The sequence below is a fragment of the Gymnodraco acuticeps genome, unplaced genomic scaffold (assembly GCF_902827175.1).
Source record: "Gymnodraco acuticeps unplaced genomic scaffold, fGymAcu1.1, whole genome shotgun sequence".
Taxonomy (NCBI): domain Eukaryota; kingdom Metazoa; phylum Chordata; class Actinopteri; order Perciformes; family Bathydraconidae; genus Gymnodraco; species Gymnodraco acuticeps.
In genome coordinates, this window is record NW_022989981.1 from 503,511 (window position 1) to 632,206 (window position 128,696).

Genomic DNA, 128,696 nt, shown 5'->3' on the forward strand with positions numbered 1-128,696 from the left:
TAAAATAGAATTTGCTAATATTAAGTGATAATATTAGGATTAGTGTGAACAAGGAGTTTACATGTTAGGCTAACAGTGCCTTGGTTAAAGAGCCTGTTGCTGTTTATTTATAGCTTTGAATTCTTTAAAACCAATATTATCTTCTTAAACTTGTATGGTAGTCAGGAGCATCACTTTCTAATGTTTATTGATATATTTAGAGGGAGGGGATCTAAAGTAATGCTTTAAAATTCAGATTAGATTAATTTCTACCATTTTCTTAAATTCATGGTAGTTTCAGTAATCCCATGGTAATTGAGGACACAAGTTATCTAAATGACTAATGTCATCTTTATGGCTTTCAGAAAGGACAGGAGACCGACAGGTGACTATCAAAGGACTAGCAGCAGCAGCAGCAGCAGCATGATGATGATGATGATGTTAAATGTGTTGTTTTAGGAACATCCATTGCAAATACATGGAATTCAATAAACATTGAATAGCATATCATGCAGTTTGTCTGTGCCTTTTCCTCCGTGTTGTCCTGGTTTGCTGTGCTGCCTCCTAGTCGCCACCATGGTTTGCTGTGCTGCCTGGGATGCTCAAATCGCTCTGAGAAAGGAGTACAAATGTACGGCTTCCCCACTGACACAGAGCGGAGGAAAAAATGGCTGGCTCAAGTCAGCAGGAGCAATTTCACGACCAACAGCAAAAACATATGTGATGTAATTATATACAAACACTGCATTTGCACTTTTTCACAAAACGAAAACCACACCATTGGGAAAGCTTAATGTTTTGTTTAATACAAAAAAACAGGGAAAGGCTTGAAAAACACTGAGAGTTGAGAGGGTGCAGGGTGCAGGGTGCAGGGTGAGGGTCTCAGTGCAGGTATTCAGGCTCCATTGAATCCCCCTCTGGTTCTTGTGCTGAAAGAGGGAGTAACAGACAGGAGAAAGGGTTATACACACCTATATAGCACACCTATTGGATGGGAAATTGCCTTGGGGATATAAGGTGTGGTCTTTGTTCCCAACTGAAGTTATGGAACTTTATTATTTGTGAGTTTAACAAAGTATGACAAATGGCATCAGTAACAGATGTGATATGAATTTCTATAAAGTTGTCTCACATTCTTAGTCATATTTTATATACAGTATGTAATGAGTGTAACATGTCCAGTAAGTATAAAGTGTTTCCTAATACTGTGTATTCAACCACTATGGAATACGTATGTGGGCAGACAAAACTGAGTTGTTCTGTGTGTGAAGTAACCTCAAGTCACTCCGCAGGCACATTTTGATGCAGACCAGTTTGTCAAGACAAAAAAGAGCAAGACTAGGCTGAGAGCAGAGGCTATACCCACCATCTTCGTGCATCGCCCTGTGGTCAAAAAGAGAAGGGCCCCTGCACCACGATTCACCCCGGGACCTGTATCTACAAAGCCCATAGCTCATGATCACAGCTATAGTGTGAAAGGTGACACAGGTATAATAAGTATGAACTCTTCTTATTTTTAAGTGGTATAATATTTAAAATGTTCGAAAATTTACAGTGCCATGTCTTCTACTTACATTAGTCTCAAAGATTGAGGGAAGAAGGGATGAGGAGACTGAGAGAAAGGAAAGTGAGGGTGAAGAAAGAGAGGACATGGCTAGTGAGGAGAGACAGGGAGGGCGGACACCACTCACTCAGCCAGCAGCCAGTCAGCATACGAGGGAACCAGCAGCCAGTCAGCATACGAGGGAACCAGCAGCCAGTCAGCATACCAGGGAACCAGCAGCCAGTCAGCATACGAGGGAACCAGCAGCCAGTCAAACAGATCTATTAAAACAATTAAAGAGATCAAACTGAGACCTGATGGTTGCGAGGCCTTGGTGCAGAAAATTGATTGTCTCTTTTAGGGGGATGTATACCTTCACTCCGTTGGCGCTGTTGTGGGGTATCTATATTACTTTGTAAGAGTAAACCCCATCTCGGTTCAAATATACCAAAACCCAGTGAACAAAGATAACAGGACTCATGTTTCCAGTTTACTTGCTGCAAGGAGAATCAGCGAGTGACATGTCATGTCAACTCCTTAACCAACTCCCAGCTAGGAGAATCGGCGAGTGACATATGCCATGTCCACTCCTTAACCAACTCCCAGCTAGGAGAATCGGCCCTCAGCTAGGAGAACCAACTCTCTAACCGACTCCCACTCGCCTCCTCTCAGTGCAGTCCTTTTATTTCAACAATACAGTAACATGAGACAATCATGTGGTCTTGACCAACGCCTTATTTGTTCGTGTGGATCTTGTGTCTCTCAGTCATGTGAATCTGTGTGTGTGTGTATGTGTGTCATTTTAAACAGACTATGCTTTGTTCCTCCATCAACACATTTTGTAACACAGCAAATGAGAATACATTATGAAAACACAGTTTATGAAAACACATTTTTATCCTTCAATAAACTCTAACATTCCCTCCTGTTTTTCATAATTACTAGCTGGTTACAGTGTCTTTATAGTCATTAGCGTCAGACCCAGCAGGGTCACTACACACAACACCTTTCCCAACAAAGTCTAGTTGTGATAGTGGTTCTGTTGTTTTCTTCACCGGGGTTGAGACCAGTATTTCCTAATGAAACACCGCCCTTTGTAGCCGGACTTCCACCACTTATCCGTCGTTAAGTTGGAGAGGTATTATCTTTTTGCAGTGGCTCTGATGTATCCACGTAGTTCTTTCGGCGATTTTTAGTGCAGTCGGTGTTGTCAGCAGTACCGTGTAGGGACCGTCCCACCGTGGACAGTGCCAATGCTTCCTCTTAATCACCTTCACGAGGACCTGGTCACCAGTCTGCACTCGAGTGTCCCGCAAGGGAGTAGAAATGTCTGGCAGGTTATTTGTTCGAGCTATCTCATTACTTCTGAAGAGTCTGCTCATCCATTCAGCTAATGTAGTCTCTGCCTCAGCATCATCCTCCTCCCTCACCTCGTCTGTGATTGGTAATCTGAATTGCCTTCCTGTTATGATCTCAAAGGGAGACAACCCTTTTGCCGTGGGTGTGATTCTCATGCATGTTTCTACTTTCCTCTCTGTGGTCGCTCATTGCCTTGAGCATTGTGTCTGCAACATACTACACAGGCTCTACAAAAGTTTTTAGAAAATGTAATGTAGTTGTATGTATGAAAGTGTTCATTTATTATTGTCACCATCCCCTCCTGTTGAGACATGGCACGGCCCATGACTCAAATGAGCTGCTGTTTTGTAGAGACTAACAGGGAGTACTATCTTGTTGTTTATTCTGAATGTTCCCTCAGGGTCTGTGGTTAGTTTTTGGTCTAACATGTATAGGTTTTGCGTTCACCATGCGACCTACATCACATTTTCCTTGTGATCATACGCATGGCGGCACCGTTTTCAGGACCTCTAAGGCCACTTCACTTAGCATACATCATTGTTGTTCAGGGTCGTCTAGGTGGGCGCGTGGTGTCATCACTAGGGTAAACCCTAGAGTTTTGCGCTTTAACCCGCCTCCAGTTTGCCAACCGTTTTTGTCATCTGTCCATTTTGTTATCCTGTTACCTCTAGCCACTAATAAACCTAAGTCTCTCCATGAAGTCCCTGGGCCCCTAGCTACTGATATGTGTGGCGTGGAACCTGGTTCCATTATCAAGGCAGTGGTTGATGGGACCCTAGCGTCAATTGCAACATCCCCGTGTTGGTTTGCATACATCGAGTGGAACACTACCCTCTGTGGTGTCAGTCGATGCACGAGCACATCATAGTTTTTGTCTGGGCCAGGGGTGTTCTTGTACTTTAGTGTAACGTGCAATGCGTCAGGTTTCATTACTTCTTGGCCATGTTGTGGGGTGAATAGTGTTAACAGGTGTTCACCTGTGTTTGTCACGTCAGGTTGTGGCATGTCTAGTGACCAGTAGTAGTTGGGGGTGTTTATGGATTTTTGAAGGAAGACCTGGTCTTCCACCTTTTCTCCGGGCCTTACTGCTCGCATTCCCCCTTTGACTGGTACTACACTGATTTTTAACATTTCCGTGCCGTCTCTCCCTAGCAAATTGACAGGGCAGTTTGAGATGAACACAAATTTAAGGGATGCCTGGAGGCCTGACCTTCTATCTTCCATAAAAAGTGGCTTTGAAATCGACCTCTGATTTATGTGTCCATTTACTGATTTTACAAACATAGTGCCAGTTGGTGGCCACATTCTTTGGACTTCTTTGTTCACTACTGATGAGTCTGCACCGCTGTCACATAAGAATTCTAATTTTTCCCCATTGATTTCGATTGTCCTGGTAGGTTTAATACTGTTGTCTGACAGATTCAGTAATACTTCAGGAAGGTCAATGTGATGTGTGTGGACGTCCTCTTCTTCCTTTTCTACGTCTAGTCAGTTGTCATAACTATGTAGGTTATGTGAAGGGGGGGGGGGCCATGTCTTTCGTCTTTGTACTGTCCCTTTTGTCCCCCTTCTTTGTTCTGTGGTATCTGTTCCTCACAGTCCCTCGCCATGTGCCCCTCCTTTCCGCACCTGTAGCAGAGGAATTTTCCTTCTGCGTTTCTGCCTCCTCCTCTGCCTCTGCCTGTTCCTCTACCATTCCCTCGTCCTCTGTTAAACCCGCCTCTCCCCTGTCCTGGTCCCACAAAGAAAATCTGATTTTCTTCCCCATCTTCTCCTATGAAGAAAGCTGATGCTGACGCTTTCTTATGTATTTTTTTTCTTTGATCTGGGTTGCTGCATGTTGTCCTTATATCTAGTAGATATATTTTTACTTCATGTTTTACTCACAAAACAATATAACATTCTTCAGACTAGTAGTTAACTTTATATAAGTTGTACTCTCTCTGAACTCTTCAAAACATCTACTTCTCCTGTCTCTCTCTCTCTGTGCCCTGCAGCTGCTCCTGCACAAGCTTCTCTCATCAATCACCTCTCTGTGTTTAGCCAACAGTGTGCTTTTAGCCTCGTGCAGCACCTCTGTCATGTTTAAACATGAACAGATCCCTCCTGTTTACTTACTCTTTCTTCATAAACACAATTAATGTCTACTAATGATATTACAAAAACTACCTAATGACAAATACCACAAAATTCACAATGCAATGCAATAGTAACAATCAGTTCTCAAAACTTCTCATGAAAACCACAATGTGACGTAACTGCATCCCACAAAAACTATGCTAAAAACGACAAATTATAGTTTCTTATTTATTTAAATATCTACGACACATTGATCTATTAATTTTCAATGTTATTCACTCCAACTTCAGACCAGTCGTTGATTATTCACTCCTTGTTTTAAATTCAACGCTCAGCAGCCATTTTTGAGGCATTTTGAGAAGAAGCACAAGCAGTCATACTGCTGCTTCAGCAATTAGAGGAAAGCTGTGAAGAAAAAAGGGGGGCTTTCTTTTTATTCTTTGTTCCTGCGCTTTGTGTTCTTCCACTATCGCTCTCAATTTGTCGCTTAATTCTCTTACTGCTTGGTGTTCCTACTGGACAACGTGCCGGTCAGAACCTAATTCCTAATTCACCACTAGTGTACTTCAACAGACCACAGAGTTTTTGTTATCACCGTTAGGTTTCCACTCTGTGCGCTGATTCCACTTGGTGACACTTTTACACACTGCTTTCACTCAATCACTCATAAGTGTACCCAAAGGCACGTCGATCCTCCTCCTAGGCGGAGTAGCCTTTCTCTATCAACGTTTTATCAACCTCCTTAACGGCGGAGTAGCCTTTCTCTATCAACGTTTTATCAACCTCCTTAACGGCGGAGAAACCTTTCTCAATCAACGTTTTATCAACCTCCTTAACGGCGGAGTAGCCTTTCTCTATCAACGTTTTATCAACCTCCTTAACGGCGGAGAAACCTTTCTCAATCAACGTTTTATCAACCTCCTTAACGGCGGAGAAACCTTTCTCAATCAACGTTTTATCAACCTCCTTAACGGCGGAGAAACCTTTCTCATAAGTGTACCCAAAGACACGTCAATCCTCCTTAAATGGCGGAGAAGCCTTTCTCTACCTCCTTAAATGGTGGAGAAACCATGTATATCAACTTTTATCTTACCCGTTATCTGTGGTCACTGGTCCGGTTGGATTCCGTCAATCGTGCCGAGGATGAGGGAGGTTGGACATATAAGCACCGGCCCGGCCACGAATTCTGCGTCCCGGGTCTTTCTCGGGGTCGGCTGATGATCCCGGCTGTCGACAGACTTGCGGCGTGTCTTTTCCCTCCTCCTTCCCGTCACGATGTATTGGATTCCGGCTCCGAAGGACCAATTAATTGGTGTATCTCTATATTACTTTGTAAGAGTAAACCCCAGCTCGGTTCAAATATACCAAAACCCAGTGAACAAAGATAACAGGACTCATGTTTCCAGTTTACTTGCTGCACGGAGAATCGGCGAGTGACATGTCATGTCACTCCATAACCAACTCCCAGCTAGGAGAATCGGCGAGTGACATATGCCATGTCCACTCCTTAACCAACTCCCAGCTAGGAGAATCGGCCCTCAGCTAGGAGAACCAACTCTCTAACCGACTCCCACTCGCCTCCTCTCAGTGCAGTCCTTTTATTTCAACAATACAGTAACATGAGACAATCATGTGGTCTTGACCAACGCCTTATTTGTTCGTGTGGATCTTGTGTCTCTCAGTCATGTGAATCTGTGTGTGTGTGTATGTGTGTCATTTTAAACAGACTATGCTTTGTTCCTCCATCAACACATTTTGTAACACAGCAAATGAGAATACATTATGAAAACACAGTTTATGAAAACACATTTTTATCCTTCAATAAACTCTAACAGCAGTGCCATCCTTTCAGATAGTCGTTGAGCTTCGGCCTTCCCCCTTAGCCAGTTGGAGAGGTCGCGGAAGTTGTACGGGTTTAGGCTGTTTGTGTTAAGGCGACCTTGAACCTGTAGATGCTCCACGAAGCCGTCCCTTGAATGGTTAGGGAGCTTGCTAAGGAGCCGATCGACATGGCCAGTCGACATCACTTCCATCCCGTTGGGTCCCTCCAGCGACGTCAGCATACCTACTAATAGGTCAACGCTTAGCGCGAAGCTCTGGAATGCTTTGGTATATCCAGCTTTGAGGTCAGGAGAGTTCAGTATAGTTGCGATCTCGCTTTGTACGAGCTGGTGTGGCTGTCCATATTGCCGCTGTAAGGCCTGCATGGCGGCCGTGTAAGGCTGGGCGTAATGCCTGCAGGACTGGGCTATTAACTGGGCCTCATCCAGAACTAGTTGTTCCATGAGAACACGGTACTTGTAATGCTCAGACAGTTCTGTGTGGTCACTGAGTAAGTGTTCCAGCGCCATCTTTAGGTCAGTAAATTCTCTCTCGCTGTCACGCACCAATTTAGGCAGTTTAGGTACTGGGACTGGCTGTCTAGGAGGCAGGGGAGCACTTGACCCGTACAGTGACTGCTGTGGTTGAACGGAATACTGGACTGGCAGGGCTGGTACAGGCTGCTGCATTAATGGACCAGGGGTGGAAGGCACTAGTTGATAAGCTGGCTGAGCCGATGGGCCAAGCTGCAGTTGGTACGCCGATTTTAGATGACCCTGCTGGTACTGCGGCGGCTGGTACTGCGGCGGCTGGTACTGCGGCGGCTGGTACTGCGGCTGATGGTACTGCGGCTGTTGGTACGCATACTGTGCCGGAAGGACAGGCAGAGACTGATACGCTGTCTGCTGGGGGACATCAGACTGTGTATAAGGTGAAGGCGCTACAGACCAGGTGTGTGGCACGTAGGAAGATTGCTGGGGCATAACCACTGGATGTTGGGCCACTGGCTGTTGTGTAGCTGGTAGCTGGTGAGCCGGGTACAGCGCTGGTGCGTACTGTGGTTGATATGGTGGTTGGACAGGTGCAGCCGGAACATATTGGTTTGCTGCGGATGTCGTCGTCATAAACTGATATGGGATTTTTGTTGCCGCCTGCATGCTGCCATACATGGTTGCCACAGGAGGAGGTACTGGCTGGTATGGCTGGTGAGCAGGCTGGTACCCTGTAGTTGTCAGCAGTTGTTGGCCAACGTGACCGGGTGCCTGCATCCCTTGGACGATAGGTGACGACATTACCGTGCTTCTAGCCAGAAGTGCTGTTGTCTTAGAAACAGCTCCCAACAACAGTGCAGATGTGACTGTTGGTGGTAGAGATTGAGTCAATATACGTCTCTCCTGATTCTGACTCGGCATGAAGGCTGGGAGGGCTTGAGACTGGAATGTCGCTGTAGTCGTGCACAGCAATGTTGTCGTTGGCAGCTTATCCTGATGATTGGTGAATAACGGCTGCTGCTGTAAGGTGCGGTTATCTGCTTGTGAGTCCAACCAGTGTGAGTGGGTTGGAGATGGATGTGACGAGAGGGGGCCAGATCCGTTCTCACTGAGGCTGTATTCTGATGATTGGTGACTGACCGCAGCTGACGCGCACTGTCATATTGGAGGGGGGTAGGATTAGGCAAGAGAGACTGTGGTAAGCTGACCTTATAGCCTTGCAGGTGTGTTGGAAGCTGTCGTTGCCTTCCTCCATGAGCTCCTATCGTAGTTGTTGCTGTTTCCTGTACATCCATGGCGCTGTCGTGGGTGAAGTTATCTAGCTCGAAGGACCAATATTGGGGAATCTTATGTTGTGCGATGTTTGCGCCGGAGTCGCTTCATCCAGAAACAGCACTCCGTTTAGAGAGTTCACACGGAGACAAGGAATACAGTCTTTGGACTTTAATTAGCTTGAATGCTTCTTACAACAGCTATAGCAGTATTGAATCATGAATGCATGTAGAATGATTGCATCATTTATTCTTCACGGACGCACATGGTAAACAAACCGCTCGAGGACCCGCAGCTGCCCACTCCAGCTGTCCCCAAATGTGCCCGACCAAAAAACACAAACGATACAACGCAGACTAAAGAAAACAAGGGGAATTTACAACACCTATAGTCCACCCACGAACTATAAGATCCTTTAGTTTTTTAAGAAACTAAAAAAACTGGCCTCATAGTTTGAACCACAAACTACTTATACCCAAGGCCTCTAGTTTGAAACCACAAACCATTTACTTAGATAAGTTTACCTGTGTCTTTCTAGGACTTTTTTGGTATCCTTCCGTGAACCAAGGGGTTGAAACCAAAACGGTGCCTGTATTGACTTTCTCTCCTGTGTTGGTAGTTCAAGGATCCGTCACTCCTCTCCTCTCCAGCGTAACCTGGCCCCCCTATTTACCAAATTGTTTCTTTAAGGGAAACAAGGTAGGGGTCTTTTTCTAAGAGTCTCTCGACTCCCTGTGCACAGTGTCAGGCTCGTTTGTCCGGAGAAAAAAGGAGATCTTGGATCCGTTGTCAGTACCAGATATGTTCGGGCTACCAGATATGTTCGGGTGTATTTCCGTCGCATCCGTCATCCGTCATATCCGTCTACTCACCTCCCTCTGCTCCCAGCGCTCTGCTGCCACACACCCGCCGTCTGCGGAACTGCAGCCGGAGGAACTCGGTACAGCTTGTTATGTGTGTGTACTTGTGCACATAAATAATGTTTCTAATTATTTACAATTAAAAAATATATATATTCTGCGTTACTTTAGCCAACACTTTTATAATATATAAGCCTGATCATGTCGTTGAAAGCAAGTACAGATATTCTCCCTTTTCCACAGTTATGTGTGAACTTCATCTAAGGCAGATGCTTTGCTTCTGCACCAGTTTAGCAGAAGTCTGTTTTGTAAGACTGGTTTTGTTGCAGTCTGTTCATGCTATGTGTTTCTTGCGTAAGACTATATACACACAGAACACATGTATTACAGGGCTGTACCCGGTGTGCTTCATAAAACATTTTTGAAGCTTATTTTTTTTAAATTAAGCCGTTTCCATGTTATAACAGCATCTCGTTAAATCAATATCGGAAACAATAATTGTTTTTTTGTGGTTGTTGAAATGTAATTTATGGTGCTGTTAGAGTGCTTATAGACTGACCCGTTAATACAGATGCCCCCCCCCCCCCCCCCCCTTTGTGTGCGGTGAGCTGGAGAGAAGGCAGTCTATTTATTGTGGTGAAAATGTTGTTTTAAAAAAACCCTAACATATATGGATTGAATCAGAATATTGTGTTGGATCAAAATATATTGTACATTTTGAGAATTCTTACATCTATTACAATACATTTTGAGCTTTGGACAATGTTTGGATCAAACGAGCCAGAAACAACCTTAAGCAGCCACCACTGGAATATTATTGCAGTAATATTATAATACTAGTAGCCTTATATTAGTGTAGCCTAATATTGATTGACAAATATTTAGAAATAAATCTGGTTCTGCCTGCCTGCCTCATCGCACTCTGCCCTGCTGCATTACCATGTCTAGTATTTACATTCATAATGATCCTTTTTTTTGCAGAGCTTTAGAGGCTTTAAGAGACGAACTGTCAATGATGCCAACTTGGCGACCTACAAACTAGATATAGCAATCTTGGAGCTATTGCGGCTAGCTACTTTCATTGGAAAGAATTTCGCGGTCATTATGGGGAAGCGGAGGGATCTAGATCGTTCACACATAACAAGCTGTACCGAGTTCCTCCGGCTGCAGTTCCGCAGACGGCCGGTGTGTGGCAGCAGAGCGCTGGGAGCAGAGGGAGGTGAGTAGACGGATATGACGGATGCGACGGAAATACACCCGAACATATCTGGTAGCCCGAACATATCTGGTACTGACACCGGCTCGAAGGACCAATATGTTAGAAAAATATCACTCGACACCAGGTTGAGAATCAATGATCAGGTAACTAATTTATTCTTGCAAGAAGGAACAGAGTTAAATCACATACAAAGAATATGGTTTAACTCACACACATGGGGTATGTTGCTCAAAGGAACAGCAAAAAACATCAGGCTTATATAGTCCAAAACACAGGAGATAATAACAAAGTCGTAAATCGAGGTGGCGCTAATATCAGCCGCGGGTGTCGGAAAGTCGGGTCATCTGCGATGGGTCATCTCCTGTGACGTCTTCTAGAAAGAGTCAAGTACTTCCTTCACGCTTCATAGAAATTAGATATTTAGGAGACAGCAAGTCTGTCTTCTCATAAATATCAACAACCTGAAATGCCCTGCCTCCTCCTATCACAAGAAGAGGCAGCTGCAAGGTCATACACAGTTCAGAGCCACACATGATATCAGTGCATTAAAACAACCCAAAGAGTGGAGAAAACAGTATTTCTCCAACAATCGTTCAATACGCTGGTTTCCAGCGCTTGGACCAAAGGTTACATTGTCTGTTTCAGCTTGGTTCTCAGAAAAATGCAAAAACTGCTGCATTTCAGCCATATGGCCATTTTCTGTTCCTAAATCAAGTTTGAGTCTGCGGCAGGACACCCACCAGCATTGATAACAGCATCAATAAAGTAGCCAGCGATGATATTCGGGTCTTTGTTTGTTTTGGCTTCAAGCCATATCATCTTTCTGGAAAACCCGTCAATGCATCCACTGATTGCAATTCCAAATGACTTAAGCTTGTCGTAACCATCAATGTGCCATACCACATTCATTTGGTATATACCACAGCTGTGGTAGATGCGCCTTCACAGTCTGTTTCTTGACCTCAGATCAACACCTTCACCATCCAATAACTGTAGCAGTATTCTCACTGTTTCTCTGTCAGTCACAATTCCATGTTGCCAACATTTGTGGTGCATCCATCTGTAACCATGACACTGACCAGATGTTTCCAGTTGCTGTTCAATGAAGATTGCCACCTCAGCCACATCGGTTTTATTCTTTCGACGCCAGAGCTGCTTCTTGCTTAAAATCCTTTCAAGGGTGCGTTTGCTTAGTACAACTCCATGTGAATCAGCAAGCAAATTAAGTATTTCATCTGTTGTAAATCCACGTTTAAAGTTGTCCTCAATGTACTCACAATCCATTTCCGTGTCAAGATAAATAGGAGAACTCGAGCCAAAGAGCTGCTAGTTTGTCTGTTGTGACAAAGTATCTCATAATGACTTTTTATCTCATTATTATGACTTTTTATCTCATAATTTCGACTTTCTTATCTCATAATTATGACTTTTCATGGGGATTTAATTTTTTTCAAGTGGCGGAAATGGGCTTCCATACTGTAAAAAGCACGACCAATCATTTTAGCCGGCCCGGCTAAAATAACTGGATGGCCTACCTGCCTGTCAGCCTTCCATCTGTGCACAAACTTATCTCGTGCCCTCATTGGTCATGTGCGCGTTCGTGTGTGTTGGAAGAGGGGCTCTGTAAGGAAGGGGCAGGTAAATGTGCTGGTATTTAAATGTTGATCAATACTTTGAGAATGTGTGATGTCTTTATTATCTGATGATTGGCATGTGTGAACCTGCCCAGGGACAGCAGATGGTCATAAGCTAATAGCTAAATGTTGCATTATGTGTCTCTTTTTCGAGATAAACATTTTTGTATGCATGTTCCTCGTTTAAAAGGGACTAATAAAAGGAATCTGGTAGTTACCCACTACTTCCCTGAACTCAATGTTTGCAGCCAGGCAAACATTAACTAGCAAGCTTAATTAAATAGAGGTTAACTTCAGGAGGAAGTTATAATTGACATATAAGTCATTATTAAGCTGTCTCATCACTGTAGTGTTAACAGTTTAACTCACCAGTACCTCCCTGTGTACCTCTCACCTGCTGACCGTTTCAACGTATATTCTTCCAAGACTGACTTCCTCTCCTCTGTGTGTGTGTGTGTGTGTGTGTGTGTGTGTGTGTGTGTGTGTGTGTGTGTGTGTGTGTGTGTTGGACCACGTCTTATCGTGGTCCAACAGACGTGGTCCTAAAAGCAGTTTTTGTTGTTGTTGTTATTCTTATAATTTGAAACATAAATGTTTGTTATAAATGTAAAGTACTTTGAGCTGCATGTATTTTATGAAAGGTGCTCTACAAATTCAGTTGATTATTATTACTATATATTACTATTTTTTTTTTTTCTTCTGATTCTGACTTATTATAACCACATAGTCTATCTATGGTATTATACACACCATAACTAGAGAAAATGTCACAAATGCTAACTTAAACTACAAAAAACTGGCTAAACACAAAAACATTTAAGTCCCTTAAAAGTGTACAAATGTTACTGTGGTGGAAATAACTCACACAAATAAAGATTCAAATCAACAGATTGTCTTTCAGTAATACGCTTTTTCTGCGCAGAATAGAACCAAATATTATAGTCACATGTTCACGGCAAGAGTCTGTAAAGTCTTAATCAAGATTGCTTGTGTTTTATCTGGTAGCTAAATTGAAGCTGTTGAAACACCTGCATATTTTAAACTGCCCACCAAGTGCAAAAACAACTCACTCAGGTAATACGAAGCTACACAGTTAGTTGTAAATTTGAAAACATGCGTTGTTTTATTTATGTGGGAAAGAAGGACTTAGTACTTTCCCACTCTCATGTAAAAGACACTTGAATACGCCAACACATTAACATTTCTATTACAATTAAACCTATCAAATATTAAAATGTCTAACACAATGATGTCTGTATAATATGTACACTTCACGTTTTTACCCAAGGAGGCAGTAACGGTCACTAATGTGTGTACGCATGCGCAGTGGCACTTTACACAACCGCAATAAGCAAACATGGCGGCGGCCGTCGACAGTGTTGTGAAAGTGTAAGTTTACCTTTATTTATTGTGAGACTTAAACGAACAGCCACACATTGGTGAATGTAAAAATGATTAATCTTAATGTTACTGCCGAGTCCTGAAATGTGTAAACTTCGCATCGTCAATCTTCAATACAATATGTGTCCCAGGAGAGTAACGTTACCCACTGAGCTAATGTTAGCTTGTTAGCATTGAGCACATATAAATGAGGCGAACCCATTGTGGAGCTCTGTTTTAGCCACTTAGTATGCCTAACTTAGATACTCAAAGTGCTGTTAAACACAACATATCCAAACTATTGCTGCCATGTCGCTTGGGGATGATAGTTAATGTAGCAGAAAGCTGTCAGCTTGGCGGGTGCTTTGTTGTGTGTGACGAGAGGCTTGCTAACAATCAACCTTTTGTTCCTACATCCTCCATCGTTGTTGCTGGTGTTAGGCTTTGTAGTGAACCAAGGCTTGGCTATAATGTGTACGCTGGTAAATGCAGAGATAGCACAGTAAGAGCAACAGTCTGTGAGCAGGCTAGTACTACAATGCGACAAATTGGTTTGAAGCCGAGAATAAGTACTGCGTTTGTGATGAAGGCCACTCACTCGTGTATCATAGTAATGATACTTTTTAGATGCACCGAAAATGGCTGTTGTGTTCTCATTGTGATAATGATTTCATTGTATACAGGAAAAGATTAAAATACACAATAAATGAGTTACATTTCTAATTGCCTGACTCCAAACTATATAAGGGTCACAGTTAATAGAACCCAACTGATCAATTTAATTTTTATAGCGCCTTTCAAGAGACCCAAGGACGCTTTACAATGGGAAACAAAACAACAAAATAATAATAGTCACAAGGATACACAGGTTAGAAAATAAATAAATAATAACAACCGGTTGCTGGTCAGTTTATACAGATATATTTGTATCTTTCTATGCTTTCAGATCGGTAACATGTATTTGGTTGTGATATAACAATATTCTTTATGTATATGTCACTTATAGGCTTCATAGTTGGTTGCATGTAAGGGTTATACAAATATACTCTAGTCAGATTACAAACATATTTTTGAAGACGTTTGGTTTGATTCTCATGAAAGCTCCAGCAAGTGGCTAGTCATTTGTCAACCTTGGCTATTCAATTGAAGGGATGGTTTTCTTTTGTCAGATTTAATGTTTTTACAAGGGGATAAAGCAACACTGTATAATATATCGAAGAGGTTCCAGTATTAGTTGCCGACAAATTCAACAAAACAAGAACATTTTAAGTTGCAAAGTACTGCAATAGAGTGGATTACATAGGTAAGATTGCATATACAGTTACAGATACTACTTGCATACACTATATTGGAGCTAAATAGTGGGAGGTTTTCACACGCTGTCCATTTATGGTTATTAACAGTCTCTCTTGTTCTGTGTTATTCGACCTTGGTGTCCGACATTTACCTTTCAGGCTGGGAGAGCAGTATTACAGAGATGCCATGGAGCAGTGTCATAGTTACAACGCTCGGTTGTGTGCTGAGCGCAGCATCCTCATGCCTTTCCTGGACTCTCAGACCGGGGTGGCCCAGTCCAACTGTTACATCTGGATGGAGAAGAGACACCGGAGTGCAGGTATTTAACTAGAGCTGAGTGACAATTCAGTATTATGATTAGTTCATTCATCAGTTCATTCATGATAGGATTTTATAATCAAACCATATCACCCTTTCAATAAACGCTACATTTGTTATTAAAGTTACATATAAAAGTTCTCGTTTGATGTGAGATATTTTTTAAAAATTATTTGTATTTGGAGAGGCCATCTGTTCAGAAGACACCTTTCAATAAGGGCTGAACAATATGGAAAAAATATGTAATTGCTCATTGGGAATTATAATATCTGCATAATTATTCTCATTTTCATAAAGAAATATCTGTACATTTGTACTCAAGTCTGTACAGGGAAATTTCTAGGCCAATCCTTGCTCTTTTATTTTTACAAATATTGCGCCTCATGCTGTGTAGATATTGCACTAGTCAATAATGCTATTTCAATTAAATTCCGACTAATTGCTCAGCACTACTTTCAAGACAAATATAGACTTAACTATTTTGAGAGTGTTAAGTTCCAGAGAGCACATTTGAGTACTCCAGCTGCTGGTTCTCCTATGGCGCGTTTCCACTGCAGGCCTCGCTCGGTTTGGTTAGGCCTTATTAGGCCCGGCTCACTTTAATGCTGCGCTTCCATTACAGTTTAGGAACTGGGGTAGTTACTATAGTAACGCAGTGTAGGCGGAGCCGTGACGTCATCTTCAATGAGAGCCCCAGAAAAACAACACAGCCGTTAGCTCTTAGCACTCAGAGCTCACAGCTCCTCATATCTGTTCAGAAACTAGACAAAAGTTAAACAAGTACAAACCACAGACTGCCTGTGTCATGGCGAATACAGTCGCTGGTTTATTTATGTCTCTATAGGCCGTTGTTGTGAGTGTGGACGGTCGGAGCATATATAACGTTAGCTTAGCCAAGCTCCATTTAGAAAACACGCATTTTAAAAGGGTTTTTCGCCTGCCGTCTGTCTGCAGACTTGTCAAAGCATTAATTCATGGTTTTTACTAACCGGTATCAGTATGTTGTTACTTCGGCATCATTTTGAAACGTGTATTACAATTAAATCACGGTCAAATATGTTCATCTTGTTGTAGTTGTAGCCCCCTTGCCAGCGATTCTCTCTCTAGTTTAGCATACTCAGCCCGACTCAGCCTGGTTGTTCCTGGCCCTAGAACCACGATTTTATTGGGCCAGAAAAACTGTGAATTAGGACCAGCTAGCCGGCCCGGTACTAGGCCAAGTGGAAACGCAACCAAAAACGGGCCCCGCACGGCTCGGCACGCTTAAAGCGAGCTACCCGCTGCAGTGGAAACGCGCCACTACATGCACTGCTGTGTGTCTCCTCAGGTGTAGCTCCGGGGCAGCTGTACACCTACCCAGCCCGCCGCTGGAGAAAGAAGCGCCGCTCTCACCCCCCTGAGGACCCCCGCTTGGCCTTCCCCCCTCTCAAAGCAGGTATCCCTTTTTTTCACAAAAACAGTCCAGTTTGGTTATTTCCTCCATTAACCAGTGAAATTCTATCATATTTATTGGTTGCAAGTAGGAGCCCCTGTTCTGTGAATAATGAGTCCGTTTGTGTGTCCCTCTCTGCTCATGTCATTGCATGTGTTACCATTTTGCTTGGTGTGTATAGCAGATGTGGAGCTGGGTCTGAAGCGTGAGGCGCTGGGGCCGGTGGACGGCAGCAGTCTGGAGGCCCTTCTGAAGGGGGAGCCCGTGGATAGGAGGAGCGCTGTGTTAGACGTCCGCGCCCCTGAGGATGACTCGGCACCTGTGGAGCCCCCTGCCACCTCGGCCACCTCGGCCACCAGTCACACGTCCTCTGGGCGCATCCGCAAGGTGGGGCTCAAAGCTGGCTGAACATTCTCATTTTCTGATTATGCAACTTACATTAGAGCTTCACAGAACAGCAAATGACACGTGGAAAAGTGAACTTAGCATTTGGTCTGGACAGACTGGAAATAACTTTCAGTCACTCTAAAAGGATTTTATGGCACATTTTCTTGCCTTTGTTACAACCCGGCTCGTGGGCTGTAACATAAAGCAGGGAGGTGAAACGAGAGGTAAGAATATAAAGTTTATTTGTTTAAACACAACAACTAAATGAACACCAGCAACAAGTCCCTGAGGCTGGCACAGAGAGAGTGCCCAGAGGAGTGAGAGCGACGTAACCGGCTGGGCTCCTCCTATATCCTGTTTCAACAGGTGTAGCTCATCAGGCAGGTGTCTGTCTACTACAAATAAACACGACGTTTATCTTCTGTTAACTTGGTTTATTCAATCAACGTGCATAACACCAATACAGAGCCATTCACGAACAGTGGACCTCATGCTCCAGGTCGACACAGACTAACTGCGCATGCGTTTCACAGTTTCAAGAGGGCAACCTAGACTACCGTAAGGCCAGTAGTATAGGCGCAAAGAGATTACATGTTAACAATCTCATTCTATCTTTTTAAAGAAATAAACAAAACAAAAACAACTTTACATTGCATGAATCATAAAACAATCATACAGTGACTTAAAACAAAAATGTTTAAATTCCCTGAGTAGTCAACATAAATTAGGGAAACATTTAAGAAACAAATACATAAACAAAGGTGTTTTCAATGTTCCATTTCAACAGACACTTTAACCCAGATCCCATTGTCCTTCACTGAGTGCTTTTAAGAGCACAAGAGCCGAAGCTCCTTTTTTTGTGAGACAGTCAGCGAGCTGAGATTTTGTGTCTGACCAACGCACCTGCTTGATCCTCTTGCTCTGTATGAGCTCCTTAATGCTACTGATTTCCAACCTGAGTCTCTTCTCTGTGACTTGTTTTGTGGACTTGAGCGCATCGAACAGAGAGTGGTTATCAGTCACACAGAGTACAGGGGGTGCATTCAGTCCAGCATTTCCAGTAGTGAGCTCAGAAAATAGTGTGGCTAGAAAAATTGCATTGTCTACCCCATCTGACATGGCAAGAGTTTCCCCTGCAAGGGTACTGCGAACCACTCGTCTGATTTTCTTTGAATGCCAACAGATGGGGGAAAACTTCCCTCTTTCTCCCATAAGTGTTATAAAAGTACCTCCCTGTGTACCTCCGTCTGGGAGGTTTCCAAATGAAGCATCACTGAAAAATATCAAGTTCAAAGCATCACTGTTTCCCAGATGTTGAAATCTGAGTGTCACCTTTTCAGACTTTAGCTTACCGATTATCTTATTAGCATCATGAACAGACTGTACTGTTGCCCCTTTTATATTAGAAGCCAAACAACATGAATCAAACACTACATCAGGTCTTGTCTGTTTAGCAACCCATAGGATCTGTCCTATTTTTGATCGTAACTGCTCTCTCTCAGTTTCGTTGAGGGGTTCATTTCTCTGTGTGGCCCGACTTGCTTGTATGGGAATAGGCTCCAGGTTCTCGATATAACTTTGTTGATGTACCTGAACTTCACCGTTAACAGTTACCAAATCCATTCCTACATAGGAGAACTTTTCATGCTCCTCACGCCCAACCTTGAATGCAGACTGCAGTTGGGGGATCACATTGGATGAAAAGTTTGATGAGCCTGCCCAAAGAAAATCATCTACATGACACGCAAGCACCCCAGTGACCTTACATTGCTCATCCAACCAGTAAAAGACTGCCGGATCCACCTGTGACACTCTACCACCAGTACTCAGCATGATTTCCTTCACTTTGTTGTACCAATATAGTCATGCATCTGCAAGACCATATACACATTTCTTTAGTTTCCATACAACATGTTGACATCCTGCCTCTAGAGGGGGGCGGATATAAATATCCCTGGATAGCTCCATACCCTGCAAGAATGCAGATTTGATGTCCATAGAATGGACTTCCCACTGGTTTTGACATATCACTGATAACATAAGTCTAAGTGAATCTGTGGCACATGTGGGGGAATCTTTCGGTAACTCTTGAATATTCAGCTCTTCAAAACCTCTGGCAACCAGTCGGGCTTTAGGCACTATACCCTTGGGAGTGTCCTTAAGACTACAAACCCATCTGGTGGAAATGCATTTCTGCCCTGCATCTTCAACTTCCTCAAATACATTATTATTGTGCCAGTTCTTTATTTCTTCCTGTTTAGCTGCATCAAATGAGATGTCTTTGGTTACAAGTACATCAGCTTCTCTGTCTTCTGTTTCAATGTTGAGATTATCAACCTGTGAGATATCAATTGATTCCTTTTGCCCATCACTACCATCATTCTCTAGATGTTGCATGTTATACCAGGTTTTATATTTCCCCGTAGCCTTGCCTGATCTCCCTAAGACTCTTGCTTTAAGTAGAGTATTGTCACCTCTGTTCATATATGTTACAGTCTGTCCTGTTTTTAAACTCACACCTGCAGAAGGAGCAGGATTATTATGGGCATTAGGCCTATGCGCCATTTCAGTTTGTGTTACGCTACTCAAAGTGTTTGGAGGATCGATCGCTTCACTTGTATTGGCTTCCCTGTCACCGAATTGTTGTTCATTCTCTGTATTTTGCTCACTGTCTAAACTACCAGTTGCATTGTTTATACCTTGCTCACTTCCTGCTTCTGTGTCAGCATCATTTTGTACCATTTGCTCTTCATTAACCTTTGTGTTCACCTTGGAAAGCCTAGAGTGATGCACTCTCACTAGGCAACCACCATGCCTCACAAAAACAACAGCTCCATCCTGACTAATAACTATCCCTGGTCCTTTCCACTCAGTGCATTCAGCTCGTTTGTAATACACCTTGTCACCCATCTCATATTTCTCATCTGTGGGTCTGAGCTGCTTACGTAGTGCTCGTCTTATCCTTTCTGAGCACTCTGCTTCAGTAAATGCTTTTCTAGAGGCATGCAAGGCTGAAATGTGCTCTCCTACTCTAGCACTCATAGTGGTACCTTCTAGCGCAGGTGGTTTATCAACCAGTACAGAAGGAAGGTTGGGGTTCTGGCCAAACACCAGTTGATGAGGACTGTAGCCGTGCACATTGAGCATACTGTTCTTAGCCATGAGAGCCCAGTTTAGGGCTGTTTGCCAGTCACATCCATTTTCCCTTCTGACCTTCTGGATGATGTCGGTGAGGGTCTGATTGTGTCTCTCCAGTAGCCCATTGCTCCAGGGGCTGTATCCTGACGTGGTTTTTGTCTCAACGTTAAAGTTCTCTGCCATGTCACGGAACTCTGCATTGTTGAATTCTCCTCCATTGTCACTGTAAAGTCTCTGATCCAAGTATGAAGGAAAGAGTTCACCATCACAGAGGAGTTCTTTGTTTTCACAATGCTTCCAGCGCTGAAACGTGTAAATTGGTCAATGATGTGGAGGTACCATAAACTTGGTTCCACCTCGTGCAGGTCCACTGCCACCGTTTCATTGTACTCTGAAGCCAGAGGCAAGCCCACAGCAGGCTTCGGCTTGGTCTTGCTGTATCTGTGGCATATGTCACATTCCTGTACTATTTGTTGTAAAATAGTGTCACAATCTTTGTCTTTATTTCCCGAACTGCGGAGGAGTCGCTGTAGTCTTTCTGCAGAGGCGTGACCAAACTGTTTGTGTAGTTTCAGGAGAGCTTTGTGTTTCTCATTTGAGGTCATATTTTCTGTGACTGTAAGGACCTCATCTTCATTCTGGCTGTTTTCTGTGACTGTAAGGACCACATCTTTAATTTCAATTTGATTCATTCCTGTGTCCTTGTCTCTGATATCTATACAGTAGTGTCCTGAACTGGTGAGTTCAAGAGGGATATTCTGTTTAAACATCACAGCTCTATCATTTTCCATGTCCAAGATGGTTCCTGCCCTTTTCAGTGAAGTCTTACTCAGAAGTATCAGGTAAGTATCAGGATATCAGCTTTGACTACTTCAGTTTCCACTCGACATTTTGTCTGTCCTATTTTGGCAGGCAGTTTCAGTATTCTGGAGGAATGCACTATATTTCCATCTCCAAAACGGAATGGTCTGGAGCTTGGAGTTTCACTTTTCACAATCTGGTTCATTTGACTTTCAGCGACAAAGCTGTCCAACCATTTTTCTCCACACACTGTGCGGGTACATGCAGTGTCAATGATAGCCATCCCTAAAGACTTAGGAATACCTCTGATTCAGACAGTGAGGCTTTAGTAAACAGTGTAATGTGACATTCCTCTACCTTTGTTCGATCTTCAGTTAGCTTTACTTGTTCGCTACTCTTGTGAGGACAGTCTTTAGCCCAATGGAACGTGCTCTGACATATAGCACATTTTGATCTCTTACCGAACCTATCCAGTGGGTTGGTACCCTGTGACGGTTGCCTTTGTTGTCCAACTTGTCCAAACTGCTGCGTTGTTGGACGTCTGAATCTTCCTTGTGAGCGTTGCTCTGTGAATAACGCTTCATCGTTAACGTGTATTCCGTTTGATGTGCCGCCTTGCACTCTCCCCCCAAATATCCTCTTCAGCGCGGACTTCATTGCAGCAAATGTTAAATCTGTACACGCAGTCAGCGCCATTTGTCTATTTTTCTCGTCTAGACAAGCCGTGTCCAAAAGTTTAAAAGCTAGCACGGCGTCAAGAAGAGTCATGTCGTACTTTTTCATTCGGTTGTATCGCTGTTCAAAGTCAATCACATAGTCCGCCATGGACACGGAGCTCTCCTTTTTGATACAGTAAAAAAAATAGTAAGCATCGTATGCTCTTCTTTGAGAAACATGCCATCTAGTTTTGCTAGCAGTGTGTCCATACCATTGTTGTTGTTCAAATCCAAAGCGGGTATTTCCATGGCGATGTCCCTTGCCCTTCCTTCCAGCCCCAGGACAACGGCGAGGGCTTGTTTCTTCTTATCAAGTTCAGTAACCAGCTTCCAAATGGCGATTTCATTTTTCCAACACTCGTATGGTTGGGATTCGTCGAACTTGTGAACACCCACAAACCACACACACACAAACAGACGTTACCCCACGTGGTGTGGAGGGGTCGTCACACTCACCACATGTTTTACGGACACCTAGATGTCCCGACTGCCCATGCGCTTTTCTGAGGACCTCCTCACGAAACCTGACAGGAACCACAATCTGATACACTGGCCCACCAATGAAGCCTTTCCCACGTGACCACCACTTTCTAACCAGCAATCCCCCATGCAGCTGACAACCCCTGGTGACACCATTTCCATCCTCGGTGGAGAGAACCGCCTCAAAAAACGGACTGAGGGAGACATCCGCTTTCTGCTCCATCACCAACTCACTGCGGGATACCGACAACAGCAAGTCAGGAATAACCACCGAATCTCTCGCACTGACCTCTTCACTCTGCTCAGATTCCTCCTGTGCACGGCTCACAGCCCGTATCACAGAACAAGCCACAAACACTGCAGGAGAGCACTTGGCATTCTCCTCTGCCTTAACAGTCACAGTGGGTGAAGATGACTGCATGGTAGGCGGTGGACCCTCAGCCCACACACGGCTGCCAGCCAGGCCGTTACCCAGGATAACATCCACACCACTGATTGGCATTAAAGGACGGACCCCCATGGCGACCTCACCCTGCACCAGACCTGAGTTAAGCACAACAGAATGCAGAGGAACAGGCACAACATTCATTCCCATACCTCGCATCCGGACAAAATCCCCAGTTCCAGATTTGTCCGAAAACGGTAACACAGAGCTCAGAATATATGAGTCATACGATGCAGTGTCTCTCAAAATATTTACCGGCACGCTGATATCACTTCCCACCAATGACACGTATCCGGTTGACACAAATGCAGAAAACACTGGGTCCTTCCACCCACATGGCTCATTAATCTGCTGGCAGGGAGAGATAACAGGTAACGGCACCACAGACACAGCACAAGCAGCAGAGTTAAACTGGCCTGCACAGTTCCCCCTTTTAGCCTTAGCTTTTGGACAGTCAGCCTTCCAGTGCCCTCTCTCCCTGCAGAAATGACAGATTTCCGAATCACCCTCTGGCTGACCTCGCATCTCACGCTCACCCCAGTGCGGATTAGCTTTCTCTTCCCATCTCCCTGCACGATACATACCCCCTTCATCCTGGACCCTGAAGTCGCGACCGCCTCTGTGCGTTAGCACATAATCATCTGCAGAGCAGCAGCCTCTGCAGCAGTTTTCACCTTACGCTCGCTGATGTAAACCGCAATGTGGCTGGGCACAGAATTTTTAAATTGCTCCAACACCATCAACTCGCATAATGCGACATACGTATCCACTTTCAAAGAGTTACACCACCTACCGAAAAAAGTAACCAGATCCCTGGCAAACTCAACATGGGCCTGTCCGCTAGACTTCTCCCAGGACCTGAACCTCTGTCGATATGCCTCAGGGACCAACTCGTAAGCCTTCAACACAGCAGTTTTAACCATTAGATACACTTTGCTGTCCGCCACCGTTAAAGCAGAATAAGCTTCCTGGGCCCTACCTGTTAGCACACACTGCAGCAATAAGGTGCTATTAGTATCTGACCACTCTCTGCTCTCAGCCACACGCACAAACAAGGAGAAAAATGTATCTGGATCTCGTTCATTAAACTGAGGCACAACCCGCAGATTACCGGCAACGTCAAATGGAGTTGCTCTACCAGGGAAATTAGAGGCCTGACTTGCACCACCAGCAGGAAAACCCAACCTCCGCTCCTCTAACTCAAGCCTTTTAAGTTCTACCTGCAACATTAACAGTCTCTCTCTTTGTTCAAAAGTCAGGTCTGCATCACGACAGCCAGACTCGTTGACACTGTCTCTGCCAGGATCAACAGTAATTTTTCCCCCTTTGAAAACACCTAACTCGAACAGATTTGCCCTAACAATCTCTCTTATGTTTTCCTTCATCCTCTTATCCCCAACATCCAAGCGGAAATGTTCAGCCACACAGACCAGCTGCTCACGTGAGAAGCCCTCCAGTACCTCCTCTGTAAGCGCTCTCACAAACTCCTCCACACTCTCCATCATGACAACACTGAGTGCACGCTCACGCTCCTACACAGCCACGCTACTGGGGCCCGTCCCTCTAACTGCCTCACAGAAACTAGCTAAACTCCCCGCTAGTCTTCAGGTGCTAGTTATGGCGGGTACTTACGCACTAAATACTGTAAGCTCGGCGAAACGACCGAAAAAACCGGCAACTCCACCCGCAGCCTCGGCGTGCTCCCGAGCTAATAGCTCTAACCACTTTCACACCACACTACAACCCCCCTCTACGACCTCCAAGGGAGACCGTACTAGACCTAACAGGGACAATACCAACGGTACGTGACTGCCGTGAATAAAATAATCCGTGTGCCACCCTTACTGTCGTTCACAACGAAACACTTACCCTCGTCAAGACTACTCCCAAACAACCAGCTGTGCGCCCCATCACGGCCCACTGCTCGTAACACGCTACAGCTGTGTATTAAGTTCTTCTCTGTTCACAACACAACAACTCCATTTTCGAAAGGTACCTCCGAAACGACCAGGTTCAACCACGAGCCCCCATATGTTACAACCCGGCTCGTGGTCTGCAACATAAAGCAGGGAGGCGAAACGAGAGGTAAGAATATATAGTTTATTTGTTTAAACACAACAACTAAATGAACACCAGCAACAAGTCCCTGAGGCTGGCGCAGAGAGAGTGCCCAGAGGCGTGAGAGCGACGTAACCGGCTGGGCTCCTCCTATATCCTGTTTCAACAGGTGTAGCTCATCAGGCAGGTATCCTCCCACAGGTGCGGCTCATCAGCACCTGAACCTGTGAACACCCACAAACCACACACAAACAGACGGCACCCCACGTGGTGTGGAGGGGTCGTCACACCTTATCTGGTAATAACTGCCCTAAGATTTTAGCTTCTTGATTGAATTTATTTCTTTAAGTCGCTACTAGTCTGGGCTGATCTTTTTTTGAACTGTTTGATGATAATACAAAACATTTTAATCGTTTTTTGGGAACATGAATAACTCCAATAGAAAAAAACGGAAATACATCTTAGAGTAAAGTTAATCCAAAGTATCAAACTCAAAATGTAAAGAATGTCCTCACAGTGAGACCTAATCCAGCCCCTCTCCCTGCAGCGAGTCCTTGACCATGACGACTACTTGGACGACCTTGATGATGATGACTTTGAGGACGAGACCCCCAAGAGACGAGGCAAGAGCAAGTCCAAGGTGAGTACTGCCTCTCCTTCTGCAGTCAGTTCCCCATAGAATTGTAGTTTCAGTAGTGTACTATCTGTCAACTGTAATATGGATTCTACAGGGTCGCAGTGACAAGAATGGGAAGAAAAAGCAGGAAGCTGCTGCCGCGGCGCTGGAGGAGAGGGACAAACCGTACGCCTGCGACAGTGAGTAGGAGCTTCCTTTGCATCGTGTGTGTGTCATGCAAGCAAGGCTTTAGATTTTACCTCTGAAAGTCAAAAACAAGCCTTCTACCATGCATGGTTTAACCTGAAAGGACCCCACCTACAACTTATGCTTGTAAACAATTTGAAAGGCTGCCCGCCCAAATGCATTTTTTATTCTTCCTGAGATGCCGCTCTGTGTATGCTGTGTTTAACATCCTGCTGGCTCACTGTGCAAATGCTTGTCTCTGCTGAGTTTGCTTCAAAAGCGCGTCAGTCAAATATTAACCATGTGAAAATAAGTTTAGAAATAGAAAAGTAAAGCCGGTTGTAGGGCGATGAACGGCATAGGGTGTGTGTCCGCTTCGGGCCTTCTGGACGGTGATAATAACAATCCGCCATCACTATAACTGTTTTGTATGACCGTGTGTGTGTGTGTGTGTGTGTGTGTGTGTGTGTGTGTGTGTCAGTTTGTGGGAAGCGCTACAAGAACCGTCCTGGCCTGAGCTACCACTATACACACTCTCACCTGGCAGAGGAGGAGGGCGAGGACCGCGAGGAGATCGAGGCACCACCCACTCCTCGCCAGCCTGAGGAACCGAAGAGTGAGTCACTCTCTTGTGCTGAGAGAGGGGGGGGGGGGGGGTTGGGTGCATGCTGTGTAGCATGTGTGTGTTTGTACAGGGGAAGTGTCTCTCTCATTCTTTTTGTTTTTTGTACCGCTGTTTTCATTTTTTGGATTTTGAATCTCATAGCTGGGATTAAACTCAGTGTTCCTCTCTGGGACACTGACATAGCATCCATCGGTGTTTTTTTTCCCCCCCAAACATATCCATTGCATTGTTTTCTTTAGTGCACGCAACTCCGTGTTAGTACATCCATTCAAGTGCGTTTTGTGAGTTGTCACTCATTCTTTAGTTTGGATCATGGGTTAGATCAATCATCTGCCAGTTACTGAGCTAAAAAGCTGGTGTTGGCTGAACAGGTTTGTAAAACAGTGCTTCAATATTTTAAATATTTGATTTATAAACAGTTTTTCTATGCATGGAACTATTGATGTAACTCAGCTTTATATCTCAATTCAAAATGACAGTTTTAATGTACACTAAAGGTTTTCTTCACTCTTTCTCCCGCTCAGCACCTAAAAAGGGTCCCAACGGGCTGGCTCTGCCCAACGACTACTGTGACTTCTGTCTGGGAGACTCCACTATGAACCAGAAGACCGGCCAATCAGAGGGGCTGGTGTCCTGCTCAGACTGTGGACGCTCAGGTGCTCTCGTCGTGTTCATTTCACCACTGTCACTAAGCCCCTCTTAGTTACTGTTGCCATGCCTTTTCACTCATGGCATGGTTATTTGTATCTTCCTTGACAACATTTCTCCCCCCCCCCTGCAGGCCACCCCACATGCCTGCAGTTCACCCCCGTGATGATGGCTGCAGTGAAGACCTACCGCTGGCAGTGCATCGAGTGCAAGTGCTGCAACGTCTGCGGCACCTCGGAGAACGACGTGAGACCCATTATCTGTTGTTGCTGACTATATACTAATTAAGTATACACTAACTTTTTTTGTAATTTCTCTTTCATGGAAAATTGGAATACAAATGTATATTCATAATAACATTTTGACAGTTAAATAACCTAGATGTTTTCAAAAACTGAATGAATCATTATAAGGGTTCAAAGAGTGAACCAAGAAGGCTGGTTCTCACCTATCAAAACAAAATCCCCAGACATGTTTCTGAACAACTGTGTGACATCTGAAGATGGAGAGATGTGAAACGTTTTCCTCTTGTCCAATCATGGACATCACACCAACGCGTTTTCAGCTCCGGCTCGGAGCTGGAGCCTGAAAAGTACCGTTTTTTCCTGTTCACACCGCAGAGGCGCCGCCTCTTAGCTCCGGAATCCGGTTCACTTCCAGCTCCAAAAAATTGTCAGTCTAGAGGAAAGAGCTTCGGAGCTAAGAGGCGGCGTCGCTTACGTCTCTCTTACGTCGAGGCGGGGGCAGGGGCAGAGAAGAAGTCTTGCATTTCGCATGTGATGTTTGTAAAGTTTCAAGTAAAGTCGTCCCTTGTAAAGTCGTCCGATGCCTTCCATTTAGTTTCGTAAGAGGATAACCAAAGCGAACAGCGCTTCAATACAATCGGCCATTGTTGTTGTTGTCGATGTGAGGGATTTCCGCGCAGTTTGGATTTTATGATAAACGGTGACGTCATGACGCAGCAGCGGCAGCTCTGGGCGGTGTGAACAGAGCGGGAGCAGAAAGGGGAAACCGGAGCTGAACCAGAAAAGCTCCCGCTCGGAGCTAGAAAGGGAAAAGCGCTGGTGTGAAAGCCGCATCAGTGGACTCAACATGATGTTGTGTGTTTGCAGGACCAGCTGCTGTTCTGTGATGAACTGTGGACCGAGGTTACCACATGTACTGTCTAAGCCCCCCCATGACTGAACCACCAGAGGGTAAGCTCACACTGCACACTGACAAGTTAACAAGATCAACCTTCAAAAGCTGCAAACATCTTTTGTTTGGTATGGCTACTCATTCCTCAATTGTTGCCATTAGCCTTTCTAAAAAACATAACCAAACACTTATTTGGCCGTGTGTGTGTGTGTGTGTGTGTGTGGGTGTGTGTGTGTGTTGGGTGGTTGGCGTTGTGTGTGTGTTGGGTGGTTGGTGTTGTGTGTGTGTGTGGTGTGGTGTGTGTGTGTGTGTGTGTGTGTGTGTTGTGTGTGTGTGTGTGTGTGTGTGTGTGTGTGTGTGGTGTGTGTGTGTGTGTGTGTGTGGTGTGTGTGTGTGTTGTGTGGTGTGTGTGTGTGTGTGTGTGTGTGTGTGTGTGTGTGTGTGTGTGTGAGTGTGTGTGTTGTGTGGTGTGGGTGTGGTGTGTGTGTGGGGTGTGTGTGTGTTGTGTGTGTGTGTGTGTGTGTGTGTGTGTGTGTAGGGAGCTGGAGCTGCCACCTGTGCCTGGTCCTGCTGAAGGACAAAGCCTCCATATACCAGCAGAACCAGGGCTCCAGCCCCGAGTGACATCATATCAACAAGCCCCGCCCCTGATGGAAACGTCAGACCTCCTCTCAGTCCGGAGCTCCAGGAAATGTCCAGATGTAGCTGAGCAGATCGCAGATCAGCTTTAGAAGTCTTAATATCTTCAGTGGGGGGTCAAACTATAACTACCAGTCTGCCTGCAGAGCCCGAGGCTCCCGTCAAACACATATTGTGCATATAAATACAATATAGACACACACACTCTCTCCTGGACTGTTACACACACTAGAGACAGAAGGCATGCAGTAACCATAGTAACTGCTGTCTCCATGGAAGCTCCCAGGAGCAAACGGATTAGCATCACAGCTAATTATCTGCACCCTCTATGACACAGAGCTGACTGTCGAGACAACACCGTTTCTTTTTCTGCCAAATTATCTATTTTGTACTCCCTTAATGTGGGAGAAAGAATAAACACACCACATATACAGATGAGGAACATAATTATTATTACTATTGTTATTGTTCTGGTTACTAGTGGACTTTTGTAGTGGCATTTGTCTGTGTACTTTTGTCTGATCCATCAATCTTTTTAAGAGGTTTCCCTGAGCGGAGCCGGTCAGTGCCAAGGTCCACCCTCACATGAAACACACGACAAAGATGGTAACAAAAAGTCTTAATTTCTTTGCCAACAAAACCATTGGCTTTGACTCGTTAAGCTGTTAGCACAACTCTTTGGCCTTGCTATTTTAGGGTTGCACCGAAACCACCCTCTCATCTCTGATGCTGTTACTGGATTGATCAGTTACTTCAACCAAACACTATACGACATACTGTAAGTTGAATATTTCGTAAAATACCGGTCTTCAATTTAGTTTCGAGTTAACATTCTCTTATTTTGAAAAACCTGACTGTCAGCTGATGCTGTTTTTATGGGGAGGAAACTGACCAATACATGAGATTTGTAATCATCAGGTGCATCCTTTTCTATCACTTGTTTCGTGCTTTAAAAAACAGTTTGGCAGTGACATCACACGTCATTTTTAAACAGCTGCTGTCAAACCCATGACACACATAATCATTTACAAACTGTAGCTGCTTTTATCGTTTGTCACACAGGCAGATTTGCATGCATATTGCACCTGTATGAATGCACACACTCACACCACAAGTGTTTTCTTTTTCGTTGTACGTTTTTTTATTTTTACATTTTATATTACCTGATATTCCATTGGTACTGGGAGTTTTTCTAGTAGAATTTTGTAAAGTCTATGGTATAGCAAACACTTCAAGTATATAGCTCCTATTGCATTCTATGTACTGTATTGACTTTTTCTATTTTTGTTATGACTGTGACATTTATTTGATTATTCTGATATGTCAGACCTCCATTTTGAGTATTTGTAAAATGATGTACTTTGTTGTACTATTTTTATTTTTTCATTTCTTTGGTATCAAAGCCGATTTAGCCTGACTGAAATAAAAATCACTTTGAATAACGTGTCCATTGCAATTGATTTAACTGCATCATTTTCACAGTTGTCCTTGCAGGTGTTTAAATGTGGGGCCAGCTTCTGAAGGGGGCGCTCAGTTTGTGTCTCTACCAAAATCACTGAAGAAAGTGTCAAATGCGCGCACTAAAAAAGTGACTAAAATGTAACCCAAAATAAGTGTTTGGAGAAACATCTTTACTGTTGGTACAAAACAAAGTCCAAGAGTGCTTTTATACTAAGAGAAAATACTCTATTTTGAAGAGATTGAGGTTATATTAGAAACTGTAATGTTTACAATCAGTATGTTATATGTTACGTAATGACTGTCCATTATGTGTCCACGAGTTTGACCCTGGGACAGCTAGCTCTATGGAGCCTGGAGAGTGTTCAGAGCTGGTGCTGAAGAGCTGCAGGTCACAGCTCCATGTGACCCTGAACTACAGTCACTTGGTTTGTTAACATGGTACACCATTACCTGCAGAACCTATCCATACAGCATGCTTTCAGTTCCCATTAATACTACTGGAAAGTAAGTAATAGGCACAATATGTAACAAAGGAAGCTGCTTGAGACCGAGCTGACGTCTTAACAACTGAAGGTTTTTTTAAAATGTTGATCAAGGACAATGGAGGATTGTGTGTCCATGCTGTACCCACCATCAATCCTGCTAATCTCTACTTTTTCTGGATATTTATCTGACTCTCAGATGGGCAGATTACACTTTGCTTTGACCCAAGAGAAGAGGCTGCCACCTGAAGAAAAGTCACAGCTGTATCCTGATGCAGAACCACAAGTCAACTTATTTCAGTTGTTCTGGGAGTGCGTTGTTTAAATGGCTGTGATCCTGATAGGGCATGATATAAGCAGCTTGTAATGTTCTCCACTGGTATCACTCAATCCCACCTTGCTGGGAAATGTTGAATGAAGGAAGGAAAAGCCTCACAGAACAACAACATTTTTTATTTCACTCAACAGCACACACACTCAAATACTTTCTCCAGACACAGACATTCAAAAACACCTTGTAGCATAAAGTCGCTTTTGTTCCAGCACAAAAACACAAATGATATGCTGAGAAGCTTTGAGGACAAAGAGAGAGAGAGGGGGGCGCAAAGACAACAGTGGCTTAGTGCAATTATCTGGAGCGTGATGATCAGCCATGCTACGCTGAGTACAACTACAGCCACAAAGGCGTGATGAAAACATAAAATAAGTTCATGCACTGAGAAGCCACTATATAAGCTTACATGTGTCATCATAGGCCTATGAGGTTACTTGTGGCAGTCGTTGAGTATTAATAAGTAAACTAGCACACTTTGGGGTTTCTCACACTATTCTTGGTGTCAGAATAAAAACGCAATACATTAGTTTTGAGTAGTGCATAATGCATTTGGGTCTGGGCTGCAGGTGCTCGGTACAAAACTGTAAAATACTCAGTTATCAAAGGTAAACATGTCGCCTTCAGGAAGCCGGTGTCATAGTAACGCTGCTTTAACATGTACAGCCACCGCAAAGTGAAAAAAAAATCGCCCATCTCTACATTGATGAAGAATGGCAGCAAGTGAAGCTAGAAAACAAGTTGGACCAGTTGTGTGTGCATCCTTTGTGTGGGGGTGTGTGTGTGTACGAGGAGTTCCTCTACAGCCTCTCGAAGCCCACGGAGCAGAGGAGGAAGAGAACGTACAGCAGAATGAGACAGAAGCCCAGCCGGCGGTCCAACTTCCAGCCGTTCAGATGGACACACAGGACCTGAGGAGGGACGACCGGAGAGACAGACAGCTTCATGTCACTGCACTGCACTAAATATATATTAAAATCACAATTTAATTCCCAGAACATAAAAAAATGAAGACAAGAGCGCTCGGGCAGGAAAGATTACAAAATCATAATGTTATGTTTATGGCAAACATGTTAGAAAGTTCATCCTAAGCTCCTATAATAAGTCTATAATAAACAGTGCAGGCAAACCCTTAAGGACATGGATGTCCCCATTATGTGTCTACAGTATATTTCTATATATTCTTGTAGCAAAGTGAGACTATATATTGTAGAGTACACAATGTATTCAATATTTCGTTATAATGTGTATTATTTAGATACTCTAGGGATATATGTATTTTCTATTGTGAATTTGTATATACTTCTTGCTAATTGTAATTTTTAATTTACATTTTTATTCTTGCTATTTATACTTGCAGCTAATATTAATTGGGAAATCTGTATTTGTTTTTTATTGTATCTTTTAAACATGTTTTACTCCTGTAATGCTTGATACTGCTGCTGGAACTAAACTAAACTAAATAAAGTATCTATCTATTTATTAACAACATGAAACCACAATTGAAAGTCATTTTTTAACTGACTAAAATTGCATCAAATCCAGTGTTGTTTCTCGTTATGCTGATTAAGATAAGATCTTTAATTTTTCATTGTACAAGTACAACGAAATTATAATAATAGTTAATTATTGCAGATTATGAAAAAATGAACTATTTAGTATTTAGTTCACAGATCAAAATTCTGAATAATAAATTCATATTTGGCCGTAATGCTCAGGACTGAAGTTGTATGAAGGATTTGGAAGTGGAAAATAAAACTATAAAACATCATATAATGGCTTTTTATTTTACGTGGACAGTTTTGTCCACTAACGACATCAGAGCAACATTTATTTGACCCTCGTGCCTCACCTTGAAAAACATGAGGCACGAGGGTCAAATAAATGAATTTGAAGGTAACTCACAGTGAGCACGACTGAGGCCAGCAGCAGGATCACTGAGTACACCAGGCCTCTGCTGTTGATCGTCACCTAAAAAACAGAGATGACAAATGATTACCTTGTTTGTAAATCTCAGCAAGATAAATCCCTATATATCGGTCCATCAAGAGAGTTGAGATATTTCGAAGATAATGGTCCAGTCAGCTGTATGAGATATGAGGTAGAGAGACTGCTGGAGTTACCACTGATCCGTAGCTGACGATGAGAGTCCTCAGCGCCCAGGGGAAGCCCAGGCCCAGCAGCACATCGAAGATGTTACTGCCAATCGAGTTGGACACGGCCATGTCGCCCATCCCTGCCATTTTTGAGATACACACAATGTAAAATGATATTAAAATATCTAGTGCTAAGCACGGTTGTTATAGTAAACCAAAACAAAAATAAGCTGTAAAGGTTATTGTTGTAAACTGTAATAAAAACAATACCACTGCCAAAAAAGGAGCAGCATTCATTTTTGACTCTTTTTGTGTCATTGATCAGAAATTGTACGGGCTTTAAATTCCAGGAGATGGCGCTGAACTGCAAGTTCTTCACTATTAATCCCTTGTTTTTTTACAAATAGGTAAGAAGGACATTATTTAAATATTGTCTTAGATAAACTGTTCACATCTCAATATAAAACATAATAACTTAAGAAGTAATGATGCAGTGAGATATAGAGTCTTTTCACACGGCACAAGCTTTTAAGCTACTGTTGCATTTGTAAAAGATGGATCATTTTTTTTCAATAAATAAATCTTACTTGATTTTAGAAAACAAATTTACATTGGAAAATCACCAACTGACCTAACCTCAGAAAACAGAATTATTTCTGGCCTCTTTTGTAACACAACATTTCCTTATTATGGTAAAATGTAGTTTATACGTTTTTCCAGTTTATTACAAGATATAATTTATCTAAATATATCTTCTTATTTCAAGAAATCGTACCGAGCTAAAAACACCTTGTTTTCATTTTTTGTTTTACTTGTTTTTGGAGCAGCCTTTTTCCCAGCGCTCAGGGTGGAGGCATTAAAATGACATGACATCCAGTCCGGTGCTTCAGTTTTCAGTCTAAAATGAACATGCGAGACCATTCAATATTCAACACACACACACACACACGCACACACGCACACACACACACACACACACACACACACACACACACACACACACACACACACACACACACACACACACACACACACACACACACACACACACACATACCATGTATACATCCCTTCAGGGGACATTACATTGACTTACATGCATTTCCTGGAGACTTATCCTAACCTTAACCATAACCATAACCAACACATGCCTAACCCTAACCCTTACCCTAATCCTAAACCTAACCAAGTCTTCACCCTAAAAGTAATGATTCCCCTCATGGGGACCTCCAATTTGTCCCCATAAGGGAGGCGAGTGCCCACATGTGACTGTGTAAACAGATTTAGGTCCCCACAAGTATAGTAATGCTAGGCCACACATACCCCCCCCCCCCACACACACACACACACACACACACACACACACACACACACACACACACACACACACACACACACACACACACACACACACACACACACACACACACACACACACACACACCTTGTCGGGCGACGATGAGGCTGGCCAGGCAGTCAGGGACGCTGGTGCCGGCGGCCAGGAAAGTGATGCCCATGAGAACTTCTGGGATTCCAAGTGTGTTGCTGATTATGGTCATCTACACAAAGACACAAGGGAATGAGGCAGTGCATGTGTGTGTGTGTCTGTTTGTTTGCGTCTGTATATGTGTGTTTGTGTGTATGTGTGTGGTTGCATTCATTACCATCCAGACCATGAGGTAAGAGTAGAGCGCGATCCAGAGCGTGGAGGACAGGAAGCTGAGCAGGTACCAGCGCTCCCAGCGCGGCAGGCTGCAGTCGGGGATGGTGAAGTAGAGCAGGACGCTGAGGGGCCAGGAGAGGAGCCACCTCAGCCGCAGACACACACCCTCTGAGGAGATGATGGAAACACACACACACAAACACACAAGTTTCCCACAGGGATCATTACAGATTTATCTAAAATCCTAAATTATTGATGCGGCACGGCCTGTGAATCTGAGTATCATCACTTCTTAATTAGCTCCATTAGCAATGAGTCCATCTAAAGACACTGAAAAACAGGGAGGAGAGAGCTTGTGTTTTACAGTAGCCTCGATGATGTTAGTCTAAGCTATCGGTGACAAACCCTACTTGTTGCTAGAGTTGTTACAACTGGGGAGAGCTTATTAGATATTTGAACACATACAAAGGTAGTGGTTTGTTTGCCATTGACTTGATTGAAATTTGCAGAAAATGTACTTTATTTGCTAATTGGACTAGCAAATGTTGAAAATAAGTTCAAGGAGTCCAAAAAATATAACAGTGGAGTCATTAATAACATTAATTCAACATCTGTCATTGAGTTAATTTGCACAATTTTTCATTTAATTTAATTTCAAACCTTTATTTAACCAGATTGGTCCCATTGAGATCATAGATCTCTTTTTCAAGGGAGACCTGCAGCATATAGGTTCCACATGAAACATAAAACAATAAAGGACATCATACAATCTTCATGTTTTTTCATAAAAGGGAGTTTCTACAAGTCAGTCTCACTTCATTCATACTAAATAAGGTAGGTAGACAGATAGACTTCAGTACAGCAACTTTGACTTCAACTGAAATGAAGCATAAACATATTATTATAACAGATTTATTTTACTATAACCCATACAGTCTTTTCTTTCTCAAGAGGATATCAATGAAATCTCTGCCCTCTCCACACTCACTTGGCACAACGAAGGGTTTTAGAGGAGCGTCCTCCTCCTCCTCTCCTTCCTCCTGCCCTTCCTCCTCCTCCTCCTCCTCTTCTTTGGGCTGCGCTCCTCCACCTGTCTCCCCCTCCGTCTCTTTACCTCTCTCCCCTTCCAGCGGCTGCCTGTCCCCCTCAGTCGCCGCCCCGTTCTCTCTCCCCCACGCCGCGTTAGCACCCAGACCTTCCTCCCCCCCCCTCCACTGAGCCCCCCCGGGCCTGAATCAGCCTCTGCCTCTGTGGGGGGGAGGTAGAAAAGTCAGAGTAAAGACAGAAGGAAATAAATGGAGAGGACGTGAGAAACAAGCTTCATGTGACTGTGGCTAACATCATGATGAGATCAGGCACGTCCTCACATTCACCAGAGGGGGTTTGGAAAGCATTGATCGGGGGGGGGGGCATGCTACATACAGCACAGGGGGGCAGCAGAGGAAGTCACACTTTAATTTGTTACTGAAAATGGCAAGCACACATGCAGGAGCCCCGAGAGACACGAAGCCAATTTAAAGATTGAGTTCTCGTCTGCTGTTGTGTCTGGGATAATATCAGGCATTAGGTCTGTGGCAGCAAACAGGAAGTTGTTTGATACGAACATCTACCTTACCAGCTTTCTGTCTACCAGGACAAAAACTGTGCTTTGAGAAGTGACATGGTATTAATAACAATCCTAACAATCCTTATTTAAAACGATAAACTGGTACTGGATGTGTATTTTGCTAAATGTGTAATGTCTAGTTTTATCTTAAATATTTGTATGCATGCTTCTTGAATGATACTAAGCTATCTTTGGCTCTTTACTTGCTGTAACACATGTACATTTCCCCTCTGTGGGACCAGGCTTTCTGGTTCTGATCAAATTTAACATGGCAACTAAAAACACAACGGCAAAACATTCTCGCTGAGGCCGGTGCTTTTTATGGAAAGTATCACACAATTTCTAATTGTATCTGTTAAATAGGGTCAGATAGTTAAGAATAATCAGATGTTTTCCACTTATTGTCAACATAATGAACACTATTATTTCAGAAACACACTTTTCTTCATGTTATTTACATATTACAGGCATGACCTAAAACTGTTCGGGGGGGGATTATGCTACACCTTGTGATGCTGCAGAGACTCTAGTTTTAAATGTTGCAACACAAACTGAGGAGCAGATTTACGAGTAGCTGGTGCAACTCAGTTGAGCTACTTAACAGCAATTTACAAGTGATCCTTCCTTACATTTACGCTAATTTTATCAATATGAGCCTCTTTCCTGAAAAGTGCCATAATGTTTTTTTTAATGATGCACACCAACCGATCCGTATAGAACCCGGGAAACCTGCGTTAATGTGGGGGGTGCGAGGGCGTGCGGTTTACCTCGCTGATGACCATGCGTCCTGCCATGCCCAGGCGGGTGAAGGGGGGGAAATGCGGGGTGATGAGAAGGCGGAGGCTTGCCTCTGAGAAGGAGAGCTGGTGGGGGTGCAGGTTCAGCAGCTCGTCCACCATCACCACCCCGGGGTCCTGGTCGGCCGCCACACAGGAATCTGGGAGAGTGGGGGGAGAGGTACGGAGTTTAGAGGGAGACATCAGTGGAGAGGAGAGGATGATGTACACTAATGCAGGGGTTCCCAAACTTTGCCATGCCAAGGACCCCATATAGCATTATCGTCTGGCAGGGACCCCCCTGTTGCAATTTTTTTTTTTAAATGATGAGTACATTATGATGGAAAATATGACAAATTAATCATACAGCTTAATACATTTTCTTAATATATATTTGTATTAATAATTAATAATCAGTTATTCTTCAAAACAATTTTTGTATTTATCTTTTGTTTGTCATTCATTACATTGATTGTGTCTTCTGTTATAAACATTCTTAACACAATATTAAACAGTAATATCAACAGTAAACATATTTTAAAAGCATTTTTAAAGTGATTTCTGTCTTTATAATATTATATAATTTTGAACAGTAATATGAACAATTAACATATATTTGTAGCATTTTTTAAAGCTATTTATATATAATATTCAACAGTAATATTAACAATAAACTTATTTATATTCATATATATAAACGACAATATTTGCTACATCCATGCTCTCATCCAGCTGCAGAGCGAAATATTCACTAGCTTGCTCCAAAAGCTGAGCAGATACTCAGTTTCACTCTCAGTAGCGGCAGCTCGATTCTGATTGGCTTGAAGGGCGGTCGTGTGATTTAAAATATTAATAAATAAAAAATATTAAAAGATTGGCATCAAAGGACACATAGATTGATAGATATGCAGTTATTAATAACATCTCAAATAAAAAATAATAAAATAAATGTAACTTTAAAAAAAAAAAAAAAATTCCCCTTTCCCTCAAACTTTGCATGACCCCCCTGGCGCCCCCTGGCGGCCCCCCGGGGGGTCGGGGCCCCCACTTTGAAAAACACGGCCTATTGCACCGATAGGCACTAGGCACAGGATTTTCATGTTTTGGCCATTTTGGAAAGCGTGTGAGGTTTTTATTTTATTTTGGAAGTTCAACCTCAGCTCCTATACTAAATCTATTTAAACGTTTTAGCCAACATACAGAAACTAAGACCCTTGATGACATTAATGTGATGGAAAACAATTAAAACCACATTTTTGACCCCAAGTCTATTGCAGCATAAATCAAGCATTCTGTTAAATCAGACTTCACTGCGACCCTGGCTTCAGAAGTTTACATTTTCTCTACTTTTTTCCTTGAGATTGAGACATTTTTCTTATATTTGCACAATGAGTGGAATTATGGCAATGCAAACACTTGCTATTTTCCTGGTCTCCTACACAAAACAATATAAATGAATCAAAATCAATGATGATGCTAATCATTGTCACATCTTAAACAGTGTCAAAACTCCCTAGCATTTATTATACAGAAAATAATGACCTTTTTGTTTCTATAACTGCAGTAGGTTGGGGTTAACCCTCCTGTTGTCTTCGGGTCAAATCTGACCGATTTACTACTTTCATCAATCATAACTTTTTTGTTTTACATTCGATTGCATTAAGGCTTTATGATATCCTTCACAGTAGACATTTGAACGTATGCAATTGCTGATCACCACTTTCGTTGAATTTTGGATGATTTAGTCAACTTTGTAACACCCATGGTGTTCCCGGTCAAAAATGAAGAAAAGGAATTAGTAACCATCCGGATCAGATAAAACACACACACAAACCCCCCCCCACACACACACACACACAGACACACACACACGTACATACTCTAGATGTGTCCCCCCCTTACGTGCCCAATCCCCCCATGTGAATCACACCTGGCACTCACAAACACACAGAACAATGACACATTTCCCACTCTTATGTGCCCATCCCCCCACATGGAACACACCTGGCACACGCAATACATGTTCAGTGTCTATTCTTTGTATATTACTGCAGTTTTTCATGTATACCAGTAGTCTGATACGATATTTACAGTTTGAAGGGGTGTTAAATGAAATTTGGTGATGATTAATGTTTTTTGTGTTAATGTAATAGCAGTTAAAACAGGACCGGCCAAATTTGACCGAGAACACCAAAGTAAGGGGGGGGGGGGAACGAAGGCAATAGGAGGGTTAAAAGGGTTCAAATCCAGAAAATATGAATGGATATGTGGTAGTCATGAACACTAGGACTTAAGTTCATTAAAAGACAGTAGTCTTGGAAGTGGAACATTTTCTTAATAAATGCTTTTATGGCAGTGGTGCACACATCCTCTAATGACAAGTGCAACTCTTTGAAAGGGATTAATGAGACAGATGGTAAATGAAAGACAACAAGACAAAGAGAGAAAAATCTTGTCGAAGTGGTCCAGTTCTATTTCAGCGTGATGGAAATCCAGAGGGGAACAGAAATGGGTTTGACGTGCAGCCTGAAGTGTGTCAGTACAGTAGGTCTGGTGAACGCCGCTCAGAGAGATGGAGACATTCTAATGGGATAGATGTTCACGTGCACACGTACAAACACAAGCTCTTTCACCTGGCTTCAGCGGCACCATGTCGTTGTCGCAGTCTCCGAGGTTACCGACAGCCGTCCCCCGCCGAAGGCTGCTGAGACACGGCTGACCCCCCCGGCTGCAGCGTCTTTCCACCCAGCTGCACAGACAACTGTTGAACCTACACACACACACACACACACACACACACACACACACACACACACACACACACACACACACACACACACACACAACACACACACACACACACACACACACACCTCACACACACACACACACACACACACACACCACACACACACACACACACACACACACACACACACACACACACACACACACACACACACACACACACACACAGAGGTTGTGTCTTTAGTAGAAAAGAACATGTATAATACCAGCAGGATTGGAAATGAGAGAGGTAGACTCACTTCATGATGATTATGTAGACTCCATACATGGACATCAGGATGATGGTCTCCCACCTGAAACATGCCAACAAGTAGATCAAAAAATACAAAATGCATGACAGTGACAGTCAGCTATCCTGCACACTTATATAATATCACACAACTGAGGCTGCTGACTTGTAAAAAAACTAAAATCACAGTCTCACCACATGACTTTTTCATCGTAGATCACCTGCAAGAAATAAATACCTTAATTACACCTTTACATGTCTTAGCAAAGGAACATTGCATTGATAAGCTAATATTATCCAATATTACAAATAATAACAGTATAAGCTTATCAGCTGGAAAATGAATGAATATTGGCCTAAAATAATCAATAATGCATTAATCATGTAGGAAGTTAGTGTCTCTCTACAGTTAATAACAATATAACGTAGTTTTTGGTCTTGTGACTGCAGGAGGTTAAAGTAAACTTCCCTAGTTTACAAACGTGAACCTTACCTCATGTTTTTAACCAACACACTCTCATACGATCCTACACACTCTCCATTAAAAATAAATAAAGGTTATCTCTGGAGCATTTCTCACCAGGATAAGCACCAATATGGACAGGATGTAGAAGAAAGCATCCCGAAACAAAGGCCACCAGCTCAGAGTGATGGGCTGGAAACAGAGGACACACATTTCCATTCATCAAGCAAATGGTGTAAGAAAAAAGCCTTTATTAGCTAAAAAAATATGATATTTGTCATCCTTTTGGCTGTACCTGTCCAGCGAAGATGCCGCAGAGGCCGATGATGACGAGGATGTTAAAGACAGCTGAGCCCACGATAGTTCCCACACCCACGTCTCCTTTTGTAATAAACACCCCTAAACAAACAAGTAGAACAAGCTATAAATCATCAGTGAAACATTCCAAATGAAATGCGACAACTGTAAGAAATTAGGATTTGTATATCCCTCCATAAATGTGTACAAAGTTAGAGATTGAACATAAATATTGCATTGCCTGTTCATAACCACTGGGGCCGGGCAGATATATTTTATCTTGGGAATCTTGTGTGGAATATTCACTGCAATATTGCCTAAATACGCCCTTATGCATGCCACCCTAAAAATGAAATAGATTAGGGAATATGTATACGTGAATGTCCTTAAGCCACATGGACTATCAAGCAGTGTTCATTTATACACAACAATACCTCTGTTTCTGTTTAAATAAACGGTATTGTATTGGCAGATAAATCCTTAACAGTGTTGTAGTTTCTAACATTTCCAAAACATTAACATTGTTGTGCTGTAAAAGCATGAAACATGCTTCTAGAGCAGGGGTGTCAAACTCAATTTCATCGCGGGCCACATCAGCATTATGGTTGCACTTAAAGACCGGTTGTAACTTTAAGACGATATAAATATATAAAATAATGTATTATTTTACATTATTGCCTCTGCATTGGATTATTATCAGATAGGGTAATAACTTCATAATAAACTACGTCAGAAGTCTAGGGCAAATAATTGCAAGTCAGTGCGCATGTCACAAAATGAGATGCATTGTGGGACATGTTGTTTATTGGCAATGTGCTTCTGTAAAACGGCATGTAACCGTATAATAATAATTATTATATATATTATAAGAATATTATATTCTTTGCAAGCTCTTGCGGGCCACATACATTGAAGCCGCGGGCCGGATTTGGCCCCCGGGCCTTGAGTTTGACACCCCTGCTCTAGAGGATGAATTATCCTTATTTGTGAATGTATTGTTATTTTAAACAAGCATAATGTGTAATAATTGTGCAGTATTCTGTGTTTGAAAAAGTTGGAAAGTCTGGTGTGAACATTTATATCCTGGACCAGAACAATTTGCCAACAAAATTAAGAAATAAATGTGTGCAATAGGCCAAAGTTATCAAACACTGATCAACAGTGCTTTTGTTGAAATGTCACCCAAAAAAATCAACCCGGTATCACGGCAAGACGTGAACATGTGACGATTTACCATGCTGGGAGACGTGAAGATGTCACGATTTCGTCCCTTCAAACGTGACAGTTACACGGTATTGTTAACCAGTGGAGAAATAACCGGAAATGCCAAGCAAATGCCACCCCAATTGTTATTGTCAATATTAATATAATAATGATTTATTTTTTAATAGTCACACTCAATTACGCCGATTTTCTTGTAGCCCCAGCTGGTCGACACCTCTTTTAGCAGAAACAAAGGCTACATTAATGTTTTAAGTCGATGTTAATCCATGCGTGTGGATGTGGAATTAACGGACGTGACGTTGTGCGAACTACGGCAGATATGTAATATTTAATGAACCGTGTATTACAATGCCGTTATATGATGACTTTCAAAGAGTAAAGCAAGCACACTCGGAATAAAGTATTATTTTATTTTTAAAAAACGTTTTCAGATTTTACATCACATAAACACCAAATCCCAGCATGCATTGCGGCTAAACCATCCAATCATCGAGCTGAGGATCTTGCCTATGTCTGTTTCCGGTTTCGTTTATGACGGATGTATTTTGTTATACACAAATTCCTTCACATTTACATTTTAATTTGCATAAAAGTATTTCGTGAGGCCTTCTAACATGTTTTTAAATATAACTACGGTTGTAGTTGAAGAGTTTGTAAATTAACATGAACCGAAGCTGTTGCCTGGCAACGCAATCGCACAACGTCATGTCCGTTAATTCCACATCCACACGCATGGATACCCATCGATTTAATACATTAATGTAGCTTTTGTTTCTGCTAAAAGAGGTGTCGACCAGCTGGGGCAACAAGAAAATCGGCGTAATCGAGTGTGACTATTAAAAAATAAATCATTATTATATTAATATTGACAATAACAACCGACTGTCGGGGTGGCATTTGCTTGGCATTTCCGGTTATTTCTCCACTGGTTAACATGGGTTAACCAGTAACGTGTAACTGTCACGTTTGAAGGGACGAAATCGTGACATCTTCACGTCTCCCAGCATGGTAAATCGTCACATGTTCACGTCTTGCCGTGATACCAGGTTGAAAAAAACACAATCTTATCGATGCCAATGTCTTTTCTTAACATTTCTGTGTTTTTTTTCAAACTAAATTTGGATTGTTACACCTAGGCCTAAATCTGCATTTACTGAAACCATAATGATTGTGGAGAAAAACCCTTGAAAACATCAGGATAATTTAAGTGATTTGCAGGTGAGCTGCATCAAGCAATTGAGACGGCTCTTTGTTCAAGTCTAATTAACTCTTGAAATCAGCGCCTAAACCAAAGACTCCTCTCAGTCCTGATCAGGTGGAGATGCAGATTGTGGGTAATTGTAGCTCTGATGGAGCAATCACTGGGATAACCCATTAGAGAGATTCATTGATTAACGATTGTCATACTGACCAATCAGAGAGGTGAAGAGCTCGGGGGCGGAGCTTCCAGCTGCCATGAAAGTTGCCCCGGCAACATCCTGGCTGAGCTGAAGGTTCTGGAGTTTAAACAAAGGTAGTAAGAAAAATAACAGTTTAAATGTTAGGAGTTAAAAATAACAAAGACATTATTAACTATCTAATAGACTTTTGTTTTCTAGCTCAAAACCTTAATTATATGGCTTACAATTTATTATTTAGTGATAAAATATGTCGTAAGTTCATACCTCTGATATTTTTTCCAGTGATGGCACAAAGTAAACATCACACACGATGGCCAGCGCATAAAACATGTACATAGCCTGAGAAACAAAGGAAACACGTTAATGGCCACATGGATCATGTAAGCGTGTCTAAGTAAAAGACTAATGTAAACAAATGTATGTTGTATGTTACAGTCATTGACTATCCCAGAGTAAGCTATATAATTACATTTCAACAGCCATCCCTGGGCAGATAAATCCCAAAAAGTAATCTCATCAAATGTTAAAACTCAGACATGATAAACCTTGCCGTTTCCATTTAAAAACAGTATATTATGAGAAGTTTAGTACTTTTTTTAAATAGTCACATGACTGGTTATTTCTGTCAGTGATAAAACATTCTGATCAACCTTTAGTGATTGAAATGAGGTTTTCCTAATTTAAAATGTTCTCTTTCGTGCAGAGCTGATACTCACACAGAGAACATGGAGGAGCACCGCTCCCTGTCTCCTCTGCTGCAGACTGAAGATGTCTTCAGGAAAATCACTGATGGCTGGAGAAGAGATGGAAAGTAACTTAATGATGCACAAAATTAGGAATATCCCTACATGCAGCATTTATAAAAAAAATCCGAAGTTCCAACCTCTAAAGTTTGAAGATGTGTTGCTATTATGTCTCCCCAGTGGCCATCTATCACTTTTAAGATCGGTTTTTAAAATGTAACTTTCTAAATAGGTCTAACTTGGCGATGCACTTTAGGGAGTTGTTGCAGCCCTCGACCTCTGAGAGGGGCCTCAGGGGTTTAAAGGAGGCTGCAAACTAAAGGCGATCATTGTCTCGCTATTTTTTGAAAAACAGAAGTGAAAGGAGAGGGTGAGAGGAGTACAACTGAACAAGACAATATTAGGCAACAAAAATGTTTAACTTTCATGATCTTAAAACTCACTGAGGTTTCTATTTGCAGACGACTCAGACTCGACAACACCATGGCAGCGACCTGTCTATCACAAGGTAGCCATGCCCTAAACAAACCCTGCTTCATAGCCTGATTTACTCATAATGGGACCATTGTTTATTAAATAAACATCATACTGTATTTAATATGACTTGAAACTAGTTTGATTGAGACCATAAAGGCATAACGAAAATGTTTACTGAGTTGATAAATCATGTGAGAAGTTCAGGACAAAACAAACAATGTGCTGACTGCCTCTGCCTTCAAGAAAAAATGATTGCCAGTTTTAATGGATTAATGGAGGATGGAGAAAAAATAATCAGCAGCTTAATCAACCAATAAAATAATTATAATTTGAAGTTCTTCACTGAACTACAGCTGCAACTAACAATTATTTGTAATAGTTGTATTTAATTTTTACGTGTGTTTGTTCTACACAATTTCAGAGCATAGTAAAAATATCCTTCTATTTATAAGTCCAAAGTGATATCTTTAAACATCTTTGTTTTGTCTGACCGTAATCCAAAGATATTGAGTTTTTACACGACATAAAATAGGGAAAAGCAGCAAAAGCCCACATTAAAGAGGCTGAAAAGAGCATTTTCTACCAACTTTGTATGAAAGATTACTTGAAAGATGAATACATTATCAAATTGGTTGCAGATTCTTCTTCATTCGTCTAATTAATTAGTCAACTAATATTTGCAGCTCTACCCTGAACCTCCAGTCACTTGTGTGTACATGTGTGAAAAGTGCGTGCGTGTATATATGACTTGGATGTGTGGATGTGTGCCAGTTTGTATCCCCTAGCAACAAGGTCTGAGAACGCTTCGAGGTTAAAGTGGTGCCACAGTCATGTGACGACACCAGTTCAGTTTCATTATAATTTAGTTTTTCGGCCATTTACCTTGATATTGTGACTTCACACTGTCCTTCATGCCACTTACACCCAGATTTCTGAACTGACATTATCTTTCAGCTCTTTAAATAAAGCCAGAGATTGTAAAAGGACATCCTTCAGATGCATCTTAGTTTGCTGCGTTAGACGATGCATCAAACCTTCCTCTTACAACCTTTGAAGCAGTGATTTGCTAGACTGCACATATGCCACGACTCACTGCGCAATCATAAAAAAGAAGCTTTCATTAAGAGGCAGCCCAAAACAACAATAACTTGGAAAGCAGCCTCCCGAGGGACAATCTGATTTATTTGTGCCACAGGATTTACAAAACCTCCTCTGAAGATAAAGGAATCAAATGTGAGTGAAACAAGTGTGACTAAAGTGGAGGAGATAGTTAGAGGATGGTAACATGCATCATGTGCAGGAATTGAGACACATGGTGAGATATTATGACAACCTGTCACATTCTTGTCTTTGGACACAGATTAAAGAGAATATTTGTATCACAAGGAACAAGATGGTGCTCTTGAAAATAACAATATGGCAATAAGGAAAATGTGTCTTAGAGGCTTTATAGTTCATCTTTACTGTATTAGAGCTCAGTATTTCTCTGTGATTACAAAATCTCTGTATCTCACATTCGACTGTAAGATGCTGCCACTGTTTATCTCTCAGCCAAACAGAACAAGCGATGAGAGGCTACCGATCAGCAGGTCACTACGACAGGGCAGCACTTTGAAAAGCTCCAGATGCATACGCCATCCAACCCCTAATTCAGCATTCAGTTTCCTAGCAACCGGGTACTCCTCAAAGGCCTAACTGTGTTTAAACATCTAAATGTGCGGAGTTTGAAGACATGGAGGATGAGGTAGAGCGGAGACGAAGAACGATACATGGAGAAGATTTAAATCAAATACAATAACAAGACAAGGGACAGTAAGCTGACACTGACACACACCCACACTCATGCACGTACGCACACACACTCACACACGTACGCACGCACACATGCGCACACAGGTATTACTAAAATCATTACAGTGTTTACTCAACACCCTTAATAGTGACTGTTTTTTGTTGTTTTTTTAAGATGAGTAAATGATCGCTCTTTTGTCATAGGTTACACACCACTGTATCCAAAAACAAACATGATATATGTAATAATAATATGTCTCACCAGATTTAGTAATAATCTCAGTCTGATTGCTCTCTTCTTCTTGCTGGGTGAGCTCTCTCTTGGAGATGTCATGATCCACAGTGGGTGCATGAGAACCTACAAAGAGGGATAAACATATGAACACATAATAGGCTATTATACTCTAATATACCTGATTGTAAGTTTACCCAACTTTATGATATTTATTTTACTCTCACGTTTATAATGTGATTTGAATGATTTAAGATAATACAAGGAACGGATGAGTTATAGTTGAGGTATATGAAATTACGACATTTTGATGTAAAAAGCACCTGTAACATGAATGAGGTTAAAGATCCAGGCGGCTGCGAGCAGACCGACCCCACAGACGCAGAGCCGCGGGAGGAGCCGCGTCTGCCTCGGTCTGCGCGGAGCCTTCATCCCGCTCTCCGATCAGAACATCCCGCCTCACACAGCCTCCGGTCCCCGTCCTGCACACTGGATCAAACTGGCCTGTTGATATTTGTTTCTCCCGATTTATCGTTTTTCAGCTATCACTGTACGGGTTTGATGGGTATGGCCTGTGTTCAGCATCACGAGTCAGCAGCAGCGCAGCATCCGCACACCCCCCCCCAGCTCCGATGAGCAAACACACAAAGAGTCAGGAGAGCAGATATCACAACATCCCTGGGTTCTGACCGTCCTCCCGTCCCTCCTGCTGCCCTACATCTGAGCCCGTTTATGCTCCGTGCGGGAGGGAGGGGGGAAGTGCTCTCTTCAGACCAGGCCCGGTTATACGGGGGTGCATAAGGGTGCATTGCACCCTCAGTTGAGTCGTTATGCACCCTCAATTGAAAAGTGAAAAAAAAAAAGTGAAAAATATTACATATATAATAATAATAGTAGTAATAATAAGAATAAGAATTTAGTTGAAATAAAATAAATTGTGGTTAAATAACATTGTCTGCTGCATTTATTTGGTCAATTTAAACGGTAAGTAACGTTATTATGTCAGGTGCGCGTGACCTGTGCCGCTGCGCGTTCGTCATCTGCAAGGTGCTTACACAGCAGTCAATGATGGACATCAGAAAATGGTTAAAACAACCAGCCCTTATCGCCAGCAGTAACACTGCATCTACTGCAGGTAATAACAGTTCAGATCATGGGGACATTACGTTACCCGCGGCCACTGTCGTGGACACTAACGCCCGACTCGCCGGCTTTGCCCGCCTCGCCCACGGAGGCGGAGCAGCCGCAGCCGTCTTCATTGCCCCAAACACCGCCACCCCTCAGCGGCCCGCAAGTGCCAGAGGACCTCGGCAAAACAGGTATATTTAAAAAAGTACCCAACTCGCCTGTACAGTGCTCATTTTGCAGCTCATGGTTTCAAAACAGAGATTGGCTGGAATATTCATGTAAAAAAAGATGCCATCTTCTACTATGCATGTAGACATTTCGGTTCAAGTAAGTCAGATGCCTTCACCACAACTGGCTACTACAACTGGCGCCATGCTCTTACAGTGTATAGGCTACATGATAAGGGACTGGGAAGGCATGAATCAAGCAAAGAGCACATAGATCTATAGATCTCTTCATTTTGCTCTCAAAGTGCACCAGATTGATGCTTTTAACTTCAATATTTAAAACAAAATCTTCCCGGGGGAGCATGCCCCCGGACCCCCCTAGAGGAGGTAAGGACCCTCCTAGAGGAGGTGAGGACCCCCCTAGAGGGTGTTAGGTACACTCCCCACTTATACAAATAGCACTTTACCCCTGCCCCCTCTCTAATCTCAGATGCACCCTGAGTCATTTTATTCTGGAACCGGGCCTGCTTCAGACCACCAGGGAGCGCCTTCTGCTGGGAGGGGCGACTCTCTCTTAGCATGCGATTCAAAAATGTGAATGGTGCTTTGCAATAGTTATAATGCTGTAGTGGAACTGGGAGAATGACCTGGTAATAGTAAACGTGATAGGAGAATCTGTTAGTGTTTCAAATGAGGAATGGTTGTAACATGTTTGGGTCCCTGAATGTTTGTTACATCTTTAAAAATGACTCACAAATTACACCTTTTTGTTTTACTAACAGAAAAGGCATGTTTCCAAGATATCCGGATATGATAAGATACTACAGGGATCATTTGTAAGAATAAGAATAAAGATTACACAATAATCTCACACTAGAGGCTTCAAGCCAAATAGTTTGCAAAGAACAAAAATAACTTCACCTGAATTTATTAAACCCTTGAAGAATGACTTTTACCTACAATAATCAACTGCAGAGGATTAAAAACTTTAAAATAATATTGTATATCTAAATATGTACACGTGTTTAGGGGCTACAAACTTCCACACCTGTCAGTCATTGTTGGATGCATTGCGTAATAAAATTAGCAGTGATGAAATACCCCTCATTTTAGCGTTATATCGCTTTTATTCTAGTTGTGTAATTCTAATTTACAGTAGAATAATCCAATTATAGACTTGGTCAAAAAGATTATTTTCAAAGCTGAAAATCTGAGTTTTTGCCGTGCAATGAGAGCTATGAAATATCACATGAAAGGTCAGAAGTGAAGTTTGTCAGATATGAAATTGATCTTATGATTTAAATGTCATCCTTGTAAATCAAAGTGTTTCTGTTACTATCATCTCTTTGTTACCACGCGGGCTCCTACTGAGTGATGGGCCTATTGTAGTAGTCCAGTGATGGACTGAAGCTAGTTCCTAGAAATTCAGTTTGTGGAGGAAAGTTCTCACAAAGTAACTAAGAGCTCCTCTCTTGTCTTCCTTTTGTTCGAGTGTTTATTCAATGCTCACATGGCCATATGTATATGTGATGAGCTATTGGCTGCTGGAACCGTTTTCCCATACTGGCCACAAAGAGATCCTTTGTAAACCTATTTTTATGTACGTAAAAAGTGCTACTTCCGTGCAAAAATACTTCATAAATTCAGCAGCCTGAGTTAGAAACCAAACCTTCAAATAATCGATAAATTAAATAGTTTTCATTGGTTAACATTTTGTCTGATGTGAAGAAGTGGTTTCTCAAAAAACATTGGTTAAAGCAACATCTTTTTTCAATGTCAATTTAATATTTAATCTTCTTCATAACCAAGTAGATTAACAGAAAGCAAGAAACTACAATTGTTCATTTAAGTTTTTAAATAGGGGATGTTGATAGTTATCTGTTCCAATTCACACATTTCCAAGCCCTGTTAAATTAGACTGTTACTGTTATCATTTCTAGAATTTAACCTAACACAAAGAAAAACTTTAAAATGCCGGTGGTTTACAGAAATAAAATATTTAAAATAATCCCCTCAGCTTCCATAAAGCACAAACAAGAAACATGGAGATTAGGTGTTTATAAGAGGAGTGTTGAGATCAAATTGGAGGCAAGGCCCCATAATGCACACTGTAGTACGGCTGGAGCATCAGGCGAGTGCCGCTCCACAGGGTGTTGATGGAGAAAAAGTTCCCTCTAAAGCTTCCTGAAGCCAAAAAACCCAGAACAATGAGGAAGAAGATGAAGAGCAGAAATAATCCAGCTATCTGGACGGCTGTCTCCAAGGTCCCCGCCCACCTTAGACAAGGAGAAACCAGAGGGACGAGGATTCATGAGCAAAGAGCGAGAAACATGATGCAGAACTGCTCTATGATGAAGAACTGATTTACCTTTTGGTGTGATGCTCTTCTGGGAGACTCAGAGGTTTCAGCGGCTCCTCAGCCTCACATTCCTCCTGCACACACACACACAACCAGTCATCATTTCCCCCATTTCTACATAGTTCCACATCTGGGTTTTGTACTGGCACACTCTAGTGGTCACTAGGTATATGCAATAAATAACCACTCAGGTGCCTGTTTATATCTATCTATTGTAGATAGAGCTGCAAGATGAGTTCATTGGCAGAACAACTATCAACAACTATTCCGTTAATCCTTCCATTTTTAACGTCATTTATCAAACAGAAATGGCAGAAAATTCAGTTTTCAGCCTCTCAAATATGGACATATCCTGCTTATCTAAGTTTAATATCAAATTATACTCAATATCTTTAGATTTTGGACTGACAAATCAAGACACTGACATGTTTCACTACTTTCTGACGTTTTATAGTACTAATAATCTGGATAATAATTGGCTAAATGAATCGATAAGTAAAATAAATGTAAGTTACAGCCGTTATCGTAGGACTGTATTGTAAATTAAAAACAGCAACTGAGTGATTTTACACTGTCTCAGCAGGTCATACATGTCTGAGGTCTGCAGAGTCTGCCATGCTGGGCTTCACTTCAGGAGAGAAGGCCAGCAGCTGCAGCTCCTCTGCGAAGGACAGAGAGAGTGTTTCCTCCTTTTTCTCCATCAGGTCATTCACAATGGTGCTGGAAACAAACGGCAGACACAGAAGAGTGTGAGCGCAGACAGATGACTCAGTGTCATGATATTCATTCAGAGGATGTTTCTGTCAGGGTTACAGTGAGGCTGTGTCCCGTCTGTCCTCCAGCTGCTCTCCCAGCTCCTGGTTCTTCTGCCGGAGACACTGCAGCAGAGAAAAGTGATCAAACAGCAGCTCATCACAGGAAGACTTTACAGCAATATGTGAGAACATGTACCTCTATGATGTTGAAGTACTCTTCTTTCAATTCCTCTGAGTACTTTAACTGCAAGTTTTTCTATCACAAACACAAATGAGAAATCATTTGATTTCAACCAAATAACAAAACAAGAAAAACAATTCATGATAAGCCTGATGAACCCAAAAAAGATAGAAAAAGATAAATATGTATGAGAAAGTCTTCACTCTTTGCTCTGCCTTGTATTGATGCCTCTGCTCCTACCTTAAGAATATCATCATCCCTATTCTGCAGCCCTAGCTCAGCCTCCTCCAATGTATGCTAAAGAAACAAACAACATAACAAATCAGGAGCTGTTTAACAACGTTACATGACTTAAAAGGGAAAGCTTACAATATAGGTGGAGTATTCCTTTCAGATAAATGGAAAGAGAAAGATAATGAAGCATCTCCAAGTTGAATCCATGGTGTTACCTTCATGGTTAGGAGTGAAACCCTGCAATTCTCCAAGCTGATCTTGTCCTGCTCTCTCTCTTGCTGGACGGCCTTGAGCTGAAACAGTCAGACTGACTTGTGGCACTTTTAAACTATATGATGACAGATTCAAGTTCTATGTCAAAGGTAACAGCCATCATACCTCTTCAGTTAGCTTCTTGTTCTGTTCCTTCATAATGGCTGACTCCTTCTCCTGCAGAAAAAAACAGGTGGTTAAAAACATCTCTACAACCTGGATGAGTAAAGACACAATTTAACATTGCAAAATATGAGGAAGTAAAGAAGGACAATATAGTGACCCCCCTAAACCTAATACTTCTAAAGAAATTTAAAAAATCATTGAAATCTTTGTTCGTTCTTGTTTAAGTTCTATCAGCTGTTAGCTCTGCCTGTGATGCAACATTGGAATAGAGTTGAGCAACTTATCAATATAATGTAAGACAATATATCTGTAAGAAATGAGCTTTGCCTCATTAGCTCAAGTGTTCAAGTCTTAATATACACCGGTAAAACACATTGCAACACAACAACACGTCTGGTTACAAACCAATTTTTGAATCTTGTTTTCACTCCATCTCTGAGCGTAGAGTTCATCATCCAGGAGGGACCTGCAAGGCTCTGCTTCCACCAGCTGGACTTCACTGTTGCTCTTCTCCAGGCTGCAGACATGCAAACAAACAATCTACAAAGTGTTCCATTGGTACTAAGTACTGAGAAAAAAAGAAAACCGTGCTGGAACATCAGCAACATGTCTGTGTCAGGGGCCACAAGTCAAACGGCTGATTTAAGTGTTAGGTTTGACAGTCAGATAGTTGAGTATAGACAATAAAGTGTGATTAGTTACTCTTTCACTCGTTTCCTGAGGAGGATGTTCTCTGGACGCAGCATTGCTATATCATCCTCTGCTACATCCAGCCAGTCGTTTAGTTTAGCATTGCGGTCCCTCTGCTGGTTTAGACTGTGCTCCAGCTCCTCCATTTTCTCACGCATCTCCTTCAGTTTCCTACACACACACACACACACACACACACACACACACACACACACACACACGCGCACACACACACACACACACACACACACACACACACACACACACACACACACACACACACACCGGAGAACAAGCTCCATGTATTGCTGCTTAGTAACTCAATCATGTTGGTGTGTGTGGGTTTATTCAGCACTCACATATTTTCATCTTTGGCATCCATCTTCATGGCTTACTCCTCTCCGATGCTTGTGGCAACACAGGTATATAGCTAATTAATGGCATACTAAATAGTCTCTGGGTTATATCCAGTTAACTCATCTAACTAGTGTAACATACATTCATTCTTAAAATGTGCATATAGTAGAACTAACTGCAATAAAAAGAGCAGAAATAGCTTTTATCCATCCTTCCAAGACTGATTTCAATTGGCATTTAAAACAATGAGATGGGATTGCAATGAATGCATCTCAACTTGTTAGTGATGGAACCGGATGGAACAAGGCCCTTCGCGTCTGTAACAGTAAACATTAACCGCCCTTTTCTGCTCAATTATATTTGAAAGTTAACAAACATGATATAAATTAGCTCCTGGATGACCAGCTGCAGCATTAAAGTGATGAATACAGTAATTGCTCAATTATTACAATTCAGTTATGTATAAGTCTGAAATGAGTCATTCTGCAAAATTAGGTTTTTAAGTAATAATGCTAACGCAGGACTTATTAGCTAGCTTGTAGAACATGCCTAACTGTGTTATTGCTACCAAGCAACATACTTCCTTCCTTATGCCACTGTTAAAAGCTGGCTACATTTTCACATGTGTTAAAGTAAAATACATAAAAAATATGACTAGGATAATTACGTGGAGTATTTTACAGGACCTGTTGAACCCATTCATTTATATTTTCAAAGCAGATTTAGCTAGCTAACATTAGCCAACGTTTCTGAGCTAGCGAGCGTTCCAAGCTAGGATAACAAGTTTACCAAAAGTTATCATACTGCTATAATACTACATTCAGCTAAAACTACTGTTGTTTTATCTGCTTCAGAAACGGGAAAAATGTATGCCTTACTAGCGAGTAAATCCAATACAATGGAGTTGCACCAGCGGAGTTGTTGTTCGAAGACTGCACGTTGCTGGTAACCATGCACCTGGCAGTGACTGTTGCTAAGGGGAAAATGTTCAGTTGTTGTACTTGCTTTGTTATTGTAGTTTTTTTTACATTAAAACCTAATTACAATCAGATACATAGCCAATAGAAAACACTAACTTTTTTATGAATTCTTTACATTTTGTAATGCTAGAATTTGTCTTTTATGCAGCATACTATAATCATTTGAAAAGCTTTTTTGTTAGTCAAACTAGATACAATTATGCTTTATTGTTTACATTCAACAATAAAGTGCAGGATTAGACCCTGACCACTATTCTAATTCATTCAGAATTTGATTAATGAAAAAGTTGCAAAAGCGAGCTATTTTTTTATTTTATTTATCTGTCTTTTTGATAAATGATTATAAATGTTCATTGTATTTTGTTTTAATTTCTACATTAGAATCAAAATCTGCAAGAAAAACTTTTTTTTTCACTCAAGCATGCATGTGTAAAATTATTAGAAAACTGCAGAAAACACTTCCCACAAATCTACATTTTGCTATTACAACACAAAAAACAAACATATAATAATACAATAAAAAAGTGTCCATGGCTCTGTACTTCCCTTGAAATAATTTATTGGGTGTGACCCATATGAAATGGCCAACAAAAAGAAATAGGAAGACATACCGTATATATAATAGCAAACGATTAATAAAACCTAAACAAATGATATTTGGCAGATTTTTTAGGACAAGTACGATTACCTGTCAGAACAAAGGCTTGTCATTTTTATTTCCATTTACAGCGAGTAGGAATAAAATAACAAAAGCAAAAGTGCAAAAGAGAGAGAGAAAAAAGATGGTACTAACGTAGCAAAAGTCAGTTGGCATCAAGTGCTGTGAGAAATGTTAACTGTGTCCCAAATCCATACTAAATGGAAGATCAAAGCAGGTTTTGAGTACATAGTGTAAATAACAAAATAATTATATATTTTCTTTCAATTAATATGTAGTAAGGACTGGGCTACAGGCTCAGAATCAGGACTGAACAATTCAGTTTATTCGATTCATTCCTACCCCCCCCCCCCCTCAGTGCTCTTTATGTCTTACTTAATGCAAAAAAAAACCAGTAGAGAGCCCAGTGTAATACAGCAGCTGGAGCTCAGGAGTGGCTGTCGATTAGTGGAAAACAATCTGCTAACGAACAGAAGATTTAGAATCCTATTGGACTTGTCAGCACCAACGCCAAACTGATTATAACCTTCAGATTTATATAAAAAAAACAGTACGAAAAAGGCCGATTCAAGTGACTACCCAGAGGTTGTAGTCAGCTGTCGCAAGTGCTTGTAAACAAGAATTTAAACCTATATATATGTTACTCAATCAATTAAATCCATTCTCATTTCAGAGTTGTTCTGATACATCTTCAGTGCTCAGTATTCCAGAGGAACACTGCTGATTTCTGTGCTAATATACAGAATACCTTTAAATGGAGGTCAATGTACCCTTCTGAAGTAGGCCCATCATTTCCTTGTCCCCGCACAGGTAAAGGCTACGGGGAAAATATCGGTAGACAGATATACCCAGTCACATCTTAAACCACCACACTGCTCTGGCTTCTTCCCATCCCAAGCTACCTCTCTCCGTGAACTGAGGTGTTCTTTGTTACAGCTGCTACTCCCGATTACATTAACTATCACCACTAAAGCAAAGACACACGGCCTGTTCATATTCAGACTTTCAGCTGTTAACGGCTGGGGTCCAGCGATCCTGTGAGCTGGAAGTGTATCCCGTCTCCGGGGAGAGGTGATGGGATGAGAGGGCAGAGCCAGCAGAGGTACCAGCGAACGCCCAGAGAGTGACGTAGGTTTCCCAGGACGCCGAGGTTGTAAGGTCGGCGGGTCGAGTACCATTCCCTGGTGGTCTGTCCCCGAAACATCAGGATTATGTGGAAGAAGAAGAAGGCGGACACCAGCAGGAAGCCCACCACGCATGTGTCGGCGATGAATGCGAAGGCAAAGGCACCTGGTGACACCTGGCCTGGGGAGAGAAGGGACAGCAGCAGAACTGATTAAAAGAAAGCCAGTGATATAAATACAAGCTTAGGTTAATATTGTACATGAAATAAATGTGGTTACATTTAAGACACCTTGCAGCGTTATTATACACAGAGAGTTGTGGGGATCAACCTGCAATTATCCTTCCTACAAACAGGCCGAAAGTGGCAAAACCAGCTCCTACCTGACACCAGCATGATCCAGGGTATGAGCAGCAGCATGACGCTATGCAATGTCACACCCTCCTTCAATATGACAATGAAGACCTCTGCATTCATCAGAGTGGCGTACAGGAGCCCAGACCACATAAATAACAAGCAGCTCAGGAAGTAGCGGTAGTTACGGAAGCCCACGCACTGGCCAAAAAAGACACAGTGGTGATCCCGCCGCAGCACACACACTTTGCAGTCGTAGCAGTGGGAGCAGCGAGGAGGAGTGTGTGTCTCACATGTATAACAGTACCTGTGTGAAAAACAAGAACAAAAATACATTTATTTATGATGAGAAATGCTCCTTTGGCTCTAAAATACTGTTTTGTTAATCTCATTAAAACAAAGAGACTGTGATCATCAGACGGGGATGATGTGGGAGGGTATGCAAATTTGAAAAAAACTCAAACATTGAGTGCGTCTGTTCGTTTTTACATAACTAGTACTGTAAAATAAAATGCAGTTGTTTGCTTCTCTGCCAAGATGGACAGTTTTTCCAACTCACTCATGACGATAATTCACCATTTTCCTAATAATGGAAATATACCAAGCTCAACCTATTGTGAGTGTTTATTATCTAGAAAAAGCATTGCTTTGGGCCAAAAATAAAACTGCGGAACAAATCAATCTTTACACCTGTAAAAAAGCCAAATATAACTATCCTAATGGTGGAAGTCGGACAGTGGGGATCACATTTTTAAGAAATCAAATTAAGAAAAAGACAAAATTGTCATATTATAATTAAACTATAAAATAATAATTGTATTCTAAATATCATTGTAAATGGAGTAAATAGGGTCTAGCCAAAGTAAGAGCAACAGACACCCCAAGTAAACAGAACTATGTAAACAAGGAGGCTTTATATAGTTTACTGTGAATCCTCAAACCAAGGCTGTATGAAGAATTCCAAATAAAACCCCATTATTTCCTTATATAACCCCTGCACTCCTCACCTCCACCCCTGACCCATGCCATCTCCCCCCAGGAACACCCCCCTGATGCTGGGGCTGGTCTGGAGGAAGAGCAGGGCGTTCCAGCAGATGTTCCCGAGCATGAAGTACTGAGCCAGCAGGTGGACCGCCTTCCACCAGCCGGACCACTCCGTCTTCTGCTGGTCCGCCTCCACCAGCACCAAGTAGCTCACCTCCCCGGTGATGGAGAACACCAGGAAGGTGTTGAGGAACACTGGGAGGTGGCGGCACACCCTGTCGACCCTGCTGAAAACTTTACTGGCTAAACTGGTCATGTTTCCTGCCCGTCCAGCTCTCCGTGATGTGACAGCTCACAGGGCGGGGAGCGGTTTGACAGGCGCACTCTAGTAACCGTTTGTTAGCTTATAAAGGATAATAACCGCTCCAATAGCTTTGTGTTTGAAGTTATATTAACCGCATTATATCAACAATACTTTAAATAACTTTCAGACGAATTCATGTAATGAAAGAGTTGAAATGTCCGACTCTCAGTCTCTATTAACTCCCTCACTACCGCAATCTCAGCTACTCGACGGAATGCTCCCGAGAGGTGCTACATGAAAATACATCCGCATTGAAACAACGCACTCTGGTTCCGCTTGTGTATGTCACACGTCCCATGCGGCCATGGGTGGACAATCGTGCGCTATTCTAAATAGGTTTCATTCAAAAATTGTACACACAATATATTCTGTAAAAAAAAACCTAAAGAGCTTTAAAAGTGATATTTAATTTCCTTGTAATTTCTGTAAATTGTTTTTATTTTCACTTCATCATGTTATCATATTGTCATACATGCTGGTTATTTTTTTATTATTATTTTAAGTGTATTAAAAAGAAAAAAAAAGCTCTCACTCCAGATTAACCCCATGTGTTTATTGGCAACATGTCTCTGATCCCTCCCCCCCCAAAGAGGAGACCTTAATCCCTGATAATCTCTGTATCCACTGAAAGCCTGCAGTCATGGCTGCATCGAAGAAGAAATCACTGCCTCTAAGGCACCTGACGGACACTTTCACAAACCAAAGAGAGCAGATGCTAACAAAGAGGTAAACTCATTGAATATGAATTCAGGAAGAAGTTATCAAAGAAGTAATCGCAGTTGTTAGATTTTCTCTTAAAAATGATTAAAAACAGAAACCCGCAAATACAATTGGACTTCTGTATGGGTTTTTACAGTGTGGTGCAAAAGAGGGAGTACATAATGTAGTTTGGGTAATGTTTTTGATTGTTAAAGATGTTGTGTGTGAGGGTAGAAAAGTGTGTGTGACACCAGTTACTACGATGCTTCATTATGATCCACTAATTGTATCCAAGTGTCAACAGGCCAATGCTATTCAATACAGACTTTTCAACTCCTCAGAATCAGCCAAAGCAGTGCATAAACAAAAGGCAGCAAAATGCTATTCATCATTGTGTATGTGGGTGTTAATCATGTTAATCTGTGTGTGTGTGTGTGTGTGTGTGTGTGTGTGTTTGTTTCATGCAGCCACCTGCAGGAGCGCTGGCAGGAGCTGAAGGAGAGAGAGCTCATCGCTCAACAAAACAACAGGCAGCTGCTGCAGCAGTTTGATGAAGCCCAGGACACACTGAGAGAGATGATAACACTCACTGCTGACATGACAACTATTCGGGTGCACACACATTAAACAAATTTCCCATTTGTACTTCACCCCTGCCTCTCTGTGAAGCGTTGGTGCTGAATCCTCTTCTTGACCTTTGACTCCTTCAGATGGAGTACGAGCGGTACCTGGAGGAGAGTTACCCCCGCTGGCAGCAGCAGCTCGAGAGGAAAACACAGTCTGCTCAGAGACAGGTACGAGAGATTCACACGATGCAGTTTGTGTCCAACCAATACACTGGTTCTGTATTTTGAATTGATGCAATAAAACTGAGAACATTAACTTGTTTACTTAATTAACTTGTGCTTAAGTAATGTACACGTACCTTAATACTTATTTTTGAGTATTTCCATCTACATTCATTTACTTGTAGTGCAGTGTGGAATTAGCACTTTGAATTAAGTAACAATTCTAAATACTTCTTCCACCACTGTCTTTTACAGAGCATGGAGGAGTATTTAAGGTCATGTCTAAAGAACAGAGAGGAACGGGTGTCAACATCCTCAGCAGATCTACCTTTTAATTCAAAAGGTTTGTCCTCTTTACTCACTTCTTTAGTTTTAAAGGGTTGTTCTAGACACACACCGACTCCTATCTAATGTCTATCTTTGTTCCAGGCCCTACATCAATGTCACAGCAAATGGCTGCACCTCCAAACCACTACAGCCAAAACCTCCACATGGACTACAACCAACATGGCTCCCCTCGTCTCCCCTACATACAAACTTCCTGGCAGCACCCCACTCAATTCCAGAGAGCTAAGTTTCCCATCAGAGCCCAACATCAACCTCAGGGTTACTCTCATGTCCCTCCATCTTTCCCCCAACATCCTGACCCATACCATCATCAACACCTCGACCCCCCACCCGGCTATCATTCCAGGCAAGATGCACCAGGCTGGGCCCCCCTGCAGCCTGAACCCGCCTGGCCTTTGGCTGCTGGTGCGGCTGGGATCTCTGCATGCTCCGAGGCTCTGTGGGGTCCGCTTTACAGGGAGGAACCCCCTCCTGAGATAAAGGTGACAGAGAAGGAGGTGGACACAAGCCTAGCACCAAGTTCAAAGAGAGAAGGAGGGAGTGGAGGCAGGAGCAGTCATTTCTCCCAGGAGCTGGACATTAAACCAGGTGGGAAAAGAAAATGATTTTTTTTCTTATGCACTTATCTTCCTTAGTAAATATGTTAATTCCCCTCAGATATTCATTTTCATTGTGTGTTGACGTGCTGCGTTTAGTTCGTCTGTCTGGTGGCCCTGCAGAGAGCAGCGAGAGCAGCAGGGAGTCCAGTCAGGGGAGCAGAGAGAAGAAGAAGAGAGGCACATCACAGAAAGCGTCCTTGGACAGCTGCAGCTCTCACGAGTAAGTCATATTGTTTATAATAGTCTCTCAGAGAATAGCTCTTAATAGAGAGACTAGACATTTTGACTAGGTACATATTATCATAATCATAAGTAACAGATCAACATTTGAATGACAGTTCTAACTTTAGTCATCTAAAACAACCCCTTTCCTCTACATGTGTATTTGTTATAAATTGCAATATACAGAAAAGAGCTGAGACCTTCACTTTCATTTATAGTTTGCCACAGCTTTGAAGCAAACTTTGCAGCAATTTTACAATAAAAAAAGCAAAAAATTGAGTAAAGATGTCAAAATCTTTGGGGCGTTCATGAACCAGAGGATGAATCAGAATCAGAGATACTATATGAACCACTTATGTTCTACCTACCATATCAATCAACTTACATATATTATTCTTTACCATTTTATTTTTCATCCATTCTTAATTTTAGGTCATCTGAGAGTTCCAGTGCAATTGTCATTGCTGCAGCCACAGCAGCCCAAAACTCAGAAAGCGACGCCTCATCAGAGAAAAGCAGCACGAGTAGCAGGAAGAGGAGGGGTGGGGGGCTCGCTGTCAGATCACCAAGTGCTGAGAAGCTGGGGGAAGGGAGCAAGGGAGACAACTCAGGGAGTCACCGAGAGGAGAGTCGGTCCACTAGGGCGGAGTTAGGGGGTCTAATCGAGGAGGCCAGGATCGAAAAAGGAGGTAATCAAAGACATGGGGATAATTCAGAGAGCTGTGGAGAGGAGTCTGGATCCCAGAGGGAGGAGGAGTCTGGATCCCAGAGGGAGGAGGAGTCTGGATCCCAGAGGGAGGAGGAGTCTGGACATGTTAGTGTAAAGATTGAAAACAGAGGTGGAGATGAAATAGAAAAGCAGGAGAGTAACAGCTCTGAACAAAGCAGTGTAGAGGGAAAGGAAGAGGAAGAACCAGGAAGTGGAGATGGAGAGGGAAATGGTGGTTGCGCTGAAGAAAAAGAAAACAACCAGACAGATGAAGAGCAAGAGGAAAGAGACATGGATGATGATGATGAAAATGTGGCTTTGGAAAAAAATAATACTACAGATAAAGAGGAGGAGACAGGATCGGAAGAAGAGGCGGAGGATGAGGAAGAGGGTGATCCTGAGGAAGAAAAGTCTGAAATGTTGCAGATTGAAGATGGTGAGAACCAAAAAAGGGTTTCTACATCTTCTCAATATGAAGGAGAGAACACGGAGGATGAAGAGTCAGATGAAGACGAGCAAAGAGGAGACGAAGCAGGAGAACCAGAGGAGGAAAGAGATTCAGACGACAGCATCATCTCACCACCGCAAAACAGGTGGATATTTAACCGTAATGCATCACTATCCACAATGTATTATTTCTATAACATTTTAAATAATATGTTAATCACAAATGACAGTACGTAGACTTGAAACGATCTGTTGTTTTCAGATCTAAAAAGATGAACGTTATTCCTGAGGAGAACAGTGAAGAAGAGGAGGAGGAGGAGGAAGGGATCAAAACTGAATCCTCTGAAGATGAGATCAGTGACGACGATGTCGAGAATCTACTTGCGCCTCAAGATCAATCTGAGAAAGAGTGAGTTACGTTTGACTTTTTACTTCTGATAGCAGAAACTACAGCTTTACCAATTTCATCTCATTACCTTGTTAAAAATGTATTTTCAGAGAAAAGGACCTGAAAGCTGCCGAGAAACCAAAAGGTATTGTCAGTTTTCATTTGAAGATGGATTCAATATTGCCATAAATGTTTGTTTTTGAAGATTACTATCCGTTTCTTTTCCAGCAGTTTGTGACAACGTGGAGATGTTTCAAGTTGAGCCGGACAGATCAACCAAGTCGGATCACCCGAGTGACTCTGATGAGTTCGACCAGTTTTATGAATAAATGTAACAACCTCTGAAACAAAAGCCTACCTCAGGATAAAGTGTTACAGAGTAGTATATAGTAAACAACTTTATTCAAATATGTGGTCTTTTGGTACGGTTTGTTTTCTTAGGTTTGATTAAAGATGTTATCTAAATGTATCAATACCCAAACATAACTGCACACCATTAAACTGCTTTATATACATACTTAAAAGTGTTTATGTTGACTACTAAAGAAATAGATTTTCAAGCAGGTTTCTTCCTCCTCCACTCGGAGCCTAAGAAACAGAAATATACAATATAAAACGGCAACACTAGTAGATGTAAGAGAAGACTACAAAACAGTACAAAGAGTGACAATAATTTATTGAAAAGAGTTTGTTATGGCTGTCGGAGCGACTCACATTCCACCACAGTCATGAAACCACCAACCAGACATGTTTGTTGTATAAAAATAAACCCAATGAGCACAGTAGATTGTTTCTGTAAGTTTTCCATCAGCGTGCCTGAGGAGCACATCATTTAAAGCTGCTTGCAAACTGGTCCTGGTTCAGTCAGCTCTTTTCTTTTGAAGAGCTTTCAAAGTCATAATTTTACTTTAGATTTTCACCACCTGAGCAGCCAGACAGGGGCTCACTCTCATCCCGTCGTCTGACGCAGCGCTGCGCTGGATGAGCATCCGGCCGTAGGTCCCGCCCACCTGGCCTTTGGTCAGCCGTCCAGGGTTCACACACACACAGCCGACCACGTTCTGAAAACAAGAGGAGAGGAGGTTTAAAGACATATTGCGTGGGCTAATAAAAAAACTAAAAAGATAGGGATATTCAAAACAAATGTCCCATTGGAAGAACCTCTACATTAGTAAAAATGAGTTGTTTTTTATCTTTTCTACAGATGTGTCTTTGTTTTAAATAATGTTTTGGACTCATAACTACATTTAAATAATTTCAGAAAGAAAACATTTTGTAATATGAAACTGACCTGAAAACTGCACATATCTTAATTTTGACAATGTATGAATAACTCCTTTATTACATGGACTAGAAATTATATGTTTTGCCTTCAGTGTTATTTAAAAACTCAGATGTTTTGACCATGGCTTGGCTCAATTAACTTCTTAAACATTTTGTTTTTTTAAACTGAACTCAAAGCTGCACTTATTTTTGAATTGACAATACTTTAAATGAGAGCGGGCTCTGTAACCAATAACTGGGCTAAGTGTCTGTCTAGAGCAGGGGTAGCCAACACGGTGCCCGCGGGCACTCAGTCGCCCGCGGGGGCAACGTGAGTCGCCCGCGGGGGCAACGTGAGTCACGTTCTTGCTTGATTTGCGGGACCAGCGTTGCAGTCGGGAAGAAAAGCAATGTGGCACCTCCCCGCTGATTTTCCTTCTGGCAGAATCTACACAACACATCAGCCCCATTGAACACAGCTGGATGGCCTACCTGCCACAGCCTAGTCATGACAGCCTATACTGCATGTGTTGTAACTTGCATATATATTTATTCCACTTGACGCACACTCACGCATGGCGTAATCTCCACTGGGGACAGGGGGGGGGGCATGTCCCCCGCACTTTTCTAAATCCCGTTTGTGTCCCCCCACTTTACAAATATGTTTATTATTATTTTTTAACGCAAGCCATCATCGCCACGGAGGAGCGCACAGCCTCTGTGAGCGAGCGAGACAGAGAGAGAGAGCGAGGGAGCTAGGGAGGGAGAGAGTGAGCGAGAGAGCTAGGGAGAGCACACTTTTATCTATTTAATATAGATAAAGTAAGAAATCATTCCAATGTGTACTATAGCACAGTACAAAAAACAGTTTAAAAGGGGAATGATTAGTAAAATATGCATAAATAAAAAGAAAGAATGCTAACATAAGATAAGAATAAACAAGTTGAAATGATTTGTTATTGGTTGTGATCATATTCTAAAGATGTTTGGATTATTGAAAAGTATACAGCTCCCTTTCATAGAGTGTTGAGAGCTGTATCCATAAATTCATTTTGTGCTCATAGTGCACCAGATTGATGCATTTCACTTCAACATTTTAAAAACATCTTCCCGGGGGTGCATGCCCCCGGACCCCCCTAGAGGAGGTGAGGACCCCCCTAGAGGATGTGAGGCCCACCCCCAAATAAAGCAGGTTAAAATAATTAAATTGCATACATTTTATTTTAGTAAACATTGAAAACGGGTCCCACAGACCCAAACACACAAAGGTTAAAGGTAGCATATAATAATGTTAAAATGTGCTAAATATATACACTGCAAAAAACAAAGAAGAGGAGTAAAAGTAGCCCCCGACTTGTTTTATTTTTTGAAAGTAGCTCTCATCCTAAAAAAGGTTGGTGACCCCTGGTCTAGAGGATGCGAACAAGAACAGGAAATCTGTACCTTGACAAAGTATCTCAGCTCCGAGGGAATAACCAGGACGTCGGGGGTCAGCGGCATCTGACCGAAGCTCTGGTACTTCTCATAATCCATGTTCACCTCCTCCACGGGCGGGTACAGCGGGTAGTAACTGGAGGAGAAGACACAACCATTAACATTAATAACCCTGTGGTTATTAATGTTACAGCAGCTTCAAAGTAGAGTAAATCAAATGTACTGTTTTAGGTCTCCTACCTCCTCTGGGTCAGCATGTGTTTCAGTATGCGGGAAAATCTGTCTGTTCCTGTGCCGCTGCAACACAACACAGTCGAATGTCAATACAGTAATGCCATTCATTAAAATACATAAAGAAATACTAGTTAACTTCTGCTTCTGGTATAAGAGAAAGCTCGCATAGGAATTCAAGTTTATAAAAAGGAGGCTGTAAAAAGGTCTATTCATGTAAATAATGTAATAAAACTTGACAAACATACTAAACATTACATTGCTTCTCCTAAAATACAATGTTAACTGAGCTCAATTGAAGTGAAATATAGAAGTCCTCCTCACCAGCTGATCTCCTCTGCGCCCATGTGGAACAGGATGTCGGTGGAGGTCAGGCCGAAGGTCACCCCGTCGATCAGCAGGGTGCAGGGGTCCGGGACCAGGGTGACGCGCTGTAGAGAGCATAGAGCAGATATAATTCCCTGGTGATAAACATTTATTTATTTTACCTGTACTATCCTCCAGTCAGGAGGTTGTGAGCCTCACCTGGGCCTGGTCCTTGCTGAGGCTCGGCAGGCTGAAGGGAGGCTGAGGGTAGATGAAGTGATGGTGGATGTCTCTCTGGGAGGGCACGAACACCAGGCGGCAGCCAACACTGGATAGGAAAAGAAAAAACATTATCTGTTATTATTTGGTACGTTTCCTAATAAGGGCATATTGTAAGAGTTAAGCACAAGCAGTCTTTGAACAGCTTTTTAAGAGTAAAATTCAAGCATTTTGTTGACTGAAAATGTTCTTCGAATCCTCAATGATTTAAAAAAGGACCTATCTAGCTGAAATTCGAGTGAGAACAGGAAAACAACTCTAGATGAAACACCATATTATGTTAAAAATCAAGAATTATATTCAAATTAAAAAGAGATTTCTAACCATAAAAACAGATGAAGTATAAAATCAAGCATTTACATTTTTTTTAAGAACCTGTCTGAACCCCTGCAGGAGGAAATGCTGTTCCTTGAAGTTCAAAATTTGAGACAAACCTTTGGGTGCCGTCCACAATGCTTTCGACACATCTTGAGAAAATGGCCTCAAACGTCTCGGTCACCTGAGCTTTCTATTTCACACACAGGTGGGGGTAAAGATGGTCACACAAACGTATTATCAACCAACTTGCTTTAAAGTCCTGAACACACTCAACTAATATGTTGGCGGAATCACATCAACCTGAATCGATTTTGGATTTTCGAAATACAGAGGGATCAGGGATAAAGACACAAAATGTCCACTTTTGAACGCACCTCAATTTGTTCATGTTTGGAATCCACAAAAGGGCCCAGCTGGAGAAGAAAAAGGAAGGATATAGAAATGTCGCATGTTAAACTTAACAGAGGAAAAGATCAATCAATCAATCAATGTTTATTTATATAGCCCAATATCACAAATGTTACATTTGTCTCAGTGGACTTTACAGTTTGTACAAAATATCAGTATGACAATACGACACCCTCTGTCCTAGATAATCAGGACTTGGTTAATTAGTTGATTGTGATGCAGTCAAAATAAAATAAAGAATGTGATTATACCAGCAGGCAGACATCAGGACGGTCCCTGACAATGACGTTGATGAGGTCCAGCAGGGGGTCAAAGGTCAGGCTGTCAGAGGGAGTGTACGGTCCGCATGCCACCAGCACATTCAAGGGCTCTGTAATCGCATGGGGAAGAGTGTGTATGCAATAACTGACATTAAAGAAACAAAGAAGTACAACTAACTTTGACATAAACAGAATGCACGGTCCCTCCTATAGATTTCAGATATGACAGAAAGTGTTACAAATGTTAACAACCAACATCACTTACCTTCACTCATCTCCATTTTCACCTCAGAAGTGAAGAAAGGAAGAGGGACTCCCTGAAAAAGACAAGACGATTTACAGAAGAACAACAAACAGCCCCCAGTTCTAAACGTTGAGAAACTCATAGTACTTCATTGGGATTTCTATTTCAACTAAATGTTGCTTTCTGAAGGCATTGTCTTTCAGAACTAAGAAAAACACTTTTATAACTCCTAGCTGACCTCGTAGAGTTTGGAAGCCATCAGTTTCCTTCCCGTTGTGTTCATCCCCTCCATCACTACCACCTGAGGAAAGAGAGCAGAGTTTCATTCACATGGAGGTTATTTATTCTTCTGTGGGATTTGTTGATACATTTTGTCAGAGTTCTCGGTCGGACGCTGGGGTCGTCTCCTGCCCAGGTCCCTGGCATGCTCTGTTGCTCTTGGTGACCGTGTAACCTGCTGCACACACACTTCAGTGCAGAGGAAAAGGGGAGGCCACCATCATACACACTCACAACACAATGCATTACAATGACAAACCTAATGTGCCACTGTGCTGAAGTACCAGGTTTAAGAACAAAGAATAGACATGCAGAAAAAGAAGCTGTGCAGCATTGACATTTGTATTTAGAATTGAAATGTAAATGCTACGAATGAAGCTTCCAACTATTCAGTACAGCCCTACAAATACATATGAATAAAAACGGACACATTGAATCCTGCCAGAAATATTTCTGTAGCTTCAAGAAGCTTCCCGTCTGCTCACCTGACCAGGAAACAGGGAGTAGTCTTTGAGCTCTGATAGGTCCACAGGTATTTGCTGCCCGCCTTGCTCCGGACCCGCCTCCAGGAGAACCGAGTGAGCGTTCAGTTTGCCATTACTGTCACAGCTGACCTGACCCAGCACTGTGATACTGTCCTGCAGGAGGGGGGGTAGAAAACACACCAAACTGAGCAGACAGGCAATACTTAAATCATACAAATAAACGTAATGTATCTAGTTTAAGGCAGCGCAAAATAGCAATAGTGGTGCACATGACGATATATCTTATATGAAGTCAAGATAAGCATGTTTACCTTCAGGGACACAAACCATGACTTACATTTGTCTTGATGTTCAGAAATATTCAACAGCAGATTTAAATGTACAAAGTTTTAGCATCAATACTTTTAAGTCAAATTGGATGCTGATTTGTTTATTGTTTCAAAAACGTTTCCTAGTTAAGAATACTACTTTGCTTGAGTAAAATATCAAATTACAACTTGAAGATATCCATGATGTTTTCAAAACTTATGGAAATCATGGGTTTGAGGCTTATAAGGTTTTAGAGGATTTCCCCAGCAGTATCACGTCTGTACCTGAGCGGGCAGAGAGACCGGGGAGAACTCTTCGATGTTGAAGTGAGCCTTGAGTCCCTCGCCCAGCTCCTCTATCTTCTCCGTCAACACTGGGGGAAATAGAAACAAAGATCTTCAAACAATCATGAACATTTTTTATAATAATCAAAGCAGGCTGTATACTGTTTAATTCTTTAAAAATAGAAACTTATGAATACCGGTGTTGTGCGAGATTTTAAATAATAGGACTCTCTCCTCCAAATTATTTTCTATGATTTTCATGCTGTTGAAGAGTGTGTCTCTCACCGTTTCGAACGTCTCGCAGCCTCTGGAACATGTACTTGTAGCTGCAGCGGAGCGAGTCCTCGGGCCCCTCCAGGAGCTCCAGCTGGACGCCGGTGCCTGACTCCTTCCTGCCGGCCCAGCGGGTCCCCTGCACGGCCCCGAAAGAAACCACCACCTCCCCTTTCGCTCCTCGCTGGCTGTACTTCTGTGACGGTGTTGAACTTCCAAAGAAAGAAAGTAAGAGTCACAGTTACAAATTGTTTATCTCGACAAGTTGTTCATTACATGCTACACTAACTAACCAGTGGTTCAGTGAAAAGTTCAAACTCCTTTTTGCTTTCTGTTTATTGGCCACAACATTACGCAATGCATTCACATTAAAGCATTGTTAAAGAAGCCAATGAATTGTAAATTAAACAAAAAGGTCAGTTGGAATAAAATGCTTTATCCTGCATGTTTGGTCTACTTACTGTTTGTGTTTTGTATGAAAAGTGACATATACGTTTATTATGTCTTTTATACAATGAACAAAGTTATAGTAGACACCACTTTGACACATCATCATGTCACTGCACAATGAGAGGTTGTCCTTGGTTCATCTGAAATAAAAACGATTTTGATACCAGTCAAATGTTATTCCGCCGTTTACTAGCAGCTCTCTTTGTGTGTGTGTGTGTGTGTGTGTGTGTGTGTGTGTGTGTGTGTGTGTGTGTGTGTGTGTGTGTGTGTGTATGTGTATGTGTATGTGTATGTGTGTGTGTGTGTGTGTGTGTGTGTGTGTGTGTTGCTGGGTACCTGGGAGAAAAGCTGGCCGGAGACAGCAGCAGGCCGGGGCTGGTCAGCAGAGCTGCACTTCTTTTAGAGTGAGGGTGCTCAGGAGTGGTCAGCGCTCGCTTCTGAGAGCCCTATATATATATACACACACACACTCAATGGTTTTATCTTTCCGTTTGGTTTTCTTGAATTTTGAATTAATATCTTGGAAAAGTTTGAAGGAACCGGGCACTGGGACACAGAAAACCTTCAGTGTAGAGCTGGAAATCTTTGGGTTTTTCCTCAATAATTTTATTTCTATCTGTTATGTTCATTAAAATCAATGAAAAAGAAACAGTACTATACATTTTTAAATATTGAATTCAGGGTCCTGCAACATCACAATTTTGTTCTGAACATGTAAATCCCTCAAAAGAAAAATAGTCAGTAATCAAAAGCTACAGCTTACCTTAGCAGGGGTAGAGTAAGCGTCCAGTAGGTTCTCCTCCTCTTCCTCAGCTTTGATTCTGAACAAATAATGTTAAGGACTGTGAAATTCTTTATTGGCAAGCCTTAATAAACTAATATGTTCTGAGGGTCATAAGCTCTTAGTTACTGAGTTTTGTAAAAAGTACGATATTAATAAAGCTTGACTTATAATGACACTCATGACAGACAACAGATACGTTTTATTCAAGGCTGTTTTTCTCGAGTTCACTGTGAAGGATACAAGTCCTGCAGCGAGTGGATGTCTCTGGTTCTGTTGTGAGTTTCTTCTTTTTTGAAGCTTTGTTTGGATTTATTCTTCTTGTTCAACACCTGCCAAGAAAATGAACTGGGTATGAAAACAACATTCGGTGCCCTGTCTGAGAGTGGGGACAGTGTTTTGACCGAGAAAGGGCCATGTTTAAGTAAACAACAACAACTCACAACATCCCTGACAAAAAGACAAATTCATTTATGTCATCCTTACCTCATGTTCAAAATACTCCAGGGTGTCGGTGGTGAGTTTTAGTCCATTTTTGGTTGTGCTGTAGGCCACCCACTCCAGCACCATCTCATCTGCCTGTATCCTGTTGCAAATACACTGCTCCACCACTGAGGAGAGAGGAGGGATAGGAAGGAGGGCAGGTCAAAAACGATGTAGCAATTAAGATGACTTCAAATACAGTCCACAATCACTTTGAATTAAGCAAATTTAAATCATACATGTACATGCTGAAATACTGCAAGTACAAATAAAAGTCGATCAATCAAAATCTTACTGTAAAAGTAAAAGAGTATTAGCATTAAAATATGCTTTAAGTACCAAAAGGTAAATTAGTCATTATGCAAAATAACTTACTACATAAACATTTACATTATATTACCGGATTATCATTTATTACTGCAGGTGGTAAAGATGGAGCTGATGTCTATCAATATTTGTCAGTTGCTTTATAGTCTGTATTTATAATCTGACTGCAAACTAACAAGTAACTAAAGCTGTCAAATAAATGAAATGAAGTTAAAAAAAGCGTCATATCTGTTTTCAAAATGTAGTGTGGTATAAAGTAGCAAAAGAAGTACATAAATAAAGATCAGCATAGAGTTAATGTTCTTATTTCCCATTACAGCACAGCAAACAGACATGTTACATACAACGTTAACAGTGTGTAACGTTATACAATGTTGAATATTTGGCTGGTTGTTGATATTCTTAGCTATTGGCGACGCTATTTATTAGAAAAGGACAACAATAAGCATGTATTAGCTACTTACTCTTGTCGAGGATTGTGTCATCTTGGCAGGCTATGTCGAACATTTCCAGCTCTGATTTGAGGCTTTCTCCGGTCACCACAGCCATGGTTTTGTGCTAAATATTTACTAGATTGTGTAGTAATGGAGGGGACACAATGTCCAATATGTTGATGATACCTTGATAGCTTTCGTTAGCTTTGCTCTCACTTCATAGCAACGATAAATATCAACTTGACTTTAGTATGCGATTTTTAATACAAGTTACTGCAGCTATCCTTATGTTAGATGGCAGAATAAAACACCAGACGCTCATTTCATTTTACCGCGAAAAAGTGCTGCTGGTGTTGGCGGCCGGAAATGACGTCAAATGCCATAACAATAATAAGCGGAAGTAAGCAGCCCCACAAAATAAAAGATTTCGACTCCATCTAGCGGTGAACACGAGTATTTTAATGTTTCGAAATACTTCAATGAGTAACCAATCTTGTTTGCCGAGCTTAACTTGTTTTAAACTCATAAACAATAGCGTGAAGTACAGTACTATATTTCTTTAGTTCTTTACATTTTTTAAATGTTAAATATTTCCCTTTGATATAAAGTTGAGTAGAAGTAACATTACATTGTTTGTTGAGGGGTACATGTAAAAAAATGAAAAACATCACCTCAGATCACAATTTCAGTTCAGTGTAAATCTCAGCTTGAAATGTTTATTATTTTTAGAAGTGTTTATAAAAAAAGATCTGATGTGAAACACAAACTATGATAAGAAAGGATACATTTTGTTTTTTAGTAAAAAGTTAATTTCTATTTCTATCACCACTACATTAACAAAACCCTACTGGCACACATTGAACCGCAGAAATAATAATTTCCATGTGAACTCCTTTCAAACCCTTTAACTCAGATTTCTCTTCCGGTGGGATCCTCCCCCTCAGGTTCTTCTTCTACCTGTAAAAGTAACAACGTGGTGTCAGACTGTGGATAATAATCACATGTCTAGAACTGCTGAACTGTTGCTATGGTGACAGATGTCCCACTCACCTGAGCTGAGGGGCACCTGCACTTTGGAGCGAATTTCCATGATGTCACCCTCCTCAGGGATTCATGGAGGGAGGCGCTCAGGTCGTGAGTGTCCCTCACCTGACAAACACACACAACCTCTGTCACATGATATACACACATTGATTTATATTCCTGTATGTAACACGTGTTTTCACAGTGTAGCAAATTACCTGGTAGCAGGTTAAGCCAATGGCCTTTTGAGTTGTGAAAGGGAGTTATTTTATATTAGAAATAACTATAAATATATTGTAGATACATATTTTTTGATTATTTGTTTCCTACCTTCATGCTGTTGAGACAGGCGTTTCTGAAGTCCATGTTAGAGCTGGAGCTCACGATACTGATGGAGGAACTGAGAATCACCTTCGCTGCTGAACGCATCCTCTGTTGGCTCTGAACACATCCAAACATAGGACATCAGGACCCACATCAACATTTTATTAAAGTGTATTTATCATTTATTTCCATTGATTGATTGGATTAATCTATCAAATGTCATACAATAATGAAATGAACATTCAAATCCCAAGAGCCCAAATGTTTTGTCTTCAAATGTAAAGGTTTTGCCCCACAAACAGCCTAAAACCCCAAATATATTACATTTTCAATGATTAAAAGCAGATAAAAGCTGCAAATTCTCATGTTTGAGAGGCTGCAACCTGCAAAAGTTTGACATATTTTCTTGCATAATAATTACAAAATGAAAAATCTACTATTCTATCTTTCAATGAGTCAAATAATTACTGAGGCACAAACACTTTAATGTAAAATTATTAATATCATGGGAAAAAACACTACAATACATGACTGAATTGATTTCCTCTAGCAGTTATTGTGTAGGTGGACCTGCCTGTTTTCTTAGATGTTGGGCTTTCAGTGAGTCCTTCAGCTCGGTCTGCAGGGCTCTTGTGACGGCCTGCCTGTTGTTGTTCAGAATATCCTCCAGGTGGCGCTGTATCAGCACCTCTGTGGCTGTGGGAGGATCGCAGAGAGGCAAAAGGAGATGAAACAAAGACCAACTTCAACAGGATGATTTGTGACTGTACAGTTAGCGGTCTCTCACCCATCATATCAGAGAGCTCGGAGGCGAAGGGGTCCCCGTGCTGCAGGAAGACGTAGAGCAGGAGACTCTGCTGTATCGAGGAGACACTTTCCTGCTCCAGATCCTCCTGCTCCTGCTCTACTGTGTACACGGTGCCATTGCCGTCTGCAAAATATGTAAAACATATTTTTTGAAAGTATAAATGAGAAGGGAATGATATGAAAACATGATTGTTAGTGAGATATTCACTTTAAAAAGTAAGCACTGCGAGTCCACACTGGTGCAGCGATGGGCTGTAACAATACGTAACATTGTGGTAATGGAAGACGCACCTTAGGGATGGGCAAGTAATTGTTTCAACATTTGGTTTTACAGATCTAGTTTAAAAACTCGAGTTCACTTAGCTAACAGACTTTTTTTCAATCTTGCCTTGGTGTAAAGTAGCAACAATTCAGAGTTTTCTTTTAGATGTTCAAACCTGAATACCTGTCGATTTCCGGGCTAAAATAAACCAAAATCTATTGTTTGCAACAGTATCTTTTCTCTAGCCGCCTTACGACAGAGCAGAAAGGTTTATGAGTCTGTATTAGTTTACTTTCGGTATTAAGAATGATGATTCTTGTAATGTTCACAGTCCTGTGGTTGAACTTGTGGATGTGATTCATTGTGTTACCTACAAGGACAAGAAACAGTAATTTTGCAAGAACCTTTTTTCTGAGAAATCAGCCAATTCTTGAGTGGTAGAGAGATTCTTTAGTGATGATTAAGCTTAGTTCCACAAACGTGCCTCTTCACTGTGATCAAGATTTACTCAATTCAGCTCGCTTACACGTTGTTTAGATGAATCACTGATTCAAGTTAACTCTTTCATTAACTGATGGCAAGAAAGAGCAACAGACTAAATTCATGCTCAAATTAAACATTCATGAAGGCTGACTGGTGTCCCGACACACAAGGAATCATTTGACTATTTCACTGAGACACAATACATATTATTAAATTAATAATAACAATATAATATATACTTTGTTAATGTGCCAGTATTTTGCAGTTAAAAAATGCATTTTACTGCAAATATAACGTCAACCATATATTTGTTTGACATGTTAGACAACATTAATGTTCACGCCTAGGAAATATTCAACTGTTTTATTCTTTAAAGTTCAGCTCGTAGAAACTGAAGCAAGATCAATGTACGAGGAAAACATCGTGGTCAAAGTTATATGCCAATGTGAATACCTGTGGTAACTCAATCCATTTACTCCGTTATAGGTCTTTTCTTGAATTAAAGAGTCATTGTTTTTTGCTCAACTCTTTTGATTGTATTCAAACATATGTTTTCCATCTGATACATTAGGTATCACAGTTCTTGCTACTTCCACTGATAAATGTACCTCTAAATCAGCCGACGGATTTACAGCAAAAGATACGATAAACAAGCACGATACAGGAAGCATCTCCTTTTAAGGATTTAATAAGTGACACAAAGTATTTTCCTTGTTTTTTGATTTAGGAGATTAAACAGTGTTAGGGTTTTGATGTTTGTTGGGTTGTGGTTATGGGACTTTAATGACAATAACATGTGTTTTAACTGTTAAAAACCAGTTTGAACATAATGCATTGATGTAATCTGGGTTCTCACTACTGTACTTGAGTCGTTTTCCATTACTTGTATTCAAGTGTTTACTTTTTGAGTACCTTTACTTCTACTTGAGTCAACTAAATTGAAAAAGCAACAATGATGTTAACTGAGTGCAGTTTTAAATTCCAGTGTTGGAGCCTCTTCTCTCTGTCACTTATTATTATGTGTTGTTAGTGTGTTCTGTGTGTGTTGTTCTTTCTCTCTCCATTGTTCTCTCTGGTTTCATTTATAGGATTCAAATCATGAGCCTCTATGATCCATTAAAGATTTTATAGGTGGCGTCAGGCAAGGGCTTTGGGCACTCTCTAACACATCTGGTTTAAATGAGTCTTATACTCAGGCCTCATCCGTTGTTTCAGAAAGTCCCTTTTAAGACAGGATTTACTGTCCTGGACTCGAATGACCTTGTTCAATAAAAACCTTGACAGTTCCTTCAGTGAATCACCAAAATGTAGCCCGACCATCAGTACTCGTTGTTCCTATCAGTGGTTGTTGTTTACCTTTAACGGAGGAGCAGTGAATGCCGCACAGCCCCAGGTCCTGACAGTCCAGATTAGCAGGGAGGTTCTGGAAGAAGATGGAGGGCCCTGTGAGGGGAACATTACTGGGGCCGTACACCAACACGTGGACACATGCAGTCAAGGAACACTAATCCAGATCAGATGCCAGAGCCGATCAACCATGTCGACACAAAGAAGGAGCAGAGTTCCGGCCACATGTGTGATTTCAATGTGTTGGTCATTACCCAAAGCCACTGACCTTAGCTGAGGGATGGAACAGGGGGGTTAGGGGGTTTTGGGTCTGAAAATGTTTGTAGCTTCCCAAAACGGAGGTAAGCTGCGTTTTAACTCGTGCTTCCTTTGTAAACATTTTTGAAATAACTATTTCTGCAGTTTCCATGTGAACAACCAAGTGCAACATTATAAAAGCCTCTCAGGACAGAATAGTTGTGTTTTCATCCAATGAAAATTAGGCTCAACTGGGAATACGTTTGGATCAAAACCAAGGAAGATGTGCACAGTTATCCCCCTAAATGTAGACAATATTCCTTTCATCCCTCTCTATAATAACTGGTTTTTCACTCCGCCTTCAAGAAACACGGTCCTGCAGCCACCACAACAGACACACGCTGTGAAAATCACAAACAGACAGCAAAGGATATTTGGATGTGTGTGAGTTGTGTTGCCAGATTAGGGTACTGCAGTACACAGGGCCTCAGCAGTGTGACGGGCTGCATGCTGAGCTCCCCAAACAGGCCCTGGTCCATGGTTTCAGGGGGGACACTGAGGGGCAACCAGCGTCCGAGGAGAGGGTGTCCTCCATGACACCAGCATCCTTTCTTCACACACTCTGGAGGCCTTAAAACCAACAAAAATATGATATATAAATAACAGTAAACATACCTGAATATGTGTCTGTATTATAAAAATGCTTGTGTTGCATTTATAGATGAAGTTACAAACCTATTAGAGTATTTTCTGTCAACATTGATCCACACAAACATGAATTCAATAATATTAAACAGTATTACTGACTGTGTTTTACAGGTGACATCCAGATACAGTGACCATTGGTTTCCAATAGCTGTATTCTTGATTTTCGCTCTGCAAGAATATGTACATAGCACAAAAAAAAACACATGGCAGAGGGGGTTTAAGTAACTAGCCTTTGATTGTGATTATGTTGTAACTCCGTAAAACATTTTTTTGTCAAACATATACTTTGAATACATTCGATTGCGGTCATTTTACAGGTGTGAAATTTGCCAGATTCATCAGTACTATACCTGTTGTCATAGCTAAAGTCTCGCTGGAAGGTCTGCTGGCTGAATTTGAACTTGAAGTGGGTTTTAATCTACGAAAAAGAAGGTTAGTCAAATACTTGGTACCTATTTTAAAATCATACAATGGATACATGTCAGAGAAAAACAGATCTTACCCTTAGGTTAGCCAAACTGTACGTGTGTAGAAACGCTTCTATACGAGCACACAACTCTGGACGGAAAAGTGTTGCATCGTTCATCTGTATAGTGCAAGCAATAGACATATATTGTATATTAAATAAAAAATGTAGCATTCATAATTGAACAAATTAGTACATTTGGCCAAATTACTAAGATCAGATCCCTCCCACATTTCTTCGGACATTCTTCCTACAAAGAGGTAATGCCAGAAAGAAGTAATGCCAGAAATTATAGAAAAATATCACAGTTGTTTGTACCTGAAAAGACAGAAGCAATCTGATTGGACCGTATAGTTCAATGAAGGCACACAGCTCATCAGGGTCAGGTGGAGGACACGCACGGGAAAACATGCTCTCCTTCAAAGCTGTGAGGGTTAACACAGTAACTCAAGGTGATGGAGTGCACAGAGGTGGAAGTCGTGTGGGAAGTTGTAAGGTCTGTGTATACTTACCAGGTTGGAGTTCCTTGCTAATCCCTTTGCACCAGTAACCAGCCGCTGCAACTGCACCACAATGTGAACACTGTTACAACACTTAATCATATGTCAGATAACGGTAGCTGGTCACTTTTTGATATTGAGCAAGTATTTTTCTAATCTTTCAGTTTACTTTTTGATATTGAGCAAGTCTTTTTCTAATCTTTCAGTTTATTTTTCCAATTGATCATGTCTTTATTAAAAAGAAGATCTGTATCTCCTTTTGAAATGAAATGCACATTTTTGACAATATTCTTCTGGAATTCAGTGACTAACACATCAGTAATTTCAGATGTTACATTTAAAATGCCCTTTTATTTGTGTTACTTTAAATTATTTCCGAATGCACAGCTGTAAGGAAGTATGAAAATGACTAGTCTTGAGTGAAAGAAAAATGCAAGTGAATTATAACCCTTCAATAAATAATAATGTGTTTGATTATACGAAAGAAAATACATGTCTCTATATTGTTTTTAATAGTATAAATGTGCTTGTAGATACGACCGCTTATTATAATATGTTGTGATGGATTTTTTCAGTAATTAACCTATATTTCACACGTGCTATATTTACATAGTGGTATTCAGGCCTATCTCTCTATCTATCAGAATACTATTTAATTATTTAAGCACTTTATGTTTCAACTTCTATAAACATCTATCTGAAAAACAAAACAAATTTAAGACAATGTAATTCCACTGGTGGTGGTGGCTCATCCTGATGAAGCAGCAAAACTATAAACAAACTTTGGGTGCTTTTTAACTCACCAGTACAGTTTAGACTTTGAAATGAATCTCCTGTGTCCGTCCATAGAAGTACTAAAAGCCCTCCTTTCGCGTCCAAACCATCTTGATGCCGTTTATTTCCAAAAAGCGTGAAAAACCGCAGCACCTGAAGTTGTAGAAGAAATATAGTTTAGCGAACTTTAGCTAAATATGCTATGCTAGCTTCCAACATTTGCTAGCTCCATTTGACAAATAACTACAGGCTGAGGTAATCTGTCATTTAATCAGCATAGTTACACGTACAAAACGTTTGGTTTTCTAACGATAATATTTCTTATTTAAAGTATTACCTGCTGTATCTCTCTGAGCATCCTTCATGTAGGCTACAGTGCAATGCGCGCGCTGAACGAGCATTCTGCATCTGTTTCTCTGTTAAATAATGTAACACCTATGAGATGGATAGTGACAAAGTACATTTACTTAAGTAAGAACTGTACTTAAGTACACATTTGCAGCACTTGTACTTTACCTGAGTATTCTCAGTTTATGCTATACTTCTACTACAATTAAAAGCCAATATTGTACTCCAGCACATTTATTTGACAGCTATTGTTAGTTACTTTTATATTTAGCTTATTAGCTCAAAGAATATCTAGATGAGTTATATAGATACCCAGCATCAATACAGTTATTCAAATTAGTTCTACATTTACCCTTCATCATAATAGTAACCATTAACTCAACAATGGCCATTACGCATAAGAAGTAGGCTACTTTTACTTTTGGTACTTGAAGTATATTTGGATGTAGATACTTGTGTACTTGTAGGACCCTTAGTTAGTTGTAACAAAGTAAATTCAGTTTTTCTACTTTTAGTTGAGTAACAAATCTGATTTCTTCTTCCACGACTGCATCTATAAACTATCCACAGCTGTATATAATATATTTTTTGTTTTGGTAATAAAAAGTACAAAGTTATAACATTTTTTAGTAAACTGTATGTGTGTGATCGTAGTAACAAGCTCCTATTCATGTTTTTAAGCCACCCAAAGCTTCAACATGATCTTAACTTCAAGTCCACTTTCTTGCTTTTCCTTCAGCTTTTAACCACATCTCACAGTATTCCTCAGCTGACTGTTCTTACCTTTTACAATCTGTTTCTACCTATATTAGATCCCACCAAATGTGTACATCTTTAAACGATTCAGAAAGTACTATTTCTGTTTTTGCATTTCTGGATGTTTGGCTCCTTGAAATGATCCCAACAAAAAATGGAAATCTGAACAGTAGATAACATACATTATTTTATTTGTATATATATATATATATATATATATTCATACATTTTTAATACAATGATGTAGACTATGACAACAAAACAGTACAACAAACATTTAGTTTGATTTCACAATTGCTATTTGTATAAATACATATATATGAAGAGTTCCTTCAACATAAATCATTTCCCCTCTTTCTCAGACCACTCCTTGTATCCTCCGGCATAATTACGTGCACTGAAACAGAAGACAGGGGCACACTTTTAGACCAATAAGCACACATAATTACATAACACACGGCCAGCAAAGTCAGGCGATATTACTGTGAGGAAAGAAAATAGTTCAAGAGTATATTGGAGTCTTAGAAGCCAGATGGGCGGTGTGTGTGTTAGTTTGTGTTTCTACTTAAAATGTTTAGCAACCAATAATTTATTTACTTCACGTATCCCAGTTGTTGGGCCTTGTTTGTGGCATTTAACCCTCGCCTGCCCATCTGGCAGTGAAACACCAGCTCTGGCGCATCTTGCGGTGGCTTTGTTACTCCGAACTTGGCCTTGAATTCCTCTGGCGCCATCACAAAAGCAGCCTCTACTGTATCAACTGAAAGAAGAAAGGGAGGAGGGGAGAGAGGCAGAAAATGTTTTAGGATTAAATGGATGATGACAAACTTGGGTATCCAGTATGCACAATAAGAGTTCAGTGTTCAGTATTAGGCAAACATATTATATATTTTACCTTGATTTTATTTTAACCCTGCATGCAAATAAGTACAAAGGAAGCTTACCTGGAATGTGAACAGATCCTTGAATTTGTCCTTTATCCACTTCCTCTTTAGTGCGAACATCCACCACAAGCAGATTCTGACTCTTTCCCAGAAGGGCTTTCAGATCCTCATAGGAAATATCCTTAGTTACTGGCAATGCAACAGGAAACACATCAACAACATTATCGTCTGATAAGGATTTTATTATATACTCCTATAAAACTGCACCTTTGACTTGTTCAAACAAAGGCTTTAAGTTGTAAAAGAGACTGCTAAAACATGCTAGAATCACTTCACCTTAGTTGTCTGTATTAGATCATTGCATCATAGATCATCATGTCCATCACAGGACATAAATAAATATAAAAACAACATTGTCTTTTCTTTTTTATTTATCAGGCCCTATTATTCACTACTCTACAAACAACCTGATTATCATTATATTCACAAACGGTCACAAAATACAGTAGATTATGCCACAGCAACAGGGAGGTGTACATATTTAACCATCTAATGGTACCCTAAGATAAATAAAGTATTCTGCTGATTTAAAATGTGTGGAGAAAGAAAGCACTGATATCAGTGGAAGAAATCCTGAGTTGAGTATAAATATAAGCATAAGTGGAGGAAATCAGGTTACATTTCAATTTGGTTTTAAATTGCTTGGGGGAAAAAAGACTCGGTGATGATTTAGATGTCTATTTTCAATATTAAGGGGACATTCCTCTCCAGATGATTGCTCCCTCATGCTTGCACTTTTTCTTAGTGTTTAGTGTGGTAGTGGTGAGCGCTTGTAATAGAAGTACAGGCACAACGCCTTTAATGCGGCAGGGAGGCAGGCTATGCAAGCATGTTTTACTTCATTGGAGAGTGAAATTATGAAACTAGTTTGTTGGCTGTTGCCTGAGTAACAGCTCTGGCATTCCCAGAAGGTACAGGTAGATTACACCCTACACCTCATCAGGATAATTGTTTCATTTCTGCTGAGTCATTCTGAATCATTGAATTGTATAACTACTATACAGGAGATTTGTCTTCATTTAATATTTATTAGTTAGACAAGTCTGTCCACGAGTCAATTTTACTTGCATTAATACTGATTAATATTGTGATCTAAATAATCTTAAAACTACACAGATGATAATACAAAGCACAACATTATTGTTGCTTCTTAACTGTATTCAGAGGTTGTTTGAAATAAAAAAGTGCCCGAATATAATTTTGGGTTTGTTTAATAAAAGAAAGAAACAAATAGTTAGGAATGCATTTGGTTGAAACAAGTAATTTATTATGTGTAGGTGTGAAATTAAAAAACAATTGATGGTAAAAACATAAGACTGAGGTATGATGTTAATTGTTTATCAAGCATATAGGACTTTGTTTTTGTACTTCCTTACCTGGAAGTGAAAGGGTTGCCTATCAGATAATGATATGTAAAAAGGGCAGCGTTTGGTATAACGCGTTTAAGCTTCGACTAAGACCGTTTCGGTTAATATTTATTTATTTTCACTTTAATTTAATGTTATTGATTTATTTTTAGGTGCATTTTACAACTACGGGAAATCCTAATACGACATTAAAACTTTAAATAAGCTACTATTTAAACTAAAAGTTCTCAGACAACATTTGGGATGTTTAAAGACGTTCATAAAGTTCAAACACACTGCTGTTAGTTAAATGTACATCTCTTTATAACTGCATCCGTAAGAGAAGTAAAAATGTACTCACCTGAGCTCGCCATCCTGCTTTTATAAATGTCTTGTCAATGTGAATTGTGAAAGTAATTTCAATACGTTAAAAATAACCATAGTTCTTCCTTGTTATGTGTCTACTGACATTTCATTGGCTTAGACACCTAAAGAGGCGGGACTTAGCTTGAAAATCTGCAGCCGTTGACCAATTATATCTTCTTCCCACTTGAGGTGATTTTACAGGACTTTCAAAGTAAAAGTGGAAGTTGAAGTTGGCTAACAAACAAAAGAAAACAGACAGGAGAATCCAGTTGAAAGAAGGAACAGATAGCACAATGTTAATCATAATTTATTATAGTAAATAATCCTGTATTGAAAATATAACTAAGTTAAATATCGTCAAAATGTATTACAATATCCATATCAATGTTATTGCCCTTTTCAGAGTCTAATTCTTGATGTATCATATTATTAACATATTATTAATGCATTAACTTGTATGTTGTAGCTAGTCAAAGTAGAGGTTTTCTCCTGCTGAATAGTTTATTCTATAAAAAAGCACCATATTCTATAAATAGTTTTATCAATTTACATTTTAAATCTGCAAAGGGAAAATAAACTAAACCACTCATTACATATAGGGGAGTGAAAAGGATGTAGATTCCATCTGAAATATAGTGGAGAATTATACTGTTACATAAAAGGAAATTACTCAAGCAAAGCAAAGCCACTGTGCTTAAACTATTTCACCACTGCACACAAATGGATGACACAGTGTTAAACAATTAATAAATGAGAGGAGAACAATGACAATGTATGGTTTCATACATTATACAAGGGTTCAATGAATAATGAAAAGCATGTTCTATTGCCAGTCAACATCTCAACCCAAATCAACATTTTGGACCAACTTTTGTTCAGACCCCAAGGTAAAGTTTCATAAAACTGATTCCAAGGTAAATTTAAGATTAAGATGAATGTTCTTTTTCATAAAAAATGTCACACTTTAACCTGTAGGCCTATTCAAAAAACGCTCAGAGGAAAAAAAAAATAATCAGCAAAGAGCTTTTACTAAGTTTTTATTCAAATAAGTTTTAGTTAATTACAAGAGTCAGAATCTATATTCTACACAAAATATATTTACAAACACATTTAAGCCATGATAAGAGGTGACAACTCTACAATAAACCACAAAGGCTTATTCGCCAGCAAATAAACCTGTAGTTCAAACCACAAAATAACAAAATGGCCCATTTGATAATGTTATTCCACGAACACCACTACTCTTTCCCCACATATCTTAAGATTTTCCTTGAAACAGGAGTGTAAACAATTTCTTAATTCTACAATCAATCATATTACCACCCCAGAACTGTTTGTGTTATTCATGATTACATTGTTGTTGTTGTTGTAGTTTTCCCTGTCTCAAGGGGACTGTTCAGTGGGCGGGGGGTGAATTGTCTGTGGATCACAGAGTCCCCTCTGTGCTGTAAGAAGGATTTCCCAGTCCATTAGCAGAGTCTCTCTTTGACTTTTTACGCATTTGATGCTTCCAGAGGATCACAGCTGCTATGATGAGAACAAGTAGGAGGGCGACTCCCCCTCCAATAATCCCAGCTAACAGTTTATGGTCAGAAGATTCAGGGTACTCATACCGCATACAGGAGAAGTCTGAGGGGATGCTATGTCCTGCACCGTTCACCGCCTCTACACACACATTGGTCCCGACTTCCATAGATCTGACCAAACCTCGTCTGGAAACATCCTCAAACTCAAGGACTTCACCTCCCTCTATCACCACTTTGTACCCAGTCACCACAGAAGACGGAGCACACCACCTGATCTCTATTTTCCCTCTGTCCCCCCCTCGAGTGATTGGCACCAGCTCTTGGATGCGTGGCGAATGAGGAGGCTGATCCCCCCCACTGACCCCTGGACAGAGGCACCCAGTCTTTGCTGAAATCTGGTCACAGGGCTCTTGATTCTCCAAGCAGAAGTCGTAATGGCAGAGCTTCGGTGCCTGATGGACCAGGGGGTTTTGCACAGATTTCACCACTTGAGTAGGGACTGTGGGTTTTTCATAATCGTAATCATCATCGTCATCGTCACCTTCTGAGCCGATTCCAGTCAGGAATATTATCCGAGGTCGAGTGGCGGGAGCGGTAGTAGAGGTAGCATGAGTGAAGAGGTTGGAGTGAGGGAGAGGCGAGGCAATCAGAAAAAGGAGAAGCACGGCCAGATTTCTGCACAGTGACATCATCTCTGTGGAAAGAAGCGACAAAAGATAATAATTAATTCAAAAAAATATTAGTCATTGCAAAAATATATGAGAAAATACATCTAAATACATCACCAGCACTGTTAACAGTATGTTTATCCATGCAGTCACAGAGAGGAAATACATATTCTTATCTATTGACCTTGTATATTAAGGAAGATACCTGGAGGCAAGTAATGAGAAGGAATTCAAGCAGGGGTGTCAAACCAAATGTAATCACGGGCCACATCAGCATTATGGCTGCACTCAAAGGGCCGGTTGTAACTTTAAGACTATATCAAAATACATATATAAATATAAATGTAAAATAATGTATTATATTACATTATTGCCTCTGCATTGGATTATTATCAGATAGGGTAATCACTTCATAATTAACTACGTCTGAAAGCAGAAGTTTGGGCCAAATAATTGCAAGTCTCTTCAGTGCGAATGTCACAAAATGATTTAAAAAGAAAAGCCAAATTCTGGAAAAAAAGTCAAAATCAAAAAAAAGAAGAAACATTTAAAAAAAGAGTCAAATTCTGAGAAAAAGGGCATATTTAGATTTTTAGTAGGAGCCAAAATACAGCATTTGGTTACAATAACAGACAAAAATAACAAATCAACAAAGATCCACAGTGGTACTAAGGATAACAGATAAGGTACTATATGAGATGTTTTTGCATTTTTCCCCTTTTGGCAGAATTGTATTTGTATAAACTAATGACACTAATAGCTCATTTATTAGGCTTGTTGACGAAGAGTATGTTACCAAAGTTTATGTCGCGGAAATGGCTCTGTATTGAATCAAACATTTGCGGTGTTCTAGTTTCCATTCTGTAAACAGCTTTATATAAATAAATACTGAGTGCCTGAAGAAAGAAACACGATATTGAGGTGACCCCATCAGCACGTCCATTGTCTCCTGGCAGAAAGCCAGATGAGTTCTGTGGGAACCCAGAACTGAAGAACAGATGGATTTTCACTTTAAACTCCAGTACTTTTTGGATATATTTTCTCATGCAATTTAGCGCAACTGATGACTAACACTCTCAGAATAAACATTAAATCACTCCAGTGTTGTGCATGTGGTCGACACACACATCAGCACAGGATTAAAAGTGACTGAAAAGTAAAGAAAAGGGTTTTAAAAAGGGTTTACTGTACCTGCTTGATGTTGGTGGGTATACCAAGTGTTGGTCCTCTCTTGTTCCCTGTCTGCTCGCACCGTGTGCTCACTAGTATTCTGCTCTCACTGTCTGAAGTTGACTCTCCCCTCCTCCTCAACACCCCCTCTTTTTCTCCCCTCGGTGCCTCCCAATCCACTCTCCCATCTGCCTCTCTCTTCTCTGGCTTTTCTCACATCTTGCCTCGTTCTCTTTCTCAACGTCCAACCGTCACCGACTGTTGTTGCACTTTTTTTATATTTCTTTGTTTGGAATTTTTGTGTGAATGCGGGAAGGAGGAGGGGGTGTCGAGCCACCATGTGCCGGTGTGCTGCTCAGCATATTAATTTTCTGGGTAGCAGCAGCAGGAGGCAGGCTTGTGCTTGTTGCAGTATGTGTTTGTGTAATCTGTAGGTGCAGCGGCCTGTTTTTGATTACTTCTTTTAAGAGCTCAACTTCCTGCCTACCCTGCAGGTGTTATTGTGGAAACTAACAAGACATAGGGTCACTTCAGTGTGTTTATGCGTGCCTTTGAGAGCGGGGGGTAAAGAATGCATGCATGTGTATTTATTATAGACCTCCCCAGCCTCTCTTCTGTGCCCCCATTGTGACAAGCTGAAGGAGGACGATAAAAGCTTGTCCTCCTTTTATGGGGTAAAGCTAGCATCTAGGGCAAGTTATTTGCACTGATGAGAGGAAAAGTACCCAGAGCCTGCTTCTTTGGTAATACAAAACTCAAAGGATTTACTTGACCTAACCCATCACAAACGCTGATTTCTTCTGATTTTTCTCAGGATAAATGGCATCCTTGACATTTGAGCTGCGTTGAGTCTGTTTACTGTGAACCACATGTGCATGTATATTGATCTTCCAAGAGAGAAACCAGAGTTATGTGAGGTTGTGAGAGTGTGCACTTACATGTACAAATCAACTTTCACATGAAGGCAAAACAACTCAATAGTATGCACACAAGGAAAGGACTGGGTGTACAACAACAATAATTAATTTAGAAGAATACATATTGAAAACTGACTTTAATGTACAGCCATATGATGTGGGAAATAGAGCACAGATTTATAGGTTTAATGCAAAGTTGTATGTCCTTTTTGGGGGAAGAATGTTACATCCGATGTATTCTAATTGTGTGCATAGTTTGATCCCAGGTTTGTTTAAGTGTGAACGAATCCAAAGTCCTAAAAAAGTATGTTTCACACCAAAACATTTCATCATTAAAGAGGTTTTGTGGAATAAACTATTCACTACGAATGATTAATCAGAGAAGATGGTTGTCGATTGGTTGCTGATCTATTGATTTTATTGATGGTTTTTAGAGGGGAACAAAAATCTCATGACAGTCTAAATAATTTCCAGACTATTATATTTCATTTACGGCATAAAATGATTGTCATGTGTTTTGTTATAATAAAACTGTATTTAGTGGAACATTCATAAATGCTTAAACCCCTTAGGATGTACAGGAATAAAGAGGAAGGCTTCCCGTCAAGATCACCTTCATATTTTCAGTATTTCCAGCTTCAAGTTGTTTTGGCTGCGTGAGACAAGCATCTCTTCCACCCCCCATCAGTCGTCAGAAGCTGATAACTTTCATCAACCTGCCCGTAACTGCATGGTACTGGTTGCTATTACTTATCCGAAATGATTCATTCAATTCATTCCTGGACGAGATTATCCATCATGCAGGAGCTTTGATTATTTTCTCACATTTCCAGAACAGTAGTTAATCATCCAGCATTATATGGAGATTTCCCTCCGTTAAGCAGTTTAACTTTTCATTGTTATGAGTGTACAACATTGTTAGACTCATAATCTAATGCTTGAGTGCTCAAAAATCACACTATATACTTGAATTAAACAGTTTGGGCCCTTTTTTGTACTTATTTTTAACTTTGTTTTGTTCATGTCTGATGGTTTATATTGTCTTTCATCTTTTGTGTGTATAGTTCTGTTTTAGTTATGCTCTTAACATCCTCAAGGTTTAAATAATGGTTGAGCTAATGAGTCGTTAGGGTTATGTAAGCGTGTCACTGTTTCTGTGGAAGAATGGGAGATCAATAGGAAATAGTCTGTGATTGATACAGATATTAATATTGTATGATGTAACTAATGGAGTAGTAGTTATCATAAACATTTTGATAGGCTCATATGCTATTTGTAGTTGTGAGCTCATACTTGACAGATTCAGGGTGCTCATACCGCATACAGGAGAAGTCTGAGGGGATGCTATGTCCTGCACCGTTCACCGCCTCTACACACACATTGGGTCCCGACTTCCATAGATCTGACCAAACCTCGTCTGGAAACATCCTTAAACTCAAGGACTTCACCTCCCTCTATCACCACTTTGTACCCAGTCACCACAGAAGACGGAGCACACCACCTGATCTCTATTTTCCCTCTGTCTTGTCTTGTGTCTGTCACCAGCTCTTGGATGCGTGGCAAATGAGGCTGATCCCCCCCCACTGACCCCTGGACAGAGGCACCCAGTCTTTGCTGAAATCTGGTCACAAATCTGGTCACAAATCTGGTCACAAGCAGAAGTCGTAATGGCAGAGCTTCAGTGCCTGATGGACCAGGGGGTTTTGCACAGATTTCACCACTTGAGTAGGGACTGTGGGTTTTTCATAATCGTCATCGTCACCTTCTGAGCCGATTCCAGTCAGGAATATTATTTGAGGCGGTAGTAGAGGTAGCATGAGTGAAGAGGTGGGAGTGAGGGAGAGGCGAGGCAATCAGAAAAAGGAGAAGCACGGCCAGATTTCTGCACAGTGACATCATCTCTGTGGAAAGAAGTGACAAAAGATAATAATTAATTCAAAAATATTAGTCATTGCAAATATATATGAGAAAATACATCTAAATACATCACCAGCACTGTTAACAGTATGTTTATCCATGCAGTCACAGAGAGGAAATACATATTCTTATCTATTGACCTTGTATATTAAGGAAGATACCTGGAGGCAAGTAATGAGAAGGAATTCAAGGAAATGAAATCAATTTTAGTAGGAGCCAAAATACAGCATTTGGTTACAATAACAGACAAAAATAACAAATCAACAAAGGTGCACAGTGGTACTAAGGATAACAGATAAGGTACTATATGAGATGTTTTTGCATTTTTCCCCTTTTGGCAGAATTGTATTTGTATAAACTAATGACACTAAAAGCTCATTTATTAGTCAGATTCTGACGTCAGAAAAAAAATGCTCCTCTCTTGTTCAAATAAGGGAAGAGGACAAGTAACATGGAGAACAAAAACAAACACGTGGCTTGTTTACATGGACCACCAACTGTCAGTGTTTTTCCAATCCACTTTTTGTCTCTCCTACTTTTCCCCTTACTATATTATCACTTAGAGAGAAAAACTAAATGACTGTTCACTAAAACTCATGACGAGCAGGTTGGTCATCCCTGATGAATGTCTCGACTTATCTTACAGGTGAAACCAAGCACAGCATAGCAGACGGCAGACACAACAGCGCCAAGATTAAATCACTGATTTGTCACTGTTGGTGACGAGAAAAGTCATCCCAGTGTTCACATTTCACACACACTGTCGACAAGTTCCGCTATTTTTCATGATTGAATAAATTGGACCTTTTTCCGATATATCTAAGTATTAATTCATACTATGGCATTATTGTCTTTGTTACTGTACACTCATGCTAATATAAAGCATGTTTTAAACTGAACTGACAGGCCGCCATGTTGGAGTTTTGTTCACGCTGAGGCTCAAAGGCCCCTGAGGAATAGAGGAAGCTATTGAGAGTGAGTCATGCTGCTCGAGATAAATACTATCCCGCCATCGCATATTCTCTCTCCCACCCCCACAACATGTTTCAGCATGCTGATGGACATGTGTCATGAAATATCCCACCACCACTATCATGTGATTGTAGATAGCGCCATGATTTCATCAGACCTTACCACCGTAGAAAAATAAATATTGGTATTTCTTGAGTCATTTAAGGCAGGAATTCCCCTCTGTCTGTTTAGTAAGTTAAAAGAAAAACATTAAATCACTCAGTCCGCCTTCATCCCTCAGTCTGACTTTAAAACGCAGAAATGTGTGGGCCTCCCACAGATGTTCGATCCCTCCCTACCCACACCTCTCTAAGGAGTTGAAGTATTCCAATTTAAACAGGAAGTATTGGCTATGTCCCCATCACCTTTGACCTCCACTTGATTCAAAAGGAATCCTGGGGTAGTCTTGTTACCAGACTCAGTGAGGTTGTGTGAACTGCTATATTTAGCTATGAAAAACACTGTGGAGCCGGATTTGTTCCATATGCACTCTTACTGATCCAGTGGGCTAATTGGAAGCAGACATGTGATGATGAAGCAGCTTCGTCGGATGACGAGGTCCCACATTCCTGCTGCGGCGCCACTGCATGTTTGAGTAATTGTAAAGTATGTAGGATTAATAGAGTGGGTTGTTAATCTTAGAAACCCTCCTGTAGCAGGCGGGGTTAAGCTAAATCCACTCATCTTGAGTACATCTCCATGGATGTTGACAGATATGACCCTTATTATTACTGTGATGGGAGTCAAAACTGCTAAATGCCCATTTATGTATCTTATTGATGTCATACAAGACAATTCAGGCAAAATAAACTTGTATTGAATGGAGTGGTGATGCTATGGCAACATCACATGTTGATATATCTCAGGTGTTTTCTAATCACACGCCTCAGATAGATTACACACTAAATCAAATACACAACGCATGAATGGAAAGTGTTGACATGTTAGCCATACCTTACTTTGGTAGTACAGTAATTATTTGGATCCTATACAAAAATACTAATATCGCATTTTAAGAAATACCCCATGACAAGCAAAAATCTTGCATTAAAAATGTTACTTGAATAAAGTCTTAGGAAAATGAAGGTTGAAGTACTAAATGCAGATCATGTCCATTGTAACAGTCATACTATTATATTATCACATTGGTTTTATTCATGCATTAAAGCAGAATTTTATTATAGAAGTTGGTTATGATGGGGCTAATTTTAAACTATAAACCAATTACTTTTTTAATAATTTATTTATAATTTATGAATATTATTTCGGAATGAATTGAGGGATTGACTTCTAAAAAACGGTCACAATATTATTAATACAAATATGAATTACATTTAAAAAAATCGGCTCAATTAAATGTTTTGTTTTTAATAAAATATAACTAAAAGGTTTTGTTGTTTAAACATTTTTTTATATGTTTTTGCATGCAAGACTTTTGATTTGTAAGGATTTGTAAACATAATTATACAGATTATCAGTACATTTGGGCAGATAAATGTAGTGGTGTAAAAGCACAATATTTCCTGCTGAATGTAGATATCGAAAAAGTGAAATTAGAATAAATATTTAGCACAGTAATTACTACAGCATGTATGGTGGTCTAACACACACATCTACCTGTTCATGAGAAATAGATTGAATCGGTTTAAAATGTTCTCTGAGAAGAGTAGTGTAATTTAGGAGACTTCCTGCAACCTGTGGTTCCAGAATCAAGTGAAGACCCTGATGCTGAAGCAGCCAAATGGATCAAACCATCATTCATTTTTTCTCAAGGTTAATAATATATTTTATTTCTATAGCGCTTTTCTTGAACCCAAAGACGCTTAGGTTACCACTGTGTTTTTTCTACTGTGGCATGTCTAATGGCATGGGCTTCTGCCCTGTGGCCTGGAGTTCTTTTAATACCCCAGTAAATGCCTAATGCTCTCTCCTGGGTATTACTGTTCTGCATCGGTTGTTTGCTTTTTGATCCATGTAATAAATCCATGGTCTGTTATAGATCTTTGAAATGTCCAGCCTTGTAATGGGTATGTCTACATGCCATGCTGTTTTTTTTTACTACGCCCATTAGTATCTGTGATCTGTTCATCCTATTCTTGCTGTCATGTGTATTTTTTATTAGATCCTGTACTGGAAAATTCAATAGAAAAATCAAGAGAAAAAAAAAGAAATGCAAAAAGGAAGGAGGAAAATCCATTTGTTAAAAATATTATGTTTTGGAACCAACAATATTATTTTCTTAAAGATTAATAGACGAAAAAAACAACGAAACAACTCTACTGAATGTCAAATGTTGGATGTTTCAACCCGAAGCCATATGCAGAGTTATAGCTCCACTTAGTGGCAAATACTGGTAGGCCAATTTGCTATCCACAAATACATGAATAAAACATTTGGCACATTTCTGAGATTTTTCTGGCATATTTTGAGTTTATTTTATTTGTAAATGGCTGGCTTAAATATTTGTTTTGTAACAGGAGGAAAACAAACAGAAAGTATGTCATACAAGATCAATAAGGTTAAACCTATTTTAACCTGAATATCGCATGCACACAGTTGACATTTGAAAGAATGTTATAAAGCACTCTTAGCTTAAGCTGGTATTTTTGTTGCTCACTCACTTGAAAACTCTGTTCGAGTGTGAAATCCCTTCACTTTAATTATCTCTGCATGGGGAGTCTCTCTCTCTCTCCCTGAATCTGCAGGGAGAAGAACATCTTTTGTTGGAAGCTGTACGGTTGACCTACATGTTTAGAAAAAAACATAGGCTATCAACACCATATTAGGACTTAAGTATCAAAACTGTTGAAGTATTCAAATGTTTTACTCGGGTAAGAAGATGACAGTAATGAAAGGTTACAGTACTTTTAATGAACTGTTACTCGAGCAGAATATCTTCTGACCCTGTTCTGCATAGATAGATTACTTTTACTTAATAGTATTTTTATGTTGCTACTTTTACTTTTGGTAAAATATCTGAATTGGCTACTTCCTCCACTAAAGTAGCATAACATGGAAATACTCAAGTACCATTAAAATACTATATTATACTTGAGTGAATGAAGCTAACTAATATTTTTGAGCTTGTTGTTTGCCACCTTATAGCTGGACTATACCAGTCATATATAAGTATTAGCAATAACATTTATTTAAAGTACCAAAAGTAAAAGTACTCATTGCGGATATTGGCCATACTATATCATATGTTTTGATTAAAATTATTGATGCATTAAAGTGTTATCAAAGCTGGTAAAAGTGGAGCATGTTTAATTACTTTGTATAGTGCACGGTAGCTTGTGATTGCTACTCCAGAATAATCTTACATCTTATTTATGGGATAATTATTACATTATTAATCAAAATCTGCGAACTAACTAAAGGTAGGCTATTGTAGTGGAGTAAAAGTACACGATATAGCCCTGAATAGTAGTGGAGTAAAGTACAAAGTAGCAACACATTGAATACTCCAGTTAAGTACAATTCCCTCAAAACTGTAGTTAATGTACTTCAGTTAATTTACGAAGTTACTGTTCACCACTTGTTAATTTTCAATTGGTAATGCGTGATAAACACCCAACAATTTAGTTTAGCTCACGTATTCAGCCTAGATAATTACGTTACAGCTAAGCTACTAATTATGGTTAAACCAAAGTAGCTTTCGTAGATGTTTTAAAACATATTTCCCGTCTAAATGAAGGAGAAAACCCGTTCTCCTGGATACAAAATATAGAGTCTAGATACTAGCTTGTCCCTTTTAAATCTGCTTTCCAACCGAAGATAGGCGAGTCAAAGTCGACGGTTAACTACAGTAAGCCTACAGAGTGTAAGTAAAGTAAATAGTCGGTATCTGACAGTTTGAAGCCCTCGGGTCTTTCCGTGAATCCGAAGACACACGAAGTAAAAACTCCTCCCACAACTGTACTGAAGCTCAGCCATTGGTTATAATCCGCCGGGAAAGGGAGGCGGGGGCGAGCTGTTGGATGACGAACATAGCTCTGTTGACAAGAGACAAGAGAGAGTCCTGGACCCACACGGGCCTACCTTTTTTACACTTCCAGCGTGTGAAGATATCAGACGAGAGAGAGGGAGCGCCGAATCGGTTATTTAGTCTCCGGCGGATGTTGCAGACTGCGTGACGGGACGACACGGTGTAGACTTTTTCACAGGTTGATGATCCGTATTTGGCACCAAGCAGCACAAGTAAATACATGGTTGTAGTCTATAGGCTGTCTCTAGTGACACGGGTTTACATTTACAAGAGAAATAGGCGGTGCCTGTTTATTCCTGGAAGAATACAGAACAGAATGAGACATTTAACGTTTACAGGTTGGGGTTTATTCGCTGAAGTTCACGCTCAGACTTGGGCTGCAAGCAGCGTGTAGGAGGATAGTCTGAGAGTAAGGGACCCTCTGTGTTGCACATTTTGACTGATAGCCAATCGAATCTGTTATTCAAATCGGTGCTCTTATGTCAGTGACCTATATCTCATGCATGTGCGCCAAGAGCACACAATAACTTCTCCACCAGACCAGACCAGACAGCATGGGGATCGACGGACTGGACAATCAAGCGCAGCCGCCCAGCGTAGTGTCCCGGAATGAGGAGCCAGCTGCAGATCCTCACACGGAGCAGAGAGATGCTCCCCAAGAAGCAGACAAGAGCAAGGAGATCCTGCAGGAGGACAGCACTGTGCAGCTTATTGAGGCCGGGAGCAAGCCGCCACTCTCCCCGTCGGCGTCTGACTCCGAGGCGGCTGTCCAGGTGGAGGAGCCCGGCCACGGAGCCGCGTTCGTCCCGCCCGAAGGAGGGTTTGGCTGGCTGGTGGTTTTTGCGGCAACCTGGTGCAATGGGTCAATTTTCGGCATTCAAAACTCTTTCGGCATCCTGCATATGATGCTGATGAAGGAGCATGCAGACCCAGACGACCAGACGTCTCAGTTCAAAGTGGGTGAGTACCAGACAGTCGGCTGAGGCGAGCCAGACTATGAGATGAAAAACAATACATCAACTGGTGGATAGAAGTGCTTTTGTCTAGGACGCATGCTTAATATTCCTCATATAAGACATTTAAGAGGTGGAAATTAGACCTCCAAACCATGCACTTATGCTATAGTCACATAGCCTACCACATGCATCTATCCTCTTACAGAGATATCGGTGTCAGTTCACAGTTCAATGGGTTTACCATGAACTTAAAGTGGCACACTACACATAGTTTTGTATTACATACATGCCTTGCCAACACATTTTAAGTTTGAATGATTGTTTATGTTTGGAAGGAGTTTTGATGCATTCTATAGGTAGCCTACTTGCTCCTAGTTTGAATTGGTCAACTGCATGATTTGGAGAACACTATCACTGATGTTAAATCATTTACTCGCTGGATGTATACTTGCTACTCCTTCATCAACGTTGCCGCTACATCACCACCTTTTAATTTGCTGCATCAAATCCATTTCCATGGGTCACAAATGGCCCTTTGATAAAGTTGTTCCCCCGTAGGCTGAACACTATAGCAATGTACCACAGGCATTTGAGCTATACACAAAAATGTGACCCAACAAACTTTACAACAATAGGTTGTGCTCAGACTTTTTGCATCCCACTTAATATTACACAACATGTGCAATACTTGATCTATTTTACATTTCTTATTTGGCTTTTCTCCCTCCGGACTATTTGCAGTTCTCAGATTCAACATTGACTGAGAAAGAGGGATGACGTGACGAAAAAACTGCATAATTTACGTATATAAAAACATAAAATACCTCTTGATTATGATCTATTTCAGGAATTTATGCTCGTTTTGTCTCAATAAAGCTGGCATTTACCATTTGTTATTCTGCGATACAGAACCAAAATATGGCCAATGCTTTTCCCTGCATGCTTCAATCTAAACCAGTGGTGTCAAACTCAAGGCCCGGGGGCCAAATCCGGCCTGTGACTTCACTTCATGCGGCCCGCAAGAGCTTGCAAAGAATATAATATGTTTATTATACGGTTACATGATGCTTTACAGAAGCTTGTTGCCCATAAACTACATGTCGCACAATGCATCTCAAATTTGACTTTTTTTCCAAAATTTCACTTTTTTTAGATTTGGACTTTTTTTCCAGAATTTGGCTTTTCTTTTTAAATCATTTTGTGACATGCGCACTGAAGAGACTTGCAATTATTTGGCCCAAACTTCTGCTTTCAGACGTAGTTAATTATGACGTTATTACCCTATCTGATAATAATCCAATGCAGAGGCAATAATGTAATATAATACATTATTTTATATATATTAAATATTTATATATGTATTTTTATATAGTCTTATATATAAAACTGGCCCTTTGAGTGCAACCATGATGCTAATGTGGCCCGAGATGAAATTGAGTTTGACTCCCCTGATCTAAACCTTCTGTTGAGGATTATACCACAAGCTTTCACTGCTGAATGGTCTCTTAATATACTGGCCAGTACAATCTTGATACAACCATCTATTGTCGCATAAAAGGAAAAACATAATTATAAAGAAAAACCCTTTCAAGGACTTCAGCCTTGTTTTCTGCAGGAAAATCAATAACTGACATTTTCTTGTTTTTGATGTTACAATGTTGAAATGTTAGCTGAAAGCTGAAATATAAAGTCAGCATCCAATTTATTGTCAATGTAGCATCCTTGGAGTTTTGTTCCCTTGATGATGCTATCACTTTTACAACAATTACTGATTATTTGAGTAATATAAGTTATTTTTTAGGAAATAACTTTCTGATGGGCTAACCGGTGCAATGGTCTGTTTTAGATTATAGGGGGAAAAAAATGTTCTGGAGGATGGAAGTTTTTTCTTAACTTCCTGTCAAGATTCACAATCACCAGCGAAGGTGAAGGTCGCGATTTTCGTAGGGATAACGGCTCTAAGACTATTCCCTGGAACAATTTTAACCATTTTTTCATCACTACAGCATAGTTACTGAGGCAGAAAAAACCACAAAGTGAGCAGACATGATTGGTCTCATTAGAGTTGTTTCCGTAAGCTCAGCAGGGCTCAACGCTAACTTTTAAAAGTGGTTGCCAGGCTGGCAACCAGGCATCAGCTTTTGGTTGCCAAAACTGAAAAAACGGTTGCCATCTTTAGTCACCTTATATTTTAAATAATTAAGATACTATACAGATATACATCAACTTAATAATGAACATGTGACACAAAAGAATGTTCAAATTCTTTACAATAAGTAATTAACACAATTATTTGAAACTTAAGTGGTAGTAAACTTGTCCATCCTCAATTGCTGGTATACTAAATACCAGTAGTGCAGCTTTTGTCATGTTCTTCACAGATCCCCCAAAAATGAATTGAGCAAGTCACTAGTTTCTTGGTCATCCGTTGTCTCCGGGTTTCATTTAGCACTTTTATTTTGGTAGTAATAAGATCGGGGCTCTTATTTTCGAAAGGAACTTTTACCGGAAGTGAATGCACAACGGAGCAGAATGTACATATATATTTCGCCTCCCAAGACTTTACCCATTTCCTCTTTGCTTTTGTTCGGGTTCATCTTGCGCTTTATCAGTTGAATCACTTTGAACATTCGTTTGAGATGTTAACGGGTTGGCCGAACTTTTTACCGCACAGTCAAACAACTTAATTTGCTTCGCCATTTTTTGTACAACAAATAATTAACATTTATCTCTTTTGGGGTGCACATTTAGCTGTTTGCTGTCCTTATTTCTTTATGTTAAAAAGTGGTTGCCACTGATGACAACCAAAGGCCAAGAAGTGGTTGACATTTTTTCTGAATGGTTGCCACTGGCAACCTGGCAACCGTTACTGTCGAGCCCTGCTCAGGTTAATATATTTAATGGCATCTTGCACCTTGTTATTTCTTATTCATGTGAAGGAAATGATTGTCTGGGGGAAGCACGGCAGGGCATCACATTACTTTCAGTTTTTGCGTGATAGAGAGCCTGAGAACATGTTGGGCCTGAAAACAGATACCAGACCAGATGTATTACTTACAGTATGTCTTGCATTCAATAGAGGACTGTTTTTTTATCAAGGTTTTTCCATTTAGCTTTCTCCCTTTTTTGGTTATGAAAGATGTCATTCCTAAGATTTGATTCTTGGTTGTTCTCATATGTGAAAGGATTAAGCTGGTACGCTGAGTACTGACCTTTTCCCCCCAGCAACAGGAAAAAGACGAGAGGCAACAGTTTTATAACAATAGTCACAGTTGCAAAGGCTCTTTTTGAGCAAATAGGGAATAGTCCGTAAAAGTGCAATTCACGTGTTTGGAACATCTTAAAACAAAATGTTAAAGTACTTCACAAGCAATAGGACCATAATTGAAGCGTCATCAGGAATTTATTGGGATGTGATTACCTTTTAGGTCTTTTAAACCAGGCTCAATTGAACTGGATATTTATTAAACCTTAAGGGGTAAACACATGGTTTTCTAAATAGCTTATATAATCAAGGTGGGGGATCAGAAGAACTTTTGTTAAGTAAAGATATTGAAGCAGCAGGTTATGAGTCTCAGATGGTGCTGTTTTTATGTTCCTTTATGTGACCACATAAACAGAACTGCTGGTAGTGCTAGGTGTGGGAGAGATTTTAGACTTTGCAAAGCTAGGAATGTGTGTGAAGGGGCGGAATAACGGGATTGAGTGAGTGATTCATTTTGTATTGATGCTTGAAATGATCTCCATAATGTGAAACAGATCAGTGCCATGGTGTTTCAAGGATCAGCGGCTCTTTCAAGTACACTGTGTCCTATTTGTTTCTAAGTATAGAGCTGCAGAAGTTAATGCTAAGAAATATCTACTTTATTTAGTGTTGCATTGCTCATAGTCATAAAGGGTGATGTTGGATCCGTCTCCCTAAGCTCCACACACTCATAAAGAGGTACACCATCTGTATGATCAGAAACAGGGATGGACTGATTTTGTGCTGAATGTGGGTTTATTTTAACATAAAACGTAAAACGACATTTTTATGCTGAGTATCTGCTAACTACATCCTCAATTAGATTGTTTAGGTTTGATGTGTTTTTATTTACTCTTTTAAAAATAAAGCTTCTATCCTAGCTGTGTGCTCATAAAGGTTACAAGCAGAGTTAATTTGATTGTCCAATAAGAAACATTTCCAGGTGTCTGCTTTTGGTAAACATGACTACACACTACAAATACAGTATGTCCTAGTGTACTGCCTCATTTCAGTCACTAACTCACATGACTAAAGGAAAGTCTGAGTGACCAGGTTTATAATGCAAAAAAAGAGCATTTTGTTTTCATAAATGTTGGAAGCCAAAATATTAATTACAAATACAATATGATTAATCACCTATCCACGAAACCAAGCCATCGATGATACACTGTAGTAATTTTGTAGTTTTTGTAGCTTTTATTGGCTAGTAGGTAATTTGTCTCTTAACATTTTAGGTAGATCCAACACTGCTGTATTGTGCTGTGCAACATTGACAAAACATATCTTATATGTTTACCTACTTGTCATTATGCTGTATAATAGTATATTTTAAATATATGTGTTTTTTTGAGCCAGACTTACCATGTACTGCCCAGCCCTGGCACCTGCTAAAGGAATTAAATGTTGCCTTGAGGGAATGGGCTTGTACCCTAGCCTTTCCGTTACAGTAATGTTACGAAAATATGTATGGCAATTGTTTCTTGAACTATGAGTCCATGACAGTAAACACAATGTGTTGCATTGTCTAGTTTGCGGATTATTTCCCCCCTGTGTCTAATATGGAAAATGGTGTAAGACGTCAGAGGGCAGTTGGACAGTGTTTTTTTATTGTTTTAGCACACATAGTGAAATGAAACTAGAAATATGAATTTTAAAACTTCAAGGGCTGGTTCATTGTAGATTAAATCAATTGTACCTACTGCATTTTGCTAGATTTTAATTGCCCTGTTTTGAAGATGAATTGTTCCCTTGTTCCCTTCAATTGTTTTGACATTTGTGTTACTTGGTATATAGGCTCTTTTCGCTGTTTAGCGTCCTTGTATTGTTTGTCTTCATTTGTTTTGCAATCACTTCAATTAGAAACACAAAAAAATAAAAAAACGTTTTGATGGTCAGCAGGATAATCCACAGAGCATGCTGAAGACAGTTTTCTTTGAAAGTAATTCATACTTCACTTCTTAATCTGAGGGAATAAAGGTCTCTAATTACTACACTGATCATTTGGTAGGAATGTAAACACCCTAAAATGAAAGATGTAAGGTGTTACTTTAACCTCATTGTTTCATTTCCATTTAACCCAGAGTGTAGTATAATGCAAAAACATCAAAATGTTGTCACTGTTCGTATCATTTGTAACTGCACTGTAGAGGCACTGAGGCAGTAAGTGAGACAGTCATGGTGAATTAAAAATGGGCCTTATACTGTAACCACAGTGCTGAGGAAGTCGTTTCATCGCAGCTATTAAAACACACGTGTTAATGTCAGCGTTGTTTTAATGGACTGAGATGTATTTGTAGATAATAACTAATCTGGGACATTTTCAATTTTGTATCACAGACAGATCAGTAGATACATATTCAAATCAAATATAAGTGTTCTTCATTTTTCTAGTTGGTTTGGTCTTAAACTGTCATGAGGTCTTGGTACATAAGTGCCATAAGAAGATTGTTCCTCCAATGTAACGAAGGGTCCTATAGAAACTCTCCCTCACTGTCAGATTGCACCTAACACGTGAAAAAGAGGAACGCTTGTTAAGCCTCCTAACCACTACACACACACACACACACACACACACACACACACACACACACACACACACACACACACACACACACACACACACACACACACACATTCTCATTTTGCATTATTCTTGCTCGCTGTGTCCTTTGTCTTGTGTTTGGAAGTGTTCAGACTTAATTGTCTTTAATGAGTACACTCAACTCTGTCTATTCACAGACCTTTTGCCTGTGCCAGGGTTTGGGAAATGGGGGTTTGGAGGTGATGTTTGCCAGAAAATGGAGGAGAACGTGAATAAGTGTGGCATCTGAGATAATCTTCTGCTTTGTTAGCCTCTGATTGTAGGTTGGACCTTGTATGTACTTGTACACCCCATCTGCTTTGGGTTTGTACACGGTAACATAGAGTGCACTTTCAGACGGTGACTGCAATCATCTTCCTCTATGTGCTTATTTGAAGGTAGACTGAGGATGCAGGTTTTAGTGAAGTAATTGCATGAACAACCATCATTTTATAGTTGCCATGCTACTATTTCTTCTGATGCTAGGCAACAATATGCTGTCAGGTTTTGTGTTGTTATAGTTTTGTGCACATTGCTCTTCATTATGCAGTCCCATCCACCTGCAAAAATCTATAAAACCACAGAATGTCCTAAAAGGAGGAGATAAAGCAAACTTGGCCGTCTTTTTTTCATGTTTTATGTTGTTATCCTTGATTTTTGTTATTTCGTCTCCAAACCTGATGCTGAGCAACTATTACTGTCAATTAAAGGGTTATTAGACACATCTCTCCTTTTTTATTAATCAATTGATAGTTTTTGTGTTCAACCATGGTGGCTGTCACTCCTCATTCTAACCACGTTCTTCTGTAACTGAAACAGTATAATTCCCTGTTCTACAACTAATTATCCAACATCCCCACCCTACCTAAAAATGGTCTGTACTATGGAATCATATGGGGAAAGCATTGACAAAAACAGACTACAGAGCGTATTCAAGACTTATAGCACCACAAAGACCAATCTAACTGGCTGTAAAACATTTTACGAGGACCTCCGAGAATAAACCGCTGAGAATGAGCAAGATACAGGTGGGAACAGCAAAGATATAGCAGCATGTCCAGATGGGAGACACCACACTGGGCGGTTGAGAATGTCTGATTTAAGATCTTGTAGTCCTTCCAGACGAACCATCTGGAAATGTGGTAATGGCTAAGGAATGGAAAGTGGTGCTGGTGATAGGTTGAGCTCTCTTAAAGGTGCAAGTCAACGATTCTAATTCAATACACTTTGTGAAATTTGGAGTATGTCTTCATAGGCCGCTAGCTGTCCATTCTATGCGTGCTGAAGAAGAATCTGGTGTCATGTTGTTGTTGGGATATTTTATTTTTTTAAATCCTCTAGAGCAGAGAGAGGAGCTGTGGATTATTGTTATTGATTAATGCATCGGTGTTTCTTAGGGTCAAAAACACTAAACTCATAATTGAAAATGAAAGTGTTTGGTTTATTTAATAAAAGAGCACATGTTCAATGTGAAAAGTGACAGTAGATTAGCTGCAATTTGGTGCTATAAATATGTATTATTAAAAAAGAAACACCTTGAATTTCAGGGGGGGCGCGGGGCTCCGTTGGCCGCCAAGACAATGGTAGGGGAACACTGAAGAGTAATCCCTAGAAACACACAAGGCTGCAGGACATTCCAGATTCCAGGCACCAGAGGAAACGTAAACTAATAACGACCCCATTCTGTCAGGAGTTCTGGGCAGAGCATATTTTTTGGGCAACTAACTTTTAGGGCCACAGTATGTACATCTGTAATCTGTAATTTCCAATAGTAATAGTTTTATTCCTGACCATATGCAGGATGCTCTCATGGACCACCACCACTATAGTCAGGGAACATTTCAAAACTATTATGGCGTTTTCCTTAAAGCATCCGTCAAACCTTGCAATACTCTTTTGAGAGATTTCTAGATTGCTGAATGCAAAACCAATACAGAGCTGTTTAGGGAGGAATGTTTTGCAACACAGACTTCCCCAGAGGATAAAGCATGATGAGTCTCCAGTCCTGTACTGTTAGCTCTCTAGATCAGCAGTCCAATATGGTGCAATTGTCATACCGAGGTGCTTATGTGATGCCAACTCCTTGGCTTATTAAGTAAAGAAGCTTCATCTGACCTCATGCAACTTTGCCAATGATTTCCATCTCAATTGTATACATGTTTATGTAAGGTGTTTCAGTTCAAATGGGTTGGGAGGCTGATGTAGAACATCTACTTAAATCAGTATAGCATTTACCTAATTTAGTGATTCACTTACTGATAACCATGTCTATACATGCTGCAGGGATCTACTGTTAGCCTTGAATGTAAAAAGCTTTGACCTACCCGACTCAAGATGAAACTTTGAACATTTTGTAAGAAATTTTTCAAAACGGTGGCAGTTTATGAAGTACATGCTTAATAGGAAAACCCCCCTGTCTTGTTCCATTTGGATAAATAAACTATAGGAAGGCAAGGATGCAGTCCCACCCTTAAACTATAATACATGTAACTTTGTATTGTACACGTACCAGCAGATTTGTACATGTACAGTACAGAATGTTTAGATTAATGTACACAACAAAGTGTGTGTGTGTGTGTGTGTGTGTGTGTGTGTGTGTGTGTGTGTGTGTGTGTGTGTGTGTGTGTGTGTGTGTGTGTGTGTGTGTGTGTGTGTGTGTGTGTGTGTGTGTGTGTGTGTGTGTGTGTGTGTGTGTGTGTGTGTGTGTGTGTGTGTGTGTGTGTGTGTGTGTGTGTGTGTGTGTGTGTGTGTGTGGTGTGTGTGTGTGTGTGTGTGTGTGTGTGTGTGTGTGTGTGTTGTGTGTGTGTGTGTGTGTGTGTGTGTGTGTGTGTGTGTTGTGTGTGTGTGTTGTGTGTGTGTGTGTGTGTGTGTGTGTGTGTGTGTGTGTCACATTCTGTCTGTAGACTTCTCTGTTTCAGTGTGTGTACTCTGTATAAATGCTCTGTAGTTGATCTGACTGAATTTGTGATTTTAAATCTCAAAACCGCTACAGTATCTGTCAGGCAGAAACTTGGGACAAGTAATTTGACTGAAACCTTAAAACTGAACTAACTGACTGCTAGGGTTAACTTTGATTTAAACATGTGTAGAATACTAAGAGCTTTATTGAGTAGGTGTAACTGTATTAAGGGTTAAACTCATAACTTTATAACTTAGGGTTTAATGTAATTGTAAAACCATTGGGCCACTGAAAAGACACTAGCAACTCAGGAGGGAGCCAGTCTAGATTTCCTTTTGAGGGCCACCAGCTGCAGAGAGTTAACTAATTAAAGGGGTGTGGCCCCACATCTGTGAGAACTCAGCAATCAGGTGTCCATTTTAGGTAGCACTTTCCTGGAGCGTCAGACAGACGAAGACTGACAAAGACAATAGAGTCCTGCTGGAGTAAGACTGACAAAGACAATAGAGTCCTGCTGGAGTCACGAGGGTGGCAAAGAGGAGGCAAATCCTACTTTGATTGAACTAAGTGGTGTTTTATTTTATTTGGTTGTTTAGCCCCTCATGCTATAATCATGTGTATTTTCTCCATTCCTGTTCATGTGTCTTCTCGCAATTATCACTGGCCCCGTGTATCTCGTAATCGATATAACCGGCCTGCTCTCGTCTATCCCACTCCACTGACATCCAACATCTAGTTACAGGTGGCCTGTGGAACTGCCAGTCAGCTGTTCCTAAGGCTGACTTCATCTCTGGCTACGCTTCCCTGCAGTCTCTGGATTTCCTTGCTCTCACTGAGACGTGGATTACTCCATCCAACACATCCACCCCAGCAGCTCTCTCCACAGCATATTCCTTCTCCCATACACCCAGACCCACTGGCAGAGGAGGTGGCACTGGTCTCCTGCTCTCTCCCAAATGGAGCTTTTCCCTCTTCAAGATACCTAACTTCACTCCTTCCACCTTTGAATTCCATGCCGTCACAGTAACCCATCCTATACAATTAACCATTGTTGTTCTCTACCGTCCACCAGGCGCCTTGGGGGACTTCTTGGAGGAATTAGATAATCTCCTCTCACACATCCCTGAAACTGGTCCTCCCGCTGTACTTCTCGGAGACTTCAACCGCCAGACAGGGAAGATAGACAAACTAACATCTCTGTTAACCGCCTTTGCTTTCTCACTGTCTCCATCCCCACCAACTCATAAAGCTGGCAATGTCCTTGATCTCATATTCTCAAGGAACTGCACTACTTCTAACCTCTCTGTAAACCCGCTCCACACATCCGATCACTTCTTCATTTCATTCTCACTACCCCTTTCCAAACATACCGAACTAATCTCTTCTCATCCTGCACCTGTCCGCCGTAACCTTCGTTCCCTCTCCCCCTCTACCTTTGCCTCATCGGTGCACTCAGCCCTCCCTTCCTCTGACTCGTTCCAACTCCTACCTCCAAACTCTGCTGCAGAAACTCTCCTCTCTACTCTCTCATCCTCTCTGGGCTCTCTCTGTCCTCTCACATCTCGGCAGGCTCGTCAGTCCCCTCCTGCTCCCTGGCTAAATGACGCACTGCGTGCTAATAGAACCGTCCTTCGGGCAGCAGAGCGGAAACGGTGGAAATCCAAACACCAAGACGACCTCCTAACCTATCAGGGCTCTCCTCTCCTCTTTCTCTGCTTCGATCTCTCAGGCAAAAAGCACTTTCTTTCAAGATAAGATCCAATCTTCCTATTCCAATCCCAAAAAACTATTTCCATCTTCTCCTCCCTCCTGGACCCCCCCAAAGCCCCTTCCCCCTCCTCCCTTCTGTCAAGCGACTTTGTTAACCACTTTGAAAAAAAGGTTGATGATATTCGCTCTGCTTTTCTGACTCACCTTTACTCACCACTGGGTCACCAGACCCTCCTTTCACCCACACACTGACCTCCTTTTCCCCTCTCTCTCCAAGTGAGGTTCTTACCCTCATTACCTCTTCCCGCCCTACCACCTGTCCTCTGGACCCTATCCCTTCAAACCTCCTTCAGACTATCGCTCCTGATATTCTACCGTTTCTCTCCCATTTCATCAACACTTCTCTAACTTCTGGTCACTTTCCAAACAGTCTCAAGGAGGCAAGAGTAAACCCTCTCCTAAAGAAACCCACTCTCAAACCCGTCTGATGTTTATAAACTACAGGCCTGTCTCTCTCCTCCCGTTCCTGTCTAAAACACTTGAACGCGCTGTCTTTAAACAACTCTCCTGTTATCTCTATCAGAACAACCTTCTGGATCCGCACCAGTCTGGTTTCAAGGCAGGTCACTCAACAGAAACTGCCCCTCCTTGCTGTCACTGAGGAACTGCACACTGCTAAAGCAGCCTCCCTCTCCTCTGTCATCATCCTTTTGGACCTGTCTGCTGCATTTGACATGGTGAATCATCAGATCCTCCTTCGCACTCTCCAAGAACTTGGAGTTTCAGGCTCTGCACTTTCCCTCATCACCTCATACCTCAAAGACCGCACCTACAGGGTTATTTGGAGAGGGTCTGAGTCCGACCCTTGTCAATTAACTACAGGGGTCCCTCAGGGCTCTGTTCTTGGTCCCCTCCTCTTCTCCTTGTACACAAACTCGCTCGGATCTGTCATTAGCCCGCATGGTTTTTCATACCACTGCTACGCTGACGACCCCCCAATTAATTCTGTCCTTTCCCCGCTCAGAGACCCAGGTCGTCGCACGCATCTCTGCTTGTCTAGCTGACATCTCTCAGTGGATGTCTGCTCATCACCTCAAGCTCAACCTTGACAAGACTGAACTGCTTTTCCTTCCGGGAAAAGATTGTCCCACTCTTGACCTAACAATCAACATCGGCACCTCTATTGTTTCCCCGACTCAGACTGCAAGGAATCTGGGTGTGACCCTAGATAACAACCTGTCCTTCACTGCAAACATAGCTTCTACAACCCGCTGCTGCAGATACACGCTTTACAACATCAGGAAGATACGTCCCCAGCTGACCCAGAAAGCGACGCAGGTTCTGGTCCAGGCTCTCGTCATCTCACGCCTAGACTACTGCATGTGCCATCCGACCTCTGCAGCTCATCGAGAATGCAGCGGCTCGTCTGGTCTTCAACCTTCCTAAATTCTCCCACACCACGCCGCTCCTCCGCTCCCTCCACTGGCTTCCGGTAACTGCTAGAATCCACTTCAAGACAATGGTACTTGCGTACCATGCTGCGAATGGATCTGGCCCTTCCTACATCCAGGAGTCGCATAATTTTACGTAATTAATCATATATTTTCGATTATAAGGAGTAGAAATATGATTCAGATATCCGCGGAATCACTGGAAGAGTAGCTTTCCAGCGGTATCTCCTGTGAGACTGTAACCAGGGCACAGCAGCCAATATGGCCGCTCAAAGCAGCTTGACTTTACACTGTGGATTGGTGGATTCGTGTGTCCGTCAAGGAAATCTCGGCCGGCAGCCATCATGGTCTGAAATGACCAATGGACATCGAGAAATCACTAAGGACCTACCCACCAAGTAAACAAAACATAAACCACGTGTCTCCCATCAGTTTACGTCTTTGAGGAGAGCGAGAGAGAGACAGAGAAAATGGCTAAAACTTTACAGTTGCCGACTTCGCTTGAGATTTTTTTCGCTAGCAGCAGTGAAGATAGAGCCTCAGAACGTGAAGTCTTTGACTCTTCTGAAGAAGAAGAATACAAAGACAACAACAAGGATCCATTTGGGCATGGGTAAGTGTAAATATTACAGTAATAGTGTACTGGCAATGTGTGGGGAATACCGCGAAAATGAACAATAGGTTTATTGATATATATTTTTTATCGATTGTCATGAACTTTTTATTGGACAAAATAGACTCTCCATTAGCAAATGTTTACTCTGTGTTAACGTTATTTTGGTGTGTAAAAGTGAGATTACATGTGTAGAGGATTAAATTAATCATTTATTCGTCCCACAACGGAGACATTTACAGTGACATGTTTTTGCCATCGATTATTTTATCATACTGTTCTGTACAGATGAGACTTTGTCATAGATTTATTTATATGTGTGCCTGTTATTATTTTTACCGTCCTGTACAGATGAGACTTTGTAATCAGATGTAGCCTATGTGTGTCTGTGATTTTATACTGAATGTAAAGTAACTGGAATACGTGTGTGTGTGTGTGTGTGTGTGTGTGTGTGTTGTGTTGTGTGTGTGTGTGTGTGTGTGTGTGTGTGTGTGTGTGTGTGTGTGTGGTGTTGTGTTGGTGTGTGTGTGTGGTGTGTGTGTGGTGTGTGTGTGTGTGTGTGTGTGATGTGTGTTGTGTGTGTGTGTGTGTGTGTGGTGTGTGTGTGTGTGTGTGTGTGTGGGTGTGTGTTGTGTGTGTGTGTGTGTGTGTGTGTGTGTGTGTGTGTGTGTGTGTGTGTGTGTGTGTGTGTGTGTGTGTGTGTGTGTGGCTTCTCCCCATCCCCCTCCCCAACTTTCTTTTTCTGTGTGCATTGTTATTTGTGCTTGAGCAACATTTTACTTGAACTTTATTTCAATGAAATTCGTTGTAATTCTTGTCCTACCTTTTAATTTATTTTACAGAGAGGTTTCACAGCTGTCTGGGCCTAGTGGCCCACAGGCGGCGTTTATCCAGCAGCCAGAACATCCATCTGTGCCGTCCCCAGGTCAAGATCTACCGTGGCTCAAGGGCCTTCACCAGAGCGATCACCACCAAGGACCAGCAGACCAGCATCACTACAGCTGCCTCGACCTCCATCTGCGGCTGCCACCAGGTCAAGATACACCTCAGCACAAAGGCTCCACCACAGCCTCACCTTCAACCCAGCCAGCAAGGAGGTCTCGTGGAGGTCTCGTATAGCACTTGTACAACCCCACCTACACTGCAGCCCATGCACCATCACCCCCATCTTCACAGCAGCCAGACCCACTGTCTTGGAAGACAGACAAAGACCTTGACACTGTCTTGACATTTATAATGAATAGTTGGTTGAATGTTCTGATGTTCAATATTGTAAATAGTTAGATTTTCCAGTTTCTTATATTTATATAAATAGTTGGTTGAAAAAAACATATTATAATAAATTGTTGGTTGAAAAAAAAAGGTTGAATGCTCAATTTGTATTTGTACACATCACATGAACCTTGGTATGTAATATGAAGTCATTATTCAGTCCTAATGTAGCTCAGCCCCTGCTGTGGTGAAAGTAGAGTGATAAACAACCTATTTTACTCAAAATTCGAATTTAATTTTTTTATTTTAGACATGAATAACACATTTATATACAGTGTAATTCAAATATTTCACTGCTTTTGTGATCCTAAGACTTTGGTAACCTAATATAAAACACCAAAACAATTCGATCACATGAGTAAATTTGTGTTTTCACAAAAGTTTTGAAGATTTTCCGAAAATCGGATGTCAAATTTTAAGCTTTTGAGCTACTTATCTCATCAAACAGTGCTCTAAGGTGAGTAATTTGCATATATAGCAAGACCAGAGATTGTCCTGAACATTTTGATATTTAACACATGGGGTGCCATGTTAGAAGAAATACATTTTAAAAGGTGATTTAAGAAAACATCTAAAAATCGAGAAAATACCCTTAGACTCCAGAGGGTTAAACCGTACACCCCAGCACGTGCACTCCGCTCTGCATCAACCAAACGGCTCGCTGCACCCTCGTTGCGAAGGAGACCCAAGTTCCCATCAGCAAAAACACGTGGGTTTGCTATCCTGGCTCCAAAATGGTGGAATGAGCTCCCCATTGAAATCAGGACAGCAGATAGCTTACACACCTTCCGGCGCAGACTGAAAACTCATCTCTTTCGACTCCACTTCGAGCAATAGAACTATTAACAAAGCACTTATATACTAATAAAGGACTGGCTTACCTAAAGCCAGTTGAGTAGCACTTGAAATGTTTTTGCTCTATGAAACCTGATGTACTTATATGATTCTGTTTTCTTCAAGTTTGTATTTTGTTGGTCGAACGCACTTATTGTAAGTCGCTTTGGATAAAAGCGTCAGCTAAATGTAGTGTGTGTGTTTGTTCAGAGTGACCTACAGTACAGCCCAGACACCACGGTAGACATTAAAGCTACCTTTGCTCCACCGGAGACCCAGACATTTGTTTGTTTGCTCCTCAGGGTACGCAGTGTCCCTGTTGGCTCATACTGGCTCGTTATGTTTTAACACTGGATGGATATTACACCACAGGCCAGATCTGTCCAGTTTGATCCTCTTTTTGATCCTCTATTAATCACCATGAGAAATCTTAGAGTGTGTCTGATGCACATGATGCAAGTGAAGGCACAATAAACACTTCCATGAATTTATATCAATAGCTAATTACATCAGATGGGGGAAGGACTCGGAAAGAAAGACAATATGCGAGTGCACACAAAGTAGTTCAAAGCCTTTGCAAATATGACATTTTCATGACATCAAGGTTTTAATGTTGTGTAAATCATGAAATGCCCGTGAGGCAATGGGAGAATAAAATACGAAATGCACTTTTACCTTTGACTGTGTCCCCCATTGAGATGACGGGGCATCATGCAATTCTATAGGGGAAAAAAGCGGATACATATTATACAACTATAGAGAAACCTTCAATTTGGTCATCTTTCTATTAAAACAACTGTATGTTGTATTCTCATGTAATAACGGTTTATAACACCAGTATGATACAAAAACTGCTTCAAGGCAAATTCTCCAGCTGCAACAAATGTGGGAAATATAAAAACTGTTGAAAGATAACGTCTGGCAAAATGAACCTGTGAATTGTTTCCATCCCTGAAAAAGGAATCCCTAAATATTGTAACTGTGTGTCAGTCGTATTACATGGAACTGTATCCTGTATATCTATACATTTTGATTTACAGCATACATTTCCTGTTACATGGACTTTGATCCTTTCTTGGTGATCAAAAGGGAACAAGATTGTCTTTTATTTACCTTAGGCGATAGCTACAACACACAGGGTTTCCACATGTTTCTGATTGAATTCTCTTTCCTCTCCACTTCCTTTCCAGCCTGGGTCGGGGCCTTGGCCATGGGCATGATCTTCTTCTGTTCACCTGTGGTCAGCATGTTCACAGACCGCTTCGGCTGCAGGAAGACAGCCGTCAGTGGGGCATTGGTGGCTTTTATAGGGCTGCTAAGTACATCCTTTGCAAAGTAAGCTACTGTGCATTTATTATTCAAGACATTACCCTAACAAAGTAGACAAATAAATAATCATGATGATGAAAAGATTAGAAGTTGGTCACTAAACGCTTAAAATAATCTTCTACGTTTCTTTTTTTGTTAGTTTTTTCTCAGAAAAGCAATTGCTTATTCTGCGACTCAAATGAAATCAGGTACAAACTGGGTCTGCACCTGTTAAAGCTGTAATGCAGTATGAGGTTCAAATCTCCACCTCCATGCCTTTAACTTTACAGAATATTACAGAACTTGCTTAAACTTACATGGCAAGTATTGTTAAGTCAGTTTATAATCTAAAATCACAAAAGGGCCTTAAAATGTACAGCAAACAAAACCCTCCATCCTTTAATCCTCTAATTAATAAATAAATGGTAAAACAAAACAAATGGTAAAATAGTAACTGCATTATTCTTTTTTTACTTCACCTTTTTCTTTTCTTTTCTGTTGTAGCTCCTGAGCCTTCGCTATTTCACATATGGCATACTGTTCGGCTGTGGCTCCTCCTTTGCCTTCCAGCCCTCATTGGTCATCCTCGGCCATTACTTCCGCCAGCGCCTGGGTCTGGTCAATGGCGTGGTGACGGCCGGTGCCAGCCTCTTCTCCATGGGCCTCCCGGTTTTACTGAACAAGGTGGTGGAACCTCTGGGCCTCAGCAGGACCTTCCAGATCCTCAGCCTCTTCATGCTGGTCCAGGCCCTGCTGGCCCTGCTGTTCAAACCATTACTGCCTGCTGGGGGAGGCATGGGACCCCCAGGCATGGGTCCTGGCCCTGGAAAATCCAAAACCCAGTCAATGGCCACCGCTCAGGGGGGCAGCAGGTGGAGCAGGCTCCTCGGTGGGGATCAGGAAGTCATTCAACCTGCGGGTGTTTCACATCGTGACGTACCGAGTGTGGGCGTTTGGAGTAGCTACAGCTGTACTCGGCTACTTCGTGCCATACGTCCATCTGGTAAGAACGATAAGGGGCATTCTCCTAGCTTCAATTGAGGTATCTCAAATCAAGACATGGAAAGTTGTATATGGATACTACCATTATTTGATTGGTATGTGAAAAGCATAATGGGGGTAGATCAGGCAGGGTTGTATAGGTATGAGTCTGACGAAATTAACACAAACACACAATGACGTTACGTTTGTCATCTTAGATTGTTGGAAGAGCTACCAAGCAATATATAATCGGGAAAAAACAAAGTTCAAATGCTTATGGGAAGCCAAAACTTTAACTCACCTGGTTTATTTACTTAATCCAATCTCATGCAACTTTTACCACAAATTTCAGCTTGTTCTGTTCGGCCACTGGTGTGGTTTTTGATCTCCAGTACCACTGCTAACAACATGCTCCCATGTTTTGTAAGCTACAGCAAACGTTTTGTTTACATTGTTTCTTGTTCCCCTGCCTGCACTCAGCTTGCCAGCTGCTTTCAGTCAAACAATAACATGCCCCTCCAAGTGACTTGAGGTAGAAGGAGCTTTCTGATAAATCTCCAAAGGCATTTTCTGGTTCCCTTTTAATATAAAAAGGTATTGACAATATGTGTAAAATAATGATTTCTTTTTGACTGCAACAAGGGAAATTGTGATTAACATTGGACAGTATCACAATGTTACAATTTGGGTTTCCATTATGCTTAGAATCCAATATTCAGGGTATTTTACAAAATCTGATCTCTGGCCTACTGGTGTGAAATAGTGAGATAGTGACGGGTGAGGATGAAGTGTAAAGCTGCAGCGTGGAGCTGTGAAGTTGATCTCCCTCTTTCCAGATGTCGGATGTTCCCGCTCCGGCCCTCCCTCCGTCAGGGCCTGTTGTTTCAGGCCGGGCCCAGATGTAAAACACAGCCCCGGTTCTTTGTATTGGCTCTACCACCTCAGGAAACCTTCTCCTGTATGGCCTCTCTGTGTCCCTAAACATGCCTATCCTATGGCCATTGATGAATGTAGAGCCCTTCAAAGCAGAGCAATATTCCGCAAGTTCTGAAAGACTTCAGAGGGCGGTTTAAGTTTCTGATTTATGTGGTTAGGGCTGGGGGGAGTGGGAGAGTCTGCCCCTGCTGTTCCAAAGGTCTCTGGGTGAAGACATTTTGTTATTGTTAGACCTTTGCTTTGGGGTTATGGATGGTCCTCCACCCCGACAAATGCACACCACCCATTTACTTAAATATCTTCTTAAGCATGAAAGCACATAAACATATGAAAACATTTCCCAAGCAGGATATGTGTTAACCCACTGTTAGGAGCTTCTAATAAGTCATTGTGCAGCACACTTACTATTTAACCCCTAAACATACGGCCAATCCTCAATCATGCCTTTTCTGTGTCTCTTAGATGAGTTTTTGTGAAGCAGCAGTTCAAGGGAACCCAGAAGGAGTGGGTTCTCCTGGTCTGCATAGGAGCTTCATCTGGGGTGGGACGCCTTGCTTTCGGCAAGATTGGAGACCTCCTTTTCTGGTCTGCAAAAAATCTACATGCAGGTGAGGAAATGTTTAGAGGCCATAACATATGAAGGAGGTGTGTGGCACAGTGGCTTCAAACCCCACTGCAGTCAGCATGTCGTTGTGTCCCTGGGCAAGGACACTTCACCCCAAATTGCTCCTGTGGGGATTGTCCACAGTATTGAGTATGTAAGTCGCTTTGGATAAAAGCGTCTCTAACAAGTAATGTGTAATGTCAGTGTTTCCCATACATTGATTTAATTGTGGCGGGCCGCGACAATGATTTAAAAAAAAAAATCCATTTATTTCGGAAATGATGATCGGAAGGTTGCGAGTTCAAATCCCGCCTGGAACACCACTACTAGTGTGCCCTTGAGTAAGGCACTTAGCCCTCAGTTACTCCAGGGAGAACGTGCCTGTAATTGGTCATTGTAAGTCGCTTTGGAATAAGGCGTCTGCTAAATGCCTAAATTGTAAATTCTATTTTTGGGAGAATAAAACCCCACAGATCCTCAACTCCGGTGTGTCTCACTCATTAACAACGCAACACAGAGCAACAAGAACGTTGTCTACAGTAGCATGAAGCAATGAACATTTGAGGGGGGGGGGGTTGGATGCGTGGGCCACCCGAATAGGTTAAGGCAGTGGTTCTCGAACTTTTTCTACGTTTATGCATAGGGTAGATTCTTTTAATTAAATTTCCTTTTTTGTTTTGTGTATTTTATACATTTTGGATTTGCTTGGCGAGCTATTTTTAGAACACGACTGAGTGCCCCGCGGTAGATAGTTAACTTTAGTCTAAGTTATCTCAGTGGGTCTCAAACGTTTTGGTCACCATTAATGTAAACAATTATTTCCGAGGCACACGTTTATATGATTCATTATAGGTATAAAAAATAAGAGAATAAATGAAAAACAGGTATGAAATACTATATGACAGTGTTACGGAAACAATACTGTGGAGATACACGATCAGAATGATCAAACAATAAATGGTTGCAACAAACAGTTGTCTTTCTGGTTATTTATTTGAATATATTCAAAGACACAGGTCTCACAGAGTATAGGATAGTCTGCAGGAGTGTGCGCAATAGTCACAAAATAGCAAAGCTTATATACAAGAAAGGGCGGGCAGACAGTTTCCTCAGAAATCTGTTTTCACACGGTCTCATATTGTTATGGGAGTTACAACTTTGTGTGAAGAGGAGTAGTTTCAACATAGTCTGCCAAATCAGCTCTGTGGCCTTGAAGCGCTTGGGAATAAAAACCCTCATTAGAGTATGAAGAGAAAACGGCACATATCAGGAAATGATATAGTTGTTTTAGACAATGTTTTTAGAAGCATTTGGTTTTAGCATATAAGGTAAGATAAAGAAATTGCCACTACACAGTAAAAAAAGAATAAAGTTTAAAAGGGTGATTTGTAAAATATCCATTAAGAAAAAGTAAATCTGTTTACAGTTCTGTTTCAAATGGGTGTTGAGAGATGTATCCATAGATCTCTTCATTTTGCTCTCAAAGTGCACCAGATTGATGCTTTTTAACTTCAATATTTAAAGGTCACATGTCATGCTTTTCCGGTTATTACCCGTCCCCTTGTGTGTTATGAAGGTTTTTATGCATGTAAACGGTGTGCAGAGTCAAAACCCTCAAAGTACACCATGTAGGGAGTAAAACTCTAAAACAGAAAATACCTCCCCAAAACGCCTCGTTGGAGATACGTCACTGTCCATTTGATTCTTCCGGGGACATCATGATGTCATGTCGTCCCCGGAACGAAATGGACCAATCCGTGGAGCCGTTACGTTACGTCCGCGGAGCCGTTACGTTAAGCCCCCGCTGATTGGTCCAAATTGACCAATCCACGGACTTCCTCACACACTCAGTGCAAGCAGCTCTGCTGATTTCTCCTCCCTGGCTGCAACGAGCCGTTTAGTGGAGAGAGTGAATACACATACTTTACAGAGATGCTGTATGCGAAACCAATGTGAGTTTGGAAAATTGCACAGTATAAATCTATTCTAGTAGACCTTAACAATGGAATTATGATCAGTGGAAATGGCCATGACATGTGACCTTTAAAAATAAATCTTCCCGGGGGAGCATCCCCCCGGACCCCCCAATGTGAGGTCCACACACCACCTATAAAAATAGCACTTTACCCCTGCTTACACCTATATGCCTCGAGCCTTCATTGTAACTGTCACACTGTGTATTTGCGTGGGGAGTGTTGCAGTAGAAAATTCCACTGTAGCGACCGGTACATTAACGGGAAACCCTAAATGTTTGAGCACCCTCTATGAAACGTCAAGCTACCCCACAGCACCCAAAAATAAATATCTGGCGCCGCCACTGAGCCTGACTATTTGTGTTGGGGGGGCCCGACTTTTTTTTTTCTCCAAAGGGGGGGCCTGACAGAAAAAGGTTTGAGAACCACTGGTTTAATGTGATGCAGTTATACGTGGTATGTGGGCATGGAGTATTGAGTCAAGAATGAAACCGGTACTAGCTAGAACTTTAAAGGTCCCATGTCATGGCCATATCCACTGATCATAATTCCATTGTTGAGGTCTACTAGAATAGATTTATATTGTGCAATTTTCCAAACTCACATTGGTTTCTCATAAAGCATCTCTGTAAACTACCAATCACAATCAGAGAGATTCAGTGTCTTTAATTGCTTATTAGGCTATAGATAAATATGACTGATTCTTATAACACAGTAGCAGAATATAAAGCAGCTTTCGTGTTGCTATGAGGACGCCTGTCCTGAAAAATAGCGGAGATTAATCAGTCCTGAGAAAACCGAAATACAAAGCAATTCAGAGCAGTTGTGAGAGTGGAATACAAACAGGATTTATCATTTCTCTACTAGTGTATGTGGAGCTTCTGCTGAATGCAAGCAGTTGAACTGTTGGCCAGGAGCACCAAACTTAATCTGCATGTTGTTTATCAAGTGTGTTGTTCAGGCGAGAGACAACAACAGAATTCTCTTGCATGCTGAAAATGCTTATAAAGCATAAAAGCATATGTTTTGACTGTTTCTTTGGCACTATTGGACATTTAGATAGTGCAGAGAAAATGTTTCTAGTTAAAAAGAGACAGTGTTTACAGTAATGGCAATACAACTTCTCTCCTGCTGGTATAATTGAGGCATTGAGTTTTTTTTATATAAGGCTAAATGTTTTTAGCAACTTCTATTTATAGGGTGCTTTGTTGTACAGCTTTGTAATTGTTAAAGATTTGTAGGTAACAGTGTGAAGTTCACTGTTAGGGCACAGAGCCCTCCTTCACATTTCACCGTATTAGAGCTCTGAGCTCATTGTAATGCAACAGTATTAGCTGAATGTTTGGATCCGTGCAAACAGGCAGGGTGCTCTCAGCAGCTGCACACAAAAATACAAAGCAGGGAATTTAAATCCTCGCTCAGCCCATAAAACAGATGGTGTGATTGAGATGTATGTCAATTCCTCAGCTTTATGTTCCTTTAGCTTAGTTATAATCTCCACATAACTTCGTGTTACAGTTAAAAAACTTCTCAGGGAACAAAAACAACAAAAATAAAGGCAGTTCCAAATAAACATACCAGTATATACATTCGTCATATCTAATCAGAGTACTAGGCAGTTTGCATTTACATCCCCTCTGTGTAGCTAGCGGTTCACAAATAAATCAGTACTGCTTATCATAAGTCCTACAGTAGCTGGAGGATGCACTCACAAGTAACACAATGTTTAAAAACAAGGCCTGTATACTGAGCCCACTAAAATATCCCATAACATATTTCCATTGTAAGCACTACCAGAAATCATACCCAGGAAAAAACACCCACTGGAAGCTGTGGACTTTGAAACAGACTTGACACACTCACAAGCTTTGAGTCTCTCTTTTTTTCTGTTTCAGGTGGTGTCCTTCATAGCTCTGGGTCTGATGTCCATCCTGATCCCTCAGTGCTCGGCGTTTGAGGGGCTGGTGGTTGTGTGTGTGTTCCTGGGGCTGTGTGAATGGCTGCTTCCTCACCATGATGGCTCCCATAGCGTTCGAGCTGGTCGGGCCCATGCAGCCTCGCAGGCCATAGGCTACCTCCTCGGCCTCATGTCTATTCCTATGACCGCGGGGTCCACCCATCGCTGGTGATGAAGCAAAAAACACAGCACTTATTAATGACCCAGAACCGAAGTCGCAGTGATTGGCTCTTTGCACTTACTTCAGGATGTTGGCAGTAAACAGAGCACAACAGCTGATTGATATAGCAGAGTCAAACAGTGTTTGGGGAGTTCAGGGAGAGTAAGATTAATGCAGAGCAGGATAGATTGTACAACAGATTGTATTTGTATAGAGGTTTGGGCTTGTGGCCAACTGCAGGCTGTCTCTAGGGATTTGTCTTGAGGAGAAAAAAGCACACACAGGGTCAGATCGCACTACTCACCTCCTCTTATATCCCCTCTCTTCTCTTCACTCTAATAACACAAGTGTATAGAAGAGTACCAAGCCAGGCCATTAATTTAATGACTCATGCATCCTCGGGCTCTCTCTTTCCAACCTCTTTCCGATCTCACACATAATGTAGACGGTTATACTACAAACACTTTGCCCTTCCTTTTCTGGCCTCAGCTCAGCACACTGGAGGTTTTTTATTAATTTTTGGATATTTGTCCGTATTTATCAAGCTGTTTGATTCATAAAAGTAGACTCATTCAACAAAAACAAAAGAAATGTTCACGAGGACAAGTTTGGACATGTATTGATATTTTTTATTTATGTATCGAAAGCTATGCTATGGAATTTCAATGCTGATATAGAAGAAAAACCAGGAAGACAATTAGTTGATTAGGTATTTACAGAAAATAAATCTCAAACTTCTGATTATTTCGTCAAACAAAAACAATCTTAAAGTTTCTCCTCGTCCTGTGGGAATTTTTCCCTATTTTTTTACATTTTAGTATATGGAACAAATTATTGATGAATCAAGAAATGCAGATTAACTGATAAAGAAAATAATGGTTAGTTGCAGCGATTAAGTATAGCATACATTCCTTTCTTTAACATAGTCTTTTGTTGTTCTCTGTGTTAGCAGGAATATGTGGATAAAATAGTCTATTTTTGAAGGCAAACAATAGATGCTGATTAAATTCCAGTTTCCTATTTTGTTATTTTCTTTTTAAAACAAATGGAACTACTTTGACCCCTCTTTAAAATTGCTGATCATTTACTGCCTAAAAAATGTATACCCTTGTTAGAACCAGCCCATCTGCATTTAGAGACTAGTAAGGATTGAAACCCCCTCAGATATAGAGTACAGTTTAGTGACATATGGTTTCAGTTTCCCATTAAACGAGCCGCAGATGCAGCCGTATATTCTGAACAACCTGTAATTGCTATGATGCAGACTATTGTAATCTGGAGTATATATATATATTACACATTTTACTTAGTTATTACATTTTGTTAAGTATTATATAGCCATACATTTACTCTACATCCCAAACAAAGGCAGCTAGGTTCCTGTTGTTCTGTACAGGCTGTTCAGTTCATGAGCAAGAATGCATACGTTACATGCAATAATGTCAGGGCCCTCCCCTCCCCCCGCTCTCACGTAACAAGCGGCACATTAAACATGAAGTGCACTGTGGTGAACTGGTTGACCTTGCTTTAGATCTGTTGGTAGTTTGTTTGCCTTAGCTCACATGCAGATAAATATAGCATGTGCATGTACGTACTACAGACAGGGTGAGGTTTTAGTGCATGATGTTATTACAATCTTACAATCTCCCTGTTGAATTCCAATGTTAAGATATATTACAGGACTATTGTGTCCAGAACTTGTGGTGTCACTAATATTAATACTGGCAGGTTGAGACCATTTTAAATAGGCTCTAGTGCAAATATGAACTAAAAACATTTGCCTGCCAAATCCAAGGAGATTTCTGTATATTCATGATGTCACAGTGTGCTGACTCACACTGGAGCACACTTCTACATAACTGCAGCAAAGTGAGACATTCAACCACAAGAGGCCAGCAAATACAACTCTTTAAACTGGTTTTACATCACCTTTAGAGGAATACGTCGTCATTTTGGGGAAATATACAATTTGTCTTTCATACAGTCCATTAAGTGCTTTAACTCTTTATTGGCAAAGTAAGCCTTTTAGCAAGAAAGTTCTGGGTCTGAAAAGTGATACCAATGAAGAAGTGCCTCAAGACTGCTTTCTGTGTCATGGCCTACAGGGGGCACTCCACTGGTTGCAAAAAATGATCTGATTTCATAGAAGTCTATGAGCATCTGACCTTCCTTCTTCCTTTATCACCTCAGTAAACATTTCTCTAATGACTTAGTGGTCTCACATTTAGTAAATTATAGTTCCATTAGGAGTAAAAGACACCACAAATCATGGTATGCTTTAGGCTGTGGCTACCTTATGATTGACAAGTTGTCACCATGTTGTTGTCCAGTTTGGAAGTTGTTAAGTTTGAGTCCCAGTTTTTTAAACCCTTTCATGGTGTGTTTTCACTTCATTGTAACATTTTGTTTGTCTGAAAAATGTCTTGTTCGGTGTCAGTTGTACTCCGCCCTCTCTTGTCACTGCTGGTTAAAAAAAACAAGATGGTGACAGCTTTAAAGCAAGATGGCAAAATAGTAAACTCGAGACAAAACCATAGTCCAAATACCAATAGTTGACGTCACAGTTGCTACATCAATAATCTTATATGTATATATGTAAGACACAATAACATTACCTGTGTCCCCCTGCCTCCATGGCTCAGGTCTCCTACACGATTACTTTGGGGACTACACCGTGGCCTTCTCCCTTGCTGGGGTGCCTCCCATAGTGGGGGGGGTGGTGCTGTTCTTCGTGCCCCTGATTCACCGCAGGCTGCAGGCAGCGGCTTCACCAGACGAGACCTCCACCCACATGCTTCCCGCAGCTTCACCAGCGGAGGAGCAGAAGAGCTGCTCCAACGGAGACATCCTGCCAGGCTACACTGACGTAGAGACACACATCTGAGTCACACCGTTCAAAGGTACTACTTTTTCTACTTTGGACTGAATAGTTTGAAGCTTAGTAGCTTAATTTATAAAATTGTTATTTGAATGAACTAAAATAAATGATATTACTAGTATTATACTGTTTGTAAAACTTCCTTTCAGGGATGGCTCACTCCAAAGCATTAAAGGGGACCTATCATGCAAAATGCATTTTTTGTATGTCTTTTATACATAAATATGTGTCCCCGGTGTGTCAGGGAACCCACAAAGTGTCAGAAAATAAAACCCTCTCTTTTCCTCCATACCCAAATCTCTAAAAATGGGGGTACAACAGAGCTGATCCAGATTTGCATCCGATATGACGTAATATTGGAAATGTGGGCTGGCTTTACACCCACGGCCCTATCAGAAACGTCACTATCAAAACAATGCCCGACGTAATATGGTCTTTGTTTACATTAGCAAGCATCGCTAACACTCAGAGCTAAGCTGTACTGGAGAGAGTATGTGTAAAAAAGCAAGAAATAAAAACTCACCTTGTGGTAAACCCGCAAGAAAAGAAGCATTTTAGCTCCAAACTGCTTCAGAAATAATCCTTGAAGTGGTTTGGAACATGATATGACGTTTAATCATGCGCAGAGCAGACAGCTCGTCACAGACCTGCACAAAAGGGGGCGGGGCCAGCAGAGAATCAGCCATTCTCTAACAGGGCTGAAATAGAAGGATTTCGAGCATAGATCATGTTTGTATATAGGAAATATGATGCATACATATTTCTTCTTCAAATATCTTACTGTTCTTTTGCTTCTTTTCCAGGGATTCAGCCCACCAGCCCCTTTCCTCATCCTTAGATTTCCCTCCTTTCAACCATGGACTTCCTGTCGGCTGACCTTTAACCCTCTCACCCTCCTGGACTCTCATTGGCTATTTGTTACTTTCATGTGGAGAGAAATTGAAAAGAGCGCTCTGGCTTCAAGCCACAGAGAGGACAAAAAGAAGTCACATCAGCGGTGGATGATGGGAATGTCTAAGGAGGAAGCACAGTCTCAACTAGGATTGTTTAATCAGTGCGGACTCTGTAGTAACATATACCTCCAAGAGGAAATAAATGGAGTGATTTTAACCGACGGTGGTTTCTGATATCACAGCATTAATATTGCTACTACCTAAAAAAAAATACTATGCTTTGTTTCTAGATTGCATATAAAATCGTAGTTGAGATAAGAGGCATATAAAACAAGAATGAGTGAAGGGATACATTCACACTTTCATGTTGTTCCTCATGCATCTAATTCTTGAACACAATGCCTTTTACTTAGTTTTTGTAACTGAATCACAGGTTTGCTTTATTCTATTTTTGCAGTGTTCTGCTGTGACTGCTACACAAGGAACATTAGTTTATATTATAAATGTCACAGGAGGTAACAGACAATTCTTCTGAGAAATCATCCACCCGACACAATCACCTCAACTCAACCGCACACTCACACCCAGGGTCCAAAATAATGACCTTAACTCTGCCAGCCTCCCCGAATGGGAGTCAGATGGGATTGCAACAGTTGTTGATTCACAGTGGAGTGTTAAATATTTTTGCACGGATTGAATTTAGGTCAGTGACTTGGCGGCTTGTTGCAGTTTAACCTGTGCAGTCAGCGGGGGAGGGGGGAGTTGTGAGAGCTGTGCATCCGCTGCCTGGATTCCTTGAAGTTAACACTACAGTTGATGCAATCTTCTCGCGAGTCAGTACAGCCTGAACTCTCAGCATGTGTTTTTTCAACTCATCTGAGTGCTAGACAAAAATACGTTTGTTACGGAAAATATTTCACAGTAGATTTTGTATTGTGCACACTGTATTCCTGTTGGAATCATGCAGTTCTAAATGGAGATAGACGCTGTTGGTAATATAGACTTTTTATTTTAGATTCGTATCAGTTTATTCTTTCCTCTGTGGGAATGTGCGTGTGCAGTTTTAAAAGTAAAGGCAGTAACAATGTCACACTTTGTTGATGAGAGGGGACTACTGAGATTAAAGCTGCCAAATGGACTGAGTCCTCATCGGACCATTTCACGGATAATAAATTCAATATGCTGCTTTCGTTACATTTTTAGTCATGAGGGTAGACACTCACTTTGTTGGCAGTAATGAAACTCAAGAGGACAGTTTGCAGCTATTGTGTTTCATAAACATTTGGACCACTTACCTCTGCACTATATGTTTTTTGAATCATAAACTTTAATGGACAGATGTGAAGTAAGCTGCAATAATTGACTGTTTGAGTTACACTCTGTGGTTGAATGCTTAACTGAGTAGCAGAGCGGGGCGTTGGTACACAGAAAGAACGGAGACTCCCTGGTATTCAGGTGCCATTCTGCCGATCCCCCTCTTTGCTGTCCCTGCCATCACTCACCCGGCTTCTTGTGTTACAGAAGAGCCTGAAAGCTACACAAACCTCACTGCTGAGTGTAGTTGTTGGGGCTACAGGAAAACCAGTTCTGAATAGGAAACATACATCAATACCTCAGCAATCAATAATCCTCAGCAAAACCAGTTGAACAGGTTCTTTCTAGTTAATCATTTCTGTGTAGTGGTCTCAGAGCACAAAGCTGCCAAATGCCTGTTTTCAATCACTATCGCTTCCTTAGAAACTTCATTTTGAAACCACAAAAATGTGGAAATGTCAAACTTCCATTTCCTATAATATAACAGTTAATGCGTAATCCATATCCTTCTTCTTTATTTTGCCTTATCCATTTGCCCCTTTGTTCCTGATGCTCAGCATTCCTACTCTCTCACCTCTACCTCCGTCTTTGGTGGCTTTTGTTTTGCTTGTCTTTAAGACAGCCTTATTCTCTGTCTGTTTTGAAATGGAGTTGAATACATGTCTTATAACCTAAACTAATTTAAACAAAAAGACACTAAACCATAATCGGTGTAGACTCACAAATTGGTTTAATGTTTCCTGAAAGAAAACAAAGAGACAGACCTCTAGTTTGACTGACGAAGTGAGACAGGAACAAAAGGTAGTCGTACTGAAATGTCCATGCGAAGTAGTATTATATATGTCTACACAGTTTGAGTTTGAAACTCATCAGCCTCCAAACCAATTAAAGCCACATTAACCTGAACATGGAGCTCACAGTAATCGGACTGGCAACTCTGAGCCCTACTCAATCTTAAAAATAAAAGTGCTTATATAATATTATATTTATACAATAAAGTGCTTTTATTTAACAAAATACATTACTCCTAAAAATTAGTGTTGCGGATTAACTAGTTACATATAATGTAATTAAACTATAAAATGTATATAATGTATTACATTCAGAGAAAACTATGTAATAGAATTACGTTTTTTTATCAAAATGTTATTGTTATTACAATCGTTTTCCTCCAAAAAAATGTATGTTGAACAAATAATTTACTTTCTTACAACTGCATGTTACATTGAATAACTTTCTAAAAGAGGAGCAACGGTAATGAGTATTGATGTTTACACTGCTGTTTTAAGCTTATTACCCAGTTTCAAAAAAGTAATCCGTTATTAAATCGATTTAACTGTAATCTGTAACCTTTGGCATTTCTAAAGTAACTGTTCGAACACTGCTTATAAATAATTGAAAACTGTGAAATTCAATTTATTTACTGCTTGTGTTAAAAAAGTTGCAGGAGATGATTCTTATAAAAAAGTGCATAAAAAGACAATCTGAAAAAAACCTATGGACCTAAGATGATTGGAACATTTCCGACCACACTATAAAGACAGAGTTTTTACAGAAATTGTATAAAAGATTTGCTTGTTCGATAATCATTTCATTTTCTAACTTTAGTTTTGTTACTGCTCCAAGTCACTTCTGTCAAACCAGAGGCCTGTGTCCCCTAAAGTCCCACAATCTGTCAAAACTACTTCCTCCGCCTTATCGGAGGCCTATGTGTTACTACGCTCAGAACGTATCTGTCCCAACAATATTGACTATAATTGAGTTTTCTTTGTAATTTCACTGTGAACCTGTATGCTTTTTCAATGTGTGTTTGTGTCTTGACCTTGTTAGATAGCAGCCTGACATCACTGTTGAAGATGAGACGAGGACTAGAGGCAAGACATTTTAATCAGCAGTGACCTATGCCTTACATTAACTGAACCAGCTGAACAACCAGATGTAGATTTAAGACTAGAGTTCATTTTTCAGATCTTAACTTGTCTTTTTAATCACTATTTTACTTGTTTTTCTTTCTCTGTAGTCATTGTTAACGTTGGATGAGTTAGTCTCACGCAGTTCCGGGTCATAACCAGCTGAGTGCTCTTCTTGTAAAAATAACTCTGACGTGTATAAACATATGTACTTTATATACTTTGTAATGTTTTTTTAAAATAACCATTTAACTGTTTTTTTGTTTCAAACAATTGATTTTTTTTGGGTTAGTGTTTTTAGTGATTCACTTCTTTAATGACTACTGGAAACTGTTGAGTTGGTCTGTCTGCTCAGATTTGAAATATAAAAGTGAAGGAGCTGAATGAATGAAGAATGATACAAAACATCCGGATGGTTTTCTATGGATCCAGTGTTTAGCTAGCCAAAGTCTTTTCATCTATGCAGCTGGGCTCGCGGTCCACTTCCTGTGACCACTTCACAAGTCAAACTCTAAAAACCATGAAGTTTACTTGGACTTCTCACCTAAACTTTAAACTGCTAACACTATGTAATGTCTTGGACTGTCTTTTCCAATTAGAATGTTTTTTGTTTGACTTTCAGAAAGTCCCTGACAGTCAAATTGGTCAAATGTAACATTTCTACATTCTTCTTTTATTTTCTTGCCTTTGATGAACAGTTTGCAGGTCAGAGGTACAGGGAGGCACATTCAGGCACTTTTTAGTCTCTTAAGTTGTGACATTCTTTTAAGATCAGTTCAAAATAGATTGAATTAACTCAAATCAGCATGTGTCATATTTACGATCCAATCAGTGTGTGGTGTTGATCAAATAACGCTTCATTTCATTTCGCTTTTGCTTGAATTTACTGCTGATATCTTTTGGTCAGTCGCCAGAAAACAAACCCGGCATCTCAGTCTCATTACATTAGATTTCCTCTGGCAGAAAATACAAATTCAAAACAAATGACTTCAATATTGATCCTTGTTATTCTACGCTGCAACGTGGCATGCCCTCTGACCTCAATCTGTGCTTTCCCCTCTGCCTGAAACTGTAACACTCTGTGAAACAGGATAGCTGAGGGTCTGTACATCATGAAGCTAAAAGTCCAACACCTCATAAAACTGCTACGGGCCACCTCCAGCAACAACACCAGTCATCACTTTCATTTGTATTGTATTATATATTGTATTCATTATCTCGGCGATCACAGCTATAAATACTTTGTTTAGTGATATATTTCTGTATGGCGACTCTTGGCCCTTCCCACAGCCTTACATCAGAAATACGAGTAATATTTCCTTGCAGGGCTCTGCTAAACTTTCTTTCTCCAGACCTCTAAGGTTGCTGCAGTTAAACCTCTATTGCCTCTCTTCACTTCTTAAAGCTCTGTCCTTCCTGCACAAGCTATACCTTTTTATATAGATACATACTCTTGTTTTTAGTCATTTTACAAAATGTTCTAACAAGGCCAGTGACGCCACAAAATCTACAATTAAGTCATGCTGCTAGAGAAATTAATGTCATTTTTTGTGTTTTTTTCTTTTCTTTGTGGAAGTAATTTCGAATCTGTATCAAAAGAGACACATTTTTTCTATTAAACCAACAATAAAGAAGTGATATGAAAACAACCCATGCTAGCCAGTCACTCTTTTGTTGTCTGTGTGCTTTCAGTCTCTAACTGCCTCACTTCCACGCTGCAGGCAGTCATGTTGGAGATTAACCACAGACCCCTTTGAATGCACAAAGACGTGAACACTGCTGCTGTTTAGGGACACACTGAATGGGTCTTCTATCATGTGATATGCTCATTATCACCAAGGCAACGCTGCTGAGTTCATTGACTCACCATTCCCAGAGTTAACCTCAGTATCTCAAAGCCGTGAATTCCTAAAGAGGCCCATAGGGAACTGTTGTTGTTGTTGTTGTTGTTGTTGTTGTACTTGTCACAAGGCCAAGCATACACAACTTCTCTTTTGGAGAAATAAGCATTTAACTGGGGAACAAATATATTTCTTATTAAACCATGAGACCGTTGTATAACTGATCTGACCTTGTTCTTTCTTTCAATACTTTTTTTATATAATATATATATATATATATATATATATATATGATCAGAGAACAAAACAAGAAATCAAGTCAAGTGTCGATATTAATATAAGGCAGGATACGGCACATACTGTAAGTGCACTGAAGATAACCTATCGAGCACTTTGCTTTTGAAACTATAAGACTTCCACTTGTGTTCTAACTTCTAACGTGTCTTTTTTATATAAAACAATACACAATGGTATAAAAATCTGAATTTCTCAACTTACAGTACACTTCCTTGCGGTTCAGTTCTGTTTTATACCAGCCGCAGCACCTTTTGAGTGTGTGTCATCGTGGCTTCATAAGCTTTATTTCTATCTTGCTATTGCTTTATCATCCACAGGGTTTCACTTAGTGACCATTAATAAACTACCGCTTGAATGACGCAAAACCAATGTTTGGTGAAAATTATGCTTAACTAATATATGATACATTTCTTATTTATCACACCAGTTTGATCACACAATCTAACAGAGAGTGGAAGGTCTATGTAACATCTAGAATGTCCCAACCTACAAAAACAAAGGATAATGTGTGGGGGAGAACCAACGAGAGAGTGAGACAAAGAAAGAAAAGCATTTGGATAGAGCTGATGCACCCAGTTGAACAAATAAAAACTCTACTTGCCAGGACCTGAAGGGAGACTGAAACACCTGCAGCAGCCCGAGTCGATGCTGTAGAGCTCAGGGTTGTCTGTCTGTTCCTCCTTATTTTGGAATAAAAATAAATTGGTTAGATGGATACACATTATACAAATGTACGCTGTTTCCATTGTACTCCAAAATACTCAATATTTGTTCAAGCTGGCCAAAAGGTGTCTCCACACAGTGCAGTAAATGTAATACTGTAGATTGTCCAGTAGGGGGCGCCTCTGACTAATTTCTTTGTCAGGATCTAGAAATACTTTCTTAGAAATATTGTATTGCCATTACACACGATCTTCTGAATTATCTTTACTTTTTGATAGTGATAATGATAACTACAGGTTATCACAAACTGGCTCAGAATTATGTGAGGGAGAACACACAGTGTGTTAATAATGTGTTAAATGTTTTAATTAAGTAAATTATTAAACTATAAAACAGGGTTAACATTTCTGAAGAAAGACATAATGAAACAATGAAAACAATCTGAAGCCATCACAATTTAGCAAAGTCATTTCTTTGTCATAATAAACATCTGGCCTCTCCCACATTAGATCACAATACACCACTATTTAATAAAGCATAAATAATCCAATGATAGCGTGCATTTGCAAAAAAAATAGGGGAAAATGGGAAATACACCAGATTGTTTTACAGTTTTGCAGATATTTGTAATATTTTCAACAGAACTGCAATCTGGCATTTTACAGGCTCTCTCGTAGTTACTCTACATGTCCAATGTGAAAAGCCAACTTCATCTGTGTGCAAATTGACTAAATGGAAACTTGTGGGACACACGCACGCACGCACGCACGCACGCACGCACGCACGCACGCACACACACACACACACACACACACACACACACACACACACACACACACACACTGAGTCACGTCCTTACAACACGAGTGATACATGATGTGTTTCATGTTAGTAATAGAACATATCTCTCACTTGTGACTCCTCTGGAGGACGTATCAGGTGGGAGGCTAAACGTCAAGTAGATGATTTTCAAGGGCAACCTTGAACCTGAATTACGAATGAATAAAAGGAAATTGTGCTGCAATTATTCAGTAGCTGATGGTCGTTTTTGGTTTACATTTGAGACTGAAAATGCTCCGTAAATATTTACAGTGTTTTAATGTATACTGTCATTGTACAACTATAGACCAAATGTGCACATAATGTTGTCATTTTCAGTGGTGTAACTTGCACGAAGAAGAGGAAAAGGTCTACTTCTGGTTTGTATTATCTTACATCCAGGGGCCTCCTCCAGGTCTTCAGGGGTTCAGAGAAACAAGGAAGTGAAGTGATGTAAGGAAAAGTGATAAAACTGTGGTGATTTCTTCTGTTGTGTCAAACTGTTTTCTTTCCTGCTCGCTTCATGGCACTTCCTCGCTGATCTGCAAACAGGGAAGTAGATTGCTTTACACTGTTGCAATCATATACCGGGCAAATGGAAACTCCAGATCACACATTTGTCATGTTGGCAAACTTTAAATCTGACTTTCATAATAAGTCATTTTGAATAGCATCATACAGTACAATTCAGAGCCACAATAATAAAAGATTGTTTTCTTTGAAAACTGTTTATGATGAAAACATTCTTCTGAGGTAGAGGCGAGCTTGGGCCTCTGCTTTGTTGCAAATTTAAAGAAAACAATTTTAATTTTAGTCCCAGTCTTTAAACTGTTTTTTTGTACTTTTTTGTCTAAGCCAATTAACCAGAAGTACAGTACATACTAATCCCTGCCACTAATCTTACACTAAAAGTAATCTAGATTTAGTTCTCATACTTTTAGTCAGCCACTGATTTTTGATACTTTCAGTTCAGACTCAAAATGAAATTATGAATAGATTTGAGACTTACATTAGACAGTATCTTAAAACAAGTTGGTCTTTACGTCAACTCTAATGTCTTACATGTCTGAGTTTCTATTAGTTATTAGTTAGGGCTGAGATCGTCAGTGGTTTAACACATTCGTGTGAATTTGATTATTTCTAAAGGTTAAACTTTGATAATCTGTTCACTGGTTTCTCATGTGATACTTTTCTTTGTTTCTTTTGATTGTGAGCTGAGCACTTTTGGGGTTTTGACTGTTGATTACACGAACAAGCAGTCTGAACACTTAAAACTTAAAAAAAGTTGATTAATAAAGATACTTTATATAGGATACCAAAAAAACATATTGATCAATAACGAAAACAGGTTCTCTGTGATGGATGAACTGCTTCAAAAAGTATAATAGTCTGTTACTGTATTTTTCAAGAACAAACTGACATCAAAGGCCGCTTTGAATGTAGCAAGAACTGCACTTAAATCTGAAAAAATATGAAGTAAATACAACATTTTCGGTTATTGATTAAATCCAGTAGAAGCGGCAGTTTGACCACCTGTGTTTCATACTGTTGTGATTTCTCTGTATTTGCTGCAGACACAATCCCAACAGCTGATAGGTAATCGCTCGATCCCTTCTGCTGCCCAGTTTCATTTAGTTGGGATCATGTGTATTACCCAGTATTCAGTCGGAGCTGCATGCAGGTGGTCTGTGTGTTTGTGAGATTACGGCTGGTGTGTTATTGTTTTCAGAGAGATAGAGAGTGATAGCCAGGCATGAGTGTGCTGCTGTAACGGCTCTGCCAACGCATGTCCTGTCCTCCAAACGAAACACCCCCCCCCGGAGACTTCCTACACCGATAATGAGGAGATAAAGGCAGCTCATGTGTTCACGTTTCACACACTGAGGCCCAACACATACAGCTTTAAAGAAACAAGCAGGCACACACACACACTTTGTTTTCTTCTTACTGTTTCCCCTCATCACTTTATTCTTGGCTGCTAAAGTACTTGTTTTTCCTCTGTTTAACACGGCTACTTATTTGAACTCATAACCGAACAATCTTGGAGCAGAGCTGTTCATTGTTTCTGCAGGGAGGGCCGGGTGGAGGCGGATAAGTTACAATTAGAGTCCAGGAACATTTTGGACAGATTAAAGACAGATGGGACAAAGGAAGAACAGAGAGAATGTGCTGGAAGAAGGGGAGAAAACAAAAGCAAAAAGAGAAAGCGCTACATTACATTACATTACATTGCATTTAGCTGACGCTTTTATCCAAAGCGACTTACAATAAGTACATTCGACCAGGAAGACACAAACTTGAAGAAAACAGAATCAT

The 128,696-nt window shown here is 40.8% G+C and overlaps 10 protein-coding genes across 11 annotated transcripts; 3 read left to right on the plus strand and 7 right to left on the minus strand.

Annotated features, from left to right (window-relative positions):
• Positions 1-13,545: 13,545 nt before the first annotated feature.
• On the plus strand, positions 13,546-30,003 carry LOC117543521 (zinc finger protein ubi-d4-like). The gene is given in 12 exon segments (XM_034211876.1): positions 13,546-13,646; positions 15,092-15,252; positions 16,579-16,686; positions 16,865-17,070; positions 25,256-25,348; positions 25,440-25,524; positions 25,992-26,126; positions 26,660-26,791; positions 26,917-27,029; positions 27,896-27,919; positions 27,922-27,979; positions 28,459-30,003. Coding segments are annotated over 12 exon segments (1,233 nt in total). The 5' UTR covers positions 13,546-13,614; the 3' UTR covers positions 28,545-30,003.
• A 931-nt stretch (positions 30,004-30,934) lies between these two features.
• Positions 30,935-47,400, minus strand: slc24a6a (solute carrier family 24 member 6a). Its single transcript, XM_034211850.1, is given in 18 exon segments — positions 30,935-31,744; positions 32,739-32,804; positions 32,957-33,069; positions 34,374-34,488; positions 34,594-34,760; positions 35,581-35,801; positions 35,803-35,840; positions 36,966-37,135; positions 39,608-39,744; positions 40,022-40,075; positions 40,207-40,232; positions 40,592-40,666; positions 40,770-40,873; positions 43,407-43,491; positions 43,660-43,734; positions 44,112-44,188; positions 46,669-46,764; positions 46,962-47,400. Coding segments are annotated over 18 exon segments (1,839 nt in total). The 5' UTR covers positions 47,071-47,400; the 3' UTR covers positions 30,935-31,633.
• A 2,446-nt stretch (positions 47,401-49,846) lies between these two features.
• Positions 49,847-53,834, minus strand: LOC117543504 (reticulocyte-binding protein 2 homolog a-like). The gene is made up of 10 exons (XM_034211849.1): positions 53,766-53,834; positions 52,890-52,937; positions 52,543-52,701; positions 52,246-52,357; positions 51,841-51,891; positions 51,244-51,303; positions 51,106-51,170; positions 50,883-51,012; positions 50,302-50,366; positions 49,847-50,209 (listed from the first exon to the last, which is right to left on the minus strand). The coding sequence occupies exons 2-10, from the start codon at positions 52,916-52,918 to the stop codon at positions 50,011-50,013; spliced, it is 870 nt and encodes a 289-aa protein (XP_034067740.1). The 5' UTR covers positions 52,919-52,937; positions 53,766-53,834; the 3' UTR covers positions 49,847-50,010.
• Positions 53,835-54,414: 580 nt separating this feature from the next.
• On the minus strand, positions 54,415-57,574 carry zdhhc24 (zinc finger DHHC-type containing 24). The gene is made up of 3 exons (XM_034211871.1): positions 57,010-57,574; positions 56,032-56,309; positions 54,415-55,830 (listed from the first exon to the last, which is right to left on the minus strand). The coding sequence occupies exons 1-3, from the start codon at positions 57,300-57,302 to the stop codon at positions 55,538-55,540; spliced, it is 864 nt and encodes a 287-aa protein (XP_034067762.1). The 5' UTR covers positions 57,303-57,574; the 3' UTR covers positions 54,415-55,537.
• A 62-nt stretch (positions 57,575-57,636) lies between these two features.
• On the plus strand, positions 57,637-62,216 carry LOC117543537 (ABC transporter F family member 4). The gene is made up of 11 exons (XM_034211901.1): positions 57,637-57,686; positions 57,941-58,076; positions 58,517-58,661; positions 58,760-58,843; positions 59,093-59,180; positions 59,267-59,773; positions 59,881-60,004; positions 60,439-61,308; positions 61,425-61,571; positions 61,661-61,695; positions 61,779-62,216. Exons 2-11 carry the CDS (start codon positions 57,991-57,993, stop codon positions 61,877-61,879), a joined length of 2,187 nt encoding a protein of 728 aa, XP_034067792.1. The 5' UTR covers positions 57,637-57,686; positions 57,941-57,990; the 3' UTR covers positions 61,880-62,216.
• On the minus strand, positions 62,208-70,721 carry pola2 (polymerase (DNA directed), alpha 2). The gene is made up of 18 exons (XM_034211851.1): positions 70,429-70,721; positions 69,641-69,765; positions 69,398-69,486; positions 69,137-69,194; positions 68,710-68,819; positions 67,936-68,135; positions 67,651-67,739; positions 67,058-67,210; positions 66,532-66,594; positions 66,315-66,366; positions 66,041-66,159; positions 65,756-65,794; positions 65,498-65,571; positions 65,004-65,112; positions 64,803-64,909; positions 64,488-64,544; positions 64,257-64,383; positions 62,208-62,611 (listed from the first exon to the last, which is right to left on the minus strand). The coding sequence occupies exons 1-18, from the start codon at positions 70,511-70,513 to the stop codon at positions 62,459-62,461; spliced, it is 1,809 nt and encodes a 602-aa protein (XP_034067742.1). The 5' UTR covers positions 70,514-70,721; the 3' UTR covers positions 62,208-62,458.
• zgc:195212 (DUF4554 domain-containing protein) lies at positions 70,545-78,585 on the minus strand. 2 transcript variants are annotated; one of them, XM_034211852.1, is made up of 14 exons: positions 77,667-78,585; positions 77,359-77,482; positions 76,568-76,618; positions 76,374-76,480; positions 76,092-76,175; positions 75,940-76,007; positions 75,617-75,757; positions 75,316-75,511; positions 74,654-74,777; positions 72,533-72,676; positions 72,320-72,441; positions 71,752-71,862; positions 71,449-71,547; positions 70,545-71,355 (listed from the first exon to the last, which is right to left on the minus strand). In XM_034211852.1, exons 1-14 carry the CDS (start codon positions 77,685-77,687, stop codon positions 71,308-71,310), a joined length of 1,440 nt encoding a protein of 479 aa, XP_034067743.1. In that variant the 5' UTR covers positions 77,688-78,585; the 3' UTR covers positions 70,545-71,307. The 2 variants fall into 2 exon arrangements, with proteins under 2 accessions (XP_034067743.1, XP_034067744.1); XM_034211853.1 differs by having other exon boundaries at positions 75,689-75,757; positions 77,667-78,481.
• A 47-nt stretch (positions 78,586-78,632) lies between these two features.
• On the minus strand, positions 78,633-81,200 carry si:dkey-34l15.1 (thiosulfate:glutathione sulfurtransferase). The gene is made up of 4 exons (XM_034211854.1): positions 81,085-81,200; positions 79,378-79,506; positions 79,031-79,193; positions 78,633-78,830 (listed from the first exon to the last, which is right to left on the minus strand). The coding sequence occupies exons 1-4, from the start codon at positions 81,095-81,097 to the stop codon at positions 78,776-78,778; spliced, it is 360 nt and encodes a 119-aa protein (XP_034067745.1). The 5' UTR covers positions 81,098-81,200; the 3' UTR covers positions 78,633-78,775.
• A 909-nt stretch (positions 81,201-82,109) lies between these two features.
• On the minus strand, positions 82,110-84,619 carry LOC117543509 (LRRN4 C-terminal-like protein). The gene is made up of 2 exons (XM_034211855.1): positions 84,475-84,619; positions 82,110-83,309 (listed from the first exon to the last, which is right to left on the minus strand). The coding sequence occupies exon 2, from the start codon at positions 83,305-83,307 to the stop codon at positions 82,516-82,518; it is 792 nt and encodes a 263-aa protein (XP_034067746.1). The 5' UTR covers positions 83,308-83,309; positions 84,475-84,619; the 3' UTR covers positions 82,110-82,515.
• Positions 84,620-92,288: 7,669 nt separating this feature from the next.
• slc16a2 (solute carrier family 16 member 2) lies at positions 92,289-124,409 on the plus strand. Its single transcript, XM_034211857.1, is given in 12 exon segments — positions 92,289-93,246; positions 109,037-109,191; positions 109,659-110,045; positions 110,047-110,162; positions 111,540-111,651; positions 111,653-111,679; positions 115,544-115,645; positions 115,647-115,701; positions 115,704-115,756; positions 115,758-115,773; positions 118,408-118,665; positions 119,447-124,409. Coding segments are annotated over 11 exon segments (1,671 nt in total). The 5' UTR covers positions 92,289-92,840; the 3' UTR covers positions 118,650-118,665; positions 119,447-124,409.
• Positions 124,410-128,696: the final 4,287 nt, after the last annotated feature.

Coding starts and splice junctions, on each gene's coding strand:
- zdhhc24 (XM_034211871.1), bottom strand. CDS start 57,302: ATGACCAGTTTAGCCAGTAAAGTTTTCAGCAGGGTCGACAGGGTGTGC. Junction 56,310..57,009: donor GGCATGGGTCAGGGGTGGAG/GTGAGGAGTGCA, acceptor TTTTTCACACAG/GTACTGTTATACATGTGAGA. Junction 55,831..56,031: donor CTGGATCATGCTGGTGTCAG/GTAGGAGCTGGT, acceptor TTCTCTCCCCAG/GCCAGGTGTCACCAGGTGCC.
- pola2 (XM_034211851.1), bottom strand. CDS start 70,513: ATGGCTGTGGTGACCGGAGAAAGCCTCAAATCAGAGCTGGAAATGTTC. Junction 66,595..67,057: donor ACTCCCTGTTTCCTGGTCAG/GTGAGCAGACGG, acceptor CTCTTTCCTCAG/GTGGTAGTGATGGAGGGGAT. Junction 66,160..66,314: donor GAAAATGGAGATGAGTGAAG/GTAAGTGATGTT, acceptor ATGCGATTACAG/AGCCCTTGAATGTGCTGGTG.
- LOC117543537 (XM_034211901.1), top strand. CDS start 57,991: ATGGCTGCATCGAAGAAGAAATCACTGCCTCTAAGGCACCTGACGGAC. Junction 58,662..58,759: donor CTGACATGACAACTATTCGG/GTGCACACACAT, acceptor TGACTCCTTCAG/ATGGAGTACGAGCGGTACCT. Junction 61,696..61,778: donor AGCTGCCGAGAAACCAAAAG/GTATTGTCAGTT, acceptor TTTCTTTTCCAG/CAGTTTGTGACAACGTGGAG.
- LOC117543509 (XM_034211855.1), bottom strand. CDS start 83,307: ATGATGTCACTGTGCAGAAATCTGGCCGTGCTTCTCCTTTTTCTGATT.
- LOC117543504 (XM_034211849.1), bottom strand. CDS start 52,918: ATGAAGATGGATGCCAAAGATGAAAATAT. Junction 51,892..52,245: donor AAAACAAGATTCAAAAATTG/GTTTGTAACCAG, acceptor TTTTTTCTGCAG/GAGAAGGAGTCAGCCATTAT. Junction 50,210..50,301: donor GAAGAGCATCACACCAAAAG/GTAAATCAGTTC, acceptor TCCTTGTCTAAG/GTGGGCGGGGACCTTGGAGA.
- si:dkey-34l15.1 (XM_034211854.1), bottom strand. Junction 79,194..79,377: donor AGGATCTGTTCACATTCCAG/GTAAGCTTCCTT, acceptor TTCTTCTTTCAG/TTGATACAGTAGAGGCTGCT. Junction 78,831..79,030: donor CAACAACTGGGATACGTGAA/GTAAATAAATTA, acceptor CTTCTGTTTCAG/TGCACGTAATTATGCCGGAG.
- zgc:195212 (XM_034211852.1), bottom strand. CDS start 77,687: ATGCTCAGAGAGATACAGCAG. Junction 76,008..76,091: donor ACAGTTTGGCTAACCTAAGG/GTAAGATCTGTT, acceptor TCTTTTTCGTAG/ATTAAAACCCACTTCAAGTT. Junction 74,778..75,315: donor CACAACTCACACACATCCAA/ATATCCTTTGCT, acceptor GCATGTGTCCAC/GTGTTGGTGTACGGCCCCAG.